The sequence below is a fragment of the Camellia sinensis genome, chromosome 15 (assembly GCF_055761805.1).
Source record: "Camellia sinensis isolate YWXY chromosome 15, ASM5576180v1, whole genome shotgun sequence".
Classification (NCBI taxonomy): Eukaryota; Viridiplantae; Streptophyta; class Magnoliopsida; order Ericales; family Theaceae; genus Camellia; species Camellia sinensis.
The window spans coordinates 5,868,884-6,013,062 of NC_138975.1; the positions used below are offsets into that span (position 1 = coordinate 5,868,884).

Below are 144,179 nucleotides of genomic sequence, written 5' to 3' on the forward strand. Positions count from 1 at the left end.
GGTTTAGCATCGTAACCGGCCAGTAATCCGTGATTACCAAAGGCCTGCTTAACAGTATTGACAATAATACAGTATAAAGGGGGGCTAGTAGAAGCCAATCAATAATAAGATGATGTCCAATGAGCTGTGGGGACCTGAATGAAAATAAACTTTCATGAACACAGCCGTATTCACAACCACTTATACCAAAAATACATATGTAAGCCATTATGCAAGTTAAGGACATAATCTCATCATCAAAAACTGTATAAACAGGAGTCTTAAACATTCTTTTCATTAGCAAAGACAAAAGGGTGAATTTGAGTCACCTAAAAAGCCTTGACTCGTGCAAGTCCGGAACCTCGTTATGAGGTACAACGGCTGGCTTGACAAAACGTGAGCTCGGGCCAACACCTCTAGCTTTGATCTGGTGCCTGGCCACCTATATATATATACAATAAACTGTGAGCTAGAACCCAATGAATAACGAAAGTGTAAAGGGGTTAAGAATGAATGTCCTTTCAGTAATTAAAACAGTCAATTGCATCTGTAGATCAGTTATTCAATCAATGTCTCATATTTCATGTCGTATTAGTCATTTAGAAGTCATAGCAGTCATACGTGGTACATCTAATAGCAAAACAGTACAGTAGGTCTTAATAGACCGAACAGTTAGTTGATGGCCATCAATATAGTAACAGTAGTTCCAAGGATAGGAACTGACAGAGATCTCTGTAACAGTAGCAGTAGCAGTTGCAGTAACAGTAACAGTAGCAGTAACAGTAACAGTCAGTTGCTATGGATGCCACGAGTACAGTTTATAAAATAGGACAAACATTCATTCGGTAAACGATATCATTTTAGAAAACAGTACAGTCAATCGTTCAGAAAGTAATTATAATTGAACGTAGCTTTACAATATTGTTACTCACAGATAACAGGGCTGCAAGCAGACTATTCAGCTTCCTTGACGCCAGAAACTGTAGCTCGACTTTTTGTGCTCCCTTTTGGAAGAATGAATAGCCCTTACAGTTCGGACTCCACTTGTGTTGGTTCTGATTTTGATTTCACAAGTGCAATGTGAAACAGTGGAAACACAAAAAGGGTCCAAATACGGCAATTTCTTTTGGAAAATCGATGTTTCAATCAAATGCCAAAAAATGGACTGCTTTGCCAGATTTCAGAGTCGCCACCTAAATTTTTATTTTTGGGAAATTTAGGGAACCCATGACTCGTGCCAAAGGCCATTAATCCGTCGTTACCAAGTGTCTTGGTTCGGGAACTTAGGTATGAGAGGGGAAAGTCAATAATTGAGCACCCCACTCACTTGATCAAAGATCGGCCTCTACTAATCATAATGTGATTTTTATGTATAGTATATTCTCATGTTCTATATGTAACATACAAGTATAGATTAATTTCACGAAAAGTTGGAACATTTGATTTCATGTTTGTTTTGAAAAAAAAATATTTTGAATATGTATCACTGAAAATGGTGATCTAATATATACATGAATCAAAGTATCCCAATTCAAGTGATTAGCCTTCATCCACAGGCATTCAAACAGGTATATCAAATAAGCAGTTAGCCTCATGGTAGTATGTTTGATATGACAGCATTCATACTTATGCAATATGCTAAGGCAAAAATGCTTACCTTAATGTCCAAAGGCGAGTCCAAAAAAGAAAGCTAATAGTTAAAAAAATGCATGATCCTAATTTAATGACTAATGCAACACATGCAACGTGCAATTAAGGCTCAGCTATTAGTATGGCATGTGAGTCAATTCTAGGCATGTGATATGCAAGTAAGGAGTTTGAATTTGACATTTGAATAATATGATGAGCCGAACTTTTATGCATGTAAACGAATGGATGCAAATCATGGAAAATGCTAATTAAACATGATATCCCTAACCTAACCATCATAAGTAGTGAAATAAAAAGGGAGAAAGAATGGGGGTTAGAAGACATACAACTTATTACATATTTGTCCTTGCGAAGGAGGGTCCGAATGTCCAAGTGTCCGAATAAACAATTATTACAAAGCCGAATGAATAATAAATGAAAGGGGCTGTCTAATTTATTACAATAATAATATGCAATGATTGCTCGATGCTCCTTAGGAATTATTCTGTCTGCCTTTCTAGGATTTGTTCTCTTCCCGTAGTTATTGCTTTCGACCAAAAGTGTATTGTTTTGCAATTTATTGGAGCCTTGCCAACCCCAAAACTTGACTCAGTCGAGCCCCAAATAAATCCAATACTTTGTTTTCTTGTGGAAATCTGTTTTCTGTACCAGAGGTGAAACAGTGCAGACAGGGTATTCCTAGCCATGTTTGTCTTTGTTTTTACCCTTCTCTATCATAAAAATACTCAAGAGAGGGTTGGAATCATCTCCAAAACCATCAATTAGCAAGTTGATTGCTTGATGATCTCAGATACAATTTGGACAATGATCAATAAATGCAATGCATAAACAATCACCCCTTCCTCCTATCATGAAGTGAATTCAAGAAGAGAAGTAGAGACATTTCAAGATTCATCAAATTATCATGAATTGATGTAAGACAAGCCTTGACACAATAAACTCGGTATAACGTCCGACCAAATTCAATTAATCATATTGGTTCTTTATGTCGGTTGTAATCCAATTTTAACCAATTTTATTAGCCTTTTTTTATTACCTTTCCATTTATTTATCTTTTCTTCTATTTGTGCAAAAGTGATATTTATGTCCACTAAATCCAAAACGCAATAAAGAGAAACAAGCATCAACTTAACTCGAGAAACAAATCTTATTATCTTCGGGGAAAATTACAAAGGAAGAGTCAAACTTATTTACAAGCGATAAGGGATTCCAAGTCAAACTCAAGATGTGCAACAAGGACTAGTCAAACTCAAAAGAGTGATAATGACTTAGAAAAACCCAAACTTAAGTGGTAATGACTTGAAATCCAAACTTGATAATAAGTGATAATGACACTTTCCTTGGTGATTTCCAAGGGTCAATTAGTCCCTTAAAAGTAAACACACTGATAAATAAAGAGAAATGAAAAATAAAAGATTGTGCTTTAGTGTAAGAACATGTATATATTTAGGGTAGTGAACCTCTAAAGAATTTAAACCGTTAAGTATAGAACGTTTTATGCCTTTGGTAGTAAATCCCCTAAGAGATTAAATCAGTAAGTATAGAGCGTTGTATACTTTTGGTAATGAACCTCCTAAGCATGAAATGTTTTATGCCTTTGGTAGTGAATCTCCAAAGAGATTAAACCATTAAGCATAGAACGTTTTATACCTTTGGTAATGAACCTCCTAAGCATAAAACGTTTTATGCCTTTGGTAGTGAATCTCCAAAAAGATTAAACCATTAAGCATAGAGCATTTTATACCTTTGGTAATGAACCTCTGAAGAGATTAAACCATTAAGCATGGAAGAGTTCCTTTCTTATACTTGAACCATAATCTTAGTTTTTCACAACTTTTTAATCGAAATAAGCAAAGAATGGAGAGAGGTTGCAGAGATGATTATGCGAAGTTGATTAATCGGTTAGTACAAACAAACTTGATTTTAAAACATAAATCATTGAAATAAATTAAACAACCCCCTAATAGCGTACAATAGTGGTGAAATTAAGCTATAGAAAGCGAGCAAAATTAAATAGGATCAAGTTAGTAAACAAGTAGAAGGAATGGTGGCTAACCCCTCCACTTTTACAACTTCAAATCACATAGTTTAGATGTTGAAAAACAGCCCCAAAATAGTCTCAAATCAGCCCCAAAACAGTGGGAAAAATTAGCGAAAACAAGTGGGAAACACAAGGATTCAAGTCTGGAATAAGGTTCAAAGAAGGGTGATTAACCCCTCCACATTCGGGTAGCTTTTAATCACAAATTTTAGCCCTCAAAACAGTCCCAAAACAGTACCAAAATAATATGAAAACACAAGAAAAAGATGAACAAAGGAGGCTTTACCTTTTGTAGAGAAGTGTTCTTGGTGTAAATCAAACTTGATTCCAAAGCACTCTCAAGTTTGAGTATGATTTTCAATTCTCAAATCAAGATCCAAGTTCAAGCGCTTGTATGGTATGGATAGATGGAAGAACAATGAAGAACAAAGATGGTTTCAACTCTTGGATATTGCCTAACACCTTGATATTTCTCTTTGTTGATATTTCTAACTTGATATTTCTCGTTGATATATGATATTTCTAACTTGATATTGTTTTCTTAACTCTTGATAATGTTTTTTGTCTCCCCTAAAACATCACTTTGAGCCTTGTATTTATAGGCCTTGAGCTGCTGCTCCTCAAAATATCAGCGCATTTGGACAGCTTTGAAAAGTCAAAAGGGGCGGCATGACCTTGGTGAGGTCTGATTGGACTTCAGAATCTGCATTCAGGCCCGACTTCAAATAGGCATATCTCCATCATCTGGGCTTCGTTTCAGGTGATTCTTGAGTCTAAAATGAAGCCCCGGAAGTCCTCTTTCCGATGGAGGTGGCCTCATATCTTAATTCTAAGTGTGCTAAGAGATATTCCTAGTTTAGTGAAGGTTGTTCAGTTTTGACCTTATCGAATTTATGCCTAACTTCAAACAGCCATATTTCCTTCATCCGGACTCGATTTTAGGAGATTCTTGAGTCTAAAATGAAGCCCCAGAAGTCCTCTTTCTAATAGTGTTGGCCTCACAGCTAAAGTCGAAGTGTAAAAAGAGATAAGCCTGATTTAATGAAGGCTACTCAGTTTTCTCTTAACAGTTTTGTACCCAACTTCTTCCCAACTAGTTTTCTTCCCTTTCCTCCAATTTTCTTCAACTCCAAACCTTTAACCAAGATGTTTTAAAGATTTTTTTTTCTTGTTTTCAAAGAGTTCACCTCCTTTTCATTTATTTCCACTTCGTCCATGCTCGGTTTATCGACAAGTGTAGTTTTAAATGAAATGCGAGCCTCGGAACATCATAGAAGCATTTGGACAAATATTTTAAAAGAGGGTTTTGGTTTAAAATAATTTGGCCAAAATGAGGTGCAAGGTTTAGGATTAGAGCTTGAATCCAAATTTCTTCACTGAGAATTCAAAAGATTGCACAGTGTAACTTTCATTAGCGGGTGTTCGGAATAAAGCGCCAAAGTCTTATAAGTGGTCAAAATTGGGGAGTCTACAGTAACCTACACAGTTACAGAATGAACGTATACTAAATTACACACCCGGAATTGATAACTTAGTCCTTTCTACTTGTTTTGGTGTGGTTCTACTTCATTATCCTCATTATGATGTCTTAATCATGGCCTATGAATGCCTAGGATGGAAAGAGGATGCAAAAAATGTACTTGAAAATATTTTTCAAAACTTTCTGAAAACAGGGGTCTCGCTCGAGTGTAGCTTTCTTTGCTCGAGCGAACATATCGAATGCACGTGGTCGCTCGAGCGCACACTCCTTTGCTCGAGCAGTCTGCAAAATATGAAAAAGGTCTGGTTGCGTGCAATCTCCACTCGACGGTCGCTCGAGCGTGAGACATAGGTCCTCGCTCGAGCGCAAGTCTTGTCGCTCCAGCTTGCCTCCAAACACACAAGCTTCTGAGAGCATGCAATTTACGCTCGAGCCAACTTTTTGTCGCTCGAGCGAAAGTGTGAAAATAAAGGTGGTCGCTCGAGCGTGGAAACAAAATTATGGGTTTTCCAAATTTGCTCCCAAAGTTCAAAACATGAATTCAACACTCGAAAACTCATCCTTTTGGGCTAAAATTCTAGAAAACACTTGGAAACTCACAACGCATCATGATTTAAAGATCATTTCATGAAATCAAAGCCCAAAAGCATGCCAATTGTACACAAATTCAACTTAAACTTTATGAATGTTTCAAGAATATAACATGCACGAATTCTCTTGAACTCCACCACTTCAAAACATGATCAAACTTGCCAATTAATAGAAAACATGATGATTTCCTACAATTAAGCTCAATTTGTGACATGCATGAGAAAATTCTTAGCAAACATGCTCCAAATGTAATGAAATGAACATGCATGCATGGATTAATCTTGCTTCTTACTTCTTAAGCTTAATTCTTACATCTCATAGCTCAATTCACTTGAATTCATAGATGAATCAACTCAATTTCAAGACTAGAGACTTGGCTTCTTATCTTAGATGTTCAATTGGGCCTTAGGTGCTAAATTCTTGAGCTAGATGATCAAATCTCCAAAGTTTCTTCTTCTCTCCTAGCAATTCCTCTTGTTTGAGTTCAATTCTCAAGTCTAGGACCCAAATCTTCCTACTCTCTCCCTCTCTCATGTTTGAGCATCTTTTAAGGAGAATAGAGGTATAGAGTTGAACTAGTGGGGTCAATAAAATGGCTCACTATGTGGTAGATAAACAAAGTTAATCAAATGGCATCAAATTAATCTAATTTAATCATTCTGGACCGAATTTTAATTGAACCTACCATAAAATTCTATAAATCCTAATTAACATATAAATCAAATCAATTTCTGAATCGGTTGCTGATAAGGCTTTCAATTCGCAAATCGAAATCAAATCATGAACAGATCTTTCTACATCAAACAGATAAAAATGCATTTAAAGCAACACACTCATGTAATTAATTTAGGATTTCGTCTTAATCATTCACTTAGCATGCTTAATCGTGAATTAGCGTTAATCAAGAATTAGTATCAATCATGGGTCGGGGTTGTCACAGTCTCCCCCCTTTAAAAGAGTTTGGTCCTCTAAACTCGAATTACTTTCATTTTGGAAGAACACAGGATTCAAAGGGAACAATTCAGGATATCTTTTCATCATGTCTTCTTCCCTTTCCCAAGTTGCGTAAACGCCACCATGATTTTGCCTATCCACCTTTACCAATGGGATTTCTTTATTTCTTAATTTCTTGATTTGTCGGTTTACAATCTGAATAGGCCGTTCTTCATAAGTGTAGTCATCACTCAATACCACATGGGTAGGCTCAATAACATGAAAAGGATCCCGGAGATAGTCCCGCAACATTGAAACATGAAATACATTATGCATATGTTCTATCTCTGGAGGGAGTGCTACTTGATATGCCACTAGATTAATCTTTTCAATCATTTCATACGGCCCAACATACCTCGGTGCTAGCTTGCCCTTGGTTCCAAAGTGAGTTTGTCCTTTCATTGGTGTCACTTTAATAAAAACACGATTACCCACTTCATATTCCCTGTCTCGTCTTTGTACATTCGCATAGCTTTTCTGTCGACTTTGTGCAGTTTTCAATCTTTGTTGAATTAATTTCACCTTTTCTGTTGTTTCATGCACAATCTCAGGCCCAAGTAAAGGCCCATCTCCAACTTCTGCCCAACAAATAGGTGACCGACATTTTCTACCATATCATGCCTCGAAAGGCGCCATACCAATGCTCGAATGAAAGCTATTATTGTAGGCAAATTCAACTAGAGGCAAATGAGTTTCCTAATTCCCTTGAAAATCAAGCACACACATACGTAACATGTCCTCCAGCGTTTGGATTGTTCTTTCTGACTGGCCATCGGTCTCAGGATGATATGAACTACTTAATCTCAATTCGGTACCCAATGCTATTTGCAGACTCTGCTAAAATCTTGATGTGAACTTCGAGTCCCTATCAGAAACAATGGACACAGGCACTCCATGCAATCTAACAATTTCATTGATGTAAATTTTAGCCAATTTATCCGCATTACAAATTGTTTTGATAGGTAGAAAGTGTGCAGATTTAGTCAAACGATCAACAATAACCCAAATTAAGTCTATACCTCTATTGGAATGAGGTAGTCCAACAATGAAATCCATGGTAACATGCTCCCATTTGCACTCTGGTATTGGCAAAGGTTGAAGCAACCCTGCGGGTCGTTGATGTTCAGCTTTGACTTGTTGGCATTGTAAGAATTTTGACACAAACTCAGCAATTTCTTTCTTTATTCTTGGCCACCAGAAGTTAAGCTTCAAGTCTTGGTACATTTTTGCATTCCCTGGATGAATAGAAAGTTTTGAACTGTGGGTTTCTTGCAAAACTCACTTTTTCACGTCAGCATCATTTGGTACGCACAATCTACCTTGAAATTTGAGCACACCATGTTCAAAAACAAATCTCGACCTTGGTTTGGATTCCCGTTCATCAATAATCTTCTTCAAAAAGTCATCTTGTTGTTGTTTCTCTTTAATCTCCTCAATAAGTGCCGGTTGAGCAGAAATAGCAGCCAAGGTTCTGCCTTGCTCTCGCAGAACAATTTCAATCTCCAATTTCTCAAGGTCATGTAGTAATTCTCTTTGCTCGGTAAGTAAGCATGCCACATTCCCAATTGATTTCCTACTAAGTGCATCAGCAACAGTGTTAGCTCTCCTCGGATGATACAAGATTTGTAAATCACAATCTTTTATTAATTCTAGCCATCTCTGCTTTCTCATGTTCAACTCTTTCTATGTAAAGAAATATTTTAAACTCTTGTGTTCTGTGTACATCTCACATGTTGCCCCATACAAGTAGTGGCCCCAAATTTTCAATGCAAATACTACTGCAGCAAGCTCTAGATCATGAGTTGGATAATTCTTTTCATGCAGCCTCAGTTGTCGGGAAGCATATGCAATGACTTTACCATTCTGCATCAATACACACCCCAAACCCGTATAAGAAGTATCACTAAAAATAGTAAATCCATCCGTACCTGAGGGTAAGGTGAGAATCGGTGCAGTCACAAGTTGATTCTTCAATTCTTGGAAGGCTGATTCTCTCTGATCGGTGCAGTCAAATGGTATTCCTTTTTCAGTCAACTGAGTTAATGGCAAAGCAATTTTTAAAAAATCTTTCACAAATCTTCGATAGTACGCGGCCAAACCCAAGAAACTTTGGACTTCGGTAACATTAGTCGGTCTAGGCCAATTCACCACTGCTTCAATTTTCTATGGGTCAACTGATATGCCATCTTTACTAATCACATGGCCCAAAAGCATAACACTATCAAGCTAGAATTCACACTTTGTCAATTTCGCATACAATTTCTTCTCTGTCAAGGTTTGCAAAGCAATACTCAAATGATGTTCGTGTTCCTCTTTACTTTTGGAATAAATTAAGATATCATCTATAAAAACAACTACAAATTCATCGAGGAATGGTTTGAAAATTTTGTTCATAAGATCCATAAATGCAGCAGACGCATTAGTAACTCCGAAAGGCATAACAAGAAATTCATAATGTCCATACCTTGTTCGAAAAGTAGTCTTTTCAATGTCCTCAGCCTTAAATTTCAATTGGTGGTACCTGGATTGAAGATCAATTTTGGAAAAGACTTGAGCATCTTGCAGTTGGTCAAATAAATCATCAATGCGAGGCAATGGGTACTTTTTTTTCACTGTCACCATATTTAGCTCACAGTAATCAATGCAAAGCCTCAATGAACCATCCTTCTTTTCCACAAATAAAACTGGAGCGCCCCACGGTGACGTGCTAGGTCTGATGAACCTCTTGTCTAACAACTCTTGTAACTGAATTTTTAACTCTTTCAATTCAGTAGGTGCCATTCTATACGGAGCTTTGGAAATTGGTTGTGCACCCGGTATCACCTCAATAGTGAACTCAATCTCCCTGTCAATCAAATCCCCTGGCAAATCATCTGGAAAAACATCTGAAAATTCTCTGACTATAGGAATATTGTCCACATTAGCTTTAGTATCAGTTGGCACAGTCAATATACAACATAAATATCCTTTACACCCCTTTTTAATCAATTTGAATGCTTTCATAGATGAAATCAAGTATAGGGGAGGTACAACACCAACCCCATCAAAACTAAATTCAGGTAATCCTGGTGGATGAAAAATAACTTGTTTTGTTACACAGTTAATGGAGGCATGATATTTTGTTAACCAATCCATTCCCAAAATTACATCAAAATGATCGAGATTCAGAGGTAGCAAATCAACCTATAAGAGCACATCCCCAATAACAATCTCACACGCAGGATACACATAAGCACAAGTCATAGATCCCCCAGCAGGTGAAGATACAACTAATAAATAGTTCATGGGTTCCAGTGGTCTATTTAATTTTTGTGAAAAGGCATGCGAGACAAACGAATGTGTAGACCCCGAATCAATCAGAATATAAGCATTTTGAGCACAAATTGAAAGTATACCTGACACAACTACCTCGGTATTCTGCACGTCTCCTGGTACAAGTGCAAACACCCGGCCTTGCCTCAAAGGTTCCTTTCTGGTAGCTTTGGGATTGGGTTTTGGTGTTACAGTTGATGCTGCAGCACTTGCTACGGGTTTACTAGTGCCTTGAGATGTGAGAGGACAATCTTTGACCATGTGGCCCACCTTGCCACACCTATAACATGCCCCAAAAATTTTGTAACAAACCCCTTTATGTCTTCTGCCACATTCTGGACAAGGTGATATGGAATCATTTCCTTGACTGGAGCTACTTGTTGACCCTGTATTTTGCTTTTTATTTAATGAGTTGTTCCGGCCCTTTTTGAAACTGAAACTTTGTCTCTTGCCCCGCTATTCAGTCATTGGTGCCTTAGACTGTTTCAATGTTACAACATTTGCCTCAGCTATGATCGCTTGGTCAAGGACATCTACATACTTGAGTAATTTTAAGATGTTAATTCGATCGAGTATTTCTACATTAAGCCCACCTTCAAACTTCCTAGCCTTTTTATAGTCGGTATCCACCATGTGTGGTGCGTATCGGGCGAGCTCGGTGAACTTAGATTCATATTTTGCTACTGACATGGTGCCCTGCTTCAGTTGTTCAAATTCAGTCACTTTGTGGTCTTGGACACACTGAGGGAAATACTTCTCATAAAAAGCTTCTTTAAACTGAGCCCAAGTCATAGCATTGTTTGTATCACGAATAAGCATCCACCACCGTCTAGCCTCTTCTTGTAAGGTAAAAGTAGCCAATAACACTTTATGTGCCTCTACACATGGGAATACTTCAAACAGTTTTTCAGTTTTTGGGACCCATGCTTCGGCCTTCATTGGCTCAAGACCTCCTTGGAATGTTGGTGGCTTCATTTTGTTAAACTTTTGTGTCAAAGCAATCACATCGTCATTGGTATTTGGTTCTGGCTGCACTGGAAGAGGTGGGAGCTGTTGGTTCTGTTGTTGTCTTAGTGCCTCAGTCAATAATTCAACTATTCTTTCAAATCTTGCAATTCTCGTTTCAGATGATTCAGGTTCATCTGTATTCCTTGCATTCTCCATTGCACTATATACAACACAGTAATAATAAACATAGGAAAAATAGCTTACTTATGCACATTAGCACATATATACCTATCATGACCACACACACTTTCTTATGCTCATGCAATGCCCTAATTACTTTTCTAGGACATCCTATAGCTCATTTGGACACATATGTGTGGTATAACTCGTGCTCTGATACCACTCTGTCACGACCCAAACCCGCCCTTAAGGGTTTAGCATCGTAACTGGCCAGTAATCTGTGATTACCAAAGGCCTGCTTAACAGTATTGATAATAATATAGTATAAAGGGGGCTGACGGAAGCCAATCAATAATAAGATGATGTTCAATGAGCTGTAGGGACCTGAATGGAAATAAACTTTCATGCATATAGCAGTATTCACAACCACTTATACCAAAAATACATATGTAAGCCATTATGCAAGTTAAGGACATAATCCCATCATCAAAAACTATATAAACAGGAGTCTTAAACATTCTTTACATTAGCAAAGACAAAAGGGCGAATTTAAGTCACCTAAAAAGCCTTGACTGGTGAAAGTTCGGAACCTCATTATGAGGTACAATGGATGGCTTGACAAAACGTGAGCTCGGGTCAACACCTCTAGCTTTGATCTGATGCCTGGCCACCTATATATATATACAATAAACTGTGAGCTAAAACCCAGTGAATAACGAATGTGTAAAGGGGTTAAGAATGAATGTCCTTTCAGTAATTGAAATAGCCAATTGCATCTGTAGATCAGTTATTCAATCAATTCCTCATATTTCATGTCGTATTAGTCATTTAGAAGTCATAGCAGTCATACGTGGTACATCCAATAGCAGAACAGTACAGTAGGCCTTAATAGACCGAACAGTCAGTTGATGGCCATCAATACAGTAACAGTAGTTCCAAGGATAGGAACTGACAGAGATCTCTGTAACAGTAGCAGTAACAGTAACAATCAGTTGCTATGGATGCCACGAGTACAGTTTATAAAATAGGACAAACATTCATTCGGTAAACGATATCATTTTAGAAAACAGTACAGTCAATCGTTCAGAAAGTAATTATAATTGAACGTAGCTTTACAACATTGTTACTCACAGATAACAGGGCTGCAAGCAGACTATTCAGCTTTCTTGAGGTGCGTAACCTACATAGTTACAGAACGAACATATACTAAATTACACACCCAGAATTGATAACTTAGTCCTTTCTACTTGTTTTGGTGTGGTTCTACTTCATTATCCTCATTATGATCTCTTAATCATGGCCTAGGAATGCCTAGGGTGGAAAGAGGATGCAAAAATGTACTTGAAAATATTTTTCAAAACTTGCTGAAAACAGGGGTCTCGCTCGAGCGTAGTTTTCTTTGCTCGAGCGAACATACCGAATGTGAGTGGTCGCTCGAGCGCACACTCCTTCGCTCGAGCAGTCTGCAAAATGTGAAAAAGTTCTGGTTGCGTGCAATCTCCGCTCGATGGTCGCTCGAGCGTGAGACACAGGTCCTCGCTCGAGCGCAAGTCTTGTCGCTCGAGCGTGCTTCCAAACACGCAAACTTCTGAGAGCATGCAATTTAGCTCGAGGCAACCTTTTGTCGCTCGAGCGGAAGTGTGAAAATAAAGGTGGTCGCTTGAGCGTGGAATCCTTCGCTCAAGGGTGAAAGCAAAATTCTGGGTTTTCCAGATTTCCTCCCAAAGTTCAAAACATAAATTCAACACTCCAAAACTCATCCTTTTGGGTCAAAATTCTGGAAAACACTTGGAAACTCACAACACATGATGATTTAAAGATCATTTCATAAAATCAAAGCCCAAAAGCATGCCAATTGTACACAAATTCAACTTAAACTTTATGAATGTTTCAAGAATATAACATGCATGAATTCTCTTGAACTCCACCACTTCAAAACATGATCAAACTTGGCAAATTGATAGAAAACATGATGATTTCCTACAATTAAGCTCAATCTGTGACATGCATGAGAGAATTCTTAGCAAACATGCTCCAAATGTAATGAAATGAACATGCATGCATGGATTAATCTTGCTTCCTACTTCTTAAGCTTAATTCTTACATCTCATAGCTCAATTCACTTGAATTCATAGATGAATCAACTCAATTTCAAGACTAGAGACTTGGCTTCTACCTTAGATGTTCAATTGGGCCTTAGGTGCTAAATTCTTGAGCTAGATGATCAAATCTCCAAAGTTTCTTCTTCTCCCCTAGCAATTCCTCTTGTTTGAGTTCAATTCTCAAGCCTAGGACCTAAATCTTCCTACTCTCTCCCCCTCTCACGTTTGAGCATCTTTTAAGGAGAATAGAGGTATAGAGTTGAACTAGTGGGGTCAATAAAATGGCTCACTAGGTGGTAGATAAACAAAGTTAATCAAATGGCATTAAATTAATCTAATTTAATCATTCCGAACCGAATTTTAATTGAACCTACCATAAAATTCTATAAATCCTAATTAACATATAAATCAAATCAATTTATGAATCAGTTGCCGATAAGGCTTTCAATTCGCAAATCGAAATCAAAACATGAACAGATCTTTCTACATCAAACAGATAAAAATGCATTTAAAGCAACACACTCATGTAATTAATTTAGGATTTTGTCTTAATCATTTACTTAGCATGCTTAATCGTGAATTAGCATTAATTAGGAATTAGTATCAATCATGGGTCGGGGTTGTCACACGCTTAGTGGCTGCAAAATCTATTAGCATTGCCAACTTGTCTAAGTCTGGACACTTACTGTTTCCACACCTGAGTGTGAGACATAAGGAGGTGTTTCTTTATATGATTCCTTAGCTAGGCTAAATGCTTTTGAATGACGTTTACCTCTAAGCGCAAAAGTTGCAGCATAGTAATGAAAAGGCCAAGGCCTACAAGGTTGTTATGACTCTAAGAATTTGATGCATCACTTGTGAGAGCATTGTGTTAGATTAGACTCTTTAGCCTAATTTGCGCTTAAGTTATTTCAGGAGCTGTCATAGATTGATAGCTCATTCTCTTATTCTTGTGGATAGTAGAATTAATTGCAACTAACTATGAAGCGAGAAATATAGATGGAAAGAGGAGTATCGTCATGTTTCAACTAGATGCAGTAAAGTGTATAGAGAATAAAATTGACTTGAAGGTGCAGGGGATTAGCACTTACTAGTTAAATTTTCGACTTAGACGCACTTGTTATCTCCATGACATCCTTTTATGATCTAGTGAACATGAATTAGTCATGAGTCATTACCTAGTTGGGCCTAAACCTTTACACTTGTCTTTAAGAACTCACACATTGGGATGATTGGAATTAGTTTATGACATTGGTCATGAAACCGGTGGCTTATTATACTTAATCACATTAATGAGAAGATGACATGGATGGTTTGTGTGATAACCCTGCCCCGTGTTATACTAATTGATCTTAATTATAATGGTGATTACATGCTTGATATGGTTTTGAATGATAATTATATGATTATATGTGTTTTTGTATGTTTATCTGTTCACCGTAGGAAAATCTATTTGATTTTTCTACTTTAGAATTTAAATTGAAGGCCGTAGAGGCATCAGAAATTGAAATTGACTATGCCGTTGTGATTAGCGTAATTTTTAGAGCCTACGGTGAAATTTAATTGAAAATTGATTCGGATCAAATTAATTAGATTAAATTGATTTAATTGTGCTCAATTAACTAATGTTAATGAAACTTGATTTAAGGGTGTGTATATAAAGGGGGCCAAACACACTTAACCTCTTTTTTGGAGCTCAAAATCTGATTATGTACTCTAGAGAGAGAGAGAGTACACGACTTAGAGAGAGAGAGAGAGAGGCCAAAATTGAAGATTTTGCTAAGAGATTGGAAGACTAAGGGAATTGGTAGAATTGGAGCTTCTAGGTGAGTATTTGAGGTCAACTTCATGAAATTAAATTCATAAATAAGTGAATTCAAGCAAGATGTGTAAGTGAGGGCAAGAATTGAGTTGATTATGATGAAGTTGAAGTCTATATGCACATGCATATTTAGAATTGCCATGAATTTGCATAATCAAGCATGAGACATGATGAACAAGAAGAATTGAGCACCAAATTTAACATGCATGCATAATTTTCATGAGTTTCATGACTATAAGTATCATTTGTACCATTTGAAATAGAATTGGAGTCAAAAATTAACATGCATGCATGGTTGATGAAGATATGAAGTTTGTATGAGGTTGAATGCATGAGTTTTGAAATTTATGAAGAGAATTCAAGATAATTCATGAGGTGGACCATGATCTTAGTCAATTGGTGCCAATTACTTATGTTCTTGTGTTATATAATGTCCTTCTATGCTTTCATATAAAAACCATGAGTTTTGGAGCCTTTTTGGGTTGAGTTTGAGCTTCAAGAACAATTCTGGAAATTCCAGAATTCGTCGGGTCCGTTCGAGCTGGAAAAGCGCCGCTCGCGCGTAAAATGTCAGCTCCTAGAAGTTTTACAGACATTGATGTCCGCTCGAGCAGGGGAGAGTTAAGCTCGAGCGCCCAGTTACATATTTTGACTCTTAGCTCGAGCGTCCAAAGTCACGCTCGAGCGCAAAAACGAGGCAACTAGTACTTTTGTAGGCAAAAAGGGTTTGCTCGAGCGGCCAAAGATACGCTCGAGCGGGGAGCCCAATTTTAGAAAATTTTGACAAGGCGTTTTATGTTTTGTTTTTCATTTCCTTTCATATCTAAGTACTCTTAGGCATGCATTGAGCTTTGTATATGACCTAAAAGGATAAGAAAGAGGCCTAAGAGAAAGAAATAAATTAAGAACGGATTGAATCGTTTGTGACCCAATATGTGTTATGTAATGTGTAGGGTCGAGCATAAGGGCGAATCCACCGGCAGAATACTGTGAGTAATATTTTAGTAAAGATATTTTGAAGTATGCTATTTGTCCAAATGCTTACTCCTATTTGAGTTTCATAAGTTTATTAATTTGAATTGTGGACAAATATTCGTTACGCTATATGATTGAGCCAAAGGCTGTTTGACACGAATGATTAGACCAAAGGCCGTTTGACATAAATGTTGGGCCAAAGGCCGTTTGATATGAATGATTGGGCCAAAGGCCGTTCGATATGAATGATTGGGCCAAAAGCCGTTCGACAAGAGTGAAACTGGGCCCAAGGCCATTTGTTAAGGATGAAGTAGGCCAGAGACTGTTTGATATGTTCGGGCTTGAAGCCGTTTAATGTACCAAATGGAAACATGAATGGGCCTAAGGCCGTTTGATATATCTGTTTCGAAATTCATTCTTGTACCTTCTTTATTTGATATTATTCACTGGGCTTTCGCTCACTCTCATTCATGTGTATGTAGGTGAGCCAAGAGATGTCCAAACCCAGCCTCGGTGAAGTATGTGAGAAAAAGTCAAAGTTTTGAGGAGTCAGCCCAAATGTCTCATGCACGAGACTTGTTTTGTCTCTTTGGTTTTCCTTTTTGTTACTTTGGTGAAAATGTTAGATCGCCATGTACATAGGCCTTTGGTTTGACTGACTATGACTCGAATGATCCTGTTGTGTAAAAATTCTATATTATTTCCCTTTTGATGTGGGTTATTAATGAGTACATGTGAAATGTTTTGACGTGCCATGTAAGCACAGCTCTATGGACAAAATTTTTAAGTTTGCTTCCGTCTTGGCCCCTTAACTCTGTACTTAATATGTTTAATCAGGTTAGAGGCCGTAGGTAATCCCCTGATTACTAGCCAGTTATAACCTTAATCCATAGGGGCGGGTTCGGGTCATGACAGTTTGAGTAGGCCCTATCGGGCCCACTCGCTTGTGATATCCTACTCTTATGTGAATGGGTAAGTTTATTCGCAATGGTTGCGCACAAGTAAGTAGGAAAACCACATAAGGGCATCTGTATTGGCGTATTTAGTCCACTATGTTTTTTGTGACTGGATAGGTGTAAGGGTATGATAGCTAGCCCCAATCTCGATACATTTATAGATTACGATGTGTATCTTAGTCAAGACTATTTGATCTCCCATAAGTCAAAAAGTTTTGAGATGATTTTTGACATTGCACACATGAGGTCGAGATCAATTAGATAAGAGCTTTTGTGCTTTTAGTTTTGACCAAGGTGGCGAGTATCTATTTGAGTTGTTTTTTAGAAAGCTTTGTGAAGAGAAATGGATGCTTAGAAAATTGATTATTCCTAGTACTCAGCAACACAATGGTGTAGTAGAGATAAGGAATCAAGTATTGTTATGTTAGGTGGATGATGGCACAATATGTTTCCCAATTGGGAATTACACTTTAGTTTGTTGCTTATGTCCCTAACTAAGTGCCCTCCATATCAGATTTTACACTCTATTTGAGTAATGGGTTACCGGAGAGCCATCTATGGGCGATCTGTAACCATCAAGCAGCTTATCTTTATTTTACTTCTCATAAGGTTGAGAAGTTAAGACCTAGAGTTCTATGGTGCATTATTGTATGCTGTCTCGTAAATGCTTAGGGTCATGTCGCACATTATTGTATGCAGTCATGTAAACCCTTTGGGTCATGTGCTTATAGGTAAGCAGCTTTGTGGGAGTGTAACTAAGTCACATAAAGTTTTCTTAGTAAAGGTGACGTGAATTGAGTTTTGGAACTCTATAAGATAGAGAATTCTAAGTATAGCGCTTTATATAGCATAGTTGAGAATGGAAAGAAATTTCCAATATCCTAGGGACAGTGGGAGTGATGTGCCTACTAGTGGATTACTCCATTAGCGAAGAATATTCTACATTCTTAGTTACGTGGTAACAAATATGAAAATTTTCCACATCATCACTGGGTGATTGAGAAGGAAATATTCGTGATTTCTCCGCAAGATAATAAAGAGCCTAGGATAATGCCAAAGGCTCTCTAGTTCCCTACTTTTAGAAAAGTGGATCAACGTTGCGCAGTTTAAGACAAAGTCTTTGAGAATTAACCATTTCTAGGATTTGGTTGACTTTCCGCTATGACGCAAAATTGTTCTAAAGTTATGCGCGATTTGGATAGTCATTTTTTGAGGCATAAGGCTCACTAGATACTGAAAAGTCGCACTATTGAGGAAGGTGTAGACCATGAGAAGACTTCCTCCTAGGGAGTGAGGTTCCTTTGACTTAGGCTATGATTGACATGAGTTCGGAATTTTGATTTGTGGACGTTGTGACCCAACTTTTCGTTGGAGAATTGGATAAGTAGATCCGTAGGGATTTACCTTCTGCTTTTATGGTGAAAAGTTAAAAGCACAAAAAAAAAAAAAAAAGAGGATTGCTAATGTAGCTCGACTTTTCATACTCCTTTCGGATACGATTGCCCTACAGTTCAGATTGCTGTGGTTCTGAATTTGATCTCACAAGTGCAATGTGAAATAAATAAACACAAAAGAGTCCAAATCCAGAAAATCTTTTGGAAAATCGATTTTGAATCAAAATGCCAAAAATGGACTGCTTTGCCAAATATAGAGTCGCCACCTAAATATTTTTAGAAAAGTTAGGAAACCCCGAGACTTGTGCCAAAGGCCACTTATCCGTCATCACCAAAATGTTTCGGCTGAGGAACTTAGGTACGAGAGAGGAAGGTCATGAATTGAGCACCACACTCGCCTGATCAAAGATCGGCCTCTACTAATCATGATGTGATTCTTATTTACATTATATGCTCTTGTTCCGATTATTAGGCTAACATTACTATGTGATGCGCACATAAGTATAGACTAATTTGCAAAAATTGAAACATTTTGATTTCATGTTTGTTTAAAAAGATGAACCACTTGAAAAAGTGATCTCATATGTACATTCATCAAATTATTCCAATTCAAGCAAATAGCCTTCATCCACAGGCATTCAAACAGATATAGCACTTAAGCACTTAGCCTCATGGTAAGTATGCTAGATAGGGCAACAATCACACACATACGATATACTAAAGCAATAAAAGCTCACCTAGTACTCCAAGGTAAGCCAAACAAAGCAAAATAATTAGAAAAATGCATGTTCCTAACTAATGCGATATGACTAATGCAACACATGCGATACCCAACTAATAAGCTCAGCTACTAGTTTTGACATTTGAAACAACTTGATTGCATGCAGTTTCAACACGTATTCAATGAAGTATGTAAACTACAATGCTTTGTTAGAATGACGAACCGAGCCTCGATGCATGCAAAACAAATGGATGCAAACATGGGAAATGCTAAAAGAAACATGATGTTCTAAGCTACCCATCATAAGCGAGTAAATAAAAGGGAGAAATGTGTGGGGTTAGAAGACATACACATTATTACATATTTGGCCATCGCACAAGAGAGCCCGAATAAATAAATTAGCTAAGCTACTTAACTAATTATTACAAACTAAATGAAATAAACTAATTACGCTAGCTAATTATTACAACACTACAAATTAACTAACTACTTTAGCTAATTATATAAGTACAACACAAAATTAACTAGCTATTCTACTTAGTTTAATACAAAAACTAACTAACTAATTACAATGCTCAATTAATTAGCCCCGAGGAATGAGGGTTGACCCATGCATGCACGTGGATTTCACTCGAAAAAGTCCACTGTTTTGCTGCCAGAATGCCTCTGTTGTACAATTAGAAAATTGCACTATTTTTCCACCTCAACCTTTGCTCTGCTCTGCTAGAAAAAGGACACTGCCAGGCCCAGAAGTAGTGGCCGGCCGGCTAGTAAAAGTGGCCTGCCGGCCACTAATATTGGTTCTTTCCTGCTGCAACAGAAAACAAATAGAGTACAAACAGAGCATTCTTAAGGGATGTTTGTCATCAAATAGCTCAAAGGAAGGGTAGGCTTGATTTGCAAGCCATCAATCGACGCAATTTCATTGCATGATGACTTATAAACCAAGGGGTACAATTTTGATAAATGCACAATAAAAGACTCACAAAACCTCCTCCCTATCATGGATTGATTAAGGGAAGTGGTTGACCTTGAAAACTTAAACCATTTCATCACTAACAAGTATGAAATGGCCCAAGTCTCCATGTGTTCAATTAACATCTGATTGAACACCAAATCATTTTATTATCTTGCTCCATTTTATCCCAATTTTAATTATCTCTTTTAATTACCCTTCCATTCCTTAATTCATTTAGTCCAAAAATGAAGATTAAGTCCTCTAATAGAAAGAAGTGTCAAACAAATGATTGTTTTAGGCATGAGAGAGATGTCATGCCGTTGGTAATGAACCTTCGAAGAGATTAAACCATTAAGCACAATGACCTCAATCTCAAGCTTAAACAATCCATCAGTTGAAACAACTCTCAAAGCAAATGAAAAATCAAGAAATGAGGGAGGTTGCAGAGATGCTTAGAGGTGAACACAAGTATGGAAAGTAAGAAATAAATGCTATCAACTCAAATAGGTTAGTGGCTAAGGCCTAAATGGTGCCTATTGTGACGACCCCACCACGTATAATAATTAGCACTTAATTTTGAATTTTAATTGCCAATTATTCTAATTTAATTTGGGATTTATGAAAATTATGGAAATTGACTCGTATATGACTCTATTGAGGATTTATTTTGGAATTAGAAATTGAAAGCCTAAATGGCTCAAGACAGTACAAATGGTGAATTGAATTATTTTCATTTCGAGTATTAGACCATATGGGAGTTTAATTAAATATTCAATTCATATTTATAAAATTGAGATTTGGTTAATTGGGTCCGAACTAGAGTTAATTCAGTTATGAGGATTGGGAATTAAAGATCATTATGAATAAATTTATTTGTGAGGTGTTCAAATGAATATGTAATTTATTGATGGAAATCTTGAGTTAATCTGAAATTGAAGGCCTTAACAATGTGAGAAGCCAAAATTGATGATGAAAATAAATTTAATTTGATATTTGGATCCTTTTGAAAGTTTGATTAAAAATCTGATTCAGATTTATAGATTTAAATATAATTAATTGGGCTCTAATGGAAGTCAAATTAGACTAATTAAATTATATAGGATTTGTGATTGGTTATAATTAACTTAGTTATGTGTTAATCAAGATTTATTTAGATTAAGTGTTGCTTAATTAAATCAATCCTAATCATAAATTGAATTATGGAATGATCTAGAATTGAGGGTGTATTTGGAGATGGGTGCGTAGAGAATTCTATGTGTACAGAGAAATCTGTGTGTGTGTGTATGAGGATGTTGTGCTGGAGCTTTTTGTGAGAGTGTGTATAAACGTGTGCTATGTTGATGACAAGAAGTGAGGTGTGTGTGTGCGTATAACTTGATGGAGTTCAAGTCATTGTAAAATAAAATAAAAAAAATACATAAAAAAAATAGAAGAAGACCAAGAGAGAAAGAGAAAGAGAGAGAGAGTTGAGGGTTCAATTCTTTGTTGAAGAAGAATTCAGTTTGCTGGAACTTTTGAAGAAGCTCCAGAGAAACACATAAGGGAAAATAGAGGAAGCAAGAGAATGCGAGTTGGAGAGCTCGAGAGTGTAGAGAGAGAAACCCACTTTTGTGCTAAGAACTGAAGATGAGGTAGAGAGCTAAGGAAAGAAAAGCTAGGAAAGTGAAGGATTGAATAGGAATCCACCAAGTTGAAGACTATAGGTAAGGATTTTAAGCTTGATTTACTACAAGAAATTGCATTTTTCGCAACGCAACAAAATATGTTGCTAAAAGGGAAAATTCGTTGGCAAAGAGTTTTGCCGACACACAAAGCTACGTTGGCAACCCGTAGGCAAAAATGAGTTAGCAAAAGTTTTTGCCGACGAAATTATCATTGCGTTGGTAAAAGTAATGCCTTTAGCGATGAACATAGTCGTCGATAAAAGCCTCCATCCATCGTCGGCAATTTACCTTGCGTTGGTAAAAGTCATTCAAATATGATGATTGTGTGGCACTTTTCGCGACACAAATTTGCATAGGCAAAAAATATACTTTTACCAACAACATATGCGTTTGCAAAAGTAAACTTTTGGCGACACATTTACGTCGGTAAATGTTGCCATTTGCCGACGATTTGTTTGTTGCTAAAGCTTTACTTTTGGCAACGACAAATTGGCATTGGCAAAAAATACATTTATACCAACACAATATGAGTGGGCAAAAGTAACTTTTAGCGACACATTTACGTCGGTAAATGTTGCCATTTGCCAATGATTTGGTTGTCGATAAAGCTTTAGTTTTGGCAACAACAAATTGGCATTGGCAAAAAAAACACTTTTAGCAACACAATATGAGTGGGCAAAAATAAACTTTTGGCTACACATTTACCGACAAGTTGTTTGTCGAGAAAGCTTTACTTTTTAACAACAACAAATTTGCAGCGGCAAAAATAATTGAAACTCATTTATAATTTTTTAAAAGATTTACAGATTTACAAGAGGCATCCCTCAGACACCACTATAACAAACTAATAACATTGATATGAAATCACACAAAATACCCCCTCCATACCCCCTCTATACCCTTCTAGCCAAAACACCAGCAGTTACTCGAACTTACACCTAATGACAACCCCCATTAATGAAAACCTGATCTATTACAGATTGGACAAAAAGTCCTGCACCCTTCCAAACATTAACAACACCAGCAAACATCCAACAATAACACATCATCACCTCATCGTAACAAACACCATCACAGCAGCATCACCACAGCATCTCAGCAACAGCAGCAACATCACAGCAGCACCAAAAGTATAGCAGATTAGTATAGCAGATCAACAAATAGATTCAACACAGATCATCACCAGTTCAGAAAACCATTTCAACTCAGCAACCCAAACAAAATCATATAACCAAATCAGAATTGACGCAGCAGTTTACCTCATTTACTAGAACAGTCAGAAAACAAATCAAACAAAACCAGCAACAAAACAACTCAACCAAATCAGAAATCAGGACAAACAGATCGCATCAATCAAAAGCCCCAGCATTAGAGGCAGAGCACACAAAACAGAGCCAATCAGCACCAGATTCAACGTAACACAACATCATGGCACAAAAGTATCCACCAAACAAGCTTGAATAATTACCAACCATTTCCACACCTTAAAGATTTTGACTCACCCATTTTATATTTGAGACAATCTCATGAATGGAGTAGAAACACCCCATATGATAAGACTTCAACCATTATAATTGTCATTTTACTGGGACTATGTTGCTCAAGAAGGGTTTCCCATGTATGAACAAAGTACTGATGATGATAGCCACAGTAATTGTCAATCATTGTTTGATGATAATTGTGGAAGTGATGATATCTTATCAGATTCTGAATCTGATAATAGTGATGGATCTCAATCTATTGGTAAGGGTAAGGGAAAGGGTAAGGGTAAGAAAAGACAGTTCAAGGTTGGCATGCTATTTCCTAGTATTGACATGTTTAGAGATGCCTTACGGGACTATGTTGCTCAAGAAGGGTTTCAGCTTGTATGGGAGAAGAATGAGAGAACAAGGATTTCTGCTCACTGCGGTAGCCAGGGCTGTCCGTGGAGAATTCATGCCTTTCTATTGCCTGATGGCATCATTTTTAGGATCAAGACAAATGCTGTAAAATTTTAAAAAGACCAATCGCAAAGCTATGTATCTCAAAACATCAGTCATTAAATGTGTGTATCCCAACCTCTACAAAAGCCACTAAAGAAAAGTTATGCACTTGTACCTTGAACCGATTATCAAATTTGGAGACGACAATTACTCTCTGTCTAAATGTTGGTTCACTTTCTGTCAGTCCTCAATCTGTAAGGACCAAGTTTTACATATGAATCAGCCAATCCTAAAAAACAGTTCCAGACTTCCAGTTATTATGCATATACTTGGAATATTTGCTATGGTTTATAAAGGTAAATATTGTAGCTTGAGCCAACCATTTAAATCTGAAGGCTTGAGTTAGCTGCTAAGATAACTTCCACCAAGGCATAAGCAACAACTGGCTCCTCCTCATACACACAGGACGGGTTTTCTAACATATGAAATAATTTAAAGATTAGAAAACCTTCAAGCATCTAGAAAAGGAAGAAATGACAACATAGAATTATCAAACTCATGTAATAAGCGACAATAACACCAGAACGTTCAAATTTCAAAGAAACTTGCACAAATAAAGTAATTTGTTGCAATAGCAAAAGAAACTATGAACTATGCTCATCCAACCCCAAAAAAAGGAGAGAGAGAGAGAGAGAGAGAGAAGAATACCAAGATCTATCCTTTTCTGAATCCTCTACTACTAATGTAAAAAGTCATATTTTGAGAATTGAACATCCCCCTAAATATGTTTGAAGGTCAAATGAATACACCACAGTCTAGTCTAAAAATAAGAACATACTAGTTGTTACCTTCCCTTCAACATGCATGCCCAACAGGTGCAACTTCACCCACATTCTGAGACCTATTCTCTTCCTTAGTTTCACAGCAAGTATTGCACTCATATCATCTGAAGTGTATTAGAGATACAGTGCCCATGATAGGCAGAAAAACAAATGACATTGAACTATATCGGTCCTCATATTGGTCACTATCCAATAATTCAAACCGATAGAATGCTTAACCATATATAGGCAACAAATTATTGTAAGAACTAATACTGAATCAAAACAAGCCTTTAATTGGAAACTAGGGAGTTCTTAAAAGAAATTCACCAAGTGGAGCTGAGAAGTATCATGAAACCTGCCTAACCAGAATAGTAGGATCTAAGAACAATAGGAATTTCCATCACCATGTTTGTCATCCACCAATTGTTCAAACAGCCCTCAAAACTATACAATTCTTAGTAACTTTTAAGCCATCAGGTTAACAGAAGTTAAGTTGAGTAATAATTCAAACTAATTCATTGGCTGTCATGTTTACACTAGGAGAGTAAGTTATATAAAAACACTCAATTCTCAAAATTTCAAACAGAATTTAAAACATGTTCTACCATAAAAGAACTATTAGTCTATTTGAAGCATACCTTTGTACAATCTGCCACAGCCTTTTTATGCTCCCCAATTTCTTTGTACAATTTGCCACAGCCTCATGTACCATTGTATGAACCATTTAAGAGCGGGGAAAACCAAAAAACACAACACTTCCATGAAGGTCCCATGATCGTGTTTGACACATGTTGACAATAACACATCAACACACTCGTAGACATGTGTTTGATGCATTGTGGTCCAAAATTTAGAAATAACTTTCATTTTCTCAGACACAGTCAACACATCTCAAATACCCCCCCTCTCTCTCTCTCCCTCTCAGCACATCCCAAACTGTCCAACATTTATTTTTAAGAACTTTTGACATCATACACAAGAAAATTACAAGTCAAGCATGCAACAACCACTTTTCAATAATACTAAAGTAACATGACCTATGAAGCATGGATACAGATAAAATATAGATACAGTGATACAACAATACCTACAAAAATAAGATTCTAGTATGGTTAAGATATGTTAGAATGGTATAAATCATTTAAAAAAAAAATTAAAATTAAAACCACGTCATTTGATTCTTGTTTTGTTTCACTCAATACTCTTAATATAGCTAGACGACGATCAATACCGATTCATCTCCCAATACTGCTATTAAAACCTTAAATGCACATTTTCAACAGATGATTTGCACCCTTGTTGATCCTATTGTATTTTTCTACTCAAATATAATCTTGTTCTGACATAAAGTAGATTTGTCACAAAAGATCCATCTCAGGAATCAATTAGCTCAAGCTATCTAAAATAGGTATGACTTTGTACCTGTCATTACATATTCTGGAGCAGCATAGTGTGGACGCGCCCCGCGTGAGGGCCTCACCCCACAGTTCGTACTCTATTTGTTTCACGGTCTTTAATCTTGAACCAAAGAGTCCAAATCCGGCAAATCGTTTTGAGAAAACAGATTTTTAGAAAAGAAGTGCCAAACATGGACTGTTTTGCCAGATACAGAGTCGCCACCTAAATATTTTTTTATGGGAGAATTTAGGAAACCCTGACTCGGTGCCAAAGGCCACGTGTCTGTCATCACCAAAGTTGCCTCGGCTCGGGAGCTTGGGTACGATTGGGGAAGGTCAGCTATGAGCACCCCCTCTCGCCCGATCCGAAGATCGGCCTCTACTAACTGTGATATCCGTTTTTGAAAACGTTATGTGTTCTTATTCCGGTTATTAGCCTAGAATTACTATGTTATGCGCACAACAAACAAGTATAGACCAAATCGCCTAAATTGGAACAAAACATTTCATGCTTGTTTTGAAAATGGTTTGCTACTCGCAAGTAGGCTAAAAATGTAGATTTCGCCACCCTCAAGTGGGCTTTAGAAAAGATGATTTTGCCACTATCTAGTGGACTTGAAACTCACAGTTTTAATGCGTTATCCCAATTCAGTTAATTCAACCTCCATCCACAGGCATTCAAGCAGTTATATCACATAAGCAGCTAGCCTCATGGTAATCATGCTATTATGGCAACACTCACACGCATGCGGTATGCTAAAGCATAAATGCTTATCGAGTACTCCAAGCCAGAACAGAAGCTAGTTAGTAATCATGTGCATGATCCTAGTTCATGTTGAGATGGCTAATGCAACACATACAAGATGCAACTACAATAGGCTCGGCTATCCTAATGATGGCATGTGAAATGCTGCAACTAACAGGTATTCAACTTGGAATTGAAATACAAGTGCAGTTAGTATGATGTATTGAGCCCGGTGCATGTAGGACAAATGTATGGATGCATGCATGCATAGCATAAGGTATGGTAATTTAAATATGCCCTAATACTAACCATCAAAAGCAGGTAAGTAAAAGGGAGAAAGAAGTGGGAGATTGGAAGACATGCACACACGCACCCACACTTATTACAAGTTAGCCCTTACTCGGAGGGACCGAAAGAATAATACAATTTAACTAACTAACAAGCTAATTAAATATTACAGACCAACTAATTAATTAAGCAAATTAATTAATCTAATTTAAGCAATAAATAGCCTCGGGAAGAAGGTCCAATGCGATGCGTGCTCGATTCCGTTCGGAAGTCACTGCCATGCACAAGCTGCCTCTGCTTTGACTGTTCTGCTTCTCTGAAGACTGCACAAGTCCCAGGGTTGATTCTCTGAGTGCTGTGGAGCACCACCGGCCGTGAGGAATAGTCACCGGCCATAGGGAATGGTCATCGACCATAAATTAATCCATCGGCCACTTATGGATAGCCGGTTGGCACTGCAGATGGCCGGTCGGCCAAATCTTCTTGCAGAATCTGTTTTTGACAGTAGCAGAGGGCAAAACATAGCATGGCAATGCATTTCAAGCAAATGTGTGCAGGGCCACTCTCCCAATCATGTTATGGACTCAAGGGAGCGTGGTCCTCGACCCTCGGGCCATCAATTATGCATGATGGCCTAATAAGCCATGTTTGCAACTTAATGTAAAAATGCATGTAACAGAGAGGAGATGAATGCCAACACCCTATCATGTTGGGGTCAAGGGGCTTGGCGACCGAGGGTTGAGACGTGTTTTGTCACTTGAAGTGCAAACACTCCTCAGCCCTCAAGTTTCGCTTGACACCCCCCAACCAAACAATGCAATGCATTTATACAAATTTGGCTCAAAGATGCAACATGAATAATGCAATGCGAAGGGGGAAACCTCAGCCCACCCCAAAACAGTGACAAAAGATGCCTAAAATGATGAACAAATACTCATGCAAGCATACACACCAATAGGCCCAAGATTAAGGCATAACCAAGGGGTATTCTACTACCACTACCCCAAGCCAACATGGCATGAGCTATACAACCAAAAACAGAGTTTGGATGCATTGAAATAAGTCCTAAAACCCTCTGATATGGCAGCCCCGAAGGCTTAAACACTTAGGCATGCACAATGCTCATTTCAAGGCATAAAAGGACGCATCTTCAAAGCATGAAAGAGGTGTTGAATGCAAGCATACAAGCATGGTTTGGGGACTGAAATGACATGGCAAATGACTCCAACTCATTGAAATAGGCCAACTAGGGCATGTTTATGACTCACACACTTTGGGCTCACAAGCCAAAATGCATAGCAACCACATCAAACATGTCAAGCATGACCAAAACAGTAATCAACAGACCTTAAGCATGGAAAAATAATGCTAAAACCTTCTTAGGACCAAGCCAAAAACATGCTCAAATGATATGCTACAACATGATACACTTTAAGCCAAATGATGGGATTTCAAAGCAAGTGTATTATACATGCAAAAGGCCAAAAAAAAAAACCAACATGAGGCAGAGACAATACATGCTAAATGAGCACCAAATAAGCTCTGAAATAAAGCCAAACAAGACTAGGCATGCATGCTACCATATTGAGCCAAATATGCAAACAAAAGAGAGACCAAGGGAGAGGGGTGTCCCTCCTCTAAGAAAAACCTCAAAACCTCTTCTTCACCACTAAAAATCCACTGGATTTCAGTGGTGAGAAAGCCAATACATAAGAGTAACCAAAGCCTAACAAAAGAGCACAAAAAGAGGCCAAAAGAGGCCTAAGAAGGGGAGGTTGGCCCCAAACAACCAAATGACCTTAATGAAAGATCTCAAGCATGAAAATACAAGACTTTTTTCAGTTATACACAAAGTCTAAAACAGCAAGCAAGGTAGGCAAAAATCTAGTGCAAGATTGGGGAATCTAAAGTAAGGATGTTACCCTTAAAGAACCCTTGAGGAACAGCAAGATCAGCCACCTTCCTATGATCAAAACCAGTCCAAAAACTCAAGAACAAACCCTCTAATCCTTTTAAGGTCGAAGTGTGGTGTAATGGTGTGTGTCTTAGTGCAAAACTAAGGCCAAAACACACTTTTAGGCCACAAAACACACACAAAAGAGGAGAGAGAGGGAAATATAGAGAGAGAGAGTGATGTATATCAGAATATATGTATAAGCTCTGGTTTTTTTTGTTCAACCCCCAACAATGGAGGAGGGGGGCTCTATATATAGACAAAACAAAGGTTTGAAGCTTCTCAAAGAAGCTAAACAAAAAAAGGGGTCAAAGGGGTCAAAGGGGGCAAGACTTCCTGAGGAAACTAGGACAGTTGGCAAGCTTCTTGAGGAAGCTTTGACAAAGGGTCAAGCTTCCTCAAGAAGCTTTGACCAAAAGGATGCAAAAAGGGCAAAACAGCCAAATGTATGCCCCAGGGTAGGTTTGGTGCATTCCAGCTGGCACAGCTGGCATGCACCATGCTTGAAAAAGGTAAAAAGGTGCTACCGGCCAGAAAAGGAGGTCACCGGCCAAACAGATGGCCGGCCGGCCATACTGAGTGCCGACCGGCCAATGGTATAATTCACCAATGGCCGGTAGCCTCAAAACATGGCTGGTGGCCTCAAACCAAGGCCGGTGGGTGTCAGGGGTAGCTAACAAGCTACTTTCTACCCTCAGAAGCAAAAACACAAGTGTTTGGTGCAAAACCAAACACAGAACAGTCGAGTTGAGAGATCCTGAGGCAAGGCGCGTAGCCGAGACCTCCGAGAACTCAAAACAAAACACAAACATGAGTAATCGCCGAGTGTTTGAGCAGTGACGTCTAAGTCTTGAGGACGGTCAAAAATGGGATGTCTACACATAGCCATATGTTCCAACAACCCTTGTAGAAACATGCGTTTTGTGTCCTTGGGGCCCAGCTTTTGCCAGACCAAAATCTGAAAGCTTGGCAGTATACTCCTGTGAAAAAAATCCTTTTTAATAGCAGTTTCAGTAAAGCAAAAGACTTGATATATTCGTTAATAGCGGTTTCAGTTGATCAATCTTTAACCACATATCGAATCAAGCAAAATGTTAGACGTCTTGAAATCTCTATAAATGACAGGTTTAGGGCCACTATGGAGGAATGCTAACCCTTTAGCTGCACCAAGTGCAATTTTGATCCTGTTGGACCAATGGAGAGGTATTGTTCCTTCAAGAATTTTACCAGCATCAGCTTTTGTTTAAGAAACAGGGTATAAGATTAGACAGATAATAATAAGGTGGTTTGGAATTCAAATTGTTGTAGTAAGTTCACCACTGCCTAAAATCAATGTACTTTGATATCAAATACAATTATTTTCATGGGTTTTTTTATAACCTCAAATTCTTACGGGATAAAGAAATTTCAAATTGGTTGCATCTATCCTTTAGTCTGCAGAATAAAGTTTTTGCTCATGTTAAAAAATTGAGTCCACACATTGGGAAAACTACCCACATTTTTGGTATTTGATGCATTAATAAAATTAACCACACTAAGTGTATTAGTACCGCTACAAGGGGGATGGCGACAAATTAAAAAAAAAAAAAACTTTCACTAGATATCAGCAAAAACAAATGCAGATGTCAAATGAACAATGATGTCAGATTACCAATTTTCTAAAGGTAATAATCATGAAAATAAAGCATATATAGGAATTTAATCAAGAGAATTTCCACACTCACTTCTAAAAAGATGGTTTTCGAGGCTTCCACAGGTCATAAATTCATAAACAAGCAGCCGCTGATCATCTTCAATACAGTACCCGACAAGTTTAACAAGATTAGGATGGTGAAGCTGCCCAAGGAAGTCCACTTCAGCCTGTATACAATAAAAAGGTACAATTTAGTTACCTCCCATCATTTTTTTGCTTCTCACACACATCTTCTGAACAATCAATCTACTAACCCAAAGCAGATAACCTACTAACCACCCATTCTCTATGGCCCTGAAGGCCGTCTGGCTTTAAACTCTTCACCGCTACTGTCATCCTCGATCTAGGCTTTGCTGGCACTGTTCCATTTTCCTCTATCCATCCTTTGAAGACATATCCAAACCCGCCCTCGCCAAGAATACTATCGGCTCTGAAGTTTCCCGTTGCAGACTTTAGTTCCTGGAAAGTAAATTGGAGTAGCTGGCAAGGAGCTTTGCTTTCTAATGGCAGATGATCAGTATTATCAATTGAGTTTTGAGCTTCATTGGGAGCACACATCTCCCAATTACTAGCATTTAGGTATCGTGTCTCAGTAGCTGGATTTAAAGAAACTGAGGGTCACACTCTACTTATTATAAGTTGGAAAATTAACAAATAATTTAAGAAACAAGTGCAATTGAATTTGTCGAATTTCGACAAAATTGTCCATTGCATAAAGTTACATATGTCAAAAGAAGAAAGAGTAACTCAGTGCACAAGGCTCTTGCTAAAGCGGAGTCTGTGAGGGGTAGATTTATGTAGCCTGAGTGTTTCTGTGACTCAAACCTGCCTACAAGAAGGAAAGGGAAAATAGAAAAACCCATTGCACAGTTGTTACATTTCCTTAGGAAGCCAATTAAGGGAATAAATGCAGCTAAAAAAAGATTGAGTAAAATTTGGGGGAGAGCATTAGAACTACAGATGAAATATTTTTTCTCCAGTGGTCAAAGCAATTGACAATATCAAGAGAAAGTGAGCTATGCATCTCAGATTGTCCCAATTTTTTACAAAGATTGAAGAAAAATAATTATAGTCCTGGTGACTAGAGCTCAGGTTGCTAATCTTGGTTAGCAGAAACCATTTTGAGATCTCTTGGTTTGTTATTTTGAAATATCAAGAATACAGAACCTCTTTAAAATACTTTTGAACAACTCAAAATGCAAATCCCAAGCCAAAAGTGGGAAACAAGAATGCTTTGTTGGATTGGTTGGGATATCAGAGAGAGAGAGAGAGAGAGAGAGAGAGAGTGGACAAGGAGAAAGAAGAAGTAAATATCATAACAGAACAATGAAAATAGCTTTGACCATTTCTACAAACACATGGGGTACTCACCAGAAGAATTGGATAAATTATTGGTTCAAACAACTAGCAAAAACCCAACATGTAAAAAATGAAAATAACAGAAGAAAATTGAGAATCGGAGCAACACTAAATGCCTGCAATATGTGAATGAATCTGCATAGGTATACATACATACATATATATAATTACATATGATTACCTGCATCATAAACAAGACTGGTTCTAGGAATAGTGTTGGGAGTGTCTTTGGAAGCAGAAGGCTTGCAAGTACTTCTAACACTTTTCCTGAAAACTGCCCAACACCCACAGTTATTGTTCTCCATTGGAGCTCCCTCCCACTAACTCAACCTTTCATGGGTTGATTTGATTTTAAGTGCAGCTTGTAGCAAATGAGTAGTAGTGTGATGAACCTACCAAAGAGCAAACAAGGTTCACAAAAAGTCAAATAGAGTTTTGAGATAGAAAAATAAACTAATAAACACTACTGTAGAAGTTCGCATCATTAAATATGCAGACAAGTGTAGACAAGTTAATTATATTGTAAATGTGGTAAACTATATTATTTACGCCAGGACCTTAGCTTGTTCCCTCAGCTTTGCATCTACCGCAGCTTCCACTTCACTGCCAACCTCTATACTTCCCTCATTGATAGAACCCTTATGAACAAATATATTACCGACGGATTTTTTGACGTCTTTTATCTGTATAACAGCAGTCTGTTGGTTTCCAGCTTCTGAAATAAATAGAAAACCATTGTCTCCAATTTGACCACCTGATTCAGCATAAAATGGTGTCCTATTGAGAAAAACTTCCACTTCGCTGCCTTCGGAAACTTGTAGTACCGGTTTCCCATTCACCAAGAGAGCCTCAACTATTGCTCTGGTGGAAAGTGTTTTATAACCTAGAAATTTTGTGTCACGAATATTTTCAGCTAGATCTAAAAAAAACCTTTATATAACAAATAATAACAACTAAATAGAACACATCATAACAATTAGTAATGTAACCAAATTAATATCAAATGCATTTCAATATCCCACATTTTATTCAAATATCCAACAATACTAAACATAAGAATCCTAAAATGTGTCTAACTATATCCAACAATCCCAAACATAATAATTCCAAAAAGTATATAAACTTTCAACAAAATAACCTATAAAACGAAACAAAGAAAAATTAAATGAATGCCAACCTGCAAAACGATATATGTCACTATTGAACCACGAACATCCATCACACACCTGTGAACAAAAGGATAAAAACATGAGTATTTTATTAATGCATTAACTTCAACAATAATATACAAATATAGTTAAAATTAATCAGACAATTGTTGTGAAGCTATTGTTTTATCAAGCTATTGTATACAAAGGTTGTAATGCTAGGATTGTAATACAAAGTTTATATAATTTTATATTGTTGACACATGTTAGGATTGCTTAAATAAAGTAAATCAATTTAATAAGGTGTCAAATTTACCTCTATTTCAACCAAGAGAAGTTTCATCCTCCCTTACACCTGATGCATCCTCCCTGACATTGTTGCTTGGAACTAACCTCGGAATGTTTGCTAGATCTATCCCGTTTTTTGCTGCCAACATTTGAATGATAGTTTGCATTGTACTCATGTTTTGAGCCTGGTCAACTAACTGCTTTCCTTAGTCAGCTAATTGTTGTCACTGGTCAACTAACTGTTGTTGAAGAACAATCACCTTGGAGTTAGGAGCCTCAAAATGTGTAGAAGATGAAGTACTGTCCTTGCGGATCCCGTATCCCTTCAAGTAGACCGACCTCTTCCTAAGTACTTCCCTGGAAATCTGTTCCTCAAACAATGGATGTGTGACACTAGGTTGAGATTGCTCAGCGATCTTTGAAACCATAGTGGCCTATGAATGAATCATAAATAAGCTTAAAACATAATATCAAAATGCAAACATTTAGTATTGAAATTGAAATAGTTATGGTTACTTGATGTTCCTCAGCTGTGTTATTTATCCACACTCCCCCATATAGGTGACGTTTGTGGGTGTCCTCGAATAGTTTCGTAATAGTCGGTTTGCTTCCTTGTACCTTTCATTTCATTAGATTTTCTAGTCAATCAATAATTCTGTATTTATAATTTAGTATGTTCAAATTTGTAAATCTACACTTACAATGATAGATGCTCGCGATGCAAATGATCTCAAGCTGCTCGTATGATTATACTTCACACAACCTCTTGCTTTCATCATATTCTTTGACTTTTCCTACAAATAAAAAAAAAATTAGGTATTAATATACAGGAGGATGTTATTTTAGTAAATATTTTTATAAATACCTTCCAATCCTCAGTTTCCCACAGATTGTTAATCATCCATTCCCAATCATCCTTTGTACAAGGATATAGTATCTGACTTTTGAGGTCAGATACATTGTCTTCTTTAAGGGATTTGTAGTGTGTGTGTAATCTACTTTTCCATTCACTGTACAAAGTTTGGCACTTATGATCAATAATACATCTCACATCCACATCATTATTGTAGTCCCCAAAGTCAAAAGTTTGCTGCAATTGGAAATAACAAAATTCAATATATTTTATATGTCATTGCGATTAACATAAATAACATGTTAAATATATAACAGATATATTTCAAATTACTCCAACTCTTGTAACAATGGACTCTTTTAACCCAAAGGCAATTTCTAGCCATCCATCATTTCGGACTGGGGCATGAACTCGAATTTGTTGACCAAGAGCAGCTGCTAGCGATGTGGCGTAATCCCCTTCTATTGCTTTGGTCAAACGGTTAAGTGTAACGGGTATTCAATCACCACGTTCCTTTCTAATCTCGTCCACATTCTTTCCTCGGGTCGGTCCTCGTACACGTTTCTTGCCTAAAACTGGAATTGATGCTATTATGACCAAAATTTTATTCAATTTAGTTGACATAAAACATGAATGCACTAAATAAATATTGAGATAAGAAATTATCATTTCACTTAAGTGGTCATTTATTGCCCACCTCCACTGTTAGTCACAGTACATGGACTTGAAAGGTGGTCAGGTTGAGTGGCGGAGGTAGGGAGCTGATCGGGCCTAGTATGTAAGGCTAGAAGATGGATAGGTTGGGTCGAGACCTCAGGTGTGCTCTCTGAATGATTAACTTGTGTAGCTACAGGTCGTCTCGGAAGAGTAAGTGTATCTTCATCGACAGTACTTCTCTTTTCCCTAGGTGTTTGTGAAGCTATTAGGCGAGCTACACACCTATTTGTTTTCTTACTGGGACCCATACGAGTATCCTGACATAATATAAAAAAGAATTGTTAGTACATTTTCAATAATTTAAGGTTGCTTAATAAAAAATAAATTTGAAATAACTAAACATACCACAAGTAATATAACAAGTGAAAAAAATAGAGAAATTACTTTTTAAACACACATTTATTACCTCAATCACTTGAGAATCAAAAGACTCGCCATTATCACTTGAAGAACTCAGTCCTTCATCATCATCAAGTGGTTGATAGTCCTCGTCATTATCGGTTTCACCCACCTTTCTCTTTCCCACCCTACAACTTTCACTATTGTTCTTTTCAATAGAACCAAACATTGAATTCTTGAGGGACTTTATCCCTAGAGCATCAAATCCGATTTTATTTTTCTGGACTGTTTTTTTCCTATCCTTCTCATATTTCGTCATCTTCTGGACTAAGCCGCCGGGCTTCAGAAATGATTTACCGTTTCTGGACATCTTTGTAACTGTGCATATGGCATATAATTAAATGGAATGAAATAAGAAACAATGCTATGAAATTTGAAAAACAATGCCATGCAATGTAAACCAAGCAATTTATTATTAAATTATAACACTTGTCCATATAATTAAAAATCAAACACTACATATCATAATCTATATCAAGATCTATATCAGGATCTGCATCAACATCAGGTTGTCTATGCAATTCATCATCTTCATCATCATTATACTCTATGATTGTGTCATCCTCGTCATCATTGTGAACTAAATTCTCTGCCATTAGTTGATCATTGAACATGATCTTAGGATCCATATCATCCCTGCTGTATTGAACATCATTATCTTGGATCATTACCCCAACACCATTAGTGGTTTCATCCTGTTGAAAAGCATCATTAGAGACATCATCCCGCTCTGGTATATCCCATACTAACCGATGCTTAGCACGTTCAATGACTCTCCAATTTTCGCCTTTGTTGGTATCATTGACGTAGAATACTTGTCTTACCTGACTAGGTAGAACAAATTGGTCATCTTTATACCAAAGTCTTGTAACATCAATACTTGTGACGTGTTCATCGGAATATATTCACATTGGAACAAAACCACTGTACCCCCATGCAAGTATTTCAATTCCAATATTTTGCACAAGTAGCCGTAAAAATTAATTTGATTCCCATTATGGTCCCCTTCTACGACCAACCCACTATTTTGGCAGGTACGACGATTTTCATGGTTTCTAGTATGGAATCGAATTCCATTGTAGATGCACCCAGAATAAAAGTCAATTACCGATCCAGGACCATTTGCTAATGACCACAATTCGTCAGTTGCTTCAGGTGACCCTTTCGTTCGCAAATCATTCATCTACATAAAACACCATATAACAAGTGTACTAAGTTAATGTGAATTTAAAGTTTCAACAATTGTATTCAGTTATTTTCTTTAGTATATCTTACACGATTTTTGAACCATTTTGGAAATTCTTCTCGTTGTACCCGAGTTATGTCACGTCCTTGTAGATTATGTAAAATATTCTTCTGCTCCCTACCCAAGGAAATGTGATATACGTTATTAACTTAGAGAGTTCGAAACAAAATGGAACGATTATGCATAAACGTAATTAAACTTAAATACATACTCAATATATGGCTCCACCTCAGAGCTATTGTACAACACAAACCAGTGAGCCATTTCTCGTTCATTTTGCGAAGGTTCAAGAGCCCTTGTGATAGGTGAGAATAGACGAGCATTTTGGGTGAAGACCTCTATCCCGGGACCACGTTCACCACCATCGTCATTTCGTTCAGGTTTATCAATACCTTTTAAGTACATTGAACAAAAAGTAAGACACTCTTTGACAATGTAAGCCTCAGCGATAGAACCTTCTGGACGTGCTCTATTACTGACATACCCTTTCAAAGTCCCGAGAAACGTTCAACAAAAATTGACAATGAAAAATATGCTTCTTGATGCAAGAAAATTACTTCTTAAACAATAGTCTTTTATGGGTGGATTTTTGCACAATAGTTTAGTTATAACAAATTAATAAATAACCATATATTCATAATGATTACCTTTTGATCGGGTACATCCATCGATATTGCACCGGTCCAGCAAACATGGCCTCACGGGGCAAATGAACAGCCAAATGGATCATCACATCAAAGAAGGCTGGAGGAAAAATTTTCTCCAACTTGCAAAGTAGGAGCACAATTCGTTCCTCCATTTTTTCCAAATCAGTCTGCCTTAATGTTTTTGAGCACAGTTCTTGGAAGAAGTTTCCCAACTCAAATAGTGTTGTACAGATCTCCTTGTTCACAAAGCCACGTATGCCAATTGGTAGAAGTCGCTGAAGTAGGACATGACAATCATGGCTTTTCATGCCCTGATAATCTTCCATTTTTAGAAGTCACACATCTTGAGATGTTTGCTGCATAGCCATCTGGATAACTAATAGACTTCAAGAATTCACAAAAACCATCTATTTGTCGAGAATCCAATGTGTAGGCTGCCCGAGGCTTTACAACAGATCCGTTATCTTTCCTCTATAAATGCAATTCTAGCCTTATGCCCATTTCTTGCAAATCATCACGTGCTTTGTATGTGTCCTTGTTTTTCCCATCTATGGCCAACATCGTCCCGTAAAAGTTTTCACAAATATTCTTCTCAATGTGCATGACATCAAGATTGTGTCGGAGGTTTAATTTCTTCCAATACGGTAGCTCCCACATTATGCTTTTCTTTGTCCAATTCAATTCTTCAGACTCTCGTGGTCTTTTCTTGTTGGTAGGATCCTTTCCAAACTTGACTTCCCGCAATTGATCCAATTGAGCCATTACTTTTTCCACCAGTAAGTCCAAGGATTTCTTTCTAAGCTCAGTTAAACCATCAAACTTCTTGTCTTTCCTCCAAAGGTGGTTATCAGGCAAGTAAGCTCGATGACCCACCCACCCAATCTTACTGATCAACCCGCATGACAACGGATTATCATTACAAGGAGGGCAAGACAAATAACTTTTAGTTCTCCATCCGGATAAGTCACCATATGCATTGAAGTCATTTATGGTCCACATTACAGCTACATGCATCCGGAAGGTCTGTTTAGTGGAGGCATCGTAAGTCATCATGCCATTCTCCCACAACTCTTTCAACTCATCAATCAATGGCCTTAGGTAGACATCAATATCAGTCTCTGGTTGATTACGTCCATGAATAAGTAAGGACATCATGAAAAAAGGGCCTTCATACATCTCCAAGGTGGGAGGTTATAGGGCATGAGTATGACAGGCCACATGCTATAGGAAGTGCTTATGTTCCCAAAAGGGTTGAACCCATCGATGGCTAGGCCTAACCTAACATTGCGAGCCTCCTGGGCATACTCTGGATAATGCAAATCAAATTCCTTCCACTCTTTACAATCAGCCGAATGCCTCCCTACACCATCATCCACACGCTTATCACTATGCCATCTCATGTCTTTTGCCGTCTTCCTAGACATGTACAATCTTCTCAACCTAGGTGTCAATAGGAAGTAACGCAACATCTTGTGAGGGATCTTCTTACCCTTGCTATCATTTACTCTGTACCTAGATGCTTGACATGTGGGACATTTTTCCAAGTGAGCATTCTCCTTCCAAAATAGTACACAATCATGTTTACATGCATCGATGGGCTCGTACCCCAAGCCCAAGTCACGTAATAACTTCTTGCACTCGTAAATTGACCCTGGCACCACGTGGCCTTCTGGTAGAAATCGCCTTTGTATCTCCAAAACCTTGTCAAAAAACTTATTGCTCCACCTATTTTCTGCCTTCACATGTAGCATCTGAATAACGAATGATAACAAAGTATCCGAGTTTTTGCAACCTGGGTACAAGCAACATTGGGAAGCATCTAACAATTTATCAAAATGTCGTACATCCTCTCTTTCTAGAGTATCACCCTCCATAAAATTCCCCCTCTGATAGTCCTCTATCAGTTCATCATATTCATTTTCATCCTCGTCATTCTCACCATTTCTTTCATCAAGGTTATTGTGTTCTGGAAGTTCACCGTGTTCTAACCAAGTGGTGTATGATACTATCATCCCACTTATGAGCAAATGAGCCTTCACAACATCATACTCATGCTTATAAAAGTTACAACAGTTGATGCATGGGCACTTAATCTCCCTACCCTCATCCAAATGAACCTTTGCAAATTCAATAAATGAGTTCACCCCATCTACATATGGCTGACTGAATCTATCAGAAATTAACATCCAACTCTTGTCCATATCTAATCATAAAATAGTAGTTAATACTAATAGGACACAACCTTTAATTTATTATTATTATTATTTATTTATTTATTCTTTAAACATGAAGACAAAGTAGTTAATATAAGTGTAGAGTGACACATCATCGTCAATAAAGGTGCATCTACCTATAGGCTTTTTTAATTTTGTATCAAGGTTTCGACCAACAAATCCTTTAAAATTCTATTATATCTACATATATTATGTATTAAGTTAAGTGTTTTTTACATTTATCAACAAAAAAACAAAAAAATATATATTTTTAATGTCTGTTAAATGGTAAAAGGCAGTTGGCATGGCAATGTACTATTCCAATTCATTCCAATATCATTCTTAAAGGACATTACCTAATGGGCTCCTACAAATTAAGGGCATAGGGAAGGACTAAGAGTGGCTACAGGCCTAACCTCTGTAATATTTGTGGGAAGGGACTACATTTTTCAATTCCAACCCATATTTTCATACACGGGAACTCAAGCATTTACCACTACACCAATCAATACCACATCTTTGATGAAACTTCTATGTTTATCTAAAAGGGGTTTTCAACTCTCCTAAAAAGCCCTAGCACAAATTACATCCAGCCACTGCATCTAAATTTTCTACTAATGAACCTATCCATTTACTTCCTGTCATGCAACTTGATCATAAGATTTACACTCTTAGAGCATCTCCAACCACACTCTTTATTTTTCACTAGCTAAAGTATAAAAAAATGGCACTCTTTATTTTACCTAATTAGTTTAGCTATTGTGTGTTCCAACCATACTCTTTATTTTAGCTAGTCATCCAAACTAATTTAACCATTTTTCAAAACAAAAAATGCTATATATATATATATATATTACTCTTTTTCATAGAATGCCGCATATGCACCTACTCTCTAATATGGTTGACAATGTGACTTTTGCGATAATATTTTTAAAAATAATATTTTTAATATTAGTTTAAAAAATATTATAAAAAATAATTTTAAGTAATATTTAATTTTTTTTTAATAAAATTTATAGTATGTGAATATATTTCAACATATGAATTTGGTGGAACCATCTTGAAAGGGAAGGGAGGGGAAGAATAAAAGAAAACAATAAAGAATATGAATCAACAAAATCACCATGCTTATTCTATCAAGCCTATATATTATAAAACTAATATACACTCCATGTTACTTTTATAACATTCTATCCAAAAACAGGAAAACCTGACAACAAAAATGAATTCGGGCATTTTTTCGTTGCTAATGGGAATTACCTCACTAATTGAATGACAGTAGTGGATATATATAAGAATATGAATCTACAAAATCACCTACATCTTCAAAAATGTAATATAACCATGCCATATTTAAGTTTGCACGAGTGTGCAGACATAACATCTTATACTGCTAATTTTCACTATAAATATTTCAATGTGTAAAAATCAGAATTCTATTAAAAACATAAATTGATGGGACTTGATGCTACACAGCAACATATGGGGCATCTCAATTAAGCATAGTTCTAGTCTACAACCACATATAAGAGACCAAATCATAATCACTCACAATAATGGGAGTCAATACCAACGAAGCTACATATGCAGACATCTTTCTTGCACTCTTAACCATAATGTACTCTATCTATCAGATGTTAAAATAATGTACATTTTCTCTAGTATGTGTCGGTTGTAAGTTAACAAAAGAGAAGGTATATAACCTTCAAGGTTTTCACAATATACATGTCACATACATCAAATTGCCAGAATATATAAAGACATCATCTTCAACTGATTTTCATTGGTTTAACATGTCATACAATGATAAAAACATATCATCATTCACAAGCAAAGTTTAGTACCTTCACATATTTGCAAAGCTAATTCTTCACACTAAGATTAACGATTATTCTTTATACCATCTCAACCAACAATTAATTTCTTTAGTTTTTCATCCCAATGTCCTAGTTTGGCAAACCTAACCTTTTTTCTTACTCTTTGACCATTAAGTTAGCAACTAATAATCTTGCAACCAATTTTCTTAACGTCCAGTCCAGCAACCTGTGACCCACTAATCAAGCCAATTCAGACCTATTTATCTGCAAATGCCATAAATTTCTCACACCCTCTAGACCCTTAATCTATGGTCTTTCCACAAGCAAACCCCCACAGAAACCTATTTATGGGTGATATTGTTGCAAGTCTCATAGAGCTATTGTATGGCACTAAGAAAATGTTTGACAACTAAATTAAGTGCTCGGGTTAGCAGTTTTTCAAATGAATGTTTTATTATGTGTGTTTTAATAACGCACAACCAGTTACCACTTGAATTTGAAATTCACCGTCGAAGATGCTTGACTTATCATTGAATGCTAAACATGGTTACTGAGTAGGAGTTTATATTTTAATCTCTATCGACAAACTCATCATTAAATTTTTAACATTAGTATTCAGCTACTTAAATCTTCAGGACCACTGATTCAACAATAAAGCGAATATCTTCATTTACTACATATTAGGATTATGTATTAGGGAAACAGGGTCATGGAGGAGTTCAACTACTAGTAATAACTTTTTCACAGGACAATCAAATTGATTTGAGGAGTGCTATTAGACAAAGTGAAAATAGACATACATAGCTTCAGTTACAGAATAGACAAAATGAAAATAGACATACATAGCTTCAATTAAGAAATTGAGAGAGAGAAGCAGGGGAAGTGAGATACAAAGCAAAAAGGGAACAAACCTGTAAGGGTAGACTGAAGCACCGACGATCTCGCATGGCAGCAGCAAACGGCACCAACAAATCCTTCAAAATTCTATGGGACCTGGAATCTCTTTCTTCTCTCTATGGGAGCTAAGATCAATAAATAGTCTTTGATCCTTGATATCAAAATAAACAACAACTATAGTCAATATATATTTATATAATAAATCGATCGATTGATCGATCAATCGAGAGAGAGAGAGAGAGAGAGAGAGAACTACCTTCAGTTTTCTTTGAAATTGATTTGCTTCAAAAACCCTAAGAACTGAGAGAAGAATAAGGGAACCCAAACCAGCGGGGAATAAGGAGCCCGTCCATGATCAGAGGAGAATAAGGAACCCAAACCGGGGAATGTTCGCGCCAATATTTTAGGGATTTTGGTTTTCATGTTTTCGATAGGTTTATCTTTTCAATTATAACAATAATAAAATGCCATTTGAAAACTTAATTGATCTTTTAAAAGATTATTAAAATTGGAATGAATGCTATAAAAAAATAAAAAAATTAAACTAATTTGAACACTAAAAATCAAAATTATACTTTCAAAATTTTAAAAATTATTTATGACCTCCTAAAAAATAAAATTATACACAAATAATAAGTATTTTTTTTATTTTTTCACCATTTTTTTTTTTAGTTTTTTAGGGAAAAAAAATTCTAAAATAAGTTTCTGAAAATAAAACCAAACATATTGAAATTGATAATTTAACCAGATTCTTTGAAAAAGTTTAGATTATCTCAAATTAGGCATCTAAACTTAAGAGTGTTTTTGGGCTTGATGGATTCATTTTGTGATCTAATTCGATGATCACTTTAATTTTACAATTCAATAATTAGAATATTTAAAAAATTTGAAAAAGTATAATAAAAATACAAATAACTAAATCACCTCATTTCACTACCAAAACTTTTACCGACGAATAGTATTATCGTCGCTAAATGGTTAACTCTTTGCCCACGCCAACTTGTCATCGCCAAAAGTATGCACACTAATAGCAACACTCATTGTGTTGCTAAAACATAAGTGTCGTAGCTAAAAGTTCTGAAATTTTGGCGCCAACCAAAAATTTTGGCGCTAAAAGAATGTTATGCTTTTTTAGCGACGGTAGCAAATTGCGTTGGTAAAAGTATACTTTTACCAACGAAATTGATCACTGTGTCGCCAAAAATATACTTTTGGCAATGAAAAATTGACGTCGTCGCCAAAAGTAGTTGCCAAAAGTGAAATTTCTTGTAGTGATTCTTGTATGTTAATTATCTAATAACCAAAATCAAGAAGCCATTGGGTTCAATGTCAAATAAATAAAAAGAATTAGGAAGAATGAAGAAAATTTGACTTAGGTTCGATAATTAAGAGATTGATGTTGTAATTTAATATTTGAGTTTGATCTTTGTCATCATTCATAAATTTGAGGGTTATCTTTACATGCATTGTGGCTTTTCAATATTTTAGAATTTAGTTCATATTTTAGAGTTTATGAGTTTGGGATTAAGTTGTGATATAAATTAAGAAGTCAAATTATAATTTGAGCTTGATAATGTAGAATTAGTTGGATTTTGATAAGTGCTTTATACATGTATCATGGATTTTGAAGAATTTAAGATGATCAATTTCATGTTTTGAAGAGAAGAAGGAAGAAATTTTTATAAAAATCAAGTTCATGGAAATTTGGGGTTAATCCTAAAGTTATACAAGGTTTGATTTTATTATAAAAGATGAGAATTAGTTTAATTTTAATTTTGAATCCATGCATTTAATTCAAGTTAAAAGTTTTATTCAAATTAAACATATTTTGAAACATCTGTAATTAAGTTTTGGGTTAAAAAGTATGAGTTTATGAAGAATGAACTTTAATTTTATATTAAAGGAGTTTTGATGTAAATAGTTTAAAATTGATCAAGTTTTCTTAATTATTTAAGAGTTTGTATATTTTTAGATAAGCCATGTTTAAACCTAAGTTTTGGAATTATATTTTAGAATTATATTTTGAAAGCTTAATTCATATTTTAGAACTTATGAGTTTGAAATTGGGTTTAATGTGGATGAAATGAATTACATTCAATTTGGACAAATAAAGAAGGTTTTTGTATTGAGATTTGGAAATTAGTCATGTGTTCATTTTTATTAATGACATTACATGTTTAAATTGAGTCATGCATGAATCTATATTTGAAATGAAATTTCGATGCTAAATCTTCAGTTTTGGAACTCAGGAAATTTACAGACTGCTCGAGCGACCAATTGGTGGCTCGAGCGAACATTATGAGCTTCCAGTACTTTTGTAGTCTTTTATAGACCGCTCGAGTGACTAAAGGTTCGCTCGAGCGAACAACTATTTTTAGCATTTTTGAAAAATTGCATTTAGTTCATATTTTTATTCTCATATCTTTTCAAAGCATTCTAGACATGATTTATGGCTCAATAAAGATTAATAAGCTAACAATCAACATTAATTAGTTGATTAAAGAATAAGTCATTAACTTAGTAGTACTTGATTAAGAAGCCAAGTAAGGAATTGGTTTATTCAGAAAAGAATGGTTTAGTAATAAAATAATAAGTAAAATAAAAACCCGATTCATTTGAATAAGAAAGAATAAACATAGTAGAACTTCATACTACTTAGATAGAAAAAGACAAGAAAAGTCAAGTTTGATCAAGGAATTGATATTGAGTTTCAATGTATATATGTTATGTGTTTGTGTAGGTCATGTGCTATTTTTTGCCTGATTTATCTAATCTGTCCAATCTGTCTGATCTACTTCTACAGCTATCAGTGAGTAATAACGTAGTAAAGCTATGTTCAATTTCATATATTTTCTGTATATGGAATAAGATCTGTTTTATGTAATGTTATGTTTTGTAAAATGAATGATTGTCCAATTCTAAGAAATATTTGTGGTATTAATTATGTGGTTCAAGTATGCTATCTATACCCGAATCGGAGGTTCCTTTATGGAACTGACAAGTTATCTGCACCCGGCTGGAGGTTCCTTTATGAAACTGACAAGTTATCCGTTTCTAGTCCGGAGGTTCCTTTATGGAACTGACAAGTTATCTGCACCCGGCTAGAGGTTCCTTTATGGAACTGACAAGTTATCCGTTCCCGGTCCGGAGGTTCCTTTATGGAACTGACAAGTTATCCGTACCCGGTCGGAGGTTCCTCTATGGAACTGACAAGTATGATCTTTGATACTTTATATGTGATCTGTTAGCGCTAACGGATGTACTATGTAAGATTAAGAATGAACTCTGATTTCTGTATATGATTTGAATAAGAATATGAATATAAAACTGTTTCTAATTGAAATTTGAATATGCATAAGACTCTGTTTCTGATAAGAATCTGTTTTTGATATAAACTCTGATTTCTGACTTTGTGATGGACATCATTTATTAAAATCCTTTACTTTGTTGTTATTCACTGGGCTCCAGCTCACTGTATTATTTATGTATGTAGGTGATTAGGCGCGTGACTAGGCTTAGAGATGTCTGTCTGGAATCTGTTTTTCTCAGCCAACCTATGTGCCTCTCGTGGAGGTTCCGGATATGTCAAATGGTTGTGACTATGTGATTAAAGTTTAAATTTTGTTTTCTTGATTGGTTAAACAAGTTTTTGTTTATTTTGTAAATAGGGCTAAGTCCCTTTTTGTCTAACCTATATGTATATGATGATGTGCAAATGTATGAATGTAAAGTTTAAATTTTTTTTGTCTCATATAAGTCTACACAGCTCAATGGACGTTGTATATTTGCTATTTGTTTCTGCTAGCCCCTAATATTATGTTAATTTGTCTCAGAGGCCTTCAATAATCCTAGGATTACTGGCCGGTTACGATGCTAAACCTATAGGGGGCAGGTTTGGGTCGTGACACCTATGAGGACCATCACACTACAAGCATGCTATGCAAAGCATAAATGAAACTAACAACCTAAAATAGTCCTAAAGTAAGCAAAAGCAGTGCTGGAATTGAGATAAAAACAGCTAAATGAGTAAACTAATAATGGGGAATTTAAGCTAGTAAACAGGCCAAAGGAGGGATGGCTAACCCCTCTAATTTTAGAACTTCAAAATCACATTTTTAGCCTTTGAAAAACTCTGAAATTCAATGGTAAAAAGCTCAAAAAAAAGTTGAGAAAAGAATGGGAAACACAAGGGCAAAAGCTTAGAGAACAAGGTTCAAAGAAGGGTGGTTAACCCCTCCACCTTTGGTAACTTTAAACCACAAGTTTCATCCATAAAAACAGTGTAAAAACAGTTCAAAATCGGAAGAAAAGATAGAAAACAAGTAATGTAAAGATGCTCAAAATTATACCTCTTAAAGCATGGCAACTCTTTTGTTAACAAACCCACAAATTCTCACTCTCACGAGCTGAAATTTGGACTCAATAATCTCAACAAGGAGAGCTCCAATATTGGTTTAGGAAGTGTATAGAGAGAGAGAGAGAGAGATTTTCTAGAATTTGAGTTTTTGGAATTTTTTGTAACCTAAAACCAAGAGGGTTGGCCAAGTATATATAGAAAAACAGCCTCTCAGGTCGGAAATATCTGTATAGGAATAGCTGGAGCTTGTGGGGGACAACTGACCAAAAATATATGGTTTTTTACACAAGTGGGCGACAGGCCACTAGTGGCCAGCAGACAAAAATCTACTTTCAGGCCCAATTTCAAACGGGCATATCTCTTTCATTCGGAATTGATTTTAGGTCATTCTTAAGTCTAAATTGAAGCCCCAGAAGTCTAATTTCCAATGGTGGTGGCCTCACATATAAATTATAAGTGTGAAAAAAGATATGCTTATTTTAGTGAAGACTGCTCATTTCTTTCCTAACGGATTGATGCCTGACCTTCCCTTCAACTAGTTTTCTTCCCTCTCCTCCAATTTTCTTCAATTTCAAACCTATAAATAAGATGTTTTTAAAGATTTTTCAAAGAGTTCACCTCCCTTCCATTTATTTTCACTTTGTCCTTACTCGTTTTACTGAAAAGTGCAATGTTTTAAACGAAATGCGAGCCTCGGAACATTGTATAAACATTTGGAAAAATATTTTGAAAATAAGGGTTTTAAGGTCTAAAATAGTTTTGGCCTAAAATGTTTTGGTCCAAAATGGGGTGTAAGGTTGGGATTTAGAAGCTCTTTTTGCTGAAGAAATCAAACGTTTGTACAACGTAACTTTCATCATCGAGTGATCAACTTTAGGCGCCCAAGTCTTTTGAGCGGTCAAAAATAGGGTGTCTATAGCTAGTTCCAATAAATATTTTACAGCCTAAAACAATTATCCAAATAGTGGTTCTTAGATTTCATTGAGCTATGATAGGCCAACAATGATCGATGAAGACCACTAAGGCATGATCAATGGTCCAAAAGAAGTTTTTCCTTACTTAGTCATTATAAGCTAGGAATTTATATGGTTGTCGTCACGTAGGGTTGGCAGTCCTCTATTTTAGACATGATGGACATGAGTGATGTAATTTATATGCTCAGATGTAAGATCCTTAGAGATTGTTCTAGGAGAATTCTCGGTTTGTCTTTGATGACTTACATAAGGAATATCCTAGAATGATGCGAAATTTCAAACCCATTGACTTATCCATCGGTAAAAGTTAGAGCCTTAGCTATTGAGTGAATCCTCAGATTGTCTTTGGGAGAAACAGATGACCTATAATCCTTTTTTTTTTTTTTGGTTGTTGTGGGAGCCTGAAGTACGCTATGTGGGCGTATTTGGCATGTTGAGTGTTATCTTTGATAAATGGTCAACTGAGTAGTTTAGACCGTGACCTTGCTCATTAGACTATGGATAGGATGCTTTATTGGTGGTGTATATATTTGCATTTTGTAAGATTCAATGTGCTTGTTGGGCGCATCTTGAATGAATGCAAATTGGTCCCCAAAATATCTTTAGAGATGTAATTGTGCAAGAGATAGTGATCTTGAACCACTTCATGTGAGACGCACATGGTGGATTCCGTTGTATCTGCTTATTGCAAGAGGTGCTGATAAGGCTTATGTTTGGAATCTAAAATTGCGCAAACTGTGGTTGTGTTTTTTTAATCAATCACTTATTTTTGTGAGATTATGGGACGTTGATACTATTATGGTTCGTGTCATAATGATTAGCATATGATGATGTCAGTAGGTAAGATTTGCTCACTCACACGAACAATTGCCCTCGGCGCTTGGGAGCGAGCAAGGATGAGACTAGTAGTTTATTTTTATTTAGAGCCAAGAAAAGCTTAAATTGTCCACTATGTATGTTGCATTGGTTACAACTAAGATGAGGTCATGTTAAAGACCAAACATGGATATTAGTACCCACTTTCTATGTTGTGTCTGCCATGATTAGCCAGATGCGAGATCTCATTTGACGCCTAAAAGGTGAGCAAATAGAGAATTTGGGTTAGGCACTAGAAAGGGACTAGACTAAGATCTGTATGGTGTATTGAGTATGATGTCACTCTTTGGAAGAGTTACTCTACCATAGCATGTATTCATACTGCATGTGCTTGGCGACCGAATAATGAAGTGAGAGAATGGATCCCTGTTTCCTCACCGTGTGAGTCTTACGTGTCATTATTGATATGACTTTCACTTATGTACCCTTTTGTGACCTTTGACTGTGTCACAAGGTAAGGGGTTGATGTTCTGCTGCTTTGGTATGTTGCTTGCGGTCATGTATAATTCGGTCGTAAGGGACATCATTGGGAAAACGGTCAAGCCTAAACTAAATAGCATAAGGGCAAAGGGACGATCATCTAGTATTACACCACAGTTGTATAGTCACTGCTGGCAACTCACATCGCTCTGTATGATAAGCGGGTTGAGTGTGAATATATTGCAAGAATTGAGAGGGTCAAACATGCTCTTTTGAGGGATTAGAGATGTTTTTTGGACCGGTGTAATTAGATGGGTCTGGGGTATATGAGAACACTATTTTTATTTCGGGTTGATATCTCTATGTTGGCTCATTTTGAGTTTCTAGTATAGAGCTCCCACATGCAGGTGTTTCTCAACGGTCACACGGTTCATTGGCTAGTATGAGACTGTTCAATATTTAGAGAGATTGAGATAGAGAAGTGGCAGTGTCATGCCAACTCATGTGCGAGTGAGAGATGTTGGAAATTGGGCAGGGTATTGGACTCGGATTTGGGCCCCTATGTGGCATGACCCATGACCTATTTAAATTACCCATGTAATTTGAATTTGAATTTGATTTCTTGATTATCTTATTTGTTAGGATAACCCTCTATCTATCTACATCTATCTATCGTTAGGAGATATGAATAGATAGATATATATGTGTCACGACCCAAACCCGCCCCTATAGGTTTAGCGTCGTAACCGGCCAGTAATCCTCAGATTACCAAAGGCCTCTGACCTGAATATCATAAAATGTAATGGGTTGCGGAAGCAAATATAGAAAATATATAGTCCACTAAGCTGTGTTGACATCCATGAGACAGTAATTCAAAAAAAAACTTTCTATACCTAGGTGAGACACCAAACATATAATAGTCCATGCCACATTCATTGCAGATATACACATGAACATAAAACTTGTTTAACTTCCAAAAGAAAACAATGTCCCAAACACGTGTGAGCTACAAAAGGGAACCTCCACGGGAGGCACAACAACTGGCTGACATGACTAAGACTCCAGGTCCTTAACTTTGAGCCTGGTCACGAGCCTGGTCACCTACATACATATATAATACAGTGAGCTAGTGCCCAGTGAATAATAACAGAATAAAGGGGTTTAATGAATGATATCCGTCATAGATATGACTTTCAAATCTCTTATTGAACAGAAGCATAAGCATATTCATATCAGAAACACAGTCATAAACTATCACGACCCAAACCCGCCCCTATAGGTTTAGCATCGTAACCGGCCAGTAATCCTAAGATTACCTACGACCTCTGAAACAGAATCACAAAATAAGGGACTAGCGGAAGCAAATACATAAATATAATTGTCCAATGAGCTGTGTTGACTTATATGAAACATAATATTTAAAACTTTACATACAAATCCAAAAGTCAATCTTACATCATACCCACACACAAAGTAGCATCTTGAGTACAACCAACAAAAACGAACAAAGTCTGATATATATAAACAACCAGAACTCATGATACGTGACACTTCAGGAACCTCCACGTGAGACACAATGGTTGGCTAACAACAGAACGCAAGTCCAAACAAAAGCCTTCAGGCCCAATCTCCAAAACGCTCACCTATACATATATATACACACAGTGAGTTAAAACCTAGTGAATAACATTAACGTAAAGGGGTTAGTGAACAAAATCCGAACATATCATAATCGTAAAACAGACCATAACATAATCATTCTCATATCTGAATATATTAATGGTACATTCCATAGAACACATCACATATCGTCTTTCGACTAGAGTAATCAGTTCCGGATACCGACGAAACACATATCACCACAATGAAGTGGCTAACGAGATCTCATAATCACATGTATGTCATGGACCCACATTAACATGTCGTCCCCCATGACTTGGGACTATCTATGGATGCCATAATGGATTTCAAACATAGGACATTTGTTCACGTAAATAAACATCATTTCAGAAATCATAACTTATCAAATCACATTTGAAACATAATTCATATGAACATATCTTTACAAAAATGTTACTCACAGTGGGCTTCCGTAAACGGTCAATCCTCGAACGTTGACCTACAAACACAGATGCACATAACAGAAACATATCTTATCATTACACGTGTTCACATAGCCGTTATGGCTTAGCTTTCTTTACATTGATTTTTGTTCTTTTTTATTACATTGCTCAAAATACACACTTGTAATCTCTTAACTTAGTAAGTGTGTTTCTAATTCATATCCTCATTACTATGGCTAAACTAAGGAATAGGAATGCCTAAGATACAATGAGGATGCCAAAATGCATTGGAAGACACTTAGCCAAATTTCTGAAAACAGGGTCCCCGCTCGAGCGTGGCTTTCCTCGCTCGAGCGGACATGCAAAACGTGAGTGGTCCCTTGAGCACAGCTTTTTTCGCTCAAGCGGTCTGCAAAGACATGAAACTTGTGGGAGCTTGCATTTCACGCTCGAGCGGAAGTGCAAGGTGACAGAGTGGTCGCTCGAGCGAGGAAGCAAAATCTGGGATTTCTAGATTGCATTTCCAAGCTCAAAGCTCGAATACAACTCTCCAAAACACATCTCTTGTGCCCCAAAACTTGAGATAACGTTGTAAACTTGCAAAGTATGAAGCATTAAGGATTGTTTCATAAAATCATGGCCCAAGAGTTTGCCAAAAGCTCATAATTCAACTTGAAACTTAAGAAGCAAAACATGCATGTAAAATCTATTAAGCTTTTTCTTCAAAACTCATGAATTTAACAAATTGAGCTCATAAGCTCCATGCATGTAAGAAATTATTTTCCAAAACATGAAATCAAGGTTCAAAACATGATAATTCAAACATGCATGTGCCAAATAACTTATGATAATAACTTAGATGTTCAAAATTAACTCACATGGCAAGACTCTTCATGTTTATGCATGTATGTAAAATTCCTTCTCCCAATTCTCCTCTAAGACTACATGAACATGGAATTCACTCTCAGAATTTGGTAAAATATACATGCATGTGCATTTCATGCTCCAAATTCAACACAATAATGAAGCTCATGATCAAGATGGTGACTTAACACTTATGCATGCTTGCATGTATGAATTACAACCAAATTCTTCATTTAAAGCTCAATTTACACATCTAAACACATAATCTTCAAGTTGATAACTTAGATTCATAAATTGGGGGTTGAATTCTTACCTAGAATCTTTAAACACACTTGTTCTTACACAATCTTGATGAGTTCAACACAAAACCTTCAATTCCTCTTCAATCTCTTCCTTTCTCTCTCTAAAATGAGAGTTTCTCTCTAAAATGTAAATCTCAGATTTTGGGAGCTCAAAGTGTTGAAGAAATGAGCTTAAGTGAGCTTAATGTGTTGTATATATAGTTATAATGCCATAATACATTAAGTAAAACATAAGACTTGCCAAACATGACTTAATTAATCAGACTGAATCAATTTTTAATAAAATTAGCCACATGATTCTAAAATTTCAAATGACATATTCATGCAACCAATTCCGATTTCGAATGCCGATAAGGCTTTCAATTTTCATATCAAAGCAGATTTCACAACAAATATTACTATGATTAACAGATAGAAAATCAAATAGCATGCAAAAATACACAATTAACATATAATTATTTTAATCACTTAATTAACGTCCTTAATCACGGATTAGTAATTAATTACGGATCGGGGTTGTTACATAAACATATTCATATCATGATGGTGTATCCGTTAGCATTAAATATTAGGGATGGGCGCGGGTCGGTTGCGACCACAGAACCTCCAATCCGCCATCCGTCCGCTAGATTGGCGGATTAGAGAAAATCAATCCGCATCCGTCCGCCAATCCGGTGGATGCGGATTGAGCGGATTGGTGGATGGATGCGAATCGGTTTGGCGATTTGAAATTTTTAAAATTTTTAACATAGTTCAACTTGTGCACTTCCTAAAAAAATATATATATATATTACAGTCAATGACTTAAAAAAGTATTACAATTACTGCATGCCTCATCCAAAGAAAGAAAGTTTGAACTTTAGATTATCACAATCACTGCATGCCTCATCCACATATTACAATCACAGCATGCCTTATCCACATAAGGCATTACAATCTATGGTTCTTAAAACATAAAAATAATTCAAACCACCAAAACCATGAACAGAGCAATAGTAAAGATTGTATGTCTCTGTATTGTTACATTTATATATGTTTTTGAAAACAAAAATCAACCAGCATATATCATATTTTCTATTTATTACTTTTAGAGTTAGATTTAAAAACCAAAAAATATAGATAAATAATGCGTTTATTTTTTTCAATTCAACAAATATATTTAAGTTGAAAACTTTTTTTCAACAAAATATTTGAACTCTTTTTCAATTGAAAACACAAACAAAATATTTAAACAAATTGAAAACACAAAGTCTTATAAATTACTAAGGGTGCTTGCGGTTTGGCGGTTCGGTTGCGACCAAAGAAACATCAAATCTGCCATCCGTCCGCCAAATTGGCGGATTGGAGAAAATCAATTCGCAACCGTCCGCTCGTCATCACGTATCCATCCAAAATGCGGCGAATCGGTTCGGTTCGGTCGGTTTTGGTGGATCGGTATATCCGCTGCTCACCCCTATTAAATATATCTCTTTGGTCAAGCATATTAAGTTTCACATTGGAACCTCCAGTACCGGGTTACATATCTCATACATGAGCCACAGTATTGTTTCTCCCGGGCAAAGACCTGGGCCACGGCATTATCTCCCCCGGGCGAGGGCCTCATGACCATAAGCCACAGTATTATGTCCCCTAGGCGAGGGCCTCTGCTAAGGATACCATAATTTCATTTCAAAGAAGTGGATCATCATTCATGTAATCACAACACATTCTTTTCTACCATTCAAAAAAACAGTTCATATCATATCATAATATTCAGAAAGTATTTCATATCGAGCATAGCTTTACTAAGTTATGACTCACAGATAGCTTCACAGATAACTTGATAGCAACCAATGGACCAACAGCTTACGGCGTGTGACCTACACAAACATAACAAATACATATACTAAAACACACGCTTGGATCGTACTTAACTCATTTCATTTCGTTCTTAGTGTGTTTCTAGCTTTTACTCTCATTATTATGTCTTAATCTTGACGTAGAAATGCCTAGGATGCAATGAGGATGCTAAAAAGCACTTGGACACACTTAACAAAATTTGATAAAAACAGAGGTCCCACTCGAGCATAACTTCCTTCGCTCGAGCGGACATACAAAATGTGAGTGGTCGCTCGAGCGTAACTTCTATCGCTCGAACGGCTTGCAAACTCTGCAAAAGTACTGGTTGCTTGATTTTTCTGCTTGACGCCCGCTTGAGCGTGAGACTCATGCCTTCGCTCGAGCACAACTCCTATCGCTTGAGTGGCTGCAAAACATATAAACTTCTGGCAGCTTGAATTTTACGCTAGAGCGAACTTCTGATTGCTCAGCGGAGGTACAAAAACAAAGGTGGTCGCTCGAGCAAAGGGACAAAATCTGGAATTTCCAAATTGCACTCTGTAGACACCCCATTTTTGACCGCCCTTAAGACTTGGGCGCCACTGATCGCTTACTTGGTGATGAAAGGTGTGCAGTGCAAAGGTTCGATTTCTTTGGCAAGGAGAGCGTCAAATCCCAACCTTATAGCCCATTTTTGGACCAAAAAGATTTTAGACCTTAAAACCCTCTTTTTCAAAATATTTTGAAAAAAAAAAGTTTCTACGATGTTCCAAGACTCATATTTCATTAAATGTTGCGCTTTTTGGTAAACCGAGCAAGGACAAAGTTGAAATGCATGAAAGAGAGGTGAAATTTTTGAAAAACCTTCCAAAACATCTTGTTTAGAGGTTTGGATTTGAAGAAAATTAGAGGAGAGGGAAGAAACCTAGCTGGGGAAGAAGTTGTGCATGAACCGTTAAGAGAGAGAGTCGAGCAGACCTCGCTAAATCAGGCCTATCCTTTTGTACACTTGGATTTTAGCTATGAGGACACCACCATTGGAAAGTGGACTTCCGAGGCTTCATTTTACGCTCAAGAATCTCCTAAAGTCGAGTCCGAATGAGAGAGATATGGCTGGTTGAAGTTGGGCATCAATCCGATTGAGCTGGAAATGAGCAGTCTTCACTAAAATAGAAATATCTTTTTACACACTTGGAATTTTGATGTGAGGCTGTCACCATTGGAAAGCTTACTTCCAGGACTTCAATTTAGATACAAGAATGACTTGTAAAGGAGTCTAGATGAAGGAGATATGCCCATTTGAAGTTGGGTCTGGAAGCAGATTTGTGGTGGCCGACCGGCCACCTTTTGTGGCCGACAATACACACTTCTGGCCAGTCGGCCAACAATGAAAAAAACTCAGATTTTGTAGATATTTTCATCCAACTGTCTCCCACAATGTGCCAGTTTTCCTGTGTTGATATTTTCGACCTGAAGCCATATTTTTCTATATATAGAGGCCATTCTCTATTGTTTTGAAGGTTAGAACATTTTAGGAGTGAAATATTTTGGGGGTCTCTCTCTCTACATTTCTCTCTCTCTTGAACCTTTGTGCATACAAGTAAAGATACACTTCTCCTTTACCTACACATCCTTGACCAAAGTCGCTTATCTTTGGGCTGAGATTCCTTGGGACCTTCTCTGAGCTTTAGAAGGTGATTTTAGCTTGATTTGGTGCCTCATTTGTGCCTAAAGCGTGCTTGGCTTCAAAAGGTATAACCTTTACCCTTTAAGTTTGTTTTTCATAGTTGTTTTTGCCATCTTTTTGTGCTGTTTTTGGCCTGATTTTCAACTACAAAAACCTCTATTTTTGAGGCTTAAAAATGATGGTTTGAGGCTCTTTTGAGTTTGGGGGTGGTTCACCTTTCTTATCCCTTTGCTTGTTAAGCTTTTGTGCCATCTTTTCATTACTTTCAAACCAACTCTCTTGGCCTTTTAACCACTGAAATTCAGAGGTTTTTCAGTGGTAAAAACTTTGTTTTGAGGTCCAAAATTGGAGGGGTTAGCCTCCCCTCCTTGTGTCTAGCTTTCATGCCTAGTTAGCTCCATATGTTAACATGTTTTTGTAGCTTAACTTAGCTTATTTTCAGCATGTTTTTGCCTCTGATTTGGGCTTCTTTAGCTCTGTTTTGAGCTGTTTGTGTTGTATGAGTAGTCTTTTACATGGTCGTAGTGTAACCCCGTGTTTTAGCTTACTGGCTTAGCTAGTTTTGTCTTCATTCTAGCATGCTTTTCAACTGATTTTGGGCTATAAAAACTCTGTGTTTTTGGGCTGAAGCTTGGGTCCAAAGGCCATTAAAGGTTGAGGGGTTGATAGCCTTTCTTTGTTCCTTATTTTGGAAACCTTTGCCCTTGTGTTTCCCACCCTTGCATCATCTTTTTCAGAGCTTTTAAACATTGTTTTTCAGAGCTAATTCAATGGCTAAAAACAGGTTTTGAAGTCCAAATTTGGAGGGGTTAGCCTCCCCTCCTTGTGTCTTGCTTACTAGTCTAGCATGCTGTCACGACCCAAACCCGCCCCTATGGGTTTAGCACTGTAACCGGCCAGTAATCCGTGATTACCAAAGGCCTGCTTGACAGTAATAACAGTAATATAGAGTAAGGGGCTAGCGGAAGCCAAAACAGGAAATAAAATGTGTCCAATGAGCTGTGACATGTCTGTATGCAAAAAGACTTTTCTAAATATATTCACATTCATAAGCAAAACATATATACACCATATGTACAAACATTCAGAGTACAATAAAAGTCTTAAATAGTATTACAAAACAAAGACGGAAGGGTGAAACTGAGACACCCTAAAACAGCCTTAGCTCAGTCAGACTTGGAACCTTGATGTGAGGCACAATGGTTGGCTTGACAAAAAGGAGTTAACCCGACGCTCCTAGCATCGATCCGGTGCCTGAACACCTACATATAAATATAAACAGTGAGCTAAAGCCCAGTGAATAACAAATGTGTAAAGGGGTTAAGAATGAATGTCCTTTCAATCATTAAGCAGTCATATCAGTCATTTAGAAACCATAGCAGTTATATGTGGTACATCCCATAGCAAACAGTACAGTAGGTCTTAATAGACCGAACAGTCAGTTGATGGCCATCATAACAGTAAATAGTAGTGGTTCCAACATGGGAACCTACAGAGATCTCTGTGACAGTAGCAGTAACAGTAAATTGCTATGGATACCACGGGTACAGTTTACAAATAGGATAAACATTCATTCATTAAACAATAACGTTACAGTAAACAGAACAGTTGATCTTTCAGAAAATATTCATAATTGAACATAATTGTTACAGAGCACTGGGCTAATAGCAGCTAATGAGCGTCCTTAGATGCCAATCCTACATAGTTACAGAACGAACACACACTAAGTTACACACTTGGGAATCCACAACTTAGTCCCTATCTTGACTCAGTGTGGTTCTACATCAATATCCTCATTAAGATGCCTTAAACATGGCTTAGGAATGCCTAGGATGGAAAGAGGATGCAAAGATGCACTTTAAAATACTTTTCAAAATTTTCAGAAAATAGGGGTCTTGCTCGAACGTGGCTTTCTATGCTCGAACGGACATGTAGACAAAGGATCTCCGCTCGAGCGTGACTTCCTTCGCTCGAGAAGACTGTAAACTTCACGAAAAGTACTAGATGCATGCAATTCACGCTCGACGGATGCTCGACCTCCGCTCGAGCGTGAGACTCAGGTCCTTGGTCGAGCGTGAACTTTCTCACTCGAGCAGACTGTAAAACACAAGAACTTCTGGGTACATACATTTCACGCTCGAGCGTAACTTTCCTGGCTCAAGCGGAAGTGCACGACTCAGAGGGTACGCTCGAGTGTGAAGTCCTACGCTTGAGCGTGGGTCCAAAATCTAGAATTTCCAGATTCATCCCTGAGCACAAAACTCAACTTTAAAAGCCTTAAATTCGATCCTTTTGGGCCAATTTTATGGAAAACACTTTAAACCCATAATATAACATGTTTTGAAGATCAATTTGAGAAATCAAAGCCCAAGGATGAGTCAATTGAACACTATTTTCAAATAAACTTCAAGAACAAAGCTCAAACATAACATGCATGTATTCAATTAAATTCAAAGCTTCAAATACATGGTCAAATGCAAGTTTTAGCTCAAGAACATGGTGAATTCATGGCCCTCTACTAAAGTATGGACATGCATGTAAAGAATTCATACAAAACTTCAAACTTCAAGAACATGTACATGCATGCATGAATTTACTCTCAAATTCAACTCTTTAAACCAATTCTTGACTTTAAACTCTAAATTACTATGAACCATGCAAGATACAACTCAAATTCACAAATGAGAGGATGAAATCTCTACCTTATGTCTTGAATTCAAGATACACAAGCTTAATTATGCAATCTCTCTTCAATTCCTCTAGATTCAAGCAAAACTTGTTGAATTCAACTTGTTCTCCTACTCTTCCTCTCTCAAACGGTTTGGTCTTGAAAACAAAAGGATGAATTATGGTGCATAAACATGTATGAGGTATAAAGAGTGTAGGTCTAGGATTGTCCACTAAGTGGCAATTTCGTAAATAACTTGAACTAATGCGATTTGGCTTTATTTAATCTAATTTAATCATACCAAATCAAATTTCAATTAAATCTACCATAAAATCACATAAATTCTAATTAACATAAAATACCAGTCAATTTCAAATTCAGCCGCTGATAAGGCCTTCAATTTGCAGTTCAAAACTTAAAACATGAACAGATCAATCAATTGATAAATAGATAGAAATGCAATCAAGCAACATACTCATGCAATCAGTTTAGGATTTCATCCTAATCAGTTACTTATCATGTTTAGTCACAGTTTAGCAGTAATCAGAGGCGAGGGTTATCACACATGCTCCTTATCTTAGTCTATTAATCTAGCATTTTCTAGTTTAATTCCAGCATGTTTTAAGACCCGTTTTAGACTAATTTAGGACTGTTTTGAGCTGTTGGCTACATTTGAGCTTTATTTTGTATGCCTCTAGTGTAATAGTCCTCACAAGTTTGGTGTTCTAGGACTTAGACACCTTCTTGTTTGAGTTGATAGCATTTGTTTATGCCTTTATCACTCATTTTCAGCACATATCATATCTGCAACCTCCCTCATTTCTTCACTTTTTCATTTGCTTTGAGGGTTGGTTAGCCTTAGGGTTGTGTTTAAACTTGAGATTGAGGTTTGTGCTTAATCGTTTTAATCCTCTCTTGGGGATTTCTACTAACCAAAGCATGACCTCTCTCTTGCCTTAAATCATCCCTTAGTTGACACATTTTCCATTAGAGGACACTCACCAATGGACAAATTGACTAAAGAATGAATTGGTAATCTAAATTGAGTAAACAAAAATCAACAAGTAAAAAAATGCAAGATAAGCATCTTTCTTGTTGCATTACATGTGTTTGGATCGGACGTTAATTCGAATACGAGATAAATGGGACGTTTCATACTCACAGTGATGAAACGTGCCACTTTCCTTGGTCACCATTACCCTTGATCATGCATGATAGGGTGGTGGTTTTTTTGAGTCTTGTTTTGCACTTATTAAGCATGTACAAGCTTGGTTCTTTGGCCATCATGCATGAAAATGCTTGGTTGATGGCTTGAGGGCCAAGGGCTACACTCCTTTGAGCTTATGTGATGATAAAGAGGGTAGCAGTACATACACTTCTTGAGAATACACTACCTTGCCTCTGTTTGCTCTCTGTTGCAGCAAAAAAAAGAAGTTCAAGAAAGGGGTGGCCGACCAGCCACCAGCAGTGGCCGACCGGCCACCGATGGTAGCCGACAGCCACAATTGGTAGCCGACCGGCCACAAATGAAATTTTGCACAAGTGTGTTCTTGAGTTGTAGCAGAGATGTTCTGGAAGCTGGTAGCACTGTTGCTGATCAAAAATGTGCAAACAGAGGCTGCAATGGCAAGGTGGTGGATTTTCGGGAGGAAGCCAACCGAGCGTGCATGCCTCCCTTGCCCTCGAGGCCATTTAATTGTTTTAATTAGTTAGCGTAGCTAATTATTCAATTCAAATGTTGTACTTAATTAGTTAGTGTAACTAATTCTTCAATTTCGGTTTGTAATATTTAGCTAGCTTAGAATAGTTAGTTAATTTATTTCAATTGTTGTAATAATTAGCTTAGAATAGTTAATTAGTTTTGGTTTTTAATAGTTAGTTTAATTAGGTAGCTAATTAGCTTATTCATTCGGACCCTCCTTCGCGAGGGCTCAATGTTGTAATAAGTGTGCGTGCGTATGTGTATGTCTTCCAACCCCACGTCTTTCTCCCTTTTATTTAAACTACTTTCGATGGTTAGATTAGGGACATTTTCAATTAGCATACCTTATGCTCGCATGTTTGCATCCATTCATTTGTATTTCATGCACCGAGGCTCGGCGCATCATTCAAACTGCATTGTCAATTTCAATACTTCTTTGAATACGTGTTTCAAAGCATGCTATCAAAGTGTTGCAAATACCATGATTAGATAGCCGAGCCTATTTAGTTGCATCATTGCATGTGTTGCATTAGACATCTTGTATAGTTAGGATCATGCATTTTTCTAACTAGTTTTGGTTTTGGCTTGGAGCACTCGGTAAGCTTTTTTGCTTTAGCATACTTGCATGAGTGTGATTGCCATGTTTCGCATGCTTGCCATGAGGCTATGTGTTTAAATGTTAAACTGCATGAATGCCTGTTGATGAAGGCTTGGTTATTTGAATTGGAACAGTTCAATGAATATGTGTTTTAAGCCCACTTTGCGAAGTGGCAAGTCATGTTTCAAGCCCACTTGAGATGGTAAATCCGCAGTTTAAGCCCACTTGAGGGTGGCAAATTCAAACCATTTTTCAAAAAATAAACACGAGTTGAATTGTTCCAAGTCTTGCGATTTAGTCTATACTTGTATGCGTGCGCATCACATAGTAAACCTAGTCTAATCACTAGAATAAGAACACATGAGGTTTATAACACATCATATCATGGTTAGTAGAGGCCGATCTTTGATCGGGCGAACGGGGGTGCTCATTTCATGACCTTCCCCCCTTGTGCCCAAGTTTTCGAGCCGAGGCAACTTTGGTGATGACGGACATGCGGTCTTTGGCACGAGTCAGGGTTTCATAAATTTTTTAAAAATAAAATATTTAGGTGGCAACTCTGTAATCTAGAAAAGCAGTCCAGTTTGGGCATTATTTGATTTAAAATCGATTTTCCAAAATGATTTGTCGGATTGGACTCTTTGGTGTTTATCAGTTTTCACATTGTACTTGTGAGGCTAGATTCAGAACCATAGGTAGAGTCCGAACTGTGAGGGCCTTTAATTTCAAACCCTTTTCCGAAACGCGGGGGCGCGAGGAAAAGGCGAGCCCACACACTCCCAAACTCAAAACTTGAATGCAAAGCTGTAAAATGCACCCCTTGGGCCTCAAAACTTGAGAAAACATTTGTAGATTTGCAAATCATTGAGAATTAAAGATCATTTCATGAAATCAAGTCCCAAAAGCATGCCAAATGCTCAAAACTAAACTCAATTCTTTGAAAACATAACATGCATGTTTTATCTTGACTTCAAAGCTCCCAAAACATGATCAATTAGTATAAAATGATACAACACAAAATGAACTCTCAAAACAAAGGTAGACTTAGCATATGCATGTGAGAATTACTTGAAATTTAATTCAAAATGTAAGAAAATGTGCATGCATGCATGATATGGCTCAAGTTCACCCATTCTAGCTCAATCTTTGCATTACTCAACTAATTTCTCTTGAATTTGTGGTCTAGACATCGTAAGTATACAATTCAAGGGTGGAATTCCTACCTCAACTTCTCAATGAAGCTCTAGTTGGTGAATTCTCTAAGGTTCCAAGCCAATTTCCTTGAATTCTTTAGCAATTTCTCCCAAGCTCTAGTATTGATATCAACCTCCTTGGTCTCTCTTCCTCTCTCTCACGTTTGTCTCTTAAAGGCTCAAAGATAATGAGAAAAATGTGACTCAAGTGGTATGTATAGGTCTTATATAGGCTTACTTAGGTCATTTCATTAATCTTAACTTAAGCTAAGCAATTTGACATTAATTATTCTAATTTAATGTGTTCCAAATTGAATTTTAATTAAACTTACCATAAGGTTCTAAAAATTCTAACTAGTACTGAAATCAAGTCAATTCCGTGATCGGATGCCGATAAGGCCTTCAATTTGCAGAATAAAACAGAAACAGAAACATATATTTCTATGATAGACAGATAAGAATACAATTAATGCATCGCACATGTAATTAATTCATGATTTCATCTTAATTACTTATTAAGCATAATTAGTCATGGATTAATCAGTAATTATGGATCGGGGTTGTTACAATATGGTTATATATCTGATTATATATCAAAATATATATATATATATATAGATATATAGAGGACATCAGATACGTTATGTGTTTTTTACCCATAACATTTTTCCCATACTCTCTCTCTAACTCTCTCCTATATGAAAATCGATAAAGCCTTTGCACTGTGAATAGAGTAGGTGATACTCATACTGTGGTATCACTCCATTGCTGGGTATTCTTAGTTCGTGGTTGTGAAGCACGTGATTTACGCACAAGTTCTTCGTTTCGAATTCTATCACTTAAGGTATGGTTTGAATTCTTTTACCCGCTGCATTATATATATCTTACAATACAAATTGTCCTCTGTGGTTTGAAAAATTACAAATATCTCTCTGTCAGAATTTTTTATTTAACAGAATTAATTGAAAAGTAAAATTTCTAATTGTTCATCTATACAATAATAAAATTATCTAAATTATTAATTGAAATAAAATTTTAACATTATTAAAAATAGTTAATTAATTTGATGATTTATTAATAAAATGACCTATTTATTATGAAATTAGAAGCCTTAGGGGGCATAACATAATTTTTAGAACAACATAGGCTAATTTGTAATTTAAGTAAATCTCAGGAGGTGTGTTTGTAATTTACCCATGCATTTATTGATTGTATTTGTCTTTAAAATAATATATAGTCTATAAATTAAGAATACATCTCTTGTGATTTGCTTAAAATATTAGTTATCTTTTATAATTATGAAAATTACATGGTGCTATTTCAAATTCTAATGACGTAACAAACAATTCATTTCATTAATTAATTACTAGCCTATCACCCATGTTATGCACGTGATAATTATAAATATTTATATTTGTTTTAGATTTTTTTTAATATATAAATTATGTTTTTTAAGATTTTTTATAAAAATAATTTAACAATCTTATCACTAACCATAGTGTATAAGAGAAGTTAAAAAGGGCACTGCAGTAACTATACACAGATTGTATTTATAGTTATTTGTATGAGGGGATTTTAAATGCTGATCAGGAGATTTTAACCAAATCAATAAATGCAAGCATGTAGATTGAAAAATGTTAATAAATGCTGATCAGAAAATTTTGACCAAATCAATAAATGTTGAGTTTTTTTTTCAATAAAAAATTTAAAAAATTCAGATTGAGATATTGAAACTCTCACAGGCCTTGGGGTTAAAAACTCCCTTTTGCTTAAAAACCCCCTTGAGTGTTTATATTTATCTAACTTCAATTATATTATAAAATCAAATTAAAAAATCAAATTATAAACAAAAGGAGATAACTTCAATCATACAAATCACATTTTTTTAATGCTATCTAACTACAATCATATTTTTCTCATAATAAAAAAAATAATTAAAAAAAAGAACCATTAAAATAGTAAATAAAAAGATTATTTAGAAGTATTGAACAAACTACAATCACATTTTTCTTTTTGTAAGTGTTTATATTTATCTAACTTCAATCATATTAAAAAAATCAAATTATAAACAAAAGGAGATAACTTCAATTATACAAATTACAATTTTTTTAATGCTATCTAATTACAATCATTTTTTTCTCATAATAAAAAATAATAATTGAAAAAAGAACCATTAAAATAGTAAATAAAAATATTATTTAGAGCCATTGAACAAATTACAATCACATTTTTCTTTTTGTGAGTTAACTTCAATCATATTAAAAAATCAAATTATAAACAAAAGGAGATAGCTTCAATCATACAAATCACAATTTTTTTAATGCTATCTAACTACAATGACATTGTTCTCATAATAAAAATAAATAATTGAAAAAAATAACCATTAAAATAGTAAATAAAAAAGATTATTTAGAACCATTGAACAAACTACAATCACATTTTCTTTTTGTAAGTGTTTATGTTTATCTAACTTCAATCATATTAAAAAATAAAATTATAAATAAAAGGAGATAACTTCAATCATACAAATCACAATTTTCTTAATGCTATCTAATCATCGTAAATAATTAAAAAAATCAATCACAAATTAAGTCAATTGATAATTAAAAAACACAATAATTTATTTTTCAAAAAACATAATGAGTTAAAAAGATCAATTACAATTTATTTTTGGTCAAAATACAATCTAATCATCATCAATAATTGGTACATTATGTGACCCTAATGAGTACAATCCATTTTATTTTTCAAAAAACATAGTGAGTTAAAAATCAAATCACAAATTAAATGAATTGATAGTTAAAAAAACACAGTGAGTTAAAAAAATCAATTACAATTTTTTTTTCAAAATACAATCTAATCATTATCAATAATTGGTACTTTAAAAATCAAATTAGAAAAAAATCAAATCAAATCATAAATATTTTTATGCTATCTAACTACAATCATATTTTTTTCGTAAATAATTGTAAAGAAAAACCATTAAAACAGTAAATAAAAGATTAAATCATATTAAAAAAAGAACCATTGAACAAATTACAATCACATCACATTTTTCTCATAATAAAAAAAATAAATCAATGAAAAAAAGAACCATTGACTAACTACAATCACATTTAAAAAAAAAAAAGAACCATTAAACTAATTACAATCACATTTTTTTCTTTATGAGTGTTTATGTTTATCTAACTTCAACCATATTAAAAATAAAATTAAAATAGTAAATAAAAAGATTAAATAACATTAAAAAAAAAAACCCATTGAACTAACTACGACAATCATATTAAAAAAAAGAGTCATTGAACAAAGTACAATCACATCACATTTTTCCCATAATAAAATAAATAAATGAAAAAAAATAATTATTAAACTAACTACAATCACATTAAAAAAAAATCATTCAATTAATTATAATCACATTTTTCTCTTTGTGAGGGTTTATATTTATCTAAATTCAATCATATTAAAAAATCAAATTATAATTTTTTATTCGCTAGACAAATCACAAATATTTGTATGCGCTATCTTACTACAATATTAAAACAATAAACAAAAGAAATAGTCAAGAAAGAGAAAACAAAAAGAAGACTTACTATTTGTATACGTGGTCACTGAAGTTGAAAGTGTAGAAGTGAGAAGTCAAGAAGGAGAAAACAAAAAGGAGACTCACTGTTTGCAATAAGTATGTAAAAAGTTAAATAGAGTGTGTATTGGAGAAGTTAAAAAGATTTGAAAGAATTTAATAAGTGTTAAGTTTTTTTTTTCAAAAAAAAATCGAAAAAATTAAGAAATTAAAGTTCAGATATTGAACTCCCACAAAACTTGTGGGTTAGAGATAAATATAAATAAATAGATAGATATAGATATAGATATATATATTTATATTTGTTTTAAAAATTTTTTAATATACAAATTATTTATTTTAAAAAAGGTATACAATAATTATGAGAGAAGTCAAAAAGTCTTATGAGTTGAGAAAAGTTAATAAATGTTGAGGTTAATTTTTTTTTTTTTTTTTAAATAAAAAAATTAGGATTGACATATTGAAACTCCCACATGCCTTGGGGTTAGAAACCCATTTCGCTTAATATATAGAATAGATAGATTAAGTCAATTAACAGTTTTTAATGATGTCAAAAATATATTTAAATTAACAGTTTAAATAATTTTATTATTGTATAAAAGGATAGTTAATAACTTTATTTTTTTTTTTTTTATGTTAATTGACAAAATTTGATAAGAAAATATTTTGTAATTTTCAAAATTATACCGGTAACAATTGGTATCTTAAACAAAAATTTAAAAATGTATTTGTTGTATTCATGGGGAATTTTTCTGTTGTGAAGGAAGGTTTTAGGGGGAACTTGGGGAGTAGTAAAGTAGGTGCTCTCTGTTGTTGTGTCTTTGGTTTTTTGAACACATTGTGTGTGTCCTTGTTGGTTGCTTGATAATTTATGCAATTAGAGAGGAGAGGAGAGGAGAGGGTCTCCTCCACCTCCACCTCCACCTCCACCTCCACCTCCACCTCCACACATTTGGAGCGAAGCAGTCGGTGCATGACCTCCAAAGTCTCCCTGCAATGTCGCTCTCCAAATTTAGGTGTGTTCCTTCTAAATTTAGCGACGAGTTCATGAAACCGGAATCGGCTGGACATAGGCTTCTCCACTTGCCAAAAATAAAAATAATAATAATTACAGGAAAAAAATCTCGGCGGTTTTGTAGAACGCATTTTGCACAAAGAGAGAGAGAGAGAGAGAGAGAGAGAGAGAGTCGGTTGGAATCGGTTCTCATTTGGTTCATCCACCAATGCTGGTGGGGGTGTTGCCGACAGATGTATTATCGTCCGCCTCATCATCAGGATCAACACTGTTCCAGTATCGTGTTCAGATTTTAATTTTAATTTATTCTTTGTTCCCTGTGTGTGGTAGAATTCGAGAATCAGCATATCAGAAGAACTTTCTTCATTTCTTCTGAAGGTGGGGAGGGAGGGAGGGAGGCTCCCTGATTTTGATCAGAAGATGGTTCCTCCTCATTTTAATTTTCTAATTACAAGGCCCTGGATTCTCATCTTTATGATCGTTCTAACCCTTACCTCCTCCACCACCACCATTACCTTGGTTCACTCCAAAACTGATGGACCTGATGGTATTATGCTCTCTCTCTCTCTCTCTCTCAATTTGTATGATATCCATATTTCCAATTTTTGTTGCAATATTTAAAGTACTTGCAAGTTATGATAGTTGTCAAATTGCGATATGAATGGCCGTCTATTGTTTTCGTAATTTTGCAACAGTGTTGGCAATTGTCATCTGATGGAATCTAACCGTAATAATTGAAGAAGGAATCTAATCTAGCTCTTAAAACAAACCCACTACTAGTCAAGAGTGGGCTTTACATTCAAGCCGACCGCTCTTCAATTGTTTCTTGAATGGACTGTTCCAATTTGCTTCATCACAACTCCATTTCACTCCCTGTTTCTCCAAAGCCTCTCTAAATCCCTCAATCCTCGTTTGAATCACCAAATTCATCCTACAAAAAAGAAAATTAAGGTGGTATTTCACAACTAAACAAACATAAATGGATGAAATTATGATAATGAGACTGCATCAATCAATACCCAAAAACACAAAGATAAATTCACATTTCAAGCGTTCATCAGATACTAATCTGGTGATGGGACCTAAACAAATTTGGAAGGACATACATATACTGAGTTTGATGGTGGTTTGGTGGCTAGATGCTGAAAGTGAAAGTTTTTACCCTCAAGTGAGGTGAGCAGAGTGAGGGGCATAGTTTATTATTACTATTTCTCCATTTCTTAAAAACTGAAGTTAAGATTTTGTTGTGAACTTCATATTTGCCTGGGTTTCTGTCACTGGTTTATTCTTGGTTTACAAATTTGGTGCTTGGATTTATGATGAATTTATCTTTACTTTTCAGAAAGGAGAAATGTATTTTATAGTACCTGTTTATGCTTAGTCATTTTACGTCAAGTCTGTCATGTTTTTTTTTTTTTTGGTTTCTGTTTCAAAAAGTTTATGTCAAACATGTAATTGCCTTCCTAGTTTCTGATGTTCACTAATTGGTTCTGCAGTTTCTGCCCTCAATGTTATGTATAGTAGCATGAATTCACCTTCAAAACTGGGTGGTTGGAAATCAAGTGGAGGCGATCCTTGTGGTGATGCCTGGGATGGAATAGAATGCAAAGGCTCATCTGTATCTGAAATGTAATGATCTTTGTTAAACATATTTACATGTATTATATATATATATATATATTTTACTGACGTATATAAGCATTCCATTGGCTTTTGGTTTATGAACTAATCTCTGCTTTTTTATCAGTCTTACTTATGAAATTTGTTTTGCAGTAAGTTATCGGGTTTGGAACTCACTGGATCAATGGGCTACCAGCTTTCGAGCTTGACATCTGTCACCTACTTGTGAGGCCCAGCTTTTGTACATGGAAATTAGGCACATTTTTATTTTTTTTTCTATATTTTAATATATATTTGAAATGAACTTCACCTCAAAGTGCTGCATTTGTTTGTCATTATACAGTGATTTGAGCCAAAACAACCTCAAGAATGATATACCATATCAGCTTCCTCCTAATGCAGATTACATGTAAGTTGGCTGAAAAAAGCATTTTTTGCATTTTCAGATAGAACAAATAATACAGCTTAATTTGACTGAAAATGTATACATGTGCTGAATTGATATTTATTTATTGCGCCATTCATGATGGTTTATTTCCGGTATAACGTCATATATCTGCTTGGCTTTATGTTCTTTATGTTTCATTTGATGGTTAGTGCTTTATTTTAAGATGATTGCCATTGTAATTTTGGACTTTGTTAGTGCTTTATTTGCTGCAATATCTTCAATATCAAGATCTCTGATCACTAAACATGAATGTGTCACAATATGAGCTTTCTGTGCAGAGATCTTTCTGAGAATAGTTTCACTGGTGGTGTGCCTTACTCAATTTCTCAGATGAAAGATCTTAAATACCTGTAAGTGGTGGTTGTCTGTCTGTCTCTCCATTGTTCCATTTTGTTAGTCTCTTGGTGAAAAAGGATAAAAAAAAGGTTGTTTCACGCTATTAATGTTTTGTGTGTTGGTGCAGAAATCTTGGTCATAATAAACTCAATGGACAGCTAAGCGATATGTTTGGACAACTTTCTAAACTCACGGATCTGTAAGTATTGATATTTGTGGCAGCAAAGTTACTAGTTTATTTTATTTTCTTCTTGTGTCTCTTATCTATCTCAACTTGCAAAAAAGTTTCTGATTTTATTTGAATTGGCTTATGCACCATACCTATTTATTTATTTTTGTTTTTTGTTTGGATGCGGCACTCCTGCTCACTTTATGAGAGAGAGAGAGAGAGATCAACCTAAAAATACTTGCACTATATTTTTGTTGATCTGTTTGCCCTATCAAACCCTAAACATGAAGGAGCTGCAGCCTATAAATACTTGTGGTACATTTTTGTTCTTCTCCACATTCTCTTCAACAAAAGTCAGCCATGTTACTACTCCCCAATTGATAACACCGAACTTGATGCTATATTGGTACTGAAGCCCTTGCCTATCAAATCCTAATACTCTAGACCCTTTTTTTACCTTGGCTGTCAATTTAACACTTGAAAACCTTATATTAGGTTTGTTCAGAATATTTCCAGCTACTAGTTTTTGAAAATCCAGTAACCAAACACTTTGGAAACCAAGCCTATTTCAGCTTCTTCCCATATACGAACTATAGAACCTTTCTTCTATATTTTGGAGGCCTAAGCGTTTAACCTTTTCTTGTCCTAAACCCAGCACAAAAACCATCTGTGTGAACCTTTACCTTAAATTTCCCAAAGATGTTCCACATCATTCTTCCTACATAAAGATAGATCTTGCTGGGGTTGCTATCGCTTAAACTTAGATAAGAAAATCAGAAGATTGTTGCTCTAGGAGCTTCAATTTTAGCTTGCTTTTTATATTCTTATTTCCCTCTGAGTTAAAACATCTAGGTAAACTTTGGTTTTTCTAATTCCTGGGAACACAAACAGCTTACATCCATGATGTGCAAGTGCAAATATAATTTGTTAAAAGTTTCAATACAATCAATAAATATTTCAAAATGGTGGAGCATATCACTTTTTTTTTACAATTTATAGAATACCATAGATTATTTAGGCATTATCAAATCTTAATATTATTTATATTGATTATTTTGTCTAATTATTTAAGTATCATCAAATCTGAATATTATTTATGCTAATTGTTAGATTGCGATATATATATTATTTGTTTGTTCTATGTATTCTTAAGATATTTAGCAATGAGTATGGAAATATTTTGAGGTATCATTTACTTTAGGCAACTAGCCTTTCTTTTTGTATTGGATTAGGAATCTGGCGTGGATCTTGTTGATATTGATATGTCTCAGCATGAGCAGATGCTGAACACATCATGAGATAAAGCAAAAAAAAAAAAAAAAAAAAAACATACAAAACAAGAACGCTGATAAGAACAAGGGAATGTTACACTAGATTATGATTTTTTTTTTTTTTTCTAGAAGGTAAAATTATTGAAAATTTGACTTGAAAGTTATTTTGTTAGCACTTCACAACTTGCTCCCTCTACGGTCATGCCCCCTTTTGCACCTTTTAATAAATATAATTTACTTACCAGAAAAGGAAAAAGACTACCTCTTTTCTTCAGTAACTTCACTTGTTATGTAAGAGATACCTATTACAATAAGGTTATCAAAAGGAAAAAAACAAGAATCTTGAATGTATTGACAAACTCACGAGATGACATGCAGGGATCTCTCCTTCAACAAATTGAGTGGCAATTTGCCTCAAAGTTTTAAAAATCTCTCAAGCCTCACCAATTTGTAAGAAGCAACCAAATCTTATTTTAAGAAACTATGAGTTCTTTCCTTGTTTACTAATGGTGCTTTGTGTCTTCATGCAGATATTTGCAGAACAATCAATTTACTGGCTCAATAAATGCCCTTGCAGACCTTCCACTTGATGATTTGTAAGTTCACCAAAAACTCAATACTGACTTTAAATGATGATTATCACACCCAGAAAATGCTAATATGCTAGTGATTTACGTTTTGGAATACACGTTAATGCTTTCATTATAAAATGGTAAATTTAGCAACCCCAAGTGGTCCCAAAAATTTTATGTATTTATTTCCCTGAACTTTTCCTTAGGAGAAAAAATTCTAATAGATATTGCAGAAGTTCAATACAAAACAAAGTTCTTCACTGCTATCTGAACTTTATTGTTTCTGACAATGAATTATTGGCACATACATTGATTGTGAGGGAAAGACAGTGGATACCTAGGAAAATTTTGCAATGAACAGATAGAGGCATGCATCTTTATCTGTACTCATCGCACATATTTTAGGTGTTACCTTTGATGAAGAAAGGTATCAACTATCAGTACTTTGCAAGCACAATTCAGATTATGCTTGGCTGAAGCTAGTGTTTTTTAAATTGCTGGTTAAAAAAAGGTAGTGTTCTTTAAATTGCACTGGAATCTATCTTACTCATACGAAACTAAATAAGAATGGCAGGATGACATAGATAAATAGTTGCAAAAGCCTCATAGAAGAATATAACTTATATTTTAATAGAAAATTTTCAATTTTGGAGTTGGGACATTTCTTCTTTTCTCTTTTCCTTGTTTTCCCCCTTGGTTTGGGGGGTTGGAACAAATCTTTGTAGCCAGCTTCAATGTGTATATGCCTATTAATCTTTTTGATTTCCCTCTACTACATGTGATTTTTTATTTGTCATCAGCCCCGATAGTAGAAAGGGATGTTTTCCCTCGTACAATGTGTCTACAGGGTTGTGCCCCTTTTTTGGTGTTTTTTCTTGAATATAATTCTTATAAAAAAGTTAACATAGGTTATCTGGAGATTTTGGAGCACCACTTATTTATCTGGACTGTACTTTTGCTTTTCATGTGCAACTTTTCATGTGCCTCCAACACTTCGTAATATATTAAGAAAACATAACTTGCGATTGCTGACGTTGTTGATGAAGAATCTAAAGAACTTTGCACAATGATTTCATCAAAATACTGGCAGGAATGTTGAAAACAACAAACTTACAGGCTGGATCCCTGATGAGTTGAAGGATATTAGAAATATACAGTAAGTAGTCCGAAAAATTATGTTTCCTGATAAGACGGTGCTATTTAAGTTCTTTTTCTGACTTCAGAATTCTCATTTCTCAAGGTCTGGAGGAAATTCTTGGTCATCGGGGCCAGCTCCTCCTCCTCCCCCTGGTCAAAAAAGTAACTCTCGTTCTGACAAGTCCTCATCAAATGGTGATGGGAAGTCTGGTCTGAGTGGAGCAGCCATTTCTGGAATAGTGATGGGTATTCTGCTGGTTATTGCGATTATAATTGCTCTATTCTCACGAAGATCTTCAACACCTCCTTCACATTTTCTTGATGAAGATAGAGTCAGCCAGCGCAGACCATTTACCCCACTTGCGTCCCAGGAGTTATCCAATGACATGCGATCTGAAATACAAAAGGACTTCAGAGGTAATTCTTTGCACAGTCTTCTTCTTTTTTATTTTTCCTTGTTTTTCTTTGTGTGCGCGTGCCCTGAATACATTATCCTATACATTATCATATAGGGTGCCCTAAATGACTATTTTTTTAGTGGTGTGGTCGGAACTGTGTGGCCAATATGTTGTCAGGTGTGAGAGTGTCAATATGAAAGATTCTCAAGACGAGAGTGTCTTTAGACCATCTATTTCTTATTGAGATACCTAGATGAATATAAGTTGGTTATATTATTTTTTTCGTTTCCTTTATTTGTTATGCATGTATTATTTTATTAAACTACTATAGAAATTGCATGCCAAAATTTTGGTTAGAGAACAAATGGACTTAAAAATAGACTGGATTATATATATGACTTGCTGGCTAACATTGCTTTCATCTTGTGGCTTGTCCCAACTGAGTTCTTCTTAAGCCAATCTTCTTTCCTTTAAGTGGGAAATAGACATATCATTAATTAAAAAGTATACAAAGCTGAAGAACAAGATGCCCTTAAAAGAAAACTCTGAAAAAACCTACAAAATAGTTATCTTGTTTCTTGTTATTAGGTTCAGAATCTCACTGTGACTAGAATCTGATGTTGTCCATGGCTCCATGCCTTCCCAAGAGCATGGCCATTGGTTGTATGGTCAAGTTCATGTATTGGCTGTATATTTCATATTTGTATTGTCTTTTATGAATTTGTCACCTTTTTAATCTGAGTTGTTTTGTTATCGTTTCATATGTTATGATTATTTTTTGGGTTAATATTAATATTAATACATTGTAATTCAGCTGATTAGATGCTTTACTGGTGACAGAACTTAAGTCGTCAGACTCATCTTCTTCACTTACCGCAAAGGGTTTGCAGACATCTCCTTCAATTTGTCTCAAGCCACATTCAGATCGTTTTAATTCATTTGATGATAATGAGTTTGTAAACCATATGAACATCAAAAGGAGCAGCTCTTTTCGGATTACATGTTATTCTTTGGCAGATTTGCAGACTTCCACTGGTAACTTTGCAACAGGTCGCCTTCTTGGTGAGGGAACTATTGGACGAGTGTATAGGGCCAAATATTCTGACGGGCAGGTATGATTTGTTTGTGAGTTTTTCTTGTTGCCTAGTTCCTGTCTGTCTTGAAAATTTTGTCTTTTTTTAGGGTGAACGCTGTTGCAATCAATTTGACATGTGTTCTATGTATATATTGACCAAGTCATATGCTTAGGAACACCATACATGAAAGGTTTGACCTGTTTATCTTTTGATGCTTAACTTCCTTAAGAAAGATGCTAAATATGATATGTTTACAATCACAAGGGAGATTTATCCCTCATCTTCAGTTGAGGATGCCTTAATTTTTTCTGATGAGGCTGTATTCACAGTTGGGTCATTAGTAGTATTAGTGCTAAAACAGTAGAATTACTTAAGTTAGAACCTGTGTTACATTATATGGGCTCAGATAGGATCCTCAGGTGTAGGTATGTCAGTACCGGATTCATCTAATTTTCATACCCAAGGACACCAGGCACGACTAAATTTCTTATTTCTTAAGTACTTTCGTTTATTCAAGGTAAAATAGTGTTTACAAACTAACATAGAGCTTTGTGTATTCATTTTTTTTCTTCTCACTAGTGGTTGAACACGTGCGTTGCACGTAGCATGTGATTTTTCATCAACTGTTAGTACTGTAATTATGTGTCTCTTAAATTGGTATGTGATATGTATACAAAGTATAAAAACTTGTATGGGTAAATTGATCTGTACCCAAATACAACAAAATAAGAAATGAATATATACTTGACTGAAGAATTTAATTGATAAATGAAAAATTTTATGAATATAAATATTAATTTATAACTAGATTGTTGAAATCACAATCTTGTCTTAAACAATAAATGATAAACAAGTCCTTTAAATATGTAGTGTTACACAAATTTTTTTCTATCAACTTCTCACTTCAATTTTCTATAATCTGTATCTGTAATACAATTGAAGGTACGAAATTAATTGCACAGTTTTGTTTTGTTTAGGGTAAACTACCAATAGGTACTAATAGTTGGACTTAATTCCCATTAAATCCTATTGAAAGTTAGTCCTAGCAAAATTGTCGCAAAAAAAAAAAAAAATAAAAAAATTGACGATTTTTTTTATATGTTGATAAAAATTGGCAATTAGTGATTTATTTATTTTTAATCACGATTGTTATAAATTGTTGCTAAAATTTACAATTAGTGACGTTTTTCTGTGACGAATTTTTTAAATTGTCGTTAAAAGTTGAAAATTAGTGACTTTTTTGTGATGTCTTTTTAAACTGTCACTAAAACTTACAATCAGTGATTTTTTTGTGACAAAATTTTCAAACTGACGCTAAAAATTAACAATTAGTGATGTTTTTTAATAGTGTTTGATGAAAAATGCCGTTAATTATTACAAGACATATTGGAGAATAAGTCCATCTAATAGGGCCTGCATGTAAGTCCCCCTTTTGTTTAATAGTTCATCTTATAATACAAATTTATTAAACCCACTATTACATATTATTTGCATATTATTGGTGTAAGAATGCATTAATATCAATATGTAATATATTTTTATACATCAAGAGTTGTTGAGTCTTGTTTCATGTGCTACGAATATCTTGTATGATGAAAAATATAACATTAGTCATTAGTAAATTTTCATTTATGTACAAAATGTGAAATAGTGTTTTTAAGAAAATGAAATGATATTGTAACTTAATATTTCAATCGACATAGGAATTTCATAATTGTTTTCACAATGTTTATAGATCCAAGCTTATAAATGTTTGCAGGGTCACTTTCATGAAATTGTCAAGTTACATAATTTATTATGTCATCTATTAGTAATCAGCATGTGACAAAAATTAATCAAAATTTTTTATTTGATGTACTTACTTTTTGTATCATTGAGTTGTTGTGATAATGTTTGCGCATCATTTGATTTTTTCCTTGTAATTTGACTAAAATGTATGCATGAGGTACATTGTTTTTATTGAACTTTATAACAGATAAGACAATTTCTGCTTCAGTTAGTCTAACTTTGCTTGGAGAGCATGTTGCAATAGATCTTTTGTAATTTTTGTTTCACCATCTTCTTATTTTTCTTCTTGTTTACCATTATAACTCATTGCAATAAAAATGTTTTGATGAGTAAGAGTTTGAGGCGATATCATATTGTTATGAATTTCAAAATCCATTTTCCCTTAATAATGTGAATTTTTTCTATGAAGCGGAAAAAAGTACAATTATTATCGTGATGGAGGTGTTTTGCAAAGTTTTTGGTTTGTTATTGAAAGTGTTCGTTGTGGACACTTGTTTATATGACATGTATGTATATATGTATTGAACATAAGTTGATAGGAGAACAATACACAATTTCGTAGTTTTTTCCTAGCAAATATAATTATATTACTAAAGCGATACATGTTAGAAAATTAAAGTATCTGATGGTAATATAGCATTACAGATTGGCAATATATGAATAGAGTAACATATATAAATTTACATTTATATGTTTTTTTTATATATAGTTATATATGTAGATACTGACGTATATAAGATATCATAAAAGTAATATGTGAAACATTTTACAACAATATAATACTGGCAATAATGATAAGTTAATTATTCATAATTAAATAGTTGGTCATAATGTAGATATTTAGTATTAGATTTTTGTGTTTTTTTGGGTGTATGCACTATTTTTTAATTAGATTATTAAATTCACATAAAATTGAAAGAAATTTTTGAAGAAAGATTTAAAAAAAAGAAAATTTTATAGTGTTTAGTTTGGTTTGTTTTTTCAAATTTTTATTTTGAATTTTTTTGTTTTCATGTTTTTTGTCTTTGACACTATTTTTTTTAATAACCCTTTTATTTTCTTTTTATACTTTTTTATTTTTTAATTTTACTTTTAGATTTAAATTCACTTAATCTAAATACACTTAGAAAATAATTTGTTGTGTTAATATTAAATAATAATAATAATAATAACAAAAAAATATATAATAATAAGAAAGAGTGATTGTTTTTGTTCTTCAATCATCAATCAATGTAAAAAATTGGGAGATGGGGTTTTTTTTTTTTTTTTTTGTGATAAGAATGGAGATGGTTTGTTTATATTTATATATGACTCTTGGAAGCAAATATGTTGTTTTTGAGTGTTCAACTTGAAAAATAAAGAGATGGTTTATTTAGGACTTTTCATGATTTTTAGAAAACATAGTAGATTTAAGAGGGTAAAATTGAGATTTAAAAAAAAATAAAAAACATGGCAGACTTTACACACTTTTAAAATAGTAGTAGATTTGACGGTACTTATGAAAACATTACTTACATATAAAGCTATTAAAACTTACTTAAATATATGACAGAGTTTACAATAAGAAAAAATGACTAAAATAATCCAAGCTCAAACACTAAATAAAAAGTGAAGAAACTATAACAAAATATCACTTAAATGGAACATCACTCTTCTCACTTTTTTAGTTGCAAAATGGCTAATGAAACTTGCATAATCCAACTTATCAATAAAATTCTTTTCAATTGATAAATTTACTAATTCATTTAATATTTTTTGTGACATAGTTGACCGAAAGTAAGATTTAATTAACTTTAAATTTGAAAAGTTTATTTCCATAGAAACAACTGTAATTGGTAAAATTAATTGTATCTTATTTTATACACAATCCATATATTTACGAAACAACCATCCATTAGTTTCAAATAATTTACCATATTAATTGACTTTTTAGTTTGTTTTGAGTAAAAATAATTATCTATTAATTTTAAATAATTCACCTCATCACCCATTTATTAATTTTGAATCTTTACCGAATTTGTCAAGGCCGTTTAAATTCAAGTGGATTTTTTTGTGAGTTAGTATAATAGCTAAAAAAAAATCAGGCCTTTTTCTTAATAATTTTTTGGGGGGCCCAAAGTGGCGGCTTTGGACCAAAGCCGGCTTTGTCGACCTCTCCACAAAAAGAAAACAAATTTGTCTATCTACAACGTTTTTCAGAACCTGCTATAAGTGGAGGCCTTGTGCATTAGCTAATGGGTACAGGCTTTACTTACCTATGTTAACTGCTTTTCTTTTTGGTTGTTGATTGATTGTTGTTCAGGCATCCTTCTGGACAAATCAACCATTTTCTATGCAGAGATTTGATAGTGGTAGTAGTGCCACATCATTTTTGGTTATTTCCCATTTCTTTTTGGCGTTTTCCCCTTGGAACCACTAACAAGAAGAAGGATAGAAATAAAAAAATATTACTAGGGGGTTGGGCACCTATTGGAAAGCTTGATATGCATTGTTTAGTCCATTTCCTAACAACTTTAGCTTTTGGGACTAGTGGTGATCTAATGTGGTATTATAGCTTAGCTTAGGGGAGGTCTTGGGTTCAAGTCTTCCAGTTTGCATTATGTTTCTTTGCATGTTTGGATGCTTGCATCATCACCACGTCCAAAACAGGGTTACATGTAAGGGAGGGTCTACCCTTTAAAGATATGCATAATAATCAGTGCCACGTGACTTGTAAATATTGGTAATTAGACAACTTTTTTGTCAGGTTTTTGCAGTGAAGAAGATAGACTCCTCACTGTTTCAAGGCGGACAAGTGGAAGATTTTACAGAAATTGCTTCAAACATCGCCAAGCTTCGCCATCCAAACATTGCTGAACTTACTGGCTATTGTTCAGAACAGGGACAAAATATGTTGGTTTATGAGTATTTCAGGAATGGTTCACTTCATGAATTCCTACACTTATCAGATGACTTCAGCAAACCACTTACATGGAACACTAGAGTCAGAATTGCTCTAGGAACAGCCCGAGCTACAGAGTAAGTTAAATTTATGCTCCTTTTTTTTGGTTCATTGGGTTTGTAATCTGTTGGTAGTCTATAGGAATAAATACAGCTATGCATTTTATGAACTCAGCTTTGTGCATTGGATGCTGTGCATAGGTAACAGATATGTCTAATGCACAAATGTTAAGAGGATTTGAACTAGATGAATTGTTGAAGCACTCGATTTTTCTTTTAGATCATAGGAGAGTGAAGTACCTATTCGACTTAGCATGTCCAGGTTGCTTGTACACTCTTTTGAAAACAGTAATTTAGTATATATCCTAGTGTCACGGCCTTGGATTTTCTCAACCAACCTTAGGTCTTTCCAAGCCAACTATGCGGCCTTAGATGCTTATCCACCCACTTGGTTGCACCTAAGTCAGCCTTCCCCACTCGACCACACTAACTAACACACAAAGTTTAGGTGGAAGAATGTATTCACTATACAAGTATAGTTGTGTACAAAGCTTTACAAGGCTCTCACCCTCACAAGTGCTTTACTGTTAGAGCTCTCTTGGATCTCCTCTATTGGCTCCTCTCTTAGATGCCTTCTACAAATGAGACCCCCCCCCCTTATATAGCCATCCACCTCCTCAATGGATGGCTAGGATCATTTTGATCCAAGGGCTACAAACTCTCCTCTAGAACCCTCCATAGAAATATCTAGGACAACTACCCTTCTACTACCTTCTAGAATTCTCTATACTAGTGTAGTACATGGTAGGCTTCTCCATGATATTCTAGGATGTTCCAGACCCATCCAGACTCTTTTGGACCCTCCAAGGTTCTTCCACCACATTCCGGAATCTTCCAGGCCACTCCGGACCCTTCCACCAGGTTCCAGAGCCTTCCAGCATACTTTAGCCCGTTCTCACTCCTTGCGGAACCATCCAGCATCTTTGGCACACCTTAAACGCTGCTCTTTGTGTCACAGAAATTCTCGGGGCGTGACACTAGGTTCCTTACCCAAGATTTGAACATGAATTTGACTGTAATTAGAGTTAAAGATACAGTCTTTCTCAACTAGCTGATGAAACTTCGAGGTTTCTGTAGAACATGTGATGCAACCTGAAAATTCTGATAGTGATTTAATTTTTTCCAAACACCTCAAAAAGTGTGAAAATAAGTTTCCAGAGACATCAGCCTGATAATTTTAGAGAATACCAAGAGTAGGAAATGATTGAGATATTATCCCCTTTTATATTAATGAAGATTAATAATTACAAGGGAGCCCTAAGGCATAGAATAATTACAGTAATAACCCAACTAATAATATCCTATTCTAACACTCCCCCTCAAACTAGTGCGAAGATATCTCTCATGCCCAGCTTGCCTTACTCCTAACTCCCTTGGTGAGGATGTCAACGAATTGTTCACCAGACTGCACAAATGGAGTACATATTGTGCCATTAGTGAGTTTCTCCTTAATGAAGTGGCGATCAATCTTAACATGTTTTGTCCTGTCATGTTGAACCAGATTGTGAGTGATGTTGATGGCGGCCTTATTATCACGGTATAACCGCATGGAGTCCGTCTGATCAATACCTAGATCACTCAACAACAATTTGATCCATAAGAGCTCACACACCGCTTATGTCATATCTCTAAACTCAGCTTCTGCACCTAACCTGGCAACTACATTCTGTTTCTTACTTCTCCAAGTAACTAGGTTGTCTCCAACAAAGGTGTAATACCTTGAAGTCAATCTCCTATCAGTTACTGATCCAGCCCAGTCAATATCTGTATAGGCTTCCACACGAAGATAATCATGCTTTGAAAAATAATGACTCTTACCAGGAACAAACTTCAAGTACCTCAAAATTCTTAAGACAACCTTGAAGTGAATCTGATGAGGAGCATGTATAAACTAGCTAACCACACTGACAGCAACAGCAATATCAGGACGGGAGTGTGATAGGTAGATGAGTTTACCCACTAATCGTTGATAGCTCCCCCTATCAACAGCTGCTCCTCCTTCATCATCTCCCAATTTTTGATTGGGTTCCAGTGGAGCGTCATAGGCTTTGCAACCAAGCATCCCGGTTTCCGTCTACAGGTTAAGCACATACTTCCTCTGTGAGATAAATATCCCATCCTTGGAGCGAGCAACTTCAATTCCTAGAAAATACTTCAAGCTTCCCAAGTCTTTGATTTCAAACTCATTTGCTAAATATTTCTTCAATGATGGGATTTCCTCATTATCATCACTTGTAAGAACTATATCATCCATGTAAACAATGAACGCTGTAGTGTTACTACGTGATGAATGTTTCACAAATAAGGTGTGATTTAATTGACTTTGTTTGAAGCCATATTTAACCACAGCTTGAGTGAATCTCTCAAACCAAGCCCTTGGAAACTGTTTGAGACCATATAATGACTTCCGAAGCCAGCATACTTTACCCTCTATCTGATGATCCTTAAAATCAGGAGAAATGTCCATATATACCTCTTCTTCTAGGTCACCATGGAGAAAGGTATTCTTTACATCAAACTGATGAAGTGGCCAATCTAGATTAGCTGCTAGAGAGAGAAGTACTCTGAATGAATTCATCTTAGCCATAGGTTCAAAGGTCTCCTAATAGTCAACACCATATGTCTGAGTGAACCTTTTGCCACAAGTCGAGCCTTGTAACGCTCAATAGAACCATCTGTTTTGTGTTTCATAGTATACATCCATTTGCATCCCACAAGTCGTTTGCCCTTAGGTAACTCAGTCAATTCTCAAATGCCATTTTTCCCAAGTGCTTTCATTTCCTCAATCATGGCAAGTTTCCACTCAGAGGTAGCAAGAGCATCATGAAAATGGTTAGGAATGCTAACAAAGAAAATATTTGACACAAAAGTTCTATACGAGGATGACAAATGAGAGTAGGACACAAAATTTGAGAAAGGATGTTGAGTACAATATCTCACACCCTTTCTCTTGGCAATAAGAACATTAAGATCAATAGGAGTATCAAGATTAGTGGACTCAAGAGATTCAAAGTTACCTAGACTCTCATCAGAAGCAGGAGATGGCAGTGGTTTAGCAGAAGTGGTCTTCTGTATCCAGTTAACTTTCTGTCGGTCTTTGTCCCTAACATAAATTTGCCCTTCCCTATCCTTGGTGACATTGGGTTCTATGGTCCTAGTAAGAGGTGGTGGTGCAAGAACAACTGGTTCCACCATAGGAATCACAGGAATCACTTCACACCAAGGCCCCCTCTAAAGGGAGGACTATGACACCAGAGATAACAAGAAATAGGACTAGGACTCAAAAAATGTGACATCCATGGACACAAACCACTTACGAGAAGGAGGGTGATAACACTTATACCCCTTTTGAGTAGGAAAGTACCCTAGGAAAATACATTTGAGGGAGCGAGGGTCGAATTTACCACGAGTAGGAGAGTGATTGTGGACAAAACAAACACAACCAAATATTTTTGGAGGAATAGAGAACAAGGACTCGAAACCTAGGAGGACTTGAAGGGAAGCTTGTTTTTACAAGACCTATGTAGGAAGACAATTAATAAGATAGGTAGCGTTGAGAACAATATCGCCCCAGTAAGACTGAGGCACACTCATAGAAAAACACATGCATCGAGCTATGTCAAGAAGATGATGATTCTTGCATTCTGCCGCCCCATTTTGTTGAGGTGTATTGGTGCAAGAGGTCTAATGAATAATGCCATGGGCAAAAAAATATTGCCCTAGCCCAGAATCTATGTATTCCGCCCCCCTCTCCAAAATTATCAGAACGGAAGATTTTGACAGTAGCCCCAAACTAAGTACAAATCATCTTATGAAATTGCGGAATACAGAGAAAATCTCACTCTTATCTTTCATGAGATATACCCAAGTAGTACAAGAAAAATCATTAATAAATGTAACAAACTGTTGGTGATAATTACAAATAAAACACCAGAAAATACAAATAATAAAAATTATAATAACTATTGAAAGGGCTGAGTCGTGGGAAATTCGCTCTCTTTAAGGAGAGCCAAGCCCTCTGCGGTTAGGCAAAGCCTCAAACTGGTGCAGCAGAAAAAACCTGGACTTCTGCCCCCAGGATACAACAGCCCGACTAAGTTGTATGGTTCACCAATATTGCACAATTGGTTGAACCCAAAGCTTCATCACATACGCCCTTTATTTCTTTGCCTGATAATCTCACACAAACATAATAAAACAACAAAAATTTCTTCTATCTTCCAAGATAAGAGGTTAGCTCAATTTATAGGAGATGAAAGCTTGGTGGACAAGTTACTTGGAGGATAAGTATAGGAGAGGAAACTTGGTGAGAAAGTTCCTTGGAGGAGACTTGGAAGCAAAGAAAAAGACTTGACTTAGACAAATACTTGGAGAGAAAGAAAAGAAAACTTGGACGGAAAGAACAAAAAAATCAAACCTATAACACATTATAATATTAAAATATCTTCTAACATTCCCCCACCTATTTTAATATTATAGGTAGCAAAATCTGAGATTATTAGGCAAAGAATGATATTATGCATCATGGTAGGTGTGCTCTGCATTGACCCTCCGTTAGTAAAACAATAATGTCTACTCCAAAGCCAATAGTATGCTCAGCATTGAACAATGACTGCTTAAGGGAAATAAATAATTATTGCACACACATAATATTCTAGGTGTTCACATAAGCTTTAAGAGCTAGCATAGTACGGCCTTGTGCGATCCCAGGATTCATGAGTGTGTTTGAGAATTAGCCCAAATTTCCTAGGTAGCGGCCCCACTGCCACACTCACATAGGTGAATTCTGTCAAGGGTGCTCCTGTAACTATGACACCCCACTCAATAAGAGCTACAAAAATTCATTAAGAGTTTTTTTAATAACTTAACCTCTACAACATTACAGGATAAATGCATTTACATCATAGGGATTGGTAAAAAAGAATTTAGTGCATTTCTCACAGCCATCATAGGATTGTTCTTCTCATTGAACCCAGTTACAGGATCTCTGGTCCCTGGGTTAAGCATTCTTATACATGGCTCCTACTATATTCAATGGGCTTCAACCCCATCCCCCTCGATATATTCCAGACTCTATCTCTTACTAAGGTCATAGTTAATAGATCTGCAAGATTATCACCAGATTTAATATAATCCACATTCATAATGCCATTATTCATATAAGATCTCACAATACTGTATTTTCTTCTGATAGGTTTGGATTTACTGTTATGATAACGGTTATTAACTCGACCAATTGCTGCGGTGCTATCATAATGAATTAATATAGGTGGAATCGGTTTTTCCCAACAAGAGATTTCATTTAACAAATCTTTCAACCAATTTGCTTCTTCACTAGCTGTAGCTAAAGCAATAAGCTCAGCCTCCATTGTTGAATTAGCAATAATGATTTGTTTTTGTCAATTTCCAACTTATAGCACCACCTCCCAATGTAAATAAGTAACCGGTGGTTGATAATGAATCACTTGACAAGGTATTCCAATCGGCATTACTGTAACCTTCAAGTACTGCATGATACTTATTATAAAACAAGCCATATTTTATGGTACCAGGTAAATATTTCATAATCTGCTCAATGGCTAGCTAGTGATCACTGCCAAGCTTGCTAGTAAACCTGCTAAGTACTCCAACTGCATAGGCAATGTCAGGTATAGTACAATCAGTTGCCTGACGCAAGCTACCAATCATACTAGTATATTCCTTTTGATTAATTACATCCTCATCACTTTCAACGGGAAATAAACACACATGAGGATAAAAAGGAGTAAGAACATGCTTGCACTTATAAAAATCATATTTTCTCAAAATTTTCTCAACATAATGTGACTGATCAAGAAATATACCATCACATGTTTTGGTAATTTTCATTCCCAAAATATAATTAGCCTTGCCAAGATCGTTCATATCAAAATGACTACTAAGCATATTTTTAGTTTCCACGATGATATGCAAATTAGAGCCAAATATAAGTAAATCATCCACATAGAAGCTAATAATGACAAGTTAATTTTCTTCAGATTTATAGTAGATGCATTTATCACATTCATTAGTTTTATAGCCATTCTCAATCATGCAGGAATCAAATTTCTCATGCCACGGTTTAGGGGCCTATTTTAAGCCATATAAGGATTTAACTAGCTTGCACACTTTGCTTTCTTGACCGGGTTCCACAAAACCCTCAGGTTGATCCATATAGATTTCTTCATCCAGATCTCCATTTAAAAAGGCTGTTTTAACATCCATTTGATGAATTTTTAGATCATGAATTGCAGCCACTACAATTTATAATCTCATGGATGTAACTCTAGTAACCGGAGAAAATGTAACAAAAAAGTCAAGATCTGCTTCTTGTTTAAAACCTTTTGCAACAAGTTTTGCTTTATATTTATCAATAGTTCCATCTGGTCTAAGTTTTTTTCTCAAAACCCATTTACAACCAATAGTTTTACAACCTGGTGGTAAATTTACTAATACCCAAGTTTTATTGGATAATAATGATTTCATCTCATCATTTACAGCCTTGTTCTAAAAAACAAAGTCAGGAGATGCCAAAGCTTGTTGTAAAGTTAATGAAGTTTTCTCCACATTAAAAACATAATAATTAGGGCCAAAATCTATTTCTAATCTGGCTCTTTTACTCCTTCTAGGTTAAAAAACTACAGTGTCTTGGTTTTGTAAAAGAGGAGTAGAGGAACCGGTTTCAGATAAAATATTTTCTTGATAATTTTGACCCCTACCATTTTTAGATTTAAAAGGAAATTTATCTTCATGAAAAATTGCATCATCTGATTCAAAAATTATTTTGCTTTCAATATCAAAAAATCTATAGGCTGTATTATATGTTGCATATCCAAGAAAAGCACAAATGGTAGCTTTTACACCTAATTTAGGTCTTTTAGGGTCCACAAGTCTAACAAAAGCTAGACAATCCCAAACCCTCAAATATCCCAAATTTGACTTATGCCTTTTCCACAACTCAAAAGGTGTAGCTTTTTTCTTTTTTTTTTATGTGGTACTCTGTTCATAACATAACATGCAGTTAAAATTGCTTCTTCCCACAAATTTGAAGGAGCACCTGCTTTAATTAGCATAGCATTTGTTAAATCAATTAATGTTCTATTTTTCCTTTTTGCTATACCATTAGATGTACATGAATATGGTGGAATAGTTTCATGGATTATTCCCAAAGATTGAGCAAACGAGTTAAATCCAAAGGATTCATACTCCCGGCCTCTATCACTTCTATATTTTTTAATCTTTTACCGAATTGATTTTCAACTTCAAGAAGGAATTCTTTAAATTTTTCAAGTGTCACGTTTATTTTTCAACAAGTATACATAAGTGTATTTTGAAAAACCATCAATAAAAGTGATAAAATATCTACTTCCACCATGTGTTGAAATTCCTTCAAATTCACATAAATCAGTGTGAATTAATTCTAACAATTCAGTATTTCTCACTACACTTTTATGAAGCCTCTAGTTATTTTTGCTTGACTGCAAGCTTCACATTTCTCAAACTTATTTGTTAGTCTGGGAATTAGTTCTAAACTACTCATGACTCCCACATATCGGCTATTAATATGACACAGACGAGTATGCCAAAAATTCATAGAAGACAGCATGTAAGCAGAAATATGTGCTTTCTTATTCTCAACATTTAATTTAAACATTCCATCACATGCATATCATTTTCCCACAAATATGTTTTTTTTAGTGATTACATATTGGTCACATTCAATAGTCTGCTTGAAACTAGCTTTGTTGAGCAAGTAACTCTATATCAAATTTTTCCTCATGGACGGTGTGTACAACACATCTTTTAAAACAAGCACACGTCTAGAGGTAAATTTTAGCTTAACATCCTCGTACCCGAGCACCTTGGTTAAACTGGAGTCACCAAGCATAGCAGTCATCTCCTCATTAAAATGAATAAAATCTTTGAACCAATCTATATCATAGCAGACATGCCTACTGGCATCAGAGTCTGCCCACCACCCTTCCACAGATTGAACCATAAAAATATCTGTAATCATAGTCACAATTGGTTCCACGGTAACATTAGCCTCTGGTCGAGACTGTTATTTTCGAAATTTTAAGTTCGAGCAATATATCCACTTTTGCCACACACAAAACATGTCACATTTGTCAGATTTTATAAAGGGGGTTTTTGGTTCCATTTCTTTTGCCTCGGGTAATTTTTATTTTGTGGCCTTCCAACATTTTTCCAAATTTTCTTAACTGGCTTCAAGTGACTATTTTTATGAAATCGACCTTTAGCTAAAGTATTTCTAGAAATTAAAGTTACCTTTGCAGTGGAAAGCTCTTATGTCATAAGCGCATCTTGTCCTCGTGTTTCCTCCTCCACCCGAATCCGTGTGATTAGAGTCTCCAAGGACGTCTCTTTTTGTTTGTGACGGATTGACTTCTGGAACTCCCTCCAAGATGATGGTAGTTTGTCAACAATACCTGCTACAACAAGATTGTCTTCAATTTTGATGCCTTCAAATCTAATTTCCGCCACTAGCATCTGAAAATCTTGAACTTGCCCCACCACTGATTTTTCATCTATCATTTGATAGCGGAAAAACAGCTTGCAACATATTTTTTAGCGCCAGCCTTTTCAATGTCATATTTATTCTGCAAGGCTTTTCAAATTTTCTTGGCAGTGGTATAAATAGGATCATAATAATCATAAAATTGATCTGAAAGATTCAAAAGATAATATCGACATTTATACTCATCTGTGCTGTATTTCTCGATTTTTTCAAGATGAGCGGCATACTCCAGTCAGTCATCTCTTCAGTGGAGACTTTGTTCAGATTTTTCTCGGTCAAGATATAGGCCACCTTGAGGAGGCTGAGATAGAAAAGCACCTTGCCTTTCTATCTCTTGAAATGGGCTCCCTTGAACCGGAAGGGCTTGTTGAGATCACCGGTATTCTCGTTGGGCTTCTCCAATATTGGCTCCATAAATTTTACTGTTTAAATCTTCTTAAAATTGTTGGTGATAATTACAAATATAATTACAAATAAAATACCAGAAAATACAAATAATAAAAATTATAATAACTATTGAAAGGGCTGTGGCACGGGAAATTCACTCTCTTTAAGGAGATTCAAGCTCTCTGCCGTTAGGTAAAGCCTCACACCGGTGCAGCAGAAAAAACCTGGACTTGTTCCCCCCAAGATACAACAGCCCGACTAAGTCGTATGGTTCACCAATACTGCACAATTGGTTGAACCCAAAGTTTTATCACATACACCCTTTATTTCTTTGCCTGATAATCTTACACAAACATAATAAAACAACAAAAATTTCTTTTATCTTCCAAGATAAGTGGTTAGCTTAATTTATAGGAGATGAAAGCTTGGTGGACAAGTTGCTTGAAGGATAAGTATAGGAGAGGAAACTTGGTGAGAAAGTTCCTTGGAGGAGAATTGGAAGCAAAGAAAAAGACTTGACTTAGGCAAAGACTTGGAGAGAGAAAAGAAAACTTAGACGGAATGAAAAAAAAAAATCAAACCTATAGCACATTATAATATTAAAATATCTTCTAACACAAACCATCAATGACCTTTCACAGATATAACACGAGATGGACCCCAGACATTATAATGTATACATCAGAATGTATTAATGAAAAAGGAATTAAACTTTTATTAAAACTGGGAGCAAAAGAAGCTCTGTGTTGTTTTCCAAGTTGACAAGACTCAAAAAGAAACTCAGGCACATTATTGTTTGCAAAAACAAATGGAAATAAATGCTGAAGTAAATAAAAAGAAGGATGCCCAAGACGCCGATGCCACAGTCATACTTTAGTAGTAGGACTCGTGGTGGAAGAATGAGCAAGCTTGTCTAGTTGATCCAGGAAGTAGAGACCATTTTCTGTATTACCACTGTCAATCGTCCTCCTCGTGACAAGGTCCTGAAAAAGACAATGATCAAGAAAAAAAGTCACATTACAATTCAAATCTTTTGTAATACGACTGAAGGATGACAGGTTAACAGAAAAATTGGGAACTTGGAAAACAGAGGATAGATGTATGGTAGGAGTGACATGGACTAAACATTTTTCAAAAATAGAAGAAACAGTACCATCTGTAATTCTAACTTTATCCTGACCTGAAGAGGGTTTATAGGTAGAGAAAAGGTCAGAGGAGCCAAACATATGATCTAAGGCACTAGAATCAATAATTCAAGGTAAAGACTTGTGAGAAAGGAAAACACGAAGAGAAAAGGCTAAGTTACTTGAGTGGACAAACGTTGAAGAAGATGTGCTGAGAGCATTAGAAGACCAGCAGTCCAGCAAGTGACGTAGAATATCCTCAAGCTCATGAGTAGTCATGTCAGAGAGACCATCAGAAGCCTGGCCAACGGAAACGGAAGTAGAATCAAGTGTATCAACAACACTAGACTGATGAGCCTGTGAATGAGAGCCACGTCCACTAGACTGGCCTGACCGACCTCCTCTTGAACTAGACCGATCACCTCGACTCCCAGATGGAGTCCCATGAAGCTTCCAACATGTCTCACGAGTATGCCGCAGTTTACGATAGTAATCATAGAATACAGACTCCTTGGCGGCAGACGGAGGGATAGGAGTCAAGCTGAGTCCATCTTGAGGGGTAGACAGTAATGCTGAGCGGTCAGTAGAGACAGGTGACATCATGGCAGACCAATGACTCTCTTCATTATGTACATAGGTGAATGCCTCCTAAAGTGAAGGAAGAGTATCCATACCCAGAACTTGACTCTAAACAGGATCATACTCCACATTGAGACCTGCCAGAAACTTGAAGACCCGTTCCTATGCAATGAACTTCTTGTACTCGACTAAATCAGCAGTGCAAACAGGCTTATAGGCCTGCAGGTAATCAAGGCGTTTCCAGCCATTGGTGAGGAATGTGAAGTACTGAAGAACAGTTTGCTCCCCCTGAACAAAGCTTTCAATAGGGTGGCGCAACTTAAATGCCTGTGAGAAATTCTCTTTGCGAGAATAGGTGGCAGCCACAATATCCCAAATATCCTGTGTAGTTTCCATAGACAAGTAGTCCTCACCAATTTCTGGTACCATCGAATGAGTAAGCCAACCCATAGTCAAAGAGTTGGTAATTTCTCATTGGTCATAACCCGGGTCAGTGGTGCTGGGTGTCTGTATCCTACCATCAACATACTCTATCTTCCCTCTGCTCTTCAAAAAATAGTCAGACTCTGCGACAACGCTAGATAGTTCTAACAATTAAATGGAGAGGTGGTGATTTTAAGACTAGGATTGGGATTATCAGTCATAGTACTAAGTAGAATAGAACTCTCACGCCTAGGTATCTGAGAAGTAGTGGACACACTGGTAGAATCTACCATGGATACTGTGTTACTAAACCTTCAATAAAACTAGAGTCAATCACAAATCCAGAAAGGTAGTGATAGAAGGAAAGACATGACTACCACTATGAAAGCATAATACAATTAAGAAAAATGCTTGGGAGCACTAATTAGTGCTCCCACTAATTAAGTGGCAGTGGGTCCCGCCATTAATGATCTGATATTTTGGTCTTGGAGTTGTGTTTTTTTTTTTTTTTTTACTTTTTTAATGCATTAGTGCTATTAGTGATGATATTTTTAGTGGAATGAATCATTGTTGTACAATTAAAAACTCATAAACTTTTACTTTTTTTTCTTTTTTTTTTTCCTTTTGACGAAATAAAATAAAAAAACAAGAAACGTGGGATAGAAAGACTAGTGTTCAAAGGCCGAACCTAGTGGTCAAATAGAGAGACCAGAGGCTGCCCCATGAAACAGAGAGACCAAAGGGAGACGAGCAGAGATACAGTACCAGAGGCTGTCACATGAAGCCAAAGAAGGCATAGGGCTGTCGGCTGGGGCAGAGAGACTATCCAAGGCAGTCGGCCAGGCGAGACAAGCCTTCACCAGTTGCCGACAGGCCTGCGATGAGGATATCGACCAACCCAGGTGAGTTTCGAACCCTAGGATGATCTTCGGTGCTGATGTCGACCAACTAGGGTGAGTTTCGAACCCTAGATAGGCATTAACCCACCCCGAAACAACCTGGGTCTGTTTCGACTTGAGCCGAAACCCCTCCGGATGGAGTTGTCTGCGTGGGTTGTCTCCGGTGGTGGCTGGTGGCTCCGGTGGGTAACAGTATGGTAGATGGGTTTAGGTTTTAGGGTTAGGCTCTGATACCATGATAATTTAGAGAATAGCAAGATTAGGGAATGATTGAGATACCTTTTTTATGTTAATGAAGATTAATAATTATAAAGGAGCCCAAGGCATAGAATAATTACAGTAATAACCCAACTAATAATATCCTATTCTAACACAGCCCGAGTACTATTGTGGATCCAATACCTCAAGTCATAAATTTTAGCGTTGTTTTCCTTTTTTGAGTAAGTTTGTGCCACTCCATCCCAAATCGCTTTCGTTGTTTTCAAAAATAAGTAACCAGTGCTAATTTTTGGTTGCATTGAATTCAACGGCCAAGAAAAAACTTTAGAATTATTTTCCTCCCTCTTATCATATAAAGGATCAGCATCTGATGGTTCTGTAATCTTTCCGATTATGTAGCCCATCATTTTTGTTTTACATTTAATAAGGAACATTGCAAACTGAGACCAGGTTCAACACTTTTCAAACACATTTGATAAAAATGAAACAAATAAGTTGGGGGGAAAGGGGAGGAACATAGCCTGCTGTCCTAGGGAGTGGAAATGGAGGAATTTTCCATCTCAAAGTTGAATCTAAGTTTTACAAGTCAAATACGCAACTTCTAATTGGGTAAATTATGGGTACAGGGTCAAATAACACTAACAAGCCCAAACAAATGTTCTTAAGTCATGGACTTGACACCCAAAGCCGAAATAATTAAAGAATGCTCAAATTCAGAGTGGGCACACCAAACCCAATCAATTAATTCATGCAGTTAGTCTTAATTTAATTTAAAATAAATGTAATCAAGTAACATACTGAATTAATTAAGAGTGACAATTAATCACAATTAGTAAGATACATGAGCAATTAGCTCAAGTTAATTACTTAATTAAGAGGGTAAATTTACCGGACATTACATGTAGTCACAACGAGCAAGTGAAATGTGTTTAATCATCTTTGTACAATCATCATAAAAGCTTTGACTGACACATATAGGAGACGATATTTCCTTAAAATGCAATGGAAGTAGTAATACTAGGGTACACCCTGTGGCAGCTGGACTCAACTGATCACAACCTGAGCCAACCTGAATTTCATAAAATTGAGCCTTGGTTAGTTTGGTCTAAAGGCTTGGTGGTTTAGTTTTCTATTGTCATGCTTAGGTCAACCTCCAAGCATGGTTTGCCTAACCTGTCCTTCATGTGGTCTGGTTTGTATTACACATAATACTATATTTATATGTTTTGTTGTCATTTCTTCAATCCCATAGATAGCCTTGAAGGCAAAGATGTAGTTCACCTATAACGTACAAATGAAGAGAAGCCAATACTTAATGGCCCAAGCTCTGGGTTATCTATCAATATTCTATATCAATAGAAATTGTATTTCTAGTTTGCTGGCATGTTTAGTCATAGTTTAAATTGTGTCTGTGTACTGCTTTGTTTCATTGTTAACATTCTTGTTTGAAAACTTAAACCTGATGTGTTCCAGCTATCATCAGGAATTAAATAATAGAGTAATTGTTAATGGGAAGTCCTAGGCTCCTAGTTGATCAATATTGTTGGGTCCATGATTTGAGGCAATGAGCATTATCTCCTTTTTGAATTTTAGATTAATTGAGAGTACCTTCATGATTAATATTAATTGTTTCTTATCAATTAATGCTCTTTTGACAACTTTTTGCATCTAGGTACTTGCATGAGGTTTGTTCTCCTTCCACTGTTCATAAGAACATCAAGTCATCTAACATTTTACTTGACACTGAGCTCAATCCTCATCTCTCAGATTGCGGCTTGGCTACCTTTCATCAGGTACCATATTTTGATAAATAATAGATCTCTTTGCAGTTGACTATTAATTATGAATCGTTAGACATAATTTATTAATTTACAGCATCGTTAAGTATTGAATTTTCTTATTAACTACAATTAAAAGATGAGGGAAGGGACCAAAGTGAAATTCGAGTGAAACTTTTGGGGGTGAAAAGTGTAATTTACCCTATTTTGAGGGTCAAGTATGTGGGTGGGTGGGTGGGTGGGTGGGGAAGGGGGAAGACGGTGCAGGGGTGGCAGGGAAGAAGGAAAGTGGTCAGGAGGTTGTGGATGAGGTGGCTGGAGATGGCGAAGGTGGCTGAGTTAGGGTTAGTGTTTTTATATGTGTTAGAGGTAGAAGATGAAGTCAAGGGCAATATTATCGTTTTACATTGGAATTTGAGTTTGAATTATTTGAACAAAAAGACTTTTTGACTGTTTTTCTTGCAAACTCTCAAAATGCCCTTGTGTGCCACAGTTTCATTAATTTTGAACGGAATTATTAACGGTAGCACTTTATTCCAAAACTGTAGGAGGGCAAATTGGCTTTTTTATATGTTGGGAGCATAAAGTGCTCTATGGCCAAATCACAAGTGGGTATAATAGATTTTGCCCCCTTTTTTTTTCTCCTCATTTTCATTAGTTGTAGAGAAAACAAAAAAAAAAAAGAAAGAAAGAGAAAGAAAACTTAAGAAGACATGCAAATTGAAGTTAGTGAAACATAATTGCTCCCAGGTGCACTTTTCCTGTAAGATTTGTACCCATCTATTTCTAGTGATTTAAACTCTATTTGTTGCTATTTCATTGAACATTGGAAGAAATAGACTTCCAGGGGTTATTTGATAAAGACTGAAATATAGCAATAGTTTTTCTTTTGAAGTAAAGTTTATTAGAAGGAATCAAAATCAGATGTCCTCTGTGTACACCCACAAATATTCATCTTCTTACGGATCAAAATTCTCTTCAATTTCGAAAAACACCTGACCGTAAGGTTTGCGAATACCCAGCTTTTCAAAAGGTTAAAAAATAACAATTTTTAACTAGAAAAGCGGTTCTTCTACCCCATTACAAGATTGGCAATTCCTTTCTTCCCAAATTGTCCACAACAAATACAACAGGGCTGATTTCCATGCCTTGCTTTTATATTTTCAGACATCCCTCCCAATCAATGCAAAAGTTGTACCACACTTCTTGGATAACCCAAGGAACGCCTAACAACACTAATATCATAACCCCACATCTTTTTGGTCACTCTGCAATGAATGAGGAGGTGATCAACTGAGTCCACATATTCTTTTCCCTCCCAACACCAATTAAAAATGTGTTTACATCAAATCAAATTATCCAAAATAAGGATTTTTCTATGCGCTGCTGTCCAAAAACAATTGCAACCTTGGAAGTGGTTGTGGAGTTCCATGTTCCCGTTCAAGGAAATGAAGCCTCACTAGAGCCCTCCCAGCAACCTCAAACATGTTAGGCATAGATGTATCACATTTCATGAGTCCTCTCCACTGCCTATGCGTGACATGACATGCTTTAAGTTTTGGATAAGCCTTCAACTCAGCCTCTCAATTTTCTAAAGCTCACCTGAATGACACATCCCAAAATACCTAGTTTCCTTTAGAATGCATGAAATCAACCTCTGTTGCATCATCCCTCTGTACTGCAATCTGAAAAAATAGTTTGAAACACCATATCCAGCACCTCCTTCGCATTCCACCTATTTAAGATATCTAATTCTGTTTATAACACTATGCAATTGGTCTTCTACACTTCATAGTAATGTGTTCCATTATTTGTTGCTATATATAAGTGCACATTTGCAGCTTTTCTTTTTGCTCATCTTCTATGTTGATTTTGGCACTAAATTTATTCTTCAAGTTTAGTGCACTTTGTGCTTTTACAACAGTAATGGGTTTGTTCATCTTTCATACATTTTTTTTTTTTGCTCATTTAAATAGAGGTAGAAAGCCTATATTCTACATTATCCTTGTTGACCTTTTTGTCAGCGTACAAGCGTAAATCTGGGGAGTGGATACAATGCTCCAGAATGCACCAAACCTTCAGCTTATACAATGAAGAGTGATGTTTATAGTTTTGGGGTGGTTATGTTGGAGTTGTTGACAGGTCGAATGCCTTTTGACAGGTGTGTTGCCTTTTCGAGGTTGAAATTTATTTTAATATGGTCTTGCACAGACTCCTCATTTTTATCTGAAATCATTCTGTTGCTTCCTTCTAGTTCAAAGCCAAGATTAGAACAATCACTAGTCCGGTGGGCCACCCCACAGCTCCATGATATCGATGCATTGGGGAAAATGGTGGATCCTGCCTTGTGTGGACTGTATCCTCCTAAATCGGTCTCTCGATTTGCTGACATTATCGCTCTGTGTGTACAGGTAAGACCCAAAGGGTGTGCTATAAAATTTCAGCCAAGATGATGTGCATACCAAATGGGAGTGCTATAAAGATCAACAATTTAAATGGACGAGGGAAAAAAAAAAAAAAAGAAGAAGAAGAAGAAGAAAAGTTGTTAAAATTTGAAATTTGAAATCAAAATCTGAAATAGCTATATATAGGTAGTTGCATAGGAATAATTTGGAAAAGAAAAAATTGTGACATGTGCTTTAAATAATAGAATATATGTCATCCAGGCCTTATCTGGTTTGAAGTTGGCTCTCTTAGATGTTTAGGTGATTTGTACTTTATAGATTCTGATTAGGACAAGAGTACCTTTTCTCTGCTACATGCTCCGGACCAAATACATGGTGCCTCCATTCACCAACTTCTGGTTCATATTTTAGGTTTAGCTAGTTGGTTTGGTGCAATGCAATCTTTCGCTTGTGCATTTGAGTCTTGGACTTGAATGGGCAGGCGGTGGTGAAGAGGCAGTTTGTGAATTATAGTATGATGTAACCCACTTACTGTCATTTGGTATCATTCCAAAATTCTTACAGGTTTATTCATATATTTGTTTCAGCTGGAGCCAGAATTTCGACCACCAATGTCCGAAGTGGTGCAGGCACTTGTCAGGGTAGTTCAGCGATCGAGTATGAGAGAGGATCCAGGTGCCTCTCTTCGTATGGCTGACTATGATTATTAATGATTTTGATTCTTTTATTTTATTTTATTTTTTGATATATATATATAAGATTTGCATAGTAACATAAGTCCTTTTTAGGGAAGCCGATTTTTATCTTATTTGTTAATTCTTTTTACCTTTTGTGCCGTATCAGTTTGAGAAGCAGCATATCCCCACCTCTATTGTCGGTCACACAAACAGATCAAAAAATAAAAAATAAAAATCGAGGACACGTGATTGGAGGTCAGCTAGTCTGGATGTTCATGTAATGCAAACGAGTGAATGCCTGCTATAAATGAGGAACAAGTTCCAGTGTTCTTGATAACAATAATCATAAGAAAGGCGAGCTGGCTGGTGGTGTTGAATGGCTTGGTAGGTATCAGCACAGGTAGAAGCTAGTGTGCCTGTTGAGTGATTATGCAAAGCAGAGAAAGAAGGAAAGAAGCTTACAAGGGGAAGTTAGTTTGAATGATAAAAAAACAAGCTCCCTACCTATGGCATTAATAAAAGTTGATTTAGGTAATAGAAGCACTCAGATGCAAAGTATGCTGAGAAATGTTAGTGTTTGATATGTTTTTTTTTAAAAAAGTTTGTTAGACAAATTATGCCCAATAATTCTTAGAGTTTTTTTTTTTTTTTGGTGGGCTGCTTGTATCAATTTAGTTCGTGTAATTTTAATGACGACACATTAAAAACTGTCAAATATGTCCAATTGTTAATAGAATTTTTTATTTTTGCTGAAAAATTGCCACGTGCCATGCAGTAACCAATTTTCAGGGTGAAAATGGGTCAATCCATCCATTTCTTTCTCTCTTCCGTCTTCTTCACCTACACCAAGGATCTTCTAGAGTGTTTTTTTCCTAAAGTTTTCTAAAGTGGTGTATTGTGTGGTTGAGATTTAATGTTAAAAAATTGATGTGACTTGTCATTAAATCTTAACCACACAATGCACCACTCTAGGAAACTTTAGAAAAAAAAAAACTCTAGAGGATCCTTGCTCCTTCACCTATCTTTTTGCTCATAAGTTAGGCTTTCACTGTATAGATTTAGACGGGTTGTCCCTAATTGCATTATAATAAGGATTAAAATCATAAATTAGATTATCTCCAAAGGTTTACCAGATTCATTACCAAATTTAAATTTGATAAAAAAGGACAGCTGCTGTTTTTTCAACAGTTTCATCAAAAAGACATCAAATTAAGAGCGAGCCAAAACTTTCATCAAACTGAGGAATTGCGGTAGATTTTATCATTTTACTGTGCGTTTACGTTGGAAGTGGGTCCCACCAGACGTCCAGCCGGTTGTCCCACCGGTCGTTCGCTTTACACATAAAATGCCGAGCAGCTTATGAACTAGCTTGAAAAGTTGGTTGCTTTTGTGGCACCAAGAATAAATTTAACATTGATCCATGGATAGAAGAAGGACATGCATTCTATATAGATTTAAATTTATATCAAAATTAGCCGTTTAGCAGGTGCACCTCTATTCCAATAAGGTTACCGTTAGTGTTGCAGAGGATTTGACAAAGTTACCATTGTTGTGATCTACAAAATAAGACTGTACTAATCTTTTAATTTCACAATATCATTATAATTTCTATTTTTTTTGTGTTTTGGTTAACTTTAATATTCACTTTTTGTTTTTAATTTCACAATATCATTACAATTTCTATTTTCTTTGTAAGTTTTAGTGTATATTATTTCTTTGTGAGCTTCAGTGCATATCATTACAATATATTTCACTGTCTGTGTTGGATGTTGTATCTTATTGAATTTTCTTAAAACTATGGAAGATTTTGAAATGTTTGAGGAATCACAAACTTCAGAGCAAAACACTGATATTAATTTTATTTCGGAAACTTCTCGTGTTTCTCGTGGTAAAGCGTTCATAATTATAGAAGATGAAACTTTATGTAGATCTTAGATGGCCGTCTCTCAAGAACTCATTACTGGTAATAGTGAAACCATGGCCGTATTTCTTCGTTTCACCGTTAGTCTGTTATGCAAAACGCAATTAATAAATTCTGTGATTTTATTGAGCAAATCCAATTGATGCAACAAAGTGGACTACTGAGGCAGACATGGTAATTTTTATTTTTTTTATTAAATATCAATTTTCTTAGTGCTCAGTCTACTTGTTATCAAAATGTTTATAATTTTCATTTTTTAGGTCGTTGAAGCTAAGCGCGTGTATCATGCAATACAGGAAAAAAAAAAAAAAAAAAAAAAACACTTCACATTTGATATAAGTTGAGATATTTTGTGCCGAAGTTGTAAGTGGGATGAATTTAGAATACAACCAAAAAAAGCCACGCAACAAACATATCCGTTTTTGAATCTAGCAATTGAAGGTGAGGCTTTTCAATCCAACAACAATATTGAGGAGGACCAATAACCAACTAATACATTAACACAACCAATTGGTACTAAGGCTACGAAAGAGAAGTTGAAGAATCAAACAACTCACGATGTTAGATATGATGAAATGGCTGCCAACCAATTTAAAATTGTTGAAGTATTTTCAATTATCTCCGCTAGAACTGTTGAGCGAGATGAACAAAAAGCGATAGACCGTAAACAGAAGGTTGTAGAGCGTCGAAGAAAGGCTAAGGATAGGGAGGAACAACTAAAAATCTTATCTATGATGAATGAAAGAGAACAACGAAATGAGGATAATAAAATAATGTAAATAGACATGACAAATTTAAATCCTATGTAAAGGGCGTACTATGAAGAGCTTCAATGGAAAATCTTATTTCGATCAACAAATAGATTTCCTTGACTATTTCATGAAGACCATGATTTCTATTCAATTTCTTGCAATGTATTTATGTATTGCATTTTAATATATTTTCTATAGTTAAATATATTGGAATTATATATATGCTGATGGTGGGTTCAAAATTTCAGAAATAACATGTGGTTGGTCTATTATTAGTACCAAGTGTATTGGTTTTATTATTTGTATATGTAAAATTAGTATGAAGAGCTCAATATCTATTATTTGTATCTGTCAAATTATTTTTATTGGTTTTATTATTTAAAAACAAAAACATTAATACAAACACACTTACTCCAAATCAATTTTCAAAAGAAAAATGATGGAAACACACAAATCATGGTCACAAAATAAATTTTTTATAGAGAGGTAGTTTGTTTAAATTTTTTTGTACAGAGGTAGTTTTAAAAAATTTCATTCACAGTTCAAATATCTATCAATTTTGTTTGTATACTTTTTTTTTTCTTCAAAACATGCTCACATTGAACTGAGTTCCCAATGCAGTGAATTGATTAGCCATTTGTTGTTCCCATTGAATGCGTTGATTGTGTTGTTCTTGTTCCATGGCCAAAAAATAGTCCAGGATTGAGGTTTTTCAGTTGCTGGCATGGCATTGTCATGGGGGTCTTCGGGAGCATCATCAGGCGGGACATTTGCATTAAGACTTCCCAATAAATTTTCAACGTCACCAGCTCGGGTTAGTGTGTGCTCCGAAATGGCTGAAGAGATTTTAGTCTCTACTTCACCTACAAGTCGGATCTTAAAAACTTTGAAAATTTTAGTAAGCAGAGCCCCAAAAGGTAGTGATCGGCCAATGATATGACCAAGATTTGCAACCATCATTTCTTTCATTAGTATATAACATAAATCCAATTTGTGGCCAACTTCAAAACAATATAGCAAACATGCATTAAAATATGGGACAACATCAAAATGTCCTCTTTTCGGAGTGATATTTTCTACTATAAACCGATGGAGAATACGAAGATGGGGTTTCAAATGTTTTGCTAGTAAATTACTCCCGGTTGATCTCCTCTCACAGATAGTAGTATATTCTTCACTTATATTGCCAACAATTCAAGTAGGTCAGTCTCACTGTGAAAATAGATATGTATATCCCCTTACTCAACTCCAATAATTTGTGACAAAGTGGGGATATGAAACTCAGTAGTCTTACCTTTCACATAAGGTAGAAGACTAAAGTTTTCATTTTCTTCATCGGTACATTTCAAGTGAACATAAAATAAAGACACAAGACAAGGATATACCTTTTGTGGTAAATTGATTAAATTTAGCCACCCCATAGCCTCAAGTTTGTTAACCAATAAAGGATGATATTGAGCAGGAAAATTAACCCTTCTCCTGATGACAATAGGTTGGCTGGAGAAGCTTTGAAAGGCTTGTTCACGATTGTAAGTGAGAAAATCAGTAGTAGGATAAGCTGAACTTTAAGGTTGTTGCTATTTTTGGCGTGGTGGAGGGTTGGAGCTTTCACCGTGTTTTGGTCTTGTCTTTTGGTTCTAGGCATGATGTGAATATTTGTTCAATTTGATTGGAAATGTGTTAAATATGAATGATGGATTTTAAAGGAGCTAAAATTGAGTGTGAGGTGACTAAATGGTGTGAAAAGGCAATGCAAAAGTGCAACAGAAAATGAAGTGCACACAGAAAAAAAAAAAAAAAAAAAGAACAAACAGGACTGGTTGATTGGCCGATCGACCGACCGATTGACCCCTCAGTTGATCGTTTCTGGAGCAGAATTTGTATTTGGTTTATGCTAAAATTTGGTGTAGCTCGCCTTTTTTGCGCCCTTTTTCGGAAGCTCAAAAAGAAGCCCTACAGTTCGGACTCCCACAGTTCTAAATCTAATCTCACAAGTGTAATGTGAAATTGATAAACACTAAAGAGTCTAAATCCGGCAAATTATTTTGGAAAACTGATTTTGAATCAAAATGTCAAAATTGGACTGCTTTGCCAGATACAGAATCGCCACCTAAATATTTTATTTTAGGAAAATCTAGGAAACCCATGACTCGTGCCAAAGACCACGTGTTCGTCATCACCAAAGTTACCTCAGCTCGGGAACTTAGGTACGAGAGGGGAAGGTCATGAATTGAGCACCCTCGCTTACCCGATCAAAGATCGGCCTCTACTAATCATGATATAATTTTTATCAACATTATATGCTCTTTTTCCGGTTATTAGGCTAGCATTACTATGTGATGCGTTCAAGCAAGTATAGACCAGTTTGCTCAATTTAGAACAATTCAACTCATGTTTGTTTCGGAAAATGGTTTGAATTTTGTCACCTCAAGTGGGCTTAAAGTTGCGGATTTGCCACCAAATATAGTGGGTTTAAAACATGATTTGCTACTCAACAAAGTAGGCTTAAAACGCATATTCATTGAATCGTTCCAATTCAAACAACAAGCCTTCATCCATAGGCATTCATGTAGCTTATCAAATAAGCATTTAGCCTTGTGGTAAGCATGCTAGACATGGCAACATTCACATTCATGCGAGTATGCTAAAGCACTAAAAACTCACCTAGTACTCCAAGCTAAGAAGATATGAGTTAGAAAAATATGTATGATTCCTAACTATACTAATGCAACACATGCAATATGCAATTAATAGGCTCGGCTACTTAGATGGCATATGGATCGATTTAAACAACATGCGATTAAACACGTATTCAAATTAGATATTGAAATGGCAATGCAGCTTGAATGATGTGCCGAGCCTCGGTGCATGCAATACGAATGAATGGATGTAAGCATAAGGTATGCTAATTTGAAATATGTCCCTAATCTAACCATCAAAAGGGATTAAATAAAAGGGAGAAAGATGTGGGGTTGGAAAACATACACACACACGCGCACGCACGCGCGCACACTTATTACAACATTACGCTCTTGCGAAGGATGGTCCGAATGAATAAAAGCTAATCAACTAGCTACGCTAATTAAGCTAACTAATTATTACAAACCGAATTAATTAACTATTCTAGTTAACTAATTACAAAATGAAACTGAATAACTAGTTAAACTAACTAATTATTTACAACTCTTAATTAGCTACAACTAATTAATTACAACACATATTTGATCTATTGCTAATTAAACTAATTAGCTAATCCCGGGAGGTGAGAGAGGCTCATGCATGCTCGGTTTCCACCCGAAAAGCCACTGCCTTGCTACTGCAAGCCTCTGTTTGCACATTTGAACACTGACAATGCAGCCTACTTCCAGAACACCTCTGCTCCATCATACCAACACACTGTGCAAATTTCACTGATAGCTGACAAGGGGCCGGTCGGCTACTGGTGGTGGTTGTTAGCCATTGATAATCTGGACTTCCTTGCTGCAACAGAGAGCAAACAGAGCAAAACAGTGTATTTCTCAAGGGTTGTTTGCACAATTCACCCCCCTTTTCATGGACAAATCAAAGGGAGACAAACTTTAGTTCACAAACCATCAAGTCAAGCAATTTCATTGCATGATGGCTCACAAACCAAAGTGTGAAATTTCATTAAATGTAACAAAATGAGACTCTAACCTCCTCCCTTTCATGAGAGATCAAGGGAAGTGGTTGACCTTGAAAACTTGGCACATTTCATCACTAATGAGTATGAAATGGCCCAAGTTTCCATGTGTTCAATTAATGTCTGATTGAACACAACAAATTAATATCTTGCACACTTGTAGTTTCTACTTTTTTACTTATTTTAACTTACCAACCCATTCTTTAACCAATTAAGTCCATTGGTGAGAAGTCCTCTAAAGGGAAGGAAGTGTCAAACAAGAGGTAATTTAAGGCATGAGAGAAGCTTCATGTTGTTGGTAATGAACCCTCAAAAGAGGATTAAACCATTATGCATGAGCCTCAATCTCAAGCTTAAACAACCCTAAAGTTGAAACAACCCTCAAAGCAAATGAAAAAGTGAAGAAATGAGGGAGATTGCAGAGATTATAAGTGCTGAAATTAGGTGAGAAAAAGCACTAAAATATGCAATCAACTCAAACCAATGGTGGTTAAAGCCTTAAAAAACCAAGCTAGTGAAATGACTTACACTATAACTATGCAATACAAGACTTAAATGACTTAACCAGCCAAAAACAGAGTTACAACAATCCAAAAAAAAAAGAGCCTAAATCATGCTGGAATTGAGCTACAAATTGCTAGAAAAATAGGCTAACACATAGAGCTATCTAGGCTAGTAAGCAAGACACAAGGAGGGGAGGCTAACCCCTCCAAATTTAGACTTCAAAACATGATTTTAACCACTGAAATAACTCTAAAAAATAGTATTTAAAAGCCCTGAAAAAGATGATGTAAGGATGGGAAACACAAAAGCAAAGGCCTCCAAAACAAAGTACAAAGAAGGACTATCAACCCCTCAAACCTTAATGGCCTTAGGACCCAAGCTTCAGCCCAAAAATATAGAGTTTTTATAGCCCAAAATCAGTTGGAAAACATTCTGGAATGAAGACAATAGAAGCTAAAACAATAAACTAAAACATGGAGCTTTTGAGCTAGTGAACAAGCATAAAGAGGGGTGGCTATCCCCTCTATTTTTGGGACCTCAAAATAACATTTTTAGCCCCTGAAAAACTCTGAAAATCAGTGGTAAAAAGTTGGAAAAAAGTTGCTGAAGGAATGGGAAACACAAGTGGAAAGGCTTAGAGAATAAGGTTCAAAGAAGGGTGATTAACCCCTCTACCTTTAATAGCCTTAAACCACAAGCTTCATCCCATACAAATAGTTGAAAAACACTTCTAAATTAGCAAGAAAAAATAGGGAAGAAGTAGTGCAAAGGTGCTCAAAATTATACCTCTTGAAGAGGAATAACACTTTTGTTCACAATCCAACCAATTCTCACTCTCAATGATTGAAATTAGGACTCAACAATCTTAGCAATGAGAGCTCTAATATTGGCCTAGGAAGTGTAGAGAGAGGGTAGATAGGTTGCAAGATAGAGATAGAGAGAGAATTCCAAGAATTGGAGCTTTTGGAATTTTTTTGAACCTTAAATCAAGAGGTTTGGCCAGGTATATATAGAAAAACTGCCTAACAGGTCAAAAATATCAAGCCTTGAACAGCTAGAGCTTGTGGGGGACAGCTGGCCAAAAATATCTAGGTTTTTCACTAGTGGCCGACCGGCTAGAAGTGTGGATTGTTGGCCATCAATGGTGGCCGCTCGGCTATCAAAAATTTGCTTCCAGGCCCAACTTCAAATCGACATATCTCCTTCATCCGGATTCCTTTGCAGGTTATTCTTAAGTCTAAATTGAAGCCCTAAAAGTCTAATTTCCAATGGAAGTAGCCTCACATCAAAATTTTAAGTTTGATAAGAGATATGCCTATTTTAGTGAAGGTTACTCAGTTTTGGCTTAATCGGATGGATGCCTAACTTCCAATAACCATATCTCCCTCATCCGTACTGGGCTTTAGGAGATTCTTGAGTGTAAAATGAACCCCCGAAAGTCCACTTTCCAATGGTGGTGGCCCCACAATTAAAGTCCAAGTGTACAAAAAGGTAGGCCTGATTTAGTGGAGGCTGCTCAGTTCTCCCTTAACAGTTGACGCCCAACTTGTCTCCCAACGAATTTTCTTCCCTCTCCTCCTTTTCTTCAACTCCAAACCTCTAAATAAGATGTGTTAAAGATTTTTTCAAAGAGTTCACCTCTCTTCCATTTATTTCCATTTGTCCTTGCTCGGTTTACCGAAAAGTGCAATTTTTAACGAAATGCGAGCCTCGGAACATCGTAGAAGAATTTTCAAAAATATTTTGAAAGAGAGGGATTTAAGGTCTAAAATAGTTTTGGTCAAAATAGTGTCAGTCCAAAATGGGGTGCAAGATTGGGATTTAGAAGCTTTTCTTACTGAAGAAATTGAACATTTGTACAGCACAACTTTCATCATCGAGTGATCAATCAGTGGCGCCCAAGTCTTAAGGGCGGTCAAAAATGGGGTGTCTACATTTGGCTTACTACTTCTTTCAATGCACACTTCCTTCACCAAAAATGACATACATTTTTGTCCAATATTGAGTGTATATAGAGTGTCAGTAGCTTTAAATGAGGTAGGTGGTGGAGGGAAGTAATGAAGTGGGTAAATTTCTTAAATGAAGTAGTTGGATGGTGGTGTGTGTTTCATGAGGCATTTGCCAAACCTACAAGTCGTATGTACATTCTGATGGTGAAGTAGTTGGATTGTACAGAGGTATTGAATTTTCAAATGTTGGGTATTTCTCAGATTTATTGGTAATTGATTTGTAATATATATTTTAATACTATATTCATTTTTGTAATTTATTTGTGAAGTGTGCTGCATTCATTTGTAATTTAATATATGGTGGATATTGTGGACACCCCATTTTTTACGGCCCTTATGACTTGGACATCCTTGTATGCACACCCGATGATGAGTTTATATGCTTGCCAAGTGCTCGAAGTCCTCAACAGAATGCCACAACTTTGAGCCTTTCAAACTCTGTACCTTTGTTGTCCCAGTTTTGGACCAAGCCTTAGGCCTTTAAGCCTGCAGCTTTTGGTGGCTTGCCGGCCACTTTTAGAGGCTGTCGGCCACTGATGTGGCTTGTCGGCCACCAGTGTATTTTGCAGATATTTTATACCAGTTGTGCTAGCTGTTTGCATAGATGCATGCATTTATCCCCACGTGTAGGGCTGGATCTCCTTGAGGGAATTTCATGTTTTCTATATATAGAAGGCCCCTCTCTCATGTTTTAAGATTAGAAAATTTTGAGATAAAAAAATTTTCTCTCTCTCTACAATTCTCTCTCTCTCTCTCTCTCTCTCTCTCTACCAAATCTCTACACTTTTGCCTACAAATCTTCAACGTTTGCCTATGCACCCTTAACCAAATCTTCTCATCTCTGAGCTGAGGTATTCTTGAGCTTGGTTTGAGCTCTAGAGGATGTGTTTAGTTGGTTTTGTTGCTTGGAATAGCTTTTTCTCTTCAAGAGGTATAAGACTTTGCTTGTAGCTTTGTTTTATTTTCTTTCTTTCCTACTGTTTTTCCATTGTTTTGGGCTGTCAAAACTTTGTGTTTTTTGGGCTGAAGCTTGGGTTTAAGGCCATTAAAGGTTGAGGGGTTGATAGCCCTTCTTTATACCTTATTTTGGAGGCCTTTGCCCTTGTGTTTTCCACCATTTTACTATCTTTTTCCAAGCTTTTAAACACTGATTTTCAGAGCTTTTTCAGTGACCAAAATCATATTTTAAAGTCCAAATTTGGAGGGGTTAGTCTCCGTTCCTTGTGCCTTGCTTACTAGCCTAGTTGGTGCCATGTTTTAGCATTTTAATCTAGCTATTTTTAGTTCAATTCCAGCATGTTTTAGGGCTTATTTTAGACTATTTTAGCACTGTTTTAAGTTGTTGTTTGAATTTGAGCTTGGTTTTGCATGCTTCTAATGTAATAGTCCTCATAAGCTTAATGTTTTAGGTCTTAGATATCACTTATTTGAGTTGATAGTACTTATTTTGGGCTTTTCATACTTCATTTCAGCACTTATAATCTCTGCAACCTCCCTTCATTCTTGGCTTCTTTTTTTTTTCCTTGAAAGTGGTTTCAAATCACTTGCTTGCTCAAGTATGAAATTGAGGTTTCATACTTGATGGTTTAATCCCTTAGGGGGTTCATTACCAACGGTATGATGCTTCTTTCATACCCAAAGCAACTTGTGTTTTGAGCCCTCTTTTCATTAGAGGACTTTAATTCACCATTGGACTTAATTGAATTAAAGAATGGTTGGTAAACTAAAATGGAGTAACTTAGATTTAAAAATGAGTAAGATAATAATTTGGTTATGTTCAATCGGATGTTAATTGAACACATGGAACTTGGACCATTTCATACTTGCTACTGATGAAATAATTCAAGTCTCCAAGGTCATCACTTCCCTTGATCTTTCATGATAGGGAGGTAGTTTTTGAGAGTCTCATTTTGTTGCATTTATTAAGCTTGCACACTTGGTTTCACAAGCCATCATGCAATGAAATTGCTTGAGTTGGTGGTTTGTGGCTTAAGTTCACCACTCCTTGGATTTGCTCATGAAAAAGAGGGGTGAGTTGTGCAAACAAACCCTTGAAATACCCTATATATGCTCTGTTTGTCCTCTGTTGCAGCAAGATGAACCTATGCAGTAGTGGCCGGCAGGCCACTTTCCATGGCCGGCAGGTGGTCGGCAGACTACCTTTGGTGGCCGGCCATCACTAGTGGCCAGCAACCTTTATCACTGGCTAGCCGGCCACTGATGCAAATTTCAGCAGCATGTTTGTAAGGCAGAGCAGAGTGAGCAGTAGTTTTGGTGTTCAATTGTGCAAACAGAGGCATTCAGAAGCAAAACAGTGGTCTTTTCGGGTGGAAACCGAGCATGCGCATGAACATACCTCGCTTCCCAAGGCAGAGTAGTTAGCTTAATACTTAATTGTTTTGTTTAATCACTTATTTTAATTGCACTTGTGTTGTAATTATTTAATTAGTTTAGTTAACTAGTTAATTCAAGTGTTGTAAAAATTAGTTAAGTGGCTTAGCTAGTTATTTATTCTGTTTTGTAATAATTAGCTTAATTAGCTTTAGCTTTAATTAGTTAGTTTATTCATTTGGACTCTCCTTCATGAGAGCGCAATGTAATAATGTGTATGTCTTTCAACCCCACGTCTTTCTCCCTTTTATTTACTAGCTTACGATGGTTAGTTTAGGGACATCATGTTTCATTTAACATACTTCATGATTGCATCCATTTGTATTACATGCACCAAGGCTTGGTTCATCATTCTAACTACATTATCGTTTTAATACTTCTTTGAAAGGTGCTTAAACCGCATGCTATCAAATTGATTCGTATACCATGCTTATTACCCAAGCCTAATAATTGCATATCGTATGTGTTACATTAGTCATCTTGCCTAGTTAGGAATCATGCATTTTTTTCTAACTCTGTTGTTTATTTTGGCTTGGAGTACTAAGTGAGCCTTTACTTGCTTTAGCATGTTGCATGAGTGTGAATGTTGCCATGTTTAGCATGCTTGCCATGAGGCTAAGTGCTAAACTGCTTGTATGCTTGTGGATGAAGGCTATTTGCTTGAATTGGAATAATTTGAGCAAAATTCATATGCGATCACTTTTTCAAGTGGTACATATTTCGAAACAATTTTCAAAACGAACATGACTCAAGTGTTCCAATTCTTGCGAGTTTATACTTGTGTGTGTGCACATCACATAGTAATACTAGCCTAATAAATGGAACAAGAGCATATAATGTTGATAAAGATCTTATCATGATTAGTAGAGACCGATCTTTGATCGGGCGAGCGGGGGTGCTCAAATGTATTCATGACCTTCCCTTCTCGTACCTAAGTTCCCGAGCCGAGACAATCTTGGTGATGACGGACACGTGGCCTTTGGCACGAGTCATGGGTTTCCTAAATTTTTTCAAAATAAAATATTTAGGTGGCGACTCTGTATCTGGCAAAGTAGTCTATTTTTGACAATTTGATTCAAAATCAATTTTCCAAAAAAATTGCTGGATTTGGACTCTTTGGTGTTTATCTATTTCACATTGCACTTGTGGGATGAGATTCAGAACTATGGAGTCCGATACTGTATATAACAATATGAGTCATTTGTAATTTAATAAATGTAGATACAAAATTTTGAAAAGTTGTTATGCACTAAAGTAAGGTATATGTTATGCACAACTTTGATTACATCTGTGTGTTGTTAACATCTGAGTTGAGGTGCTGTGCGGTTTCTAATTTTTTTTTGTTTTCTTTTTGCTAGGTAGTATAACATCATACCTTCAGAAAGTTCAAATATTTCCCAAGTGCTTTGGACCCGTGTCAGGAGGCTATACAAATCTGGAGATCTTGTTAGGGGACAACCTGTGTTTGCTTCGCTCCCACCGGTTACTAGACGGAGAAGAGTTAGGTACAATTCACCAGTCCAGCAGTCACCCTTCATTTCACCTACATCTAGTCAGGGACAGTTTTATGCATCCAGTCTAGTATGAGATCACTCGCCAATTCCGATGGCACAATATCCCCCGGTTAGCATGGAGGACCTAATCCACCACCTTCAGTAAACGGTTGAAACCATGTAGTAAGATGCTATTTGTCAGGTTGAGGTCACAAAACGCCAGGCTGAGGTCATAAATAGGCTGCAACAACAATAGCCACAACCGGTAGCGGCTTCTGCATCTCATGTACCTCCTATGGGTATCCCAGCACCCGGAGCCACAACCCATACTACTAATGCCCAGACTAAAAATCAGGGCAATCCAACAGAATTGATCCCACCACAGGCCTCCAAAGCACCTATGTATCAAACCGAGGCTCCATTTGAGTTTGAAGTCGACCTGACTGTGCTTAAAGTCAACAAGCTTGAGAAACTATTCAAAAGGGCGCAGGATGTTAATTCTATTCCCGACATAGAAGACGGGTATACCGACTCTGCGATGACATTGCCAGACCGGTTCAAAATGTCGCATATCGATAGATTCGATGGCTCTAGAGACCCCATGGTTCACCTTCGGCTGTTTTCAGACATTTTGCGACCGATGGGCCTGACCAGATTGAAGAAGCTCTCACTCTTTAGTCGGACCTTGTCTGGTATAGCCACTATATGGTATGCGAAACTGGAGGATTCTGTAAAGTAGAGTTTGGAGGAAATGGTTGAGGCCTTTATTGCACAGGACTCTTACAACACACAAATCGAGGTCACAACTCATGATCTCGAAGCAACGTGCCAAGAGCCAAAGGAGGGCTTTTCAGAATTCATGACAAAGTGGAGGGCCAAAGCTTCAATGATGACCACACGGCCTTCTGAAAAAGATCAGATAAGAATGGTAGTCCGCAATCTGCATAGGAAGTTGCTGCAGAAATTGATCGTCCTACCCTTGTTCACGTTCACCGAGCTCCATGAGATGGGAGTTTAGATTGAAGACGCTATGAAACAGGGCTTGATAATTGATGAAAAAGAGCAGGCCAAGAGGCCTTTTGTGCGTAGTTCCAATACAACCACTAGTGGTAACACAGCTGCACGGCCGTCTGATGTGAGTGTTGTCACCACCACAACCAAGACCGCCAATCCTTTTGCCAGCACAACTCCACAAACTTCAAACAACCCGACCCGATCCCAAAGGACCTTTACCCCACTTTACATGCCTTTATTCCAAGCCATGAGAGTGTTGATTAAAAAAGGGCACCTCAAGCCGTTAGAGCCCCGCCTACTACCCGATCTTCTTCCACCAAAACACAACCCAGCCAAGTACTGTGCATTTCACCAGCACCACAGTCACGACACCGACCAATGCTTCAGGCTGTATCATGAGATTCAAGACCTCATCGACAACAAGGTGATTGCACCACCCCAAAAGCCAAATGTAACTACTAACCCTCTCCCAGCCCACAATTAAGTTCCCCTACCTCACAATGTAAACCTAATCCATACACTGGCCATCCCCTACGACCCTAGCATATATATTACCCATTCCCACCTACCCAGACCAATGGTGTTCATTTCTGAAAGCACGGACTTGTGCATGATGGATATGTCTATACTTCAACCTAAACCTGTGGTGGCAACAGTGGCAGGAGAAGGGAGATTGGTCTTAGAGGAGAGTACGAGTCCACTGCCTGAGTGCTTTGAGGATTTGACTAAAGGGGAATACGATCCGTGTTGCTACATTATGCTGATTAATCAAGTCAAGCCGGAAGTGGTATTGCCAACTATAGCGGAGGTCAGAGTGGTTAGGGAGGATGGCCCGAGTCAAGGTTTGGATGATCTGGTAGAGCTTGAGGAGGACTTAGACAACCTGCAGTTCTTTGACGAACAAGATCAAAGGGATGTGCAGATTGACTAGTTCAATTTGAATGGGTCAACGGACAACTTAGGGTGGTTAAGTGATGAACCTGACAGAGAAGAAGGAATTGAAACAAAGTCGGAAGAAAGGGAAGTAAGAATTGCTGTAATGGCCAGAATGGCCCATGAAAATGGGAAATTGCCAAAGAGCACCGACGCCAAGAATTTAGCTCAAGAATTGGGTACCGTGAGTACTGCGGACACAGAATAGGAAGCTGCGTTAAAGCAATTTGAACAAGAAAGAGTTCAAGATAACCAGAAAGCTGGAATGGCCCAACACCCCGCAAGGGATGCCTATGATGTGAGAGTGATCAGAACGGAGTCAAACAATTGCTTGTCGATTGCCAGAGGTGTGTGGTGGGAGGATGATGATCCACATCTAGCCCACGCCGATGAAGACTGGGATGAGTCCCTGCTAGACAACACCTGGTATGCTGAAGAGATAGACCACATGACAAGAAATGGGCGGTATTTCAAGCCACTACACTTAGACCAAGCTGAGGCCTTTGGAAAAGATAAGGAGGTAAAAAACAGAAAGAGAAGCAGTTGGAGGAAGAGGCAGTGTTGAAACAACTGAAGAAAATCCAAGTCGACATCTCAGTCTGGGATTTTCTTATGGCCTCCCAGGTGCATCGACAGGCTGTGTTATCAGTAATGGACAAAGCCAAACTGTCCATTGACACCACCCCTGAACAGCTTGTGGGATTAGTTTTCCCAGGTGGTGCCAGACCAACCCTAACCTTTTCTGATAAAGAACTGCCACCGGAAGGCTCAGTTCACAACAGACCCCTATATATATCTGTTGAGTGCAGAGAAAAATTGGTACCGATGGTGTTGATCGACACCGGGTCAACTATCAATGTTTGTCCTTCTCGCACAGCTTATGCCATTGGCCTAAAACCAGCAGACTTCGTGCCCACAGCCTAAGTGATCCGGGCATATGATAACACAAGCAGAGAGGTGATAGGTATAGTACAAATTCGAGTTTAGGTTGGCTCAACTTAACAGGATGTTGAGTTCCATGTCCTAGATAAGCTGGCCACTTTCAACTAACTGCTAGGGAGGCCCTGGCTGCACCTTGTGAAAACAGTCTCTTCTACCCTCCACCAAATGCTGAAATATCCTCATGAAAAGGGAGTGGCTATTGTGTTTAGGAATTCATCTATCCATCCCCCACCAGAGGTAACTACATCGGTGTTGGAGATCATTCATGGTAAGGAGGATGTATTCCTTTCAGGGTTAACTCTAGTCGAGGCCCGAGCGGTGCATAACATCTTGGCTGCTGATGAGGGCATGTATGTTAGCGCCCAATCAATCTATTTCATGAACAAACTCCAGCACGTGCCAAGAATGGGACTGGGAAGAAGTGGCCGGAAAGGAGTCATAGCATTGGCCGATGTGCTGCATAATCTGCATGCCTTTGGTCTTGGCTATATGCTCACCAAAGAGGATTGGGTCAGGAAAAGATAAGAGATGGCAGGCAGAGCTAGAGCCAAGCAAGCTGGGAAACACTATGAGCTCGTTCACAGGCTGATCCGGGGAACGCTGAATGGTCACTTTGTTCGGGAGGGAGAAGACTTCCCATTTTACGACTTTCCCGAGCCCTAGTTGAATTCTGCAAAACAGCGTGTTCCTGGATTCAAAATCTTCTTCGACCTGTATTTGCAAGACAGTGATGCCGAGGAAAAGGATGAACCAATTGCTAAAGCTGAAAAGAGCATAGAAAGTGACTTGAACAACAGCGAGCTTGGAGTAGGGGCAACACTGGCATGTCTCCTTTCAGATCCTCTGGCTGACTCAGAGAGCTTGGGGGATAACCTGACCATCTCCATGATTGGGGACCAATCGGGTGTGAACCTATCTAGTAGCATTTTGGATGCATCTAAAGCATCATCTCTTGTCTGGCAGCTGGAGGACGACTACTTGTCTAGTTCTGAGTCCGGTAATAAGCCAGAATCTAATTCCACAAAGTTTGTGGAGTCGGAATCAAATTCCATTTCTTCTGAGTCTGAGTCTGGTATTCCTGGGGGTGATAACCTGGATGCCAAGGTCTTGTCCAGGTCCTCTTTTTCTTTTGCTTTTGAGTCTGTTGTAACCGAAGAGATGGATGAGCTGAACTTTATGAATGAGAATGTCGTTGATTCTGAGTATTTCTCGGTGCCGCTTGTTTATTGCATTGGCCAAGATTTTCAGAATTTTAATGAAAACGAAGAGGAAGGAATTCCTCTGGTTTGAAAAACTTGATTAATCGAGAGGATGAGAGATTTGCTAAACCCCTTAAAATTATTGCTATAAATTTGGGTACTGAGAAGGATCCGCGTCTGGTCCAGATCGGGTCCATGTTGTTTTCGGAGAAGCGCGAGTGCTTAGTCACTTTATTAAAAGATTTCAAAGATGTTTTCGCATGGTCCTACGAAGACATGCCTAGAATCGATCCTGAGATTGTACAGTATCGGATCCTTCTTGACCTCGAGGCTCGACCCGTCAAGCAGAAGTTGTGGAGAATACGTTCGGATTGGGCTTTAAAGATTAAGGAGGAAGTTACCAAACAGATCGAGGTAGGGTTCTTGCTTGTGTTTGAGTATGCAACGTGGTTGGCCAACATTGTTCTAGTCCCAAAGAAGGATGGCAGAATAAGAGTCTGTGTCGACTTCAAGGATTTAAATAAGGCTAGTCTGAATGATGATTTTTCCCTGCCACATATTGATGAGTTGGTAGACTTCACCACAGGCCATTCATTGCTCTCCTTTATGGATGGATTTTTCGAGTATAACCAGATTCTAATGGCGCCCGATGACAGAGAGAAAAATCGCCTTCACTATACCGTGGGGTACCTATTGCTATCGGGTTATGCCGTTTGGGCTGAAGAATGCTGGGGCTACCTATCAGAGGGCTACAACTACAATTCTGCATGATATGATCCACAAAGAGGTCGAGGTGTACGTGGACGACATGATTGTCAAATCCAAAGAAAGAGAGGGCCACTACACCGCCTTGAAGAAATTCTTTCAACAGATCAGAGAATATAGACCTGTAGTCGCATGAAGAAATTCTTTCAACAGACTTGTAGTCGCTTTATTAAAAGATTTCAAAGATGTTTTCGTATGGTCCTACGAAGACATGCCTGGAATCAATCCTGAGATTGTACAGCATCAGATCCCTCTCAATCCCGAGGCTTAACCCATCAAACAGGAGTTGAGGAGAATACGTCCGGATTGGGCTTTGAAGATTAAGGAAAAGGTCACCAAGCAGATAGACGCAGGGTTCTTGCTAGTATCTGAGTATCCAACTTGGTTGGCTAACATCGTCCCAGTGCCGAAGAAAGATGGCAGAATTCGAGTGTGTGTGGACTTCAGAGATCTGAACAAAGCCAGCCCGAAGGATGATTTTCCCTTGCCGCACATCAATGAATTAGTGGACTTCGCCACAGGTCATGCATTACTCTCCTTCATGGATGGATTTTCTGGGTATAACCAGATTCTGATGGCGCCCGAGGATAGAGAGAAAACTGCTTTCATTACACCGTGAGAAACCTACTGCTACAGGGTGATGCCGTTTGGGATGAAGAATGTTGGGGTTACATATCAAAGGGCTGCAACCACAATTTTGCATGATATGATCCACAAAGAGGTCGAGGTGTATGTGGACGACATGATTGTCAAATCCAAGGAAAGAGAGGGCCACTACACCGCCTTGAAAAAATTCTTTCAACGGATCAGAGAATACAGACTGATGTTGAATCCACAAAAATGTACTTTCGGCGTAACAGCAGGGAAAATGATGGGTTTCTTGATCATACAGAGGGGCATCGAGGTGGATCCTTCCAAAATCAAGGCCATCCTAGAAATACCACCACCAATGACTGAAAGAGAGGTGCGAGATTTTCTGGGTAAAGTGCAATTCATAAGACGGTTTATTGTAAAAATTAACCTTAACTTGTGAACCACTTTTTGGTCTCTTGAAGAAAGAAAAGAAGTTCCGATAAGATGATCGGTGTCAATTCGCTTTTGAGCATATCAAGCATTACCTTCAGAATCCACCTATGTTGTCGCCGCCAGAGCCAGGGAAGCCTTTGATTTTGTATCTGTCAATAACAGACACAACAATGGGATGTATGCTTGCTCAGGAATTTGAGGATAGGGTGGAGAAAGCCATCTACTATTTGAGCAAGAAAATTCTGCATTATGAGACCCACTACACCCCCCTGGAGAAAGCTTGCTTAGGCTTGGTATGGGCTACTAGGAAGTTGAGGCACTACTTGTTAGCTCACTCCATAATTTTGGTTTTGAGATTAGATCCCATCACATATCTCTTTGAGAAACCAGCGCTTATAGGTAGGCTAGCCCGTTGGTTACTTCTTCTCTCCGAATTTGATCTGAAGTATGTCACTCGCAAGTTGGTCAAGGGGAGAGCTGTAGTGAAGTTCCTGGCAGATCACCCAGTGGAAGGGGATGAAGCAGTAGAATACCTGTTCCCAGATGAAACTATTCTACAAGTCGAGGAAGAGATTTGGACAATGTACTTTGACGGACCATCTAACCAATACGGTTATAGGATAGGTGTGTTGCTGATAGCACCTGACAATTCCCATATAACCTTAGTCTTCAAACTCCGGTTCAAGGTATCCAATAACGAAGCAGAATACGAGGCGTATATCGTTGGTTTGGAAACCACCCTGGAACTAAGGGCAAAAAGGTTTGACGTTATCGAGGACTCGAACCTAGTTGTGTCTCAAGCAAACGGAGACTGGAAAGTCAAAGAAAAAAAGATGAAGATCTATCACCAAACCCTGGATGTTGTGATTCCTAGGTTTAAGAAGCTGACTTTCATGCATCTACTAAGAGAGAACAACAGGTTCGCTGACGCCTTATCAACTTTATCTTCTATGATGATGTAGACGTATCGGGAAAATCCCGTTTTGTTCATTTGGGCTTACTACAGTTCGGACTCAAATGTCACGGTTCTGAATCTAATCCCACCAAGTGCAATGCGAGACCGATAAATCACCAAAGAGTCCAAATTCGGCAGATCATTTTGAAAAACAGATTTTTAGAAAGAAGTGCCAAACATGGACTGCTTTGCCAGATACAGAGTCGCCACCTAAATATTTTATTTTGGGAGAATTTAGGAAACCTTGACTCGTGCCTAAGGCCATGTGTCCGTCATCACCAAAGTTGCCTCGGCTCGGGAACTTGGGTACGATTGGGGAAGGTCGCTTCATGAGCACCCCCGCTCGCCCGATCAAAGATCGGCCTCTACTAACCATGATATCAAGTTTTGAAAACATTATATGCTCTTATTCCAGTTATTAGCCTAGAATTACTATGTGATGCGAACAGCATACAAGTATAGACTGGATTGCCTAAGTTGGAACAAAGCATCGCATATCCGTTCATTTTAAAAAATGGATTGAAGTTTGCTACTCGCAAGTAGGCTAAAACACGGGTTTCAACGAATTATTCCAACTCAAGCAACCCAACCTTCACCCACAAGCATTCAGGCAGTTATGTTACATAAGCACATAGCCTCATGGTAAGCATGCTATCATGGCTGTCACTCACACACATGCAAGGATGCTAAAGCATAAACCCTTACCGAGTACTCCAAGCCAAAGAAAAAAAGAAGCTAATTAAAAAACATGCATGAATCCTAACTATGCTGAGATGCCTAATGCAACACATGTAGAAATGCAACTAATAAGGCTCGGCTATTCTAAGATGGCATATGAGATGCAACAATCGATACATGTATTCAACTTGGAATTGAAATACAATGCAGTTAGCATGATGTGCTGAGCCGGGTGCATGCAAAACAGATGAATGGATGCAAACATACGAGCATAAGGATGTTAATTTAAACGTGCCCTAAAACTAACCATCATAAGCTGGTAAATAAAAAGGAGAAAGACGTGGGGTTGGAAGACATACATCACACACACGTACACTTATTACAACATTGCCCTCCTCAGAGGGTCCGAATAAATAATACACAACCGAATGAATAACGAATTACAGCTAATTATTACACAACCCTAATTAATTAACAAATTAACTAAGATAAATAAACTAGCATGCAAACATATGAAATGGACTGCCTCAGCTCGGTCTTGAATGATAAGGAATGCATGCATGCTCGAGTCGCCTTGTCGGAAAATCCATCGCGATGCCCTAATTTGCCTCTGTTTGCAACTGGTCCCAGAACATTGTACAAAACTCCAGAAGGCTGCTGATCAGTTTTTGCTGCTAGTTTCCGGTTTGCTGCAACAAAGAGCAAGAAAGGGGCATAGCAAAGTATTTTCAACATATGTATGCATGACCACTCTCCCCGTCATCGCATAAGCTCTAGGGAGTGTAGTCCTCGATCCTCGTGCCACTAATCACGCATCTCGATGCATGATGGCCGAGGAATCAGATTGCACGACTCGATGTAAAATGAATGCACATATAAACACAACAAGGCCTAAACTCCATCATGGGTAATCCGGAGTGTCGGCGACCGAGAATCGAGGCACGTTTCGTCACTTGGAGTACGAAACGTCCCTCGTTTCCCGTGTTTGGACTAAACCCTACTCCAAACACAATGCGATACACCTGGCATGCATGAATGCAACTCTAACATGCAACCTAAACATAATGCTACTAAATGATGCAAATATGCAAATGATGATATGCAAACATGCTATTAGCATACACAATGCTATGAAATGATCAATGGCATACTCAATGCACATGAAAACTATATGGCATACGCAATGCACACATGGAGACTAATAATGAAATGATCAAGGCATACACGATGCAATGGTCAATCATGCAACAACATGGACTAAATGGCATATACAATGCAAGATGGACTTAGACTAAAATGAATGGGCCTCAGCCACACTCAAATCAGTGGCCAAACATGATGAAATTAGGCAACAAAACACATGCAAACATGCACAAATGCAAGGGACCAAACCTAAGGCACCAAATGTAACTTTATCAAAGCATGGCAAGGAATGAAATATGGCATACAAACAACATTTTTCAGCTCTGAAATGACATGCAAGATGGTCCCGAATCATGCAAACACGTCACATAATGCATGCTAGATGGCCCGAATACCGAAACTAGTGAAGCGTATTACACTAGAGGTACATAAAGCAATGCACAAATGGAAAAACCAACCCCAAACAGACCCTAGGCAGGTCCAATATAGTGGGAAAATGGTCTAAAATGATGGCTCGAAAGGCACAGAAATGAAACTCATGCAATGGTCCAAAAACGAGGCATACAAGCACGACTCTCAAACGGATTTAAAGAGTGGAAAACATGGGAATATGGCATACATGTAAGCTCTGAAATATGATGCACAATGGCCCCAAAACATGGAAACACTACAACATAAGCATGCAATAGGCTCCAAAACTCAAAGCTAAGCAAGGGTATTGAACTACAACCATGCATAGAAAGCATCATTCGACCATGAGGCATAAAAATAAAGCTAAGGCAGTCCAAAACATGCACAAAATCAGTTTAAAGCATAGCCAAAAAGTGCTAGAATCAAAGGCCAAAATAGCATGCAATGTAAGCTAGTAAAGAGGATTTGCACTACAAGCATGTGAGGCAATCAAGAGGCCATCAAACCAAAAAAATTTAGAGGTATGACATGCCAAATAAAGCCCAAAAATCCACTGAAACATGATCTATGCATGCAAGAATGATAGGCTCCTTTGATAGGCTATAAAGAGGGTTGTTCTACACATGCAAGATGGACACCCAAAATGGAAAAATGGGCTCTGGAAAGAGCCTATGCAGGTCCTAAAACCCACCAAAAATGGCCTAAAACATGGCTTGGAAGCGTGCAAATAAGGGCCCCTTTGTTAGGCCAAATATGCTAGTAAACAAGACAAGGGGTGAGAGGGTCACCCCTCTCTGATTTTGACACTCAAAATAGCATGCTAGCCACTGAAAATCCACTGGATTTCAGTGGCTAGAAGGCCAAATAAAGGTCAATGCAAAGGCTCAAAGGCATGGCTCCAAACAAAGTAAAATGAAGCATGCAAAGGGGTAGATGACTCCCAACAAAAAAATAATCTGAAACAAACATGTTAAGGACCCCAAAATAAGACTTTTTTCAGTTTATGACAAAGTCCAAATATACTTAAAAATATAGCTAAGATATGAAGCAAAATAAAGCTAAAAAATAGGGAAAAAGGTGTGTTACCCTTGTAGCCAAGAACTCCAGCAGCTTCTGGACCAAAACAGCAAACCTTCAACCTCTGAAAATGGCCTCCAAGATGTTTAGAGTGATAGTGGAGGGGTTAGGCTAGGAGGTGGTATGCAATAGGCCAAGAACAAAGGACTTTTTAACACAAAATAGAGAGATATAGAGAGATAGATATATGTATGCCTTAACCAATTTTCTGAACCTTTGCTAATGAAGGAGAGAGCCCCACTTATAGCCAAAGGGGTTCAAAGCTTCTCCAAGAAGCTAAAAAACAAGTTTGAAGATATGGAGGATCAATTTTGTGCCTTCCAGCTGGCACAGCTGGCAACAATTCACAGAGACAAGACAGGAGGGAGTAGGCCGACCAGTTCAAGTGGTCGGCCGACCACTTACCCTGGTCGTCCGACCAGGTTCAAAAGGGTCAAGTCTCAAAAGTTGGTCTGCAGCCTCCTGGGGTGGTCTCCTCACTCAATGCAAGCTAGTGGTATGGTGGGAGACCAGCAATTGTGGCTCAAAAGTCAGGGAGACCAGTTACCTGACAAAAAAAATCTGCCAGCGGGGAAAAGTGGTCTCCAAGAAGAAAAGGTGGTCTCCCACCCTTGCACCACCTCCCAAACAATGAAAATAGGGTCCATGCCAAAAATGAACCAAGACGGATACAAAATGAGGGTTTGGGGGCCAAAACGCGCAGCTGGGTGTCCCGAAAACTGACTGTTAAGCATCGAAAGTGGCGTGCAACCACGAAGGTGGTCTCTCGGGCCACAGTGTCCCTCTAGAGAGAGAAAACAAGGTGTGTGCCAAAAATCGGAGCAAACGGAGAAAGTTAAACTGTCCCGAACCGAGGCGCACGGCCGCCGGCTCTGAAAATCAGAAACTGGTCCCCAAACGGGAACAGTGGTCTACGACCACGAAAAGTAGCCTACGACCACTGAGAGATGGTCTACAAGACCTCTCCCTCCCTTCAGAAAGAGAAAATAGAACCTGGTTCGCAAACCGAGGCAAAGCACAAAATAGTCCCGAAGTCCGGAGGCAAGGCTTTCAGCCGAGACTCTATAACCTCAGAACGAGCACAACATGCGTCATCACCGAGCGCTCAATCGATGACGTCTGAGTTTTAAGGTCGGCCAAAAATGGGGTGTCTACAGATAGACATCCCGCTTGGAGTTCGGATGCGTCCAATCATCATTGAGCAAAGGTATACGCCGGCCTATGAGACTATCGCCGCAATAGATGAAACGCAAGATCAAAACCCTTGGTACTATAATATCTGGAACTTCTTGAAAAATGAGGTTTATCCACCAGGGAAAATGCCAAAGATAAGAGGGCAATACAGTGGATGGTCGTTCAATTTATCATCTGCAGAGGTAAACTGTACAAGATGGGTCATCTAGGAATGCACAAGTTATGTGTCGACGCAGAGGAATCAAAGCGCCTAATGGAGGCCATCCATGGGGGAGAGTGCGGAGTACACAAAAATGGAGTAATGTTAGTCGGGAAGATTCTCAGGCAAGGTTACTACTAGTCTACCATGGAGGAGGATTGTATCGGTTTTGTTCGGCGATGCCACAAATGCTAAATTCATGTCAATCACATGAACATCCTGCCATCAAAACTATACAACATGACTTCACCATGGCCTTTCTCAGTATGGGGAATTGACGACATTGGCGCAGTCACACCAAAAGGGTCGAATGGGCATGAATACATTCTGGTGGCAATTAATTACTTCACAAAGTGGGTGGAAGCTCAATCCTACGTAGTGTTAAAAGCAGCAAATGTGGCTAAGTTCATCTGAAACAACATCATTTGTCGATATGGAGTCCCAAACGAGATCATTTCAGATAATGGCTCCCATTTCAAGAAAGAAGTGATCGACTTGTTGGAGAAATACAACGTGGCTTTCCATAAGTTACCTACATACCAGCCGCAAACCAATGGAACTGTTGAAGTAGCCAACAGGAACATCAAGCATATTTTGCAGAAAATGGTTGACACCTACAAGGACTGGCCAGACAAATTGCCGCACTCTAGGGAAATAAAACTTCAATCCAGACGTCTACTGGGGCAACTCCTTACTCTCTTGTCTATGAGATGGAAACTGTTCTGCCAATCGAAATAGAAGACCCGTCACTACGAGTCATAGCTAAGTGTCAAAAAGCAAAAGTGGACTGGCAACATAGTAGGTTCGAAGAACTGATGTTGTTTAATGAGAGAAGGCTGAAAGTATTATACCATGTTCAGGGTTATCAACGCAAGATTGCTAGGGCTTTTAACAAGAAGGTTAAGTCCAAGAATCTCAAGAAAGAGGATTTGGTGCTAAAAGACAACCGAGTTCTCATCCATGACCCTAAGGGCAAGTTCAGACCCAATTGGACTGGTCCTTACATCATCAAAACTATCTAGTCGGGTGGAGCCGTTATTCTCATGGACCTAGCTGGCCTAGAATTTTCCGAACAGATCAACATGGACAAGTTGTAGACATACTATCCCTGAGAGGCTCGCTAGGCCGAAAACCTAGAAGGGTGTCCTAGGCAAAAGTTAAAGCACAAAAAATTAAAAATAAAGAAAAACTGAGCTTGCAAGGTTGAAAACCCTAAAGGGCGGCCTTAGCAAAAGTTAGAGCGCAAAAGGAGAGCGTTAATACTCAAGTGTACCCGAACTGAACTACGTAAGGCCCGATTCCCATCTTCAGGATACGTAGGCAACTTCATCCTGAATACCGATCGTAAACACTTCCAATTCAATTATCTTGTCCATGTGTTGATCAGGTCATCTTTGTTCGTTCTTTATCTGAGAGTTCGGTTGTGATCTTTATTCTGAGAACTGGTTACAGTGCTGAAAAGTGTTATTCAGTTAAGCGACAATTTGTGATCTTTGGATTTGGGGTTGTACATCTTGAGGATAGATTCTGTGTGTGTCAAAATGGTGGTCCTTATCGAAAATGGTTTTGAAAAGTTTTGATAAAAGTTGACTTTGCTCAAATTTTACCTTTTACAGCTTAGATCATTTTTGGACCAAAAGGAAAATTTTCAATGCTCACAACTTTAATTTCATTGATTTCAATACAAAGTTCTCCAACTCTCGATACAAATCAAAGTTGCTTTTATTATATTCAAAAACTTGAAAAGTAAGATCAAAGTAATAAACTAAGGGCATAGATGAGTCAGGTGCTCCTGCGTCCCCCACTCGTGCTCATGGAAGCTTCTGATGCTAAAATGGGCCCGGTTCATGTCTCATCTTCGAGCCAAGTCAGGCACTCGTCAGAAAGGGCGCAACTGAAACTAGGGACAGGAGCCAGAAGCTCTCTCGTCCTCCAAGCAGTGAGGAACCTAGCCAAATGTGAGCCACAGATGGGGAATGAAGCAAGGTACTCTACCCCCTCCTCTGGACAAGTCTGATCATGTCTAAACTGACGTTTGAACCAGAAAGGAAAGTAGAATACACAGTGTGTAAGACTAATCAGCTGAATGCCAGGTTGTCGAGTCATGTTGTAGCTCATTTCGGTAAGGTTAAGCCAGGGGCAACGCCACGCAATGTCAACAGCAGACTTGTTGCACATCTAGTGGCACCACCATCCTTCATTCGGGAAATCCACTAGCTGTTGGCGGAAGAAGTATGCTCGAGCTGAGTATGCAGGGAAAGAGTCCATTACCTTCAACTTGTCCATTAGCCACACCTGGGAAGGGATGAAAGAAAAGAGAGATTAAAGAATAGAGAAATGTATGTTGAGAGAAAAGTGAGAAAAGGGGTTTTGAAAAAAAAAATAGAGCATGAGCGCCGAGTGATGTGAGAAACACATATTAGAAAGGGTGGGAAACATTTACCTAAAGAAGTAGTGGACTTCCTGTGAATTTGGTAGTCTCTCCCTGATGGAAGGCGTCTAAGCCCATCAAAGTCTCGATCAGTACCAAGCCGATGCAACTCTTTCCCTCTTTCAAACCTTAGGCCACTTCAACTAGACAAATGCTAGACCCTCCGAAACTAGAGGGAAGAAGGAAATGTGCTAGCATACACAAGCAAAGGGTGTGTTGCCGAAAACCCCGCCAAAGAAGATTACTTCGGTCACCAACCTCAAAAAATCGATGAATCAGGCTGGCAATGTCCAGCTCTCTATTGTGAACCAAAGATCGAGCCTCATGTAGCATGAGCCCACACATCTGTCCCAAAGCTTGGATGTGGCCGAAACGAGGCTGAGGTATGATTTCCTCATCGCGTAGGGATTCCATTAACATTTGAAATTCTTCAATTGTCGAGCATATTTCTTGTCCTCTGAAGCTAAAGACATGTGTAATAGGGTTCCAACATCTAGCCGCGGCATGAAGGAATGGAAAATGAAGCAGAGAACGACTCGGCGAGAAAAGTGCATTTATGTCAAAACCCCAGAAATTCATCTTTTTCGAACCGTCTAAAGTTGCAATCTAATAAGAGAGTTTTTCAGCGAAAAATGGCTCCATTTGTGATGAATTTGCAGCTGAAATGAAGAGATCATGAAGCTCAACCTTTTGTAGAAGATAAGGCAATGAGTGGAAGCCAGGTGTCAACAATCTGGAGGTTCTTCACTATGGTGGCCAGCCGGCCACTGCTGATGGCCTGCAGGCCACATTGGTGGCCGGCAGGGCACTGTTGGTAGCTGACAAATCCCTATTCTGATTGGCACCCTTCCTTTCGAATCTACTATCTACCTTTGCACTGAACAATGCTAAAGGCATCTATTTTGGTTCTGCTCTTTGTGTGCTTTAGTGTCTTATTTTGAGTCCTTTTTGGTTTTAGCAAGTTTGTTGAGTTGTAGTTATGTTGTTTTGTTTTGTTTATCGAGTTGTAGTTATATTGTTTTGTCAAGTTATATGTTGTTGATTATCGAGTTGTATGCTGCATTTTGTATTTTGGTTGTTGTTTGGTTCGCTACCCGATTAAGCGTCTTCTTGGCCATTTCAATTCCCTGTTCATTTCATGCATATATGGTGCTCATGATGCAAACAAATAAAATAAAATATACAACACACTTTTCATAAAACTGCCGATTTTATTTCGATCATGGCTTTTTACAAAAGAGGAGTACAAGTTTTAAAAGCAAAATAGAACTTCCTAAAGCTATACATGTGCTAATGCTGCTAACAAAAAGAAACTAAGCAAAATACAAAAAAATCAGCGCTGGTCGCCTCAGGCTCGAGAAGCCCTCTACGTCCTCTTCCTCGGAGGAGAGGATTATGGGGCACTATCTCCGTGGGTGCCACTGTTTGAATCTGGATTGGAACCCGAGTCGGCGTCATCTCCGCTCTCCGCCTCAGAGCTCGCCTCGGCATTGCCTCCACTCTTGGAACACCGAGTCGGCGTCATCACCTCCACTCTCAGATGAATCTGAATACTGACTCGCTACCTCCTCAAAGTCGCTCGTCTCAGTATCATCATCACTCAAAATAGGCTCTGAAAGGCCGGTCTCGACTCAGGTGCCCCTAGTTCTGCCTCGTCCACGTATCAGAGCTTGTCTCTCTCTCCTCCCTACTGTCGGATGAGGTATTACTAGTGCGGGTGCCGCAGCTGCCGCTAGTGCCATCGGTATGGGTGGAATCTAAAAAGGTAGTTGTCACATATCAGTTACAGTATGCGTATCAAATACAAGCACAGTGTGTAGAATGAGTATATGTAAAAGTCAGATACAGTGTGTGAATACAGTATGTGAGTGTAGTGTGTCAGATACAATGTATCGACGCAGAGTATCATTGCAATTTGGGAAGTTTTCAGTTGAAATGTTCGTGTCAATGTGTTAGTGGAAATTTGATGCCTGGAATGAAAAACTAAAGAAATTACTTGAATACCGTAGAGGCTAAGTAATGCCTCTCTCCTCTGTACCATCTCCATCAGGGAGGCTGTCAGCTCGAGAGCACCTCCCATATACTCGACGGATGCCTATAAATGTAGTTTGAATGATCAGTATCTACAAATGAACATATCTGAAATGAAGTATGGAATGCAAATGTAAAGTGTGGTTCATACTTGAGTCGGGCCTCGAATCCCGACAAGTGCATGCTTGGCTGCCGCGGGCTTAATCGGAACCTAGTAGGGATCCTCGGTATGCCGCCAGCATGTCAAATCAGTTGGAATCTCTGGCCAGCCGGTGACCTGCCGAGCAGGAGGGGCCTCTCCAGTCCTGGCCCTCGTCGCCCCAGTCTTACCTGTCGTGAGGACACCTGCTGCTCTGCCTACATAAGCACGAACGCCAGTCAAAGGCGGCATCAAATGTGTCCAAATGAAGGTTGCATAATCCTCATCCCCGCGGAAGTAGTCTACATCTAAGCCCTCCGTGAACTGAATCATCTCCTAAAAGGAGAGGCTCACTGTGGCCCTCATAGATGCTGGAGGAGGCATGGGCACTATTGGCTCAGGCAAGCCCATGGTCTGGCGCATGAATCGCTCACCTAGAAACCAGGCTCGACACACCGGGTCCTGTAGCAGAAGTCAAAAACGGGATGCGCCCCTGGGCACCGGCATACTGATCTCTAACTCCAGCCGGCATCAACACCCAAGGCTGCCAAGCGATCTGCAAACAGGGGTATGTATAGATGGTTAGTCATCGTCAGTTGTTGATAAAGCAAAAATAACTGTGAGTTTTGGGTTACCTCCCCCGCAGCTACTGTGTCAAAGTACTAGCGAAAGAATGCGAAGGTCTCCCAAGTCCTCTGCAGGCATCTGCCATCATACCGGTGAAAGTATGGCACAACAGGAGGCATCTCCACCTCTGGCTCTGGAGCAAGGGTAAGGAAATATGCATATACCCATAGCTTCAAGGAAAAGGCAACAGTGAGTATACAGTGTACAGAAAGTACAAGTGCAGATACAGAAAGTAGAATGTGTAGTGCAGTGTGCAGAGTGTACAGATATAGAGGATGCAGAATGTGTAATGCAGAAAGCACAGTGTATAGATGTAAACAATGCAATATGCAGTGTACAGAAAGTGCAAAACAGAAAGCACAGAAATAGAAGACATAAAATGTAAACCAGAGATGTAAAGCGTACCTCCCAAGCTCGCCAATACCCTCCGACTCTGTCTTCCCTCCTGCGGGATGTGGAGCTCATATAGCCGTACAATGTGGCAAGGCCAACCCCACCCCAATCACAGAGCCAGGCCTGAGATAAGTCCACCAAGGCATTCAAGAGATACAACCCTATGGTATTCCACCTGTTCACAAACAAGGTGGTTTTGAAGAGGAACATCAAAAAGCCTCGGGTGTAGTGCTCAGTCTCCTCTGGGGTCTCTGGCTCTCTTCCTCAGAAATGCTCAGTGAACCAGCTATATCATATCATCCTCGGTCAGAAGAGAGGTGGACGTGCTCCTAGCAGGTGTAGCCAAGCGGCCTCCCACCAACCCATGTCCATATCGTAAGGGATCAGATTACCCCCTACTTCTATGCCCATAAGCATGGCAAAGTCGTAAGGAGTCATCGTCATCTCCCCGATGGTGGAAAAGTGAAAGGATTTGGTGGTATCCCACCATCGCTTCACCAATGCACAGAAAAGCGGTCGACTCACAATATGGCGCACCCCGGCAGGGAGCTCCATATACCAGTCCCTCGCAGACGTGGTTCCATAGCCTCCAATAGAGCGAGAGTCCCCCTGTGATCAGAATAGTGATATACAGTGATATGAGAATAGGCAGACGAAAAGGCAATGTAAGAAATATAGTGCAAGAGTGTGATTAAGACAAGAAATGTAGTGTAAGCATTACAATTGAAACAACGAATGCAGTTAAAGCAAGAAATCCAATGTATAGTGAAGAAAACGTAAGAATACAGTGTATACCTGGTGGCGCCGTAAGATAAATGGGAGTCCGGCTCTCGTAGCAAGAGGTCCTCCGGTGCACGTCGCCCAAATGCTATGAAGTACCTGATACCCCCGAGAGGTAGCACGTGTATCTGAGGATGGTATGTCGCCTGATCAAAAAGGCATACTAAACCCTAAACCCTAAACCCTAAAAGGAGCACCTAGAGAGAGAGAAGTAGCAATTTCGGGCATGGGGTAATGAGGAAATGAGACCCCATGCCCTATATTTAAAGACCTGAGCCAAAAAGACCAAAAAATCCTTAATCTGCAACGGGTGACCGACAAAGGGTATTGAAGGACGGCAGGTGGCCAACGGCCTCCTTTTGTGGCCCGCGGCCTTCTTTTGTGGCCGGCAAGTGTCCTTTGGCTTCCCCAGGAGTCCTGATGCTGTTCTGTGTCCTTGGTTTCCAAGAAGTGTAGGGATTGTTCACTGTTGAGTTCAGATTGTCTCTACGGAAGCTCAAAACTGTGTTTTCGGTACACGATGTTCGCCACTTGTCAACATGAACGAGGTGTATCCTTTAAACATATTGTAACTCTTCCGAGAGGTAAATCGAAAGTTTGCTATTGGATTTGTTTTGTTATGCTTTGTACCTTGCATGGAAAATGCATTTCATTTTGGTGCATGAATATGCATTTCTCCATTGGTGTATAGAATATACATTTCATGTTGTTGCATGTATATGTATTTCACGTTATTGCATGACTATGCATTTTGCTTTTATGCATGAAATGTGCATTTGTTTTGAATTATGCATAGAATGTGCATTCGCTCTTGAATCATAGCATTCATTTTGAATCATGCAAGGAATATGCATCCGTTTTTGAATCACGCATAGAATATCCTCCCGTTACGAATCATGTATAGAATATGCTTATGCTTTTGTTTCTCGCATAGAACATGCCATTAACATTGTATCTCGGTTGTTTGTATTGCATAGAACATGCATTCCTACTGAATTACACTTGTTAGGTTTCTTTCTTGGAAATGCAAGATATTGTATGTACGGTTCATTCAGAAAGTTCCAGGTAAAATCATTCGTGCCCTTTGGAGCGCATCCTTTACTCTTCCTCCTCTCGCATGAGACGCGTTAGGATTACCCTTTCGGTTAAAAACATTCAGGTGTGTCCCAGTGTTCACGTCACCCTTTCAATTAAAAGCATTCGGATGCGTCCCGGTGTCCACACCAACCCTCCGGTTAAAAACATTTGGGTGCGTCCCGGTGTTCACACCACCCCTTCGGTTAAAAAAATTCCAGTGCGACCTGGTGTTCACACCACCCCTTCGGTTAAAAACATTCGGGTGCATCTCGGTGTTCACACCACCCTTTAGTTAAAAACATTCCAATGCATCCCGGTGTTCACACCACCCTTTCCTCCCTCACGCGTGCAACGCATTAGGATCTCTATCAAAACCTTGGGTGCGCCCGATGGTTATATTTAAAGACTCGAGCCAAAAAGACCAAAAAACCCTTAATCTGCCACGGGTGGCCGACAAAGGGTATTGAAGGCCGGCAGGTGGCCAGCGGCCTCCTTTTGTGGCCGGCAAGTGTCCTATGGCTTCCCCTGGAGTCCTGATACTGTTCTGTGTCGTTGGTTTCCAAGAAGCGTAGGGATTGTTCACTGTTGAGTTCAGATTGTCTCTGCGAAAGCTCAAAACTGTGTTTCCGGTGCGCGATGTTCGTCACTTGTCAACATGAACAAGGTGTATCCTTTAAACATATTGTAACTCTTCCGGGAGGTAAATCGAAAGTTTGCTGTTGAATTTTTTTTGTTATGCGTTGTACCTTGTGTGGAAAATGCATTTCATTTTGGTGCATGAATATGCATTTCTCCATTGGTGTATAGAATATACATTTCATGTTGTTGCATGTATATGTATTTCACGTTATTGCATGGCTATGCATTTTGCTTTTATGCATGAAATGTGCATTTGTTTTGAATTATGCATAGAATGTGCATTTGTTTTGAATTATGCATGAAATATGCATTCGCTCTTGAATCATAGCATTCATTTTGAATTATGCATGGAATATGCATCCGTTTTTGAATCACGCATAGAATATCCTCCCGTTACGAATCATGTATAGAATATGCTTATGCTTTTGTTTCTTGCATAGAACATGCCATTAACATTGTATCTCGGTTGTTTGTATTGCATAGAACATGCATTCCTACTGAATTACACTTGTTAGGTTTTTTTCTTGGAAATGCAAGATATTGTATGTACGGTTCATTCAGAGAGTTCCAGGTAAAATCATTCATGCCCTTTGGAGTGCATCCTTTACTCTTCCTCCTCTCGCGTGAGACGCGTTAGGATTACCCTTTCGGTTAAAAACATTCGGGTGTGTCCCGGTGTTCACACCACCCTTTCCTCCCTCACGCGTGCAACGCATTAGGATCTCTGTTGAAACCTCGGGTGCGCCCGATGGTTATATTTAAAGACCCGAGCCAAAAAGACCAAAAAACCCTTACTCTGCCACGGGTGGCCGACAAAGGGTATTGAAGACCGGCAGGTGGCCCGCGGCCTCCTTTTGTGACCGGCAGGTGTCCTATGGCTTCCCCTGGAGTCCTGATGCTATTCTGTGTCCTTTGTTTCCAAGAAGTGTAGGGATTGTTCACTGTTGAGTTCAAATTGTCTCTGCGGAAGCTCAAAACTGTGTTTTCGGTGTGCGATGTTCGTCACTTGTCAACATGAACAAGGTGTATCCTTTAAACATATTGTAACTCTTCCGAGAGGTAAATTGAAAGTTTGCTATTGGATTTGTTTTGTTATGCTTTGTACCTTGCGTGGAAAATGCATTTCGTTTTGGTGCATGAATATGCATTTCTCCATTGGTGTATAGAATATACATTTCATGTTGTTGCATGTATATGTATTTCACGTTATTGCATGACTATGCATTTTGCTTTTATGCATGAAATGTGCATTTGTTTTGAATTATGCATAGAATGTGCATTTGTTTTGAATTATGCATGAAATATGCATTCGCTCTTGAATCATAGCATTCATTTTGAATTTTGCATGGAATATGCATCCGTTTTTGAATCACGCATAGAATATCCTCCGTTACGAATCATGTATAGAATATGCTTATGCTTTTGTTTCTCGCATAGAACATGCCATTAACATTGTATCTCGGTTGTTTGTATTGCATAGAACATGCATTCCTTCTGAATTACACTTGTTAGGTTTTTTTCTTGGAAATGCAAGATATTGTATGTACGGTTCATTCAGAGAGTTCCAGGTAAAATCATTCATGCCCTTTGGAGCGCATCCTTTACTCTTCCTCCTCTCGCATGAGACGCGTTAGGATTACCCTTTCGGTTAAAAACATTCGGGTGTGTCCCAGTGTTCACATCACCCCTTCAATTAAAAACATTCGGGTGCGTCCCGGTGTTCACACCAACCCTCCGGTTAAAAACATTCGGGTGCGTCCCGGTGTTCACGCCACCCCTTCGGTTAAAAAAATTTCAGTGCGACCTGGTGCTCACACCACCCCTTCGGTTAAAAACATTCGGGTGCATCTCGGTGTTCACACCACCCTTTAGTTAAAAACATTCCAATGCGTCCCGGTGTTCACACCACCCTTTCCTCCCTCACGCGTGCAACGCATTAGGATCTCTGTTGAAACCTCGGGTGCGCCCGATGGTTATATTTAAAGATCTGAGCCAAAAAGACCAAAAAACCCTTAATCTGCCATGGGTGGCCGACAAAGGGTATTGAAGGCCGGCAGGTGGCCAGCGGCCTCCTTTTGTGGCCAGCAAGTGTCCTATGGCTTCCCCTGGAGTCCTGATGTTGTTCTGTGTCCTTGGTTTCCAAGAAGTGTAGGGATTGTTCACTGTTGAGTTCAGATTGTCTCTGCGAAAGCTCAAAACTGTGTTTTCGGCGCGCGATGTTCGTCACTTGTCAACATGAACGAGGTGTATCCTTTAAACATATTGTAACTTTTCCGGGAGGTAAATCAAAAGTTTGCTATTGGATTTGTTTTGTTATGCTTTGTACCTTGCGTGGAAAATGCATTTCATTTTGGTGCATGAATATGCATTTCTCCATTGGTGTATAGAATATACATTTCATGTTGTTGCATGTATATGTATTTCACGTTATTGCATGACTATGCATTTTGCTTTTATGCATGAAATGTGCATTTGTTTTGAATTATGCATGAAATATGCATTCGCTCTTGAATCATAGCATTCATTTTGAATTATGCATGGAATATGCATCCGTTTTTGAATCACGCATAGAATATCCTCCCGTTACGAATCATGTATAGAATATTCTTATGCTTTTGTTTCTCGCATAGAACATGCCATTAACATTGTATCTCAGTTGTTTGTATTGCATAGAACATGCATTCCTACTGAATTACACTTGTTAGGTTTTTTTCTTGGAAATGCAAGATATTGTATGTACGGTTCATTCAGAGAGTTCCAGGTAAAATCGTTCATGCCCTTTGGAGCGCATCCTTTACTCTTCCTCCTCTCGCGTGAGACGCGTTAGGACTACCCTTTCGGTTAAAAACATTCGGGTGTGTCCCGGTGTTCACATCACCCCTTCAATTAAAAACATTCGGGTGCGTCCCGGTGTTCACACAAACCCTCCGGTTAAAAACATTCGGGTGCGTCCCGGTGTTCACACCACCCCTTCGGTTAAAAAAATTCCAGTGCGACCTGGTGTTCACACCACTCCTTCGGTTAAAAACATTCAGGTGCATCTCGGTGTTCACACCACCCTTTAGTTAAAAACATTCCAATGCATCCCGGTGTTCACACCACCCTTTCCTCCCTCACGCGTGCAACGCATTAGGATCTCTGTTAAAACCTCGGGTGAGCCCGATGGTTACGTCGCCCTTTGCCTTTCCTATGCGACGCGTAGTTAAGCTTGCATAATTTTCTTACATCTTTTGTACATGAAATGTGGTTCGGCTCGTGGCGTGTTTATTTACTCTTCTTTTCATGATTGAGGTTGTTGTACCTTGTTTTTGGTTTGTTTAAATGTGGCATTTTCATTGCATTGCATTTGCATTCAAATGTTTCGGTTCACAGTCTCATTGCATGATCATAAGTTATGTTCTTGCATTTTGCATTGTTTGCATTTTGCCCCAAAACTATGTTGGTTTGATTTTTTGCAAAAGGATACGTAGGTAGCCTGCAGGTGCAACCATTTTGTTTTCTATCTTGTTTGTTTGTCCAAGTCTTTCGGCCTTGTCAAAATGGGTCGTCTCTGGGCTTTGACATTCACTTACGTCATTTCGTGACTTTCGAGTTCTGTCAAAGAGGAGCAACTGTAGACATCACATTTTTTACTGTCCCCAAGACTTGGACGTCATTGCTCGTGCACTCGATGATTATGACTTTTTATGCTCGTTTTAGGGCCCGAAGTCCTCGGCGGAATGCCCTGTCTTTGAGCCTTCAAGCCTTGTCCATTTTGTGCCTTGTTTTGGACCAAAACCTTAGTGTGTCAAGCCCAAAACCTTAATGCTTCAAGCTTGCAACCCCTGGTGGCCAGCTGGCCACCAATTGAGGCTGTCGGCCATCTAAGTGGCCTGCTGGCCATTACTAGTGGCCTGCCGGCCACCAATGTCTTTTTTCAGATATTTTGTTAACAACTGCTCTAGTTGTTGGCACAATTGGTCTCATAGCCATACAAATGTATAGATGGATTTTTTTTAGCCAAATGCTTGTTTATCTATATATCTAGGGTCTCCTCCCCTATTTTTAGAAATTTTGGAACAAAAATCTCTCTCTCTCTCTCTCTCTCTCTCTCTCTCTACATTTCTCTCTCTCTCTTACAAATTTGTACACACTTGCCTGGTTACACCACACTTTTGCATACACTACCTTAACCAAAGTTGATCATCTTTGAGCTGAGGTTCCTTGAAGCCTTCTTAGAGCTCTTGAAGGTGGTTTTGGCTTGGAGTAATGCCTAGAATTATTCTTTGCTTCAAGAGGTATAATACTTGTCTTTTAAACTTGTTTTGCATACTTGTTTTTCAATATTTTCAAACTGTTTTTGGGCTGTAAAAACCTCTGTTTTTGTGGGTTGAAATTGGTGTTTTAGGCCATTTAAGGTTGGAGGGGTGTCTCACCCTTCTTTATTCCTTGCTTGCAAGGCTTTTCCACCTTTGTTTCCCACCTTCAAACTATCTTTTTTTGGGCTTTTGAACACTGAATTTCAGAGTGTTTTCAGTGGGAAAAATCATGTTTTGAAGTCCAACATTGGAGGGGCTAGCCGCTCCTCCTTGTGTCTTGTTTGCTAGCCTAGTTAGCTTCATGTGTTAGCTTAATTTTCTAGCCTTTTGTAACTTAATTCCAGCATGTTTTAGGCTCTATTTTTGACTGTTTCAACTCTGTTTTTGGTTGTTTATTGCATTTGAGTCCTGTTTTGCATGTCTCTAGTGTAATAATCGTCACAAGCTTAGTGTTTTAGGCCTTTAGGCACCACTTGTTTGAGTTAATTGCATGTTTTAGTTCTTTTCTCACTTCATTTCAGTACTTATAATCTCTGCAATATCCCTCATTTCTTCACTCTTTATTTGCTTGGAGGGTTGTTTCAACCTTAGGATAGTTTAAGCTTGAGATTGAGGTTTATAGCTTAATGGTTTAATCCTAATTTGGGGGTTCATTACTGTGGAGAAGTGGTTTGGAAATACTCCAAGATCCTGTAAGACGTTCATGATCCTCTGATTGCCACCTGAAAAAGGATGAACACTCCGGTCGGGGGTGTCAGAATTAGCACTCCAACGGACAGGTTAATATCTGCTCTCGAGTTTGCTTCTCTCTCAAGTTATTCAATCTATTCTCACATACCTTTCTTTGGTTGATGTTCCTCTATTTATACTAGTGTCTGGTCCCAGGGGTCGGGCCCACTCTTAATCCAACGCATGATTGCTTATTTGGCCTTTCAGTCGTATGCCAATTCTCACTCGGCTCCTTATATGGCCTGATAATATTGTCCGTCCCGGGTGGATGGGTCGGGCCGGTCCAAGCTCTCCAAGTTCCGGTTCAGGGAGATGGTTCCGTCAAATGACCTGCAAGCAAGTCCAAAGGGGAATGGGGCAGTCCCCCAGTGAACCCTCCGGCGAGAGAATTAGTAGAGGAAGAAGGAAATGTAGAGGGAGAGAGAGAGATAAAAAGCTTAACCTTCCTCTTGTCTTTCTATTCTTGCTTATATCCTTTGGTAATCATTTCACTGTCCCTTGTGACGTGCCCCCTTCCGCTGAAAGCCTGTGTCGTAGCTTACCTTATTCAGGGTGAGGGGGCCCTATTCCGACGGGGAGGTGTTGTCGTAATAAATGTTGTGATGGGCTGCATTAATGGTGATGTGTTGTGGTAATAACTCTGCAGATCTTTGTCTGCTGATGTGGCCTATGTTCCACCTGCCATGTGCCCGAATGCCATTGGCCCCCCATGTCTAGATGGCCTCCAGCTGTCCTGGGCTTTGCCAACCGGGTTATGCTATTGGTCCCAAGCGATGGGTTTGGGGTGGTTTGCTGTGGGCCGTATGCCTTGTGGGCCGTATGCCTTGTGGGCCTATCCATGTCAGTAGTCCCCCATTTTCGAGTGCAGCTTTAGCCCAACGAAGGGAATAGTAATGAGGAAGAGAAGTGCAAACCGAGTGGAGAGGCTGACTGGAAGCCATGCCGACCGCAAGGGTGTCTGAGCGGGAGAAGCTGACCGTGAGGGTGGCCGAGTGGGAGGGGTCGACCGTGAGGCGTGCCGACCGCAAGGGTGGACGAACGAGAGGGGTCGACCGAGAGGCGTGCCGACCGCGAGGGTGGCCGAGTAGGGGGGCGACCGTGAGGCGTGCCAACCGCGAGGGTGGCCGAGCGGGAGGGGTCGACCGAGAGGCGTGCCGACAGTGAGGGTGGCCGAGCGGGAGGGGTCGACCATGAGGCGTGCCGACCGCGAGGGTGGCCGAGTGGGAGGGGGCGACCGTGAGGCGTGCCGACCGCGAGGGTGGCCGAGCGGGAGGGGTTGACCGAGAGGCGTGCCGACCACGAGGGTGGCCGAGCGGGAGGGGTCGACCGTGAGGCGTGCCGACTGCGAGGGTGGCCGAGCGGAAGGGGTCGACCGAGAGGCGTGCCGACCGCGAGGGTAGCCGAGTGGAGGGGGCGACCGTGGACGGCACGGGGCTCAAAAAGAGAGGGGGTAGGGTGGGGCCATGTGATGATTTGAAATGGAAAGGACAGGGTAAGGGGAGGGGACAATGCATCGTGGCCATATACGTGGCAATATCGTGGGGGAAGTGAAGCGTTGGAGCAGAAATGAAACGATAGGTCATGGGGGGGGTTTTGAAAAGGCGATTTTGACGGTTGATTTGAGAGGTTTTGAAACGGGCGAAAATTAATGTAGATCCATGGAATACGGGTAAACCGCAGGTTTTTGGTATAATGCGTTTCACCTACCTTTTTACAAAAACTCAAAATATCCAAGTGTTAATTCCTTCATTGCGTACGACACACCTGTGTAGCATTTTCTCAACTTCCTTGCTCCTGCGTCCGAAGTGATTTGTAAGCAAACCCTAGAAATGGCACAAGAAGAAGTAATCAATGTGAGGGTGGACCCGCTGGGAGATGATGATACGGAGGAGTTAGCAGCGCGATATAGGACGGAGACACGGTTAGTGGGGGCGGGAGTGGGGGAACCGGTGGGAGAATCACAGGCGTCGGCCCTGATATTGGCTCCAAAGCCACTAAGCCAGGTAGAGCCAGATCAGTGGCACACTAAGGCGGACAAATCCACACTCACGGCGGCGGATTTGGAGGTTATCAGGGAACGATACCAGATTCCGGAGGAGGTGGAGTTATTGTTGCCAACATCAAGGGAAAGGCCATCTACTGCTAGGCCAGGGGAGTTTTCCCTGTACGAGGAGGCGCTAAAAGGTGGACTGAGGTTGCCACTGCCCCAAGTGGTGGTTGACGTGCTGAATCGCCTGGAGGTAGCGTCGGGGCAATAGATCCCCAATGCATGGAAGATTCTGCTGGCCTGTGCGAGTGCGTGGCCCAAGGCGAATGGAGGGGAGGCCATGACGGTAGACAAGTTCTTTTCGTGTTACAAGGCGTCGGGGCAGCAAGAAACGTGGGTCACCCTACAGGCGGTGATGGGGAGGGGATTGGTGGCGGGGCTGTCGACATCGATCAAGGGGTGGCGGCCACGGTGGTTCTACGTGTCTGCTAATGGGGGAGTGGGGGTGCGCACCATCTGGAAGGTGCCAACTAGGTCGATGGAGTCGAGACTGGGGGCAATGGCGGAAGAGAGGGTGAAAAAAGTGAAGGAGTGGAGAGAGAGAGAGAAGGCCAAATGGGACGAGCTTGTTCAACCGTCCGCATTGTTTGAGGTGGGGTTGGGACCGCAGCCGAAGGGTGGGGACCACGACCGAGCAGAATTGGAGGCGAGGAGAAAAGCTCAGGAGGTAGAGGATCAGGCCGTTCTGGCCAAGGCCACGAAGTTGAAGGAGGCGCGAGGAGACCGACCGCCTCAACCGATCGCGCGGGAGAGGATCCGACCGCGCCCAAGGCCGTTAGGGGGAAAAGACTTAAGCAGTTTTGAGCCGCGGCCACCCCCTGTGGACCCTGTAAAAGAACAGGCCGGAAAAGAGGGGGAGGCTCTCAAAAAGAAGAAGAAGAAGAGGAGTGCCCCAGAGGAAGCCGCAGATGAGTCTGGGGCCAAGAGGGCTAAGGTGGCCCCAACTGAGATGGAGGTCTCTGTGGCCAAGGATGCCCCAGAGGTGGTGGAGGTCATTCCAACAGTGGAGGTTGTGGAGATGGCTCCAATAGTGCAAGTAGAGGCAGGGCTGACCGAGGCGGCGCCGAGCGGAAGGGAGCAGGTCCAGAAAGGGCCTGCCCCCCGGAAGGAGGGGTTCGTCTGGCGACGGCAATCTATCACGCGCGCGCGGTAGCTGGAAGGTTGGAGGGAGAAAAAGGCCCAGCCAGGGCGGGGGCAGACCGCTTGGTAAAGATTGTGGAAGAGACAGCTCAGCGCGCGGCATCAGGATATAATGAGGCTGACCTGCTGAAGGGGTTATGCTCCGCCCAAATGGAGGTAACTACCTTGGTAGGGGCCCTCCTTAGGAAGGCGGGGGCTGCCAAGTTAACGGCTGAAGAGGCCAAGGCCCAGTTGGCCAAATTGAAGAAGGACAGTGCCGACTGGAAGACTGCCCATGCTGATCTGCCAGCAGTCAAGTTGGAGCTGGAGGACACACGCCGTAAGGTTGTGTCGCTCGAGTTCCAACTGGCTGGCGAACAGAAAAAGTTGGAAGAGTCTAAAAGGGCCTGCGCCGTTGCGGTCGAGCAGCATGAAGAGGCCATGAGCAGCAATGAAGAGTTGGTCAGGCAAAAGGATAAAGTAGATTCCAGAATTGGAGACCTGTTGAAGGAGTTGGGGGAGGAGCGCGCCAGAGCAGAGGAGGAGAAGGGGAAGCTTCTGAGGGAGTGGGAAACAGAGAAGGCGAAGGCGATGGCGGAGCTAGAGAGTCTGAAGAAGGGGGTGGAAGAGGAGAGGGCGACGGCGGCTGCTGAAAGGGGGGCCCTGCAAAGAGAGCTGGACGAAGAGAGGGTGAAGGCGGCGTCTGAGAGGGAGGCCTACCCTGATCTGTGCGTCGCAGCAGTGGAGCAATATAAAGGGTGCCCCGAATTTCAGATGGCGGTAGACGCCGCTGTCGCCAGGAGTCTGGCTGGACAAGAGTCTGGGGGGGTGGGCCCATCAAGGAAGACTACTGGAGGTAGGACAGAGGCAGAGGTGATTGAAAGCTTCCAGCAGTCAGACTTCTACAAGCACAAAATGGCCGAGTTCTGGGACAGCGGTTGGAAGATGTTCAAGCGCAGAGCTGAAGAGCTGTTCCCACACTTAGACCTGAGTAGTGTAACGATAGGTGAAGAAGATGTGGCCCAGACCCCCCTGGACGAGGGCATTGAAGAAGAAGAGCTGGCATCCAGCGAGGAAGAATAGCGAAGAAGAGGAAGAGCTGGGCGTGCTCTGTGTTTGTGTGCTTCTTTTTTTTTTTTTTTTTGTAATGAACTTGTGTACACATTGTAAATGAATGAGTGAGTGAATGAATGAATGAAGAATTTAATTGTAATGAATTTGTGTACAAATGTTATTTTGTTTATGTTGCCGGTTGACTGTGTGGGCCTGTATTGTCTAAAATGAATGAAGTCTTGTTATAAAAACTGGTCATAAAAATTGTGCAATAAAAATCTTGTGCAAAGTTAAAGTTAAAAGTTCTTCCCTGCGGAGTGCGATTGGAGTTGTATGAAAATTGAAAGGATGATAGCGGTTGATTGAAAAAATTGGAGTAGGAAATAATAGAACATAATATTAAGTACGGATGAAGAGTCCACGGATGAGGACAAAGGGTAGGTTGCAAATTGTAACTAAACAGTTAATTGTAAACTTGTAGAGGAAAGATTGGAGAAATAAACTGGGTGAGGTGGTAGATAATCTGATTAGTAAATGAAATACGTGAGAGCATGTTTGGAATTTAACTAGGTAAAAACGTGGTCCTGGAATTGTGAAGAAGCTTCAAAATGTGACTAAGTGTTAAAAATGTGGTCCTGCTTGGCTTTGAAGTGCTCAGTCTGGCTGAGGCTTTGAGTGCTCGGTCTGGCTGAGGCTTTGAAGTGCTCAGTCTGGCTGAGGCTTTGAAGTGCTCGGTCTGGCCGAGGCTTTGAAGTGCTCAGTCTGGCTGAGACTTTGAGTGCTTAGTCTGGCTGAGGCTTTGAAGTGCTCGGTCTGGCCGAGGCTTTGAGTGCTCGATCTGGCTGAGGCTTTGAAGTGCTCAGTCTGGCTGAGGCTTTGAGTGCTCAGTCTGGTTGAGGCTTTGAAGTGCTCGGTCTGGCCGAGGTTTTGAGTGCTCAGTCTGGCGGAGGCTTTGAGTGCTCAGTCTGGCTGAGGCTTTGAAGTGCTCGGTCTGGCCGAGGTTTTGAGTGCTCAGTCTGGCAGAAGCTTTGAAGTGCTCGGTCTGGCCGAGGTTTTGAGTGCTCAGTCTGGCTGAGGCTTTGAAGTGCTGCAAGTGAAAAAGTCATGGGAGCGACATACAGATAGTGGAATTACAAAAGCTGAGATCTGCAGTCGGAATTTGCATTATGTATTAAAGAGGGAAATACAACAATATTGACAATACAAAAGTATGAACTTATTGATAGTAACGCTTCAAATGTTCCGCATTCCAGGGATGGGGCAAGTCTCGGCCTTCCATGTCTTGAAGTCGGTAAGTGCCCGGTCGTGGTCGGGCTCTCACAACGTAGGGCCCCTCCCATTTGGCTGCCAGTTTGCCCTCGGTTGGATTCTTTGTGGCAAGAGTCACTTCTCGTAAGACAAGGTCCCCCACGGAGAACTCTCGTGGTCAAACTCGGCGGTTGTAGTGTGTTCTCATTTTCTGCTGGTACGAAGCCAATCTGACAGCAGCAGTCTCTCTGAGCTCTTCGACGAGATCCAGGTCTGTTCGATGGAGCTCTTCGGCTGAGGCCAGATCCGGATGTAAAACCCTGGGAGTGGGCAGACCGACTTCTACCGGAATAACCGCCTCAGCGCCATATGTTAAGCGAAAAGGGGTTTCCCCAGTGGAAGTACGAGCAATGGTTCGGTAAGCCCAGAGTACGTTTGGTAGTTCCTCAGCTCAAAGGCCTTTAGCAGCCTCAAGCTTAGTCTTGATGATTTTCAGAAGGGAACGGTTGGTGACCTCAACTTGGCCGTTTGCTTGGGGGTGACCGGGGGAAGAGAAGCATGGTTGAATCTGGAGATCTGCACAAAATTTTCTGTACTTAGCGTTATCGAATTGTTTGCCGTTATCGGAGATGATGGCTTGAGGGATGCCAAATCGGCAAATGATCGACTGCCAGATAAACCTGGTGGTGTTTCGCTTGGTGATTGTGGCAAGGGGTTCAGCCTCGACCCACTTGGTGAAGTAATTAATGGCGACAATTGCGAACTTGGTCTGGCCTCGACCGGTGGGAAGTGGACCAACCAAGTCGATCTCCCACTTGGCAAACGGATAAGGGCTGCAGAGTGTGATTAACTCTGTAGGAGGAGCATGGGGGATGTTGGCGAAGCGTTGACATTCATCGCATTTGAGCACGAAGTCGGTCGCATCCTGATTAAGAGTTGGCCAAAAATACCCAGTACGGAGTATCTTCTGGGCAAGGGATCTGCCACCTGAATGATTACCACAAATTCCCTCATGGATCTCCTGCATTACATAAGTTGCTTGAGCCGGATTGAGGCACCGTAGATATGGCCGGGAGAAACCGCGCTTGTATAATACACCGTCGATAATAATGTAATTGGATGCTCGGGATCGGACTTTGGCTGCCTGCTGTTGGTCATCTGGGAGTGTCCCTGTGGTTAAGAATAGGAGAATATCGAATGCCCAGGTGGTGTAGGTATTCGAGGCGGACATCATGGCTGAGATTAGGATAGTCAGCAGAGGCCAACTGAGCCATCTCATCTGCTTTGGAGTTTTCCGCCCGAGGAATGTGCCTGATGTGGAAGGTAGTGAAGAGGCGAGTAAGGGGGAGTGCCATGTCCCTGTAAGCTCACATTGTGTCTTCCTTAGCATCGAAGTCCCCCGACATCTGACCGACGACGAGCTGGGAGTCGCTGAATACTCGGAGGTGGCTGACCCCAATGTCCTTGGTAAGATGGAGTCCTGCTATCAATGCCTCATACTCGGCCTCATTATTGCTTGCTTCAAACAAGAAACGGAGGGCACATTTGAAGTAGCCACCCTTGGGGGAGGTGAGGATGAGGCCGGCACCACTTCCTTCTCGTCGAGACGAACCGTCGACATTGAGAGTCCAAGAATGAGGATCTTCTGGCTCTGTTGGAGTTAGCGGGATTGGAGGGGTAGTGGTCGGGGTTGGATTGGTGAATTCCAGGATAAAGTCAGCTACAGCATGTCCCTTAATTGCTGTCCAAGGGCGATAGGAGATGTCAAACTGGCTGAGTTCTACCGACCACTGCATCAGTCTACCTGAAAGTTCTGGTTGCTGCATGACCTTTTTTAGGGGCTGGTCGGTGAGGACCATTATGGAGTGGGCTTGGAAGTATGGGCGGAGATGTCTGGAGGCAATGACCAAGGCCAAAGACAGTTTTTCTAGTAAGGGGTAGTTCTGCTCCGCGCCCCTGAGAGCCCGACTGATGTAATAGACCGGCCGTTGGATTGAGCCATCTTCTCTGAGGAGAGCTGCACTGACTGCAGTGCTCGATACTGCTAGGTAGAGGAAGAGGGGCTTGCCCGTGATTGCTTGGGAAATAAGGGGAGGGTTAGCCATGCATTGCTTTAACTGTTGGAAAGCCTCTTCGGATTCGGCCGTCCATTCGAAAGTCTGCCGAAGAACTTTGAAGAACGGTAGGCACTTATCTGTTGCACGGGAAATGAAGCGGTTGAGGGCCGCCACTCGGCCGGTGAGTCTTTGAACTTCTTTGACCGTCCTAGGCGACTGCATCTCAACCAAGGCCTTGATCTTCTCAGGGTTAGCTTCAATGCCGCGCTGACTGACCATAAAACCCAAAAAAAATTCAGATCCTACGCCGAAGGCGCACTTTTCTGGGTTGAGCTTCATCTGGTACTTTGGCAAGGTGGCGAAGGTTTCTCGTAGGTCAGTGAGGTGATCGGAGGAGTATTTGCTTTTGACTAGCATGTCGTCGACGTAAACTTCCATATTTCGGCCTATTTGGTGATGGAAGACGGCATTAACCAGCCGTTGATAGGTGGCCCCGACATTCTTCAACCCGAACGGCATTACACAATAGTGGTAGGTACCTCGGTCGGTAATAAATGATGTGTGTTCCTGGTCAGATGTGTGCATCAGGATTTGGTTGTACCCCGAGAAGGCGTCCATGAAGCTGAGCATTTGATGACCGGCCGTGGCGTCGACCAGCAAATCTATGCGGGGAAAGGGGTAGCTGTCTTTGGGGCAAGCTCAGTTCAGGTCAGAGTAATCGACACAGAGTCGCCATTTTCCATTGTGTTTGCGGACGAGGACCACGTTGGACAACCACCTAGGGTAGTCCACATTTTTGATGAATTGGGCCTCGAGGAGCTTGTCAACTTCTGCGACTATAAGAGTATTGCGCTCTGGATGGAAAATGCGTTGCTTCTGGCGGTGGGGTCGAAAGTGGGGTTCGATGCTGAGGCGGTGGGTTATGAAGGAGGGGTCGATGCCTGGCATGTCAGAATGGGTCCAGGCGAATACATCTCTGTGCTCGGTCAGGAGAGCAATAAGGCCGGCCTTGGCTTGGGAAGGCAATTGGCTGCCGATTTTGACGGTTTTGATTGGGTTGGTGGGATCAATGTTAACTTCAACAAGTTCCTCCATGGTTCACCTCTGACCAGCTCGTCCTCGTCTCGGGCGTCAAGCCCTTCGATGATTATGGTCTATTTTAGCTTGACTTCTTTGAGTGAGGCGACATAACACTCCCTGGCCATGGTCTGTTCTCCTTTGACAGTTCCGACACCGAGATCGGTAGGAAATTTGATGGCAAGATGGTATGTGGATGTAATGGCTTGGAAGGCGTTTAGGGCTGTGCGGCCAAGGATGATGTTGTAAGCAGAGGGGCAGTCGACCACAAGAAAGGTGAGCAACTTAGTGGTCTGCCGCGGGTGCTCGCCAATGGTGATAGGCAGATCGATGGAACCGATGGAGGTCACAAGGTCGCCGGTGAAGCCGACCAGAGGGATTTGGAGAGGAGACAAGCTTTCTTCCCCAATCTTGAGCTGGCGGAAGCAATTGATGAATATGATGTCTGAAGAGCTGCCGTTGTCGATGAGGACTCGTCTGACCTTGTAGTTGGAGAGGATGGCGGAAATGACAAGGGGGTCATCATGTGGGTAACGGACTCCTGCACAGTCGGTGTCGGTGAAGGTAATGGGTTCGATCCATTATTTTGACTATTTGGGAGGTCGGTCCACCGTCGCCACTGCTTTGTCTGAGCCCTGCCTGATTTTTCTGAGCTCTGCCTTCTGAGCCGAGCGGGATGGTCCCCCGCAAGCAAGGCCGCCTGAAATGACTCTGATTTCTCCGACTGGTGGAGGGGGATTGCCTGGAGGCCGAGGTTGTAGTGGTGGGCAATCGTGGCCTTGGTTAGGTGGGGCTTGATTGCGGGGTGGTGTGTGTCGGCGATTGTTCCTGGGAAGATCGGTTCTCTGCCTCTGTAGAGGGCGGGTATCTGTGAATCGGCTGAGGCGGCCCTGGCGTATGAAGGTCTTAATCTGATCTTTGAGGTTAATACACTCGTCGGTGGTATGGCCATGGTCCTGGTGGAAACGGCAGTATTTGGACTGATCTTTCCGAGTGGAAGGGTTTCGTGAAGGTAGGGGCCACTTGAGGGGGTAGTCCCGCTGGATCTGATTGAGGACGTGCTCCATGGGGGAGTTGAGAGGTGTGTACCGCTCAAACCGACCGGGTGGTCTGGTCGGAGTCGACCGGTCGGCTCGGGGGGGTCGGTCATTATAGTGGGGTGTTTGGCTATTATACTGGGCGGTTCTGGGTTCAGAGTCTTTCCTCTTGTCTCTGGGGGTCAGATTTTTAGGGGTCGGCTCTTGCCGAACGGCCAGGGAATCTTCAGCATTCATGTATTTCTGGGCTTTGGATAGCAGGGTTGCCATGGTGGCTGGAGGGTTTTTGGAGAGGGAGAAAAGGAAATCGGACAACCGCAGGCCGGCCATGAAAGCGGTGAGAATGACCTTGTCGTCATTCTCCGCTACTTGAAGGGCCTCGGTGTTGAAGCGGGTGACGAAGCTGCGGAGCGACTCCCCCTCGGTCTGATGAATGTTTAGGAGTTGGGTGGCTGGGCATCTCTGATGCTGGGCTCCGATAAAATGGCTCAGGAAAGAGTCACTGAGGTGTTGAAAGGTGGAGACGGAGTCCGCCGGTAACTGGCTAAACCACAACTGAGCTGATCCCTTTAGTGTCACCGGAAAAGCTCGGCACATGATCTCGTCAGGGAAAGCATGGAGGATCATAAGGGTGCGGTAGGTTTCCAGGTGGTCGACTGGGTCCGTCGTGCCATAGAAGGAGTCAATGGTAGGCATTTTGAACTTGGCGGGCAATGGTTTGTCGCGGATGGAGGCAACAAAAGGCGAGTTGGCGGTGACTGAGGGCTTGTGCTAAATGTTCTGCATGACCCCTTGTAGTTGGAGTTTCATAGCTCGGAGTTCAGCGTCCCAGAGAGGAATGTTGTTGCCATGGTCGGTCAATGGGGGCTGGACACTGCTGGCTTCCCCCTCAGGGACTAGTGGCACGACTAGCCGGCGTGGAGGTGGAGGTGGTAGGCTCATATGTGGAGGAGGAGGGAGTTGTAAACCTTCTGGGTTGAGGGGAGGGGGTTGCGGAGCAGTGTGGCCCGGGGTTCTTTCTTGGTTGGGTGGAATGTCTGGAGGTGGAGCGGGGAGGTTTCTTTGGAGTAAAGCATTGATCAGGGCCTGGTTTTGCTCGGCCATGCGGTTAATACTGTTAGTAAGTTCGATGATGTACTGTGATGGGTTGTTTGGATGGGAAGGGTCTATTTGATGATCGGTGGTATTATGATAGGAGGCCATGGACCTAGTCGTGACCATACACCTGGACGGGTGGGAGGAAAAAGGTAATGGTGAGAAAGGAGGGCTCCGGCGATAATGAACACAACTAGCGCACGAATAAACCACAATGCTTCCCACAGACGGCGCCAACTGATAATACTGTCCGTCCCGGGTGGATGGGTCGGGCCGGTCCAAGCTCTCCAAGTTCCGGTTCAGGGAGATGGTTCCGTCGAATGACCTGCAAGCAAGTCCAAAGGGGAACGGGGCAGTCCCCCAGTGAACCCTCCGGCGAGAGAATTAGTAGAGGAAGAAAGAAATGTAGAGGGAGAGAGAGAGATAAAAATCTTAACCTTCCTCTTGTCTTTCTATTCTTGCTTATATCCTTTGGTAATCATTTCACTGTCCCTTGTGACATGCCCCCTTTCGCCGAAAGCCTGTGTCGTAGCTTACCTTGTTCAGGGTGAGGGCGCCCTGTTCCGACGGGGAGGTGTTGTCGTAATAAATGCTGTGATGGGCTGCATTAATGGTGATGTGTTGTGGTAATAACTCTGCAGATCTTTGTCTGCTGATGTGTCCTGTGTTCCACCTGCCATGTGCCCGAATGCCATTGGCCCCCCATGTCTAGATGGCCTCCAGCTGTCCTGGGCTTTGCCAACCGGGTTATGCTATTGGTCCCAAGCGATGGGTTTGGGGTGGTTTGCTGTGGGCCGTATGCCTTGTGGGCCTATCCATGTCATGGCCGATTTAAATATTTGGCTTTAGGACCTCTCTGGACAAAGCTGAATCATCTTT

General features: G+C 38.7%; 4 protein-coding genes, 1 long non-coding RNA gene and 1 pseudogene across 8 annotated transcripts; 1 reads left to right on the top strand and 5 right to left on the bottom strand.

Moving 5' to 3' along the window:
- Positions 1-10,502: 10,502 nt before the first annotated feature.
- On the bottom strand, positions 10,503-11,210 carry LOC114320320 (uncharacterized). The gene has a single exon (XM_028267487.2). It carries the CDS (start codon positions 11,208-11,210, stop codon positions 10,503-10,505), a length of 708 nt encoding a protein of 235 aa, XP_028123288.2.
- Positions 11,211-24,071: 12,861 nt separating this feature from the next.
- On the bottom strand, positions 24,072-32,335 carry LOC114320319 (serine/threonine-protein kinase PBL35-like; annotated as a pseudogene). Its single transcript, XR_014357195.1, has 8 exons — positions 32,130-32,335; positions 30,866-31,185; positions 30,621-30,756; positions 29,971-30,108; positions 29,782-29,890; positions 25,935-25,963; positions 24,537-24,634; positions 24,072-24,206 (listed from the first exon to the last, which is right to left on the bottom strand). The product of XR_014357195.1 is annotated as a serine/threonine-protein kinase PBL35-like (transcript).
- Positions 32,336-38,397: 6,062 nt separating this feature from the next.
- Positions 38,398-39,447, bottom strand: LOC145813824 (uncharacterized). The gene has a single exon (XM_082909937.1). It carries the CDS (start codon positions 39,445-39,447, stop codon positions 38,398-38,400), a length of 1,050 nt encoding a protein of 349 aa, XP_082766063.1.
- A 26,564-nt stretch (positions 39,448-66,011) lies between these two features.
- SRF5 (STRUBBELIG-receptor family 5) lies at positions 66,012-95,913 on the top strand. 3 transcript variants are annotated; one of them, XM_028267445.2, is made up of 17 exons: positions 66,012-66,840; positions 67,790-67,922; positions 68,067-68,138; positions 68,257-68,322; positions 68,640-68,711; positions 68,825-68,896; positions 70,516-70,587; positions 70,668-70,733; positions 71,800-71,865; positions 71,950-72,263; positions 73,085-73,356; positions 77,855-78,126; positions 91,969-92,089; positions 94,099-94,235; positions 94,329-94,485; positions 95,067-95,154; positions 95,323-95,913. In XM_028267445.2, the coding sequence occupies exons 1-17, from the start codon at positions 66,714-66,716 to the stop codon at positions 95,325-95,327; spliced, it is 2,112 nt and encodes a 703-aa protein (XP_028123246.2). In that variant the 5' UTR covers positions 66,012-66,713; the 3' UTR covers positions 95,328-95,913. The 3 variants fall into 3 exon arrangements, with proteins under 3 accessions (XP_028123246.2, XP_028123245.2, XP_028123247.2); XM_028267444.2 differs by having other exon boundaries at positions 95,067-95,391; XM_028267446.2 differs by lacking the exon at positions 70,516-70,587 and having other exon boundaries at positions 95,067-95,391.
- Positions 85,734-87,294, bottom strand: LOC145813681 (uncharacterized). The gene is made up of 2 exons (XR_014356901.1): positions 86,416-87,294; positions 85,734-86,133 (listed from the first exon to the last, which is right to left on the bottom strand). It is a non-coding gene; the product is annotated as an uncharacterized LOC145813681 (long non-coding RNA).
- LOC114320298 (uncharacterized) lies at positions 87,744-90,358 on the bottom strand. The gene is made up of 2 exons (XM_028267447.2): positions 88,359-90,358; positions 87,744-88,035 (listed from the first exon to the last, which is right to left on the bottom strand). Exons 1-2 carry the CDS (start codon positions 88,777-88,779, stop codon positions 88,010-88,012), a joined length of 447 nt encoding a protein of 148 aa, XP_028123248.2. The 5' UTR covers positions 88,780-90,358; the 3' UTR covers positions 87,744-88,009.
- Positions 95,914-144,179: the final 48,266 nt, after the last annotated feature.

Coding starts and splice junctions, on each gene's coding strand:
- LOC145813824 (XM_082909937.1), bottom strand. CDS start 39,447: ATGGACAAGAGTTGGATGTTAATTTCTGATAGATTCAGTCAGCCATAT.
- SRF5 (XM_028267444.2), top strand. CDS start 66,714: ATGGTTCCTCCTCATTTTAATTTTCTAATTACAAGGCCCTGGATTCTC. Junction 73,357..77,854: donor CCAAATATTCTGACGGGCAG/GTATGATTTGTT, acceptor CTTTTTTGTCAG/GTTTTTGCAGTGAAGAAGAT. Junction 94,486..95,066: donor TTATCGCTCTGTGTGTACAG/GTAAGACCCAAA, acceptor TATTTGTTTCAG/CTGGAGCCAGAATTTCGACC.
- LOC114320298 (XM_028267447.2), bottom strand. CDS start 88,779: ATGATGTCACCTGTCTCTACTGACCGCTCAGCATTACTGTCTACCCCT. Junction 88,036..88,358: donor TTCAACGTTTGTCCACTCAA/GTAACTTAGCCT, acceptor TGTCTTTTTCAG/GACCTTGTCACGAGGAGGAC.
- LOC114320320 (XM_028267487.2), bottom strand. CDS start 11,210: ATGGAGAATGCAAGGAATACAGATGAACCTGAATCATCTGAAACGAGA.